The sequence below is a fragment of the Ictalurus furcatus genome, chromosome 23, assembly GCF_023375685.1.
Source record: "Ictalurus furcatus strain D&B chromosome 23, Billie_1.0, whole genome shotgun sequence".
NCBI classification, from domain to species: Eukaryota; Metazoa; Chordata; class Actinopteri; order Siluriformes; family Ictaluridae; genus Ictalurus; species Ictalurus furcatus.
In genome coordinates, this window is record NC_071277.1 from 18,139,824 (window position 1) to 18,244,983 (window position 105,160).

A 105,160-nucleotide genomic window follows, 5' to 3' on the forward strand; every position below is an offset into this window, starting at 1 on the left:
AGTTCGAACCATGTCACGAAGAGGGCAAGAGGTCGGGTTCATGAAATCACAGCAAACAAATATGGATATTATTTCAAAGGTCTGAGTTTTTTGGTCACACAGCGTTTATAGTAACTTACATCATAGCGCTGTCGAATCCTCAAACGTGATTGGTCAGAAGGTGTCCGTAAAGGCGTCCACAGGTTTTCGAACAATAGGTTCTCCCAAGCGGCGCAAGAACCCCATGGCACAGCCATATTTGGTTCTCTTGCTCTTGCATTGGTCGTGCTCTCTGCGTGTCTCCCCTGTCAATCACAGCAACATTAGCCAATCGTAGGCATCTGTGAGCTCATGTATACATTGCCCTGTGATGCAGCAGGAGAAGCCGCGGTCACGTGTCTAGGAGGAAGCAGGAGGGAGTTGTGTGTTTTTGTTTTTGTTTTTTTTAAATTATAAATAAATAGTACTTCTAGTAGTAGTAGTAATAATAATAATAATAAAATATTTAAACCTTTATATCTGAACATGTTTTACATATCTTCCAGGTCATTTGTGCAAATAAGGAATAAATAAATAATAAATAAATAAATAAATAAATAAATAAATAAATAAATTGACTGTTTCACCTTTAACTTTATTTACTGTACTCTTTTTTTTTTCTTTTTTTTTTTACTATTTAGAAATTGTTTTACAGAATTTCAGCTTTACAGTATTGTACGTATATTCACTTTATTTGTAATATAAAGCTTACTAGAAAAAAATTGAGGCAACAGAGTGTCCTTTATTTCCTTCTGTAAACATTTGTACTTCCTCTTCACTGGATCTGTACGAAGCAATCAGTGTGTTTGTCCACTGTGCATCATCTTGAACATCGTCATCATCCTCTTGTTTGTTTATTCCCCCTCATGCGGTAAACATCGACTCGTTTGGCACGTGCAGGGCCAGAACGCGCCGTGATTTCCCCCGTTACCCATCAGCACACCTGGGCTCAGCGGCATTAAGCCGTCAGGAGCGCTGACACAGGCGGCCACGTGCAAATTGGCGGAAAGTTCACCGAGCGTAGGCAGCGAGGAGCCAAGGGCCCTTCGGAGGACTTCCCTCAGCGGGGTTTATTAATGACAGGCAGAGCATTAGAGGGTAATGTGCGTTCCTCTCGATCACTTACGCTGAGTGACTTGAATGATTGGGACTAATATCACAGAGGCCCAAAGTCTTGAGGGAAGATCCGAGAGGGCATTTGCCATCTTTTCTTTTCGTAAATCACAGAGTAATAAAGAGTGTAATAATAATAGAGGCCTTAAAGAACTGAATATAATTAATTATAGGATAATTGTTAATGGTATTACTTTCACAGAACATACTTGTTTTTAAATGCGAAGGCACTGGTTTTTTAATAAAACATTATTTCCCTTTATTCCTTTATAATTATTTATAAACTCAAAAAAAAAAAACATCTTTATAATTAAAAGTAATTAAATTAGAAATTGCATTCTCGCTAACATCACGAAAGACTTTTTTTGTCTTCAGAAAATGAAAAAAAAAACAACAAAAAAAAAAAAAACGAAGGCTGTTGAGGGAATGATTGTTTATAGCGGTTAAAATATAAGTGTTAACAGTAACTAACATGTTTCATGGATGTTCCACAACATTTGATGTAACTTTAAATGGATAAAAAGTATATGTCGTACAATTTAAAAAAAAAAAAAATGTATTTGTTGGCAATTTGCTGTGGTATAAGAGGAATAAAACATTTCAGGACGTGCTGTTATATGAAAATAATCAGAGAGTCTGAGTCATCGTACCACCTCGTCATTGATTCTTTTCCGACTGTATAACAGCATGCCCATTGTCTTTTATTCCTGACTAAATGCATTTCATACCTGGAGTCTATGGACATTGACAGAGCTTAATTTGTACAGTATTTTAACAGCTAACTGACCAAACCTGAACATGTGATTTTTTTTTTTTTTTTCAATAAGTCTACCACAAAATACAAGATTTAAATTCACAATATGCTAAAACACTAGGAAGCCACTTAAATGCATCACTATCCTGCTGAAAAAAACAGCTAAAAGCAGCCTAAGCTGGTTGGCTGGTCGTACTGTAGCTGATCTCCCAACCTGGTCATAGCTGGTTCAGCATGCTGATTTGACCACCTCTTTTTTTAGCTGCTCAGGCTGGTCTTACAGTAGCTGGTCAGTGTTGGTCAGGCTGGTCTTAGCTGGGTGGGTTGGTCTTAGCTGGTCAGGTTGGTCTGAGCTGGTCAGTGTTGGTTAGGTTGGTCTGAGCTGGTCAGTGTTGGTTAGATTGGTTTTAGCTGGTTACGCTGGTCTTAGCTGGTCAGTGTTGGTTAGGTTGGTATTAGCTGGTCAGTGTTGGTTACGCTGGTCTGAGCTGGTCAGTGTTGGTTAGGTTGGTCTGAGCTGGTCAGTGTTGGTCAGGTTGGTCTGAGCTGGTCAGTGTTGGTTAGGTTGGTCTGAGCTGGTCAGTGTTGGTTAGATTGGTTTTAGCTGGTTACGCTGGTCTTAGCTGGTCAGTGTTGGTTAGGTTGGTATTAGCTGGTCAGTGTTGGTTACGCTGGTCTGAGCTGGTCAGTGTTGGTTAGGTTGGTCTGAGCTGGTCAGTGTTGGTCAGGTTGGTCTGAGCTGGTCAGTGTTGGTTAGGTTGGTCTGAGCTGGTCAGTGTTGGTTAGATTGGTTTTAGCTGGTTACGCTGGTCTTAGCTGGTCAGTGTTGGTTAGGTTGGTATTAGCTGGTCAGTGTTGGTTAGGTTGGTATTAGCTGGTCAGTGTTGGTTAGGTTGGTCTGAGCTGGTCAGTGTTGGTCAGGCTGGTCTGAGCTGGTCAGTGTTTGTTAGGTTGGTCTGAGCTGGTCAGTGTTGGTTAGATTGGTTTTAGCTGGTTACGCTGGTCTTAGCTGGTCAGTGTTGGTTAGGTTGGTATTATCTGGCCATTGTAGGTTAGGCTGGTATTAGCTGGTCAGTGTTGGTTAGGTTGGTATTAGCTGGCCAGTGTTGGTTAGGCTGGTATTAGCTGGTCAGTGTTGGTCACGCTGAAATTTTCAAAATTAAAAAGCTGACTATATTTAGTCAAACAACTTGGGAGATGCCCTTATCCAGAGCAACTTACATTTATCTCATTTATACAACTGATTATTTGAGGATTAAGGGCCTTGCTCAAGGGCCCAGCAGTGGCAGCTTGGCAGTACCAGGATTTGAACTCTTAACCTTCCGATCAGTAGTCCAATGCCTTAAACACTGAGCTACTTTATATGCGCTGTCAGTTTAATAATTTTGTTGTAGAATTTTCAGATATATTTTAGCGTATTAACAACTGAAATAAGTAGTTAAGCTATGCTACCCAGCCGGCCTGACTACCTTGTAATTACCCTTTTCAGTAGGTGGAACTATCTGATTAAATAGTAAATAGGTAAGATGAACACAAGCTTGGCCAGTCTGGGAAATCAGCTGACCCACCATCTAAAACCATCTGAACACCAGATTTGCCAGGTTGGGAGACTAGCTAAAGCTGGTGTTCAGCCGGCTTTAGCTGTGGTGAGTCAGCTGGTCTTCCAGCCTTGGCCAGGCTAGGAGGCAAGTTAAACCAGCTACATCCAGCAAAGACCAGCCAACCATCCAAGTCTGGTTTTGGCTGTATTTTTTCAGTAGGGTGTGCTAGCATTAGTCATAAATTTACTTCTCTTTGAGAGATGATTGCTAGCCAGCTTTCTTATATTAAACTAACTCGTGCATTATGTTTTAAACAGAGAAGGCACGCTTGCTAGCCAACTTTCTAACATTAGCATAATTGTTGTATTGTGCTGTAAAAAGAGAAGTCAGGTTTGCTAGCCAGCTATGTAACATTGTATTATGTCTTTTTAAAAAGGAGAAAATATAGTTTGCTAGACAACTAGGTTTTGTTAAGTCAGTCTTGTGAGCTGGATTTCTCGCTTTCACTAGACAGTGTGTTTCATTTCATGAACAACTCTAGCAACTCTCTCAAAATCCTCAGCTGACTGACTCTCTAACTCTCACATACTCCCTTCCCTTCAGCTGCATTAATCTTGAAGCACTCGGAGATCTTTCAGCCACAGAAAAGGCTCAGGTAATTAGCATCCTGCTAACCCATGTACAGTAACATCCCATATGATTTAATAACAATGGGATGTTGTTGCAGCATTAGCATTTTTAACTTTGATGTCCATTGTTGGATCTACAGTAGAGCCCAGACGTCCACTACCAAGAGCTGTGATTATTTAATATAATACAGAGACCGACGTAACGATCAGATTATTATTTACTAATAGGAGACCAGAAACTTGTGCTGTTGTTGGCTGAAAGCGCTCGGAATGATAATGCTATGCATAAAGGGACCAGGCTAATTGAGTCAATATCAGGTGTTAGACATTAAGAGACGACAATTACTACCGAGTGCTAATGTGTTACATTTCAATGAAATATATGGAGTGACTCCAAAACAAATAAAGGAATAACTAACAGAATGTTCACAAACACCATATTCCATTTTTGTATAAGGATTTCTAATATATATATATATATATATATATATATATATATATATTCTGAAATGGTATGGTGTTAACACATCTTTTTTTAATAAAATAAATTTTTACAAGTTTCCTTTCCTGACAATGGCTGCATTTTGCTCTTACAGGGGGGTGCACGGTGGTTTAGCGGTTAGCACGTCGAATCCCGCATTCACCCTGTTTGCATGTTCTCCCCATGCTCCCGGGGTTTCCCTAAGGTACGCCGGTTTCCTCCACCAGCCCAAAGACATGCATTGTAGACTGATTGGCATTTCCAAATTGTCCGCAGTGTAATCGCAGTGCGATTGTGCCCTGTGATGGGTTGACACCCTGTCCAGGGTGTCCCCCGCCTTGTGCCCCGAGTTCCCTGGGATGGACTCCAGGTTCCCTAGTGATTCTGTGTAGGATAAGCGGTACAGAAAAATGGATGGATGGATGGATGAGTACAAGGGCTCACACAAAATGTAGTTAACTAGCGTAGATGCTACTGGCATGAGTACACTAAAGACGTTCTAATGGTGTACGTACAATTTTTTTTATTAGTGATCTACTTCGTCCTTGAATCACAGTATCACTGACAATAAAGAAAAAACGAATGAGAGATATTTTCTTCTTCTTATTATTATTATTATTAATTATTGATAGGAAATTTGGATGATGTAACGTCCTGTCGGACATGTGACTTTTGGAAAAGTCCAAATATTTCATAGGGGTGAATGTGTTCAAGTGAATAAAATAAAATACAAAATGTCCATTTTCATTATCTACAATGGATGACTTGCTATATTGATATATTTGAATGATAATATTTCAAGGTAAAGTGTACTTCTAGTGGACTGAGACTGGCAAAAATGTTGTTTTCAGTGCAAAACAAATGGCACCCCAATCATGGAATCACCCAAAAGATGAACTTTTGTAGCAGACAGAGAATTGGCTTTTTCTTACAGAGCAGAAAGTGTGTGTTTTCCCATCACAATGAAACAGGCCTAACTAGTGAGTGCAGGAAACCAGAGCGTGACTGCACCATTTGAATATGAAACAGTGAACGATTGCCGTTTCAGACACCTTGTACATTGTGCAAACAATAGTGCCCGGTTCCGGCAGAGCATTTAACGCGGGCCTTTGTCGTTGTTTGTAACTGCGTCGCCTTTGTCCTCGCCTTTTATTTCCAAGCCAGAGAATGGGATGAAATATTTTTAAACAGTAATTACCTGGCCAGGATCCGGCAGGCGGGGATTAATGGTCGAATGCAGAGCATCAGCTTCCAAAGCGGTTGCTGGAAAGGATGATGATGGAGGGAAAAAAAACAGGGAAACAGCACATTTCTGATCTTTTTTCGATGTCTTGTCTCCGTCTTTCTCCCTATTTCTCATTTGTTCATCCATCCTTTCTGAAAGTCATTTTCTTTCCCACTCATGGCTTCCTGTTTTAGGTTAGCTAACTTAATTTTTTTTTTTTATCATATTAAAAATCTACAAACAACAATTTCCACTTTTAATTAAAAATACATAAAGTGATGTATGATGTAACTCAGTATAGTGCTATAGTTATCATACAGAACAACATGATGGTGCATGGAAATTATGGAAATTCTTACATTAATATTTATAAGTTATAATCAAATAATAGCATTATACTGTAGGTTTTTAATGAAATCTATAGCTCTGGACTACTGGAATACTAAATGCTGGCCCATGCATGCTCCCTAATAATAATAATAATAATAATAATAATAATAATAATAATAATAATAATAATAATAAAGACAAATAATAAATCAGACAAAGTAATTGTATAAATGTTAAGGCTGCTATTAAAGTTATAGCTTTTGGAAAAAATCTAAAAAGCAAAAGCAGTTGATCAGTTTGCTTCATTAGTTTGGTACTTGTTTAGTTTTCCAAGCCAAATGTAGCTAGCAATTAAAGTACTGCCTCAGAGAAACAGTTTCAGACTGTTCTTTAACCAGTATTTGGATTGTAATTGGACTGTATATGGACTGTATTTGATTGTATTTGGACTGTATTTGATTGTATTTGGACTGTATTTGGGTTTTATTTGGACTGTATTTGGGCTGTATTTGGCCTGTATTTGGGTTTTATTTGGACTGTATTTGGACTATATTTGGACTATATTTGGGATTTATTTGGACTGTATTTGGGCTGTATTTGGACTATATTTGGACTATATTTGGGTTTTATTTGGGCTGTATTTGGGCTGTATTTGAGTTTTATTTGGACTGTATTTGGGCTGTATTTGAGTTTTATTTGGACTGTATTTGGGTTTTATTTGGACTGTATTTGGACTGTATTTCGGTTTTATTTGGACTGCATTTGGACTGTATTTGGACTGTATTTGGGCTGTATTTGGACTGTATTTGGACTGTATTTGGGTTTTATTTGGACTGTATTTGGCCTGTATTTGGGTTTTATTTGGCCTGTATTTGGGTTTTATTTGGGTTTTATTTGGACTGTATTTGGACTGTATTTGGACTGTATTTGGGTTTTATTTGAGCTGTACTTGGACTGTATTTGGGCTGTATTTGGACTGTATTTGGACTGTATTTGGGTTTTATTTGAGCTGTACTTGGACTGTATTTGGGCTGTATTTGGACTGTATTTGGGTTTTATTTGGACTGTATTTGGGCTGTATTTGGACTGTATTTGGATTTTATTTGGGTTTTATTTGGACTGTATTTGGGCTGTATTTGGGCTGTATTTGGGTTTTATTTGGACTGTATTTGGGCTGTATTTGGGCTGTAATTGGACTGTAATTGGACTGTATTTGGACTGTATTTGGGTTTTATTTGAGCTGTATTTGGACTGTATTTGGGATGTGAGTCCATACGTTACATCACTATTTATGTGGGGAAAGTTACTCAAATTCAGAGTTGGTTTACACAAATACTTAAGTTGACATTCAGATTGGAAAATTTACATATACATATTATATATATATATATATATATATATATATATATATATATATATATATATATATATATATATATATATATATATATTCTAGTTATACTAATTATTACATTAACTGCAGATTTGGTTTTATTTAACAATATGGCTTCCACGCTTATTATTTATCCATTATTTAAGGTTATGCTGGATCAAGTGCTATTTTAGAACATGTTCTGGCAGTTACTCGTTACTTATCTGCACGAATTAAGGAAGCCACGAGATATTAAATTCAGGCTTCGAAGTCAGAATGTGTACAGGATGATTTATCACACTTTCATAATTCCACCGTTTTTGGTCATTCCATGCGCACTTAAATACTGTAAATATAACATGCCCATTGTTTGAAGGATAATCTGACCAAGTGCTCATCTGCTACACTCACAGCTCACTTTAAGTGTCGTTTATCATTTTATCCAGCAAATATTCCATCCTTGAGATGAGCAATGTTTCAGATTAAGATGCTGTCTCCTTTTGATGGACTTTAAAGGGCCGGTCCTATTAATTCATTAATAGCGTCATAAGCACAAACAGAATCGCTCGTGTGTTGTGCATAAGATGCAGCCGTATACTACGTGACTCTTTACCTTGCCACATGTTGTCAGCCGATAAATTCAAAAAGACAATTACTTTAAAAGGAAGGAATGCGATATTTTGTTCCCCTGATGATTTAGTTGGCAAGACTTCAATGAAGAGACAAAGCACACGCGAACAAAAGAGCCAAATCAAAGCACATATGCTCTGCGTGTATTGATGGCGGCTCGAATGCTTTGTGCTTTGGAACACAAGGCAAAAAGAGACGATCGCTGTGCAGAAATTATCTCAAGATAAACATACAGCATATATTCCTGTTTCCCATGATAGGCTTATGCGTTGCTCGGGGTTACATGGGGTTATTGACGAATTTCTGATTGAGAAAGTGTTCCCTTTTAAAATGATTATAATTACAATTATTAATAGCACCGCCAGCTCTCAGTAAGCATCGACGCCCACTTGGGTATATTAAAATGAGATTTTCCGTCATATGGAGGCCTGTCATTAATTGGAGGAGCTTTATAAGTGCGGCTGATTTATATAAGGATATAAAAACGATTCCTTCCATAAACCACTAGTGCATCCTCCAGGCTAATTACAATGCCACCATAAATCATAAATAAAATTGAGGGAGAAAAAGCCAATATAAACAAACAAAACTTCTGTTCTAGAGTCAACAATATTAGGAGTCTCGAGAACAGTCATAAAATCTCATCTGCCTTGTAAGAGCTCATTTAAAAGTAAGATGTAATGAATCATTGGGGAAAATTGCGAAAGCTCTATACATAGTAAGCAATTCATTACATTTGAGTTATAGGCACATAAGGAGATATTACGGACAGTCTACTTTGGAAACTTTTTGACAGCGACCTTATGGTTAAGGTTTTTTATAAATAAAGTCTGGTTCAGTAAAGTCAACTTCCGAGATGAATTCACCGAAACTGAACAGCTGAAGTTCGGAAAAATGTCGCACGGTGATTTTACAATCTGCCCAGTTTCCATGAATCTTTTCCCACTGTAGCCTCAGAGTCCTGTTCTTCACCGACACGAGTGGAATCTTCTGCTGTTGTAGCTCATCCACCTCAAGTTTTGACATGTTGAGATGCTTTTCTGCTCGTCACGGTTGTAAAGAGTGGTTATTTGAATTCCTGTCAGCTCGATCCAGTCTGGCTGTTCTCCTCTGACCTCTCGGTTTTTGTTCGCAGAACTGACGCTCACTGAATTTTTTTCCCCGCGCCCAATTCTGTATAAACCCCAGGAGATTTTCCGAAACACTCAAACCAAGCTCGTCTGGCTCCAGCAACCATGTCACGATCAGAGTCATTGACATTCCCCATTCTGTACATTAACCGAAGCTCTTGACCTGTATCTGCGTGATTTGTACTCGTTGTGCTGATGAGTATATTTACGATTTATTTGAAATAAATCCATCTTATTCAATAAGTATCAACAGAAAAAAAACCCCCTGTTATTAGTTTTTCCGAACTAATAAAAAAAAAAAGTTCTTAAATTGTTCTGTAAAAAAAAAAAAAGCAAAGAAATATAAAGCAAAGCAGCATGTCAGGAAAGACATAAATAAGATAAAAAAGAATATGTCGCGTGTTTGACCTCGTTTTGATTTTCGCTTGTCAGGAGAATATAAAACGACAATTTTCTTCTCCTCGTAGCATTAACAGCACGTGTTAACCTGACGTCAGGAATTGTCAGTCATTCCTTAATGACCTATCTTTAGACACGGCAACATATCTTCAATTCGAAACTGTCTTTTTTGATTAAGCAGTTTATTATCTCGAAGTTTGTGTTTGAATTTTCTTATTGGCAAAACAGCTCTGCAAGTTTACGAACCGCAGTCTGTAGAGCGTGTATTTAGAAGCGTCTTATTTGTCACGGGTGATGAGATCGGTTACGGCGTGCAGACCAGGTCTATATGCGGATACGACTTATTTTCATGCTACTTCCTGTTCGAAAGATGTCGATTGGTTTCCACAGCGACCCGGTGGTACTGTCATTTGAGGTAACTTAATACGGTCTTCTGCTCAGTAGCACACAGGGGTGCAAAATACTTCAATGATGGTACTTTGGTACTATAATTAAGTATTTTTGGAACGTTTATACTTTACTTATATATTATTGAAATTGTATGTAAGCAGATTTGTATATATATATATTATATATATATATATATATATATTACAAAGAATTCATTAAATTGATTAAATCGGTATTTCAGCTTCTGGCATAAAACTGAAATATGTCTCAATAGCATGTTCGAATATTTTCGTTTCTATTTGACCTCAAAAGCTCGAGCTACACAAAGAGACAAAAGCGTGACCACTAGGCATAGGACTAACTGGTCTCACTTCCTGTTCTTCTTCAGAGCTGTGAAAAATGAACGCAACTACTGCAAGTTCAGCGGAAAGTTACAAACCTCTGTGGTTTCTTTACACAGGTGTGAATTAAGGTGTCCACATGAAGTAGGTAAATGCGTATGCATATACATACGTATATACTTATATATCTCTCTTTATGGTTATGTAAGGGTATGTGTTGGTGTGAGTGTGTGTGAAAGTGTGTGTCCTCTCTACTAAGAATTACACTCTGTGTATTTCCTATTGCCCTTTTCAAGCCTAGAGTCACAACTCAACATAACGTAAGTCACACACTGGGTTGTTTTTTTTTTGTTTTTTTTTTAGCAAGGAAGATCAGAGTCACGCAACAAATCTTGAGCACTATGCTATGCTAGCAGACAAGCCAGTGGGTACAAAATAAAATGCAACGGTTAAAGAAAAATAGTCCACAAGCTCCCTCAAAGTCGATTATTTTCCTATAAGTGCACATCCTGGAGTGTTTTATTTCACGCATACTACAGCAACTTGCTAAGAATTATTGAAATGTTAATGTATTGAGAGTCGGGTAATGTTTTTTAACAGCTTATAGTTACGTATAATGTGATGGAAGGTTTAGAAAAAGAGTTAGCTGCGTTATCAGACACGTTATAGCTGCCTATAAACAATGGTTTCCTCACAAGTCTGTCTTTTTCCTCTCTCTTGAAGTTAGTAAGACAAAAAAAAAACCCAAAACAACACAGGTTGTCATGTTAAGGTGAAGCGTAAACTCTTCCTATAATCCTGAAGACTTTCCAGTTTTTTGCAAGAGACAGCTTGACAACTGACTGCTACAAAGCTCTGACACTGGAGACTCCTTCCACGAGCGCATATCTTCTGACCAAAGGGAGCACGGTGGCTTAGTGGTTAGCATGTTCGCCTCACACCTCCAGGGTCGGGGGTTGGATTCCGACCATGGCCCTGTGCGTGCGGAGTTTGCACGTTCACCCCGTGCTGCGGGGGTTTCCTCCGTGTACTCCGGTTTCCTCCCCCAGTCCATAGACATGCATGGTAGGCTGATTGGCTTGTCTAAAGTGTCCGTAGTGTATGAATGGGTGTGTGACTGATTGTGCCCTGCGATGGATTGGCACCCTGTCCAGGGTGTACCCCGCCTTGTGCCCGATGCTCCCTGGGATAGACTCCAGGTTCCCCCGTGACCCTGAAAAGGATTAAGCAGTATAGAAGATGGATGGATGGATCTTCTGACCAATCAGAATTGATTGACGGGAAGCATCGTTGGAAAGCACCGAGCTAGTTTATATAGATATATAGATTATATACTAAAATCTAATACAATACGTTGGTTTTTTTTTTTTTAATTTAGCTTTTTCATTTAAGTAGGATGCTGTGAGTCTAAATCTGACGTAACAGCTCTGTCCTGGTTTGCTGGGTGTTGTTATTAATACACTTCTCCTCACTTCCTGAGCCAAGATGCTTCATCACGCCAACGACTAACCGTCAGGACGCTGAGTAATAATTATCCAGATACTCTTCATCTGTCATCCCTACTGTATTTATGCACTTCCTGCATAATGTGCAGCACTGATTGGAGTCTTGTGTGTTGTGACAGCGGGGAATGCATCACCTGACGGCCGCTTAACCGAAAACCCTCCATCACGACTTTTCAACGGTAGCACAATGGCTTACCGCAAGCGTGGCGTGTTTATGAGAGACAACAAGCCTGGGGTCCTAACGAGCACTTTGTTAAACACGCGTTGAGCTCTATAGACGTGACACTCTCTAATCTGACAGTTTGTGGTTAGCATTTTGAAACACCAGTAAGAGATCAGTCTCAGCGGTTCTCAGGAAATCAATGCGTTTACGCCCTTTGAACATCAAAAACACGGTTGTTTGCAAAGCTGTAGATGGTGCGTGGGGATGGTGGCAGGCCACACAGTGACCTTCAACATGAGCATGTGTCTTACTACACCATCGCACGATCCACTTTACAATATTGAACAGATGCACTCGAAGGGGTTTCAGAAAACGGTTTCTATCATACAGTATATCAGCCAACAGAGTCGAGTTGTGTTGTTGCCATTGTTGTTGGTTATTTGTTCAGGGTTGGACGTCTCCATACATAGGGGGACATTAACACTTTTGAGCAAAACGTCTTCCAAAATTTTTCATAATTAGTTTATATTATATGTATATATATATATATATATATATATATATATATATATATATATATATATATATATACACATTATGGTTATGGTTATGGTTGCTCATTCATGCAGTTATCCAATCAGCCAATCGTGTGGCAGAAGCTCAATGCATAAAATCATGCAGATACTGTACAGGTCAAGAGCTTCTGTTAATGTTCAGATTAAACATCAGAATTGGGGGGGGGATTTCAGTGACTTTGAGCATGACATGCTTGTTGGTGCCAGATTAACTGGTTTGAGTGTTTGAGTCTCCAGAGTTTAGACAGATTGGTGTAAAAAAAAAACAAAAAAAAAAACCTGGTTCTGTGGTGGTTCTGTGTCCCGGAAACGCCTTGTTGATGAGCGAGGTCAGAGAAGAATGGCCAGACAGGTTCAAGGAAATAACCACCGCTCTTTACAACCGTGATGAGCAGAAAAGCATCTCACAGCACGTCTAACCGTGATGCGGATACGCTACGACAGCAGAACGCTACATCAGGGTTCACTCCTGTCAGCCATGAACAGGAAGTTGATGCTACAGTGGGTACAGACTCACCGAAACTGGACAGCTGAAGATTAGAAAAAGACCAAGCGAAGTTTTTCCAATACGGACAAGACGGTTTAGAATGACTGTAATACATGGTCAAATGGAAACCTTTCTGTAAGTACAGTACGACATACAGTACAGTAGTGTGTATGTGTGGGAGTGTGTGGAGAGGCGATTGCGGGGGTCGTATTTATCGTTTTATGGAAACAACACCAAGCTCACACATCTACCTCACGGGAGCCGAAAGACGTCATGGGGACAAACATCAGGGTTTAAATGTAAAGTGGAGGGTGTGATTTTGGTTTGATGCTGTTGTGAGAAACTAAGATTTACTCAGAGCATTAACGATGGTTTCAGAATCACAGCCTGAGATGCATTTCAGACCACACACACACACACACACACACACACACACACACATGCATACTGTATATAAGAGAACCTGCAACCACCACAGCTGAGGAAACAAGGCAAGAGTTCAAGACCTGTGAAGATACAGAGAACAAAATGACCAAACATGGGTTTTACAAAATATCTAACAAAGATTATATTTATTACCTCAGTTCTACAGATGATTCTTTCATCATCACAAGTAAGAAAAGGTCAAAAGGTCACGCTCGTTAATGCTGGGGTGGTGTGAGAAAGCAGACTTACTGTTACCACCCCGATGTATGTTTTATTCCTTTTACACCACAGCAAATCGCCAAAGTAAACAATCTTCTATTTATTAAAGAACACGGTGTACTTTTTATCCATTTATAGTTACATTTCATGTTGTGGAACAGCCAGAAAACCAGTTAGTTCTTGTTATCACTTGCATTATAGCAGCTATAAATAGCTGCTCTCTCATCAGCCTAATTTTTTATTTTTTTTCTCTCTTTCTTGAAGGTAACAAAGCAAAAATAACACTGTTTGTCACGGTAGAAAGAAACCTCAGAGCGTAAATCATTTTCCTGACTTCCCTGTATTGGAAAACTTGCACTATAATTTTTTGGTTTTTTTTGATAAGTGTTAAGTGAAATGCTGTAAATTGTGGCCTCGGAGTCGTTGCGCTCTGAATATGAAGGTGAACGAGGAAGTTTAGAAGGTGGCTTGTTATCATGCACCTATTCGTGCACCCAAAACATAGCTGACAGCTTCTCCGGCTTCAAGGCTGAGCGTTTTTATTGTGCTCGCTGCTTCTCATTGAAATGATTTGTGTGGATTGCACAGATGTTGTTCAGATCCTGTTTTTTCACTCAATTACAGAATCCATCTTGCTGTTTTAATTATCCGATGAAAAGCCCATCTCCCAGTCCTCTTTTGAAGCCTATATTAAGTCTGGAACTGGTCTGGAACTATTTCAATCTGCCATTCCCATCTCCTTTCCTTCCCTCCCAGTGCTCCGTGTGTATTGTTTATGTTGGCAAGTCGGGGACATTAAGGGGTTTGGAGGAAATGCTTTGTCTCTGCTTTGGGTGAAGCTCAAATGAAACGATTTTCTAAGGTGAAAGAGCGGTTTGGGGTTTTAGAGATTTTAAAGGTACAAACAGTAGAAATGGAGATCTCTCAGTTGTTCAATTTGTAGTCATAACAATAAAGTTTGTGTTTGTGTGTTAAAGGTACAATTGGTGCACTTGGAAATCTTTGTTCAGGGCACGGCATCACGGCTATTGCGTCTATTATCCACTTTCTCCTCAGAGGTCTTTGTCTGTTTTTGACAGGTAGATTTACCAGTCAATAAAATGCCCCCGATTTCATATAGATGTGTGGTGTTTTATATCATTCCACACAAATAGTTTGATGACAAACACAAAACCAGACTTGTGAACAACGAAACAGACCGGTCAGAAAGGTACGGTTAGAAAACTGTAGACCTGATGTTTATAGTACAACAAACACCCGCCTCGCCTTGAAAGTCAAACAACGTATAAATACAATCACAAAACCTTTCGCAGGTTTATAATCCAGACAAATTAACGACAACAACAAAAAAATGTACTCTTGTTTTTGTCGCATAATGGCCTGATTCGACTTCAACTCAACTTCCCAGAATTCAGTGCTGCAACAAAACTCAGTCACCTGACATGCTCAGGCACCCTGCATCCCCAGATTTCGAATTGCATTGACCTGTTTCCAATCACCCTCACACCATAAATAATGCAACTTCTCGTCCTTATCTCACGAGCGGAGTTACCAAGCTGTTGGTTTGCTCTGGATATTGTTTCTGGTTTCGACCCTGGCTACTCGGGTCGGTCTAGTTTTGCTCATTTGCTGATTGCACGTTTGTTTGCCTGAGTATTGAAATAAACCTCAGACTGCTCACCTGACAGTTTTACCTACAGCGGACGCCTTATCCGGCTTCATTCTTAACGCTTTATTCACCCCTTCCTCTTCCGAGTCCTGAACCTGACACCGCTAACAAGGTTTTTACAGCGGTTTCATTAGTGTTCCGGTGCGTTTTCGGTGCATTTTTACGGCCATATTCAAGATCCCGACACGTCAAGAAGTATCATCCGATCTGCTCTACGAGGAAATCTCTCTGATAGCTCACACAAAAGCGCCAAATCTGTCAGAACTGAGTGTGCTCAGTCTCGGAGCAGAACCGTCGACTCTGGTGGCTCTTGCTCCCAGGCTCTGCGTGACGTTTGTCCCCAGTCCGACTGGATTCTGCATAAAAAATTCAGTGAAGCAAGAAGCTCGGAGGCCTCTGAGCTTCTCCCAGGTGGATGAAGGAAGGTGAGCCAGAGTCGAGCTCGTCATGGGTGCATGCTCCTGACAAACATAAGGAGATGCTAATGGCAAAATCGTGACAGAGCAGGGTCCCACCACCATATGGCTAATTGCCACAACAATATCTTCAGTGTTATTAATCACGTTTTCATAGTGTGCCATGATAATTAGAATAATTAGAAGGAGAAAGCCCCTCCTTTCTCGTGCACTCTTTCTTTCTTTCTTTCTCACCATCCAAGGAGGACAAGAGAAACAATCCTAAATCACTCCACGTCTCTCACTTTAAACATGTTACCCTAATTTTGTCTCATGCTGTACTCTCATAAGCACCTTCTCTTCCTCGCTAATAGCAACCTCATTGCGCCGTGTTGTTTACAGTTCGTCCTGTGAAATATAGCGGTGATAATTAATGACTTCTCGGTCACGGAGACCTTGCGGTAGCAGGCTCGGCATAAAACTACTTCATCAAAAAGCCTTTTTAAGCTGAACCTATCTTCCTGTGCTGTAGCCTTTTAACCTTAACTCATAGTTTCTTCTTGTTACTTGCACTACAGATTTGCAGATGCTGTGGAGGTAACGTGTTCTAAACAGATACAAATGCAGATCATACTGTTTGTTTGTTTTGATGTGTATTGCGAAGGTGATCCTGCGGGACATGACGAAAATTTATGCGAGTGGGAGGGCTCGGACATGTAAAGCTTGCAGGACAAACAAAGGCCACGTTCATTAACATGCAGTGAGTTTACAGCTCTCATTGATACTTAGTAACTGCCTGGTCGGGTTGCTTTTATATTGGTGTTTAGATGTCGGGAAATAGAACCAACTAGAAAAGGCTGAAGAACTGTAAGAGCCATGATTCACACACCATGCTGACACTCCTGGGATTTCTACATCTGTTTTGTTTTTTTGTTTGTTTTTTTTCCAGGTGCACAGAGATATGGTATGCATTGAATTACAAACAAATATGATATTCATACCGATACAGATATCTGGAGCACTAAACAGATACAGATAGTAGCGTTGCGTTACACACCTAGCCGACACACAAGAACAACCCGGATCCTGTAGTCTTTACTTAGTTTGCGCTTGAGGTCAGAGTCTTTGTCTCCTTATGGAATCATAAATCAGCTATAATATGGCTAAGATGCTCATTACTGGCTACAATTAGATCGGATTTCTGATTTGCACGCATGGTGCGTTGCTTTTTTTTGCATCATTTCCTCCTAACAGCGTTCCCAGCCAACGCTGGTATTACAAGGCCTGCATGCATTTCCAATTCATGATTGTGAAATCACCAGCATAAATCTTGTAGACTCACAATAACAAGCCAGGCCAATCTGTAGTTATTTTATAAGCACTCCTTGTTTTGCTGCTCTGTGGCCCATCTTCAGGTTCTGCATCCTAACATGTGCAGCATTACTCACACCTTCACACGTTCATAGATCTTCTTTATGAAGGCATGGGAGTCTGTCGGAGGGTTTCGTCTGTCCGTGCAGGGCCGTTGCACAGTGACAGGCCGCGTTTAGGGGTGAGTAAGTGGGCACTGGCGTGGCATAAGCAAAGAACGGGGCGAGTATAGGCCCGATCTTGTTCTCCCTCGCTCTTTCTCCAGCCGTAAATGTGCCCAGGGAAGGCGGCAAAGCAGCTGCTTCTCTGACCATAAAGCTGAGAGCGGAGGCGTTAATTGTTTCCCCGCAGAGAGGGGAATTAGGACGGGCCCAAGCATCCTCCCCCCTCCAGGGAGAGAGAGGGAAGACGGAAGGTGGGCAGCCTTGGCAGAGCCCGAGCCAAGAGTGGGGGCAGCACTGGCGCTAACCAGATTAGAAATTGAGGAGGGGGGATACCAAGGGGACATAGATGGAGATTTCATTCCACAATGTCTACAGACATGCACACACACAAGTCTCAGTTTACTCCTTGGTATGAATAGTGGCAAAGACAGCAAGATGGAGGGGAGGGGAATAAACCGACACTATAGAGCCAATAGCTTGTATCAATCAAAGTCAAAGAGCGACAGCAATAGTGGATTCAAAGGTAATACATTTTTTGCTCAGTCCCTACTTGCATTTCGGGAATGCGTTCTTTTAAAGTAAGCTAATCATCAACTTTCTAATGTTCTAACATTCAATCAGCTCATTCAACTCAAACATATCTAGAAACCCTTAAGGTTCTTCAGTTTGTCCTTTGCTTTTTTCCCTTAGAACAGCGGTTCTCGAACTAGGTCCATGGAACTCCTGGTATAAGCAGGGGGTATGTGATTGTTCACGTTTTGTTACATTGGTAGAACTCACAACCGATTTAAATACCACTGAACACCACATATTTATTGAGTTTGAACTAGACGTTTTGTCTGGTTGGCCTAGAAAGAATGTCAACATGGATCTAATGTGTTTTGTTGGTGGGAAGTTAAAAGAAAGGTCAGGAATAAAAAGCTTCACTAAATAGACAAAATATTATCGTACACGTTTAAACAGTGAGACTCATGTTGGATCATGTTTGTAAACAAGTCTATGCTAAGGGGGTCTGTGGAATTTCTTTTACAGTTAAAGACATCCTTGACCACGAGGAGTTTACGTTTGCATTAGAACCGTATTAAAGAGGCTTTTCCTTTCAGAGAAGGTTCCATGAACCCTTGAGGAATCCGATTTATTGATTTATTTATTTATTTACAGAAAAGCAGAAAAAATTGTATGAATTATCAATAAATGACTACATTACTTAGTGGGATTGGTCTCAAACTTCTGGACTCTACTCTATTTGCACCACATCACACCGCCACCCACTGCTAGTTATAGAGCTAGTTATTGGACGGGTGCTTTCTAATTTGATGATCTACTCCCCCCACCTAGACCTGAGCTGGTGCAAGAAAGACAATGTGCTCTCTCCTGTACTGAACTCATCATGATAGGATGGAATCATGGCTGGGAAAAAAAAAAAAAAAAGAAGAGCGTCTCTGGAGGTGAGCTCGAGGTTGCTCTCCATATTAGTTTTGCTTTGCACATAATGAGGCAGCAGGCCATGAAGGTCCAAGCACCCGTAAATGATGTATTCATTAAATCAATGGTGCTTAATGATAACGGCAAAGACACGAGTGACCCGAGCGCTCCTCTTGGGGGCCTGTTAGCGCGGAGACAGCCAGCTGGGTGACATGGACATCTTCGCCATTTAGACTGTCATTGAGACGCTTAGCAGTAATAAATGAGCCCTTCGTTCGTGGATGAGTAGTTTTTTTGCGTGGAGGGCGGAGGGTCGATGCCCAGTAGGTAGCATAACTGTTCATTTCCTTAATAACTGCTCCTTATATACACTCCAATAACAATTTATTCACTAAAGCTTATTATCTAACTGTATCAAAAACCATGGTTACCAGGCTTATGTTCTTTTTCACTATTTAACAATGAACGTCATCTATTTAGATCGCAAAATACCCAATGCAGCTCATGTTCATCTATATTTCTTGGACTTGGGGGTTTGAGGGGGGTAATGCCACTATCTGTATTTGTTTAGTGCTCACAATATCCATACCCGTATTCAGATTTCAACCTGAACTGGGGTGGCCTAAAGCAGAATCCCCCGCAGTATGAACTCTACCAGTAAAGGCTATGTTGTTCCTGACCCTGACCAGGCAGTTACTAAGGATGCTGTAAATGCATCCAACAGGGCTACATCAAAGTTAAAACCTCCTGAAGATCGTGAAGGATCTCAGTTCCAATGTACACCTCGATTATCAACCAGATGCTCTGTAAACTTTAAAAAATTTGTAGATTAATAAATTAATTAATAAATAATTACGCCCACCCCCCACCCAAACTATGTATTCGTATGGTTCCTTCCCTACTGGCAAAATAACCAGTATCTATGGACGGTGCACAAACATTTATTCATTGCTTTCATGGCTTGCTTCTCTCACATCAAAATGAGCTGAGCATCATTTCTGAAATATAATTCAATTCAATTCAAAGTTATATGTATATGACTTCTTTTTTTTTTTTTTTTTAAACGATATACAAATAAAATGAGCACAGGGCAGTCTTTAGGATTACAGCAGCACTTCCTAGGTACAAGTCTACAATATCCAGGTGACAAGCAAAGCTAACGTTTTTGGGAAGTGCACATCTTTAGGGTATCCATGTGACATGTGGCATCGCCATATAAATATGATTTGTAAATGTTCATTAGAGAAACGAGGCAAGCACAGGTTTTAATATTGTTTCATTTTTTTTTTTTTTTTTTTAGAACAAAATGACATTAACAAAATGGGTCAGTTTGGTTTGAACAGAACATATGGGTTAAAAATAATTCAAATAAGCAATCTGAACATGGTAACACATCCATGGTATAATCAAAAAGTCTGCCAGTCTCTTATAGCATCTTAATGAAGAAATGTGCAGTGTATTATCATTTTCTCTGCACTCATCTGTCCCTGTGGGTGTTGGTATGGTATATTAGCAGTAAAATAATGCTTCTCTCTCTTCTAGTGCTGCATCTTTCTCTGTACAGGAGAGAGAGAGAGAGAGAGAGAGAGAGAGAGCTAGAGCAGGTTTGCAGGCATATTAACATTGCTGTTAAGAACAGAGACTGATCTCCATTATCTCTGTAATAGCTCGAGCGCAGTCCTTTAGCGGCCTCACGCTGTCGTTAATCGTTAAGGATTTCTATCCGGTAAAAATCCCAAAGGTGACACAAATGTATCCAAATATCTTCGGAACAGATGTTAGTTTTTATTTTTAATGACGGAACAAGATTTTGAAATTTTCATTATGATCAGAGAGAGTGTGTTTTTCCAAGGAGACTTCTGCATGCTGTACTATGTGAGAAGTATACCACCTACTGGTTACAGCCTGCACTTCCATACACTGCTCAGTGCTAGAAAATTATAATGAAGTTCAAAACAAACAACCAAACAAAACAAAACAAAACCCTAATGCTAACTTTAATGTTGACTGAAACAAATGCACCGTACCATTTTAATTGTGAATAAATCAAGATGATGGGTTACGCAGTCTCAAGATATGCAATGAAATGCAGTGTGTCCTCTATATGATGATACGGTATACTTGTGAATATTCTGAAATAAAACAGCTCTGTACATAGACGGGCTTGTGTATGAGTTTGTTATAAAGGTGTATTAGTCAATATTAGTCATGGCTTGAACTCTAGGTCCTTTGCTCGGTTAAGTAGGTGGGGCGTGTCTACAAAAAGACTGACAGGAGGCCCATGTAAACAAAGACAAGCAATCCTGGCTCTGGCCGAAGTTTTCCAAACAAGTTTCTTAGCCTCATTTTCTCCTAGGTTATTTGTACTAGTAAGAAATCATCCATCCATCCATTTATTTTCTGTACTGATTATCCTACATAGGGTCACAGGGAGCCTGGAGCCTATCTCAGGGGAATTGAGGAATGGCTTGGGGACGAGGCAAGGGGCAACCTGGATGGGGTGCCAATTCATCGCAGGGCACAATCGAACACACGCTACAGACAAAATGCCAATCAGAATACAGTGCATGTGTTCGGACTGGGGGAGGAAACCGGAGTACCCGGAGGAAACCCCTAAAGCATGGGGAGAACATGCAAACTCCACTCACACAGGGCAGAGGCGGGAATCAAACCACCAACCCTGGAGGTGCGAGGCAAACGTGCTAACCACTAAGCCACCCCAGAAAGAAATGAAAAAGAAACAAAATATTGCACCTTTATGCTTTGCACAACACAATGACATTTGTGATTTTCAGCTAATGAAGTCACCTTTTAAAACCCATAATCTAGAAAGCTATCATTTCTGTGCATTCCATAAAGTCATTAGACAAGAGGCCTTGGACACTGGCACCATGCATGTCCTGCCCTCTCCTGATCTTTGACCCTATGTAACATTTATGGCATCTATCGCTCTAAATCGTGACATTACATTGGTCATTGACGCATGTACCTCTGCTGACAAGAACCAGATTCATTTGCAGGATTGAGTCTCCAGGAACTTATTTGAAGACGCATTAGATCTCAGCACTAGAAAGATCAAGCTGTGAAGACCACAAGTGAATATATTGTAGAACGTGATTGCTGTTTACTTTGCAGTTGGACCTAGTGTATCTGGATGCATTGCAACTGTTTGTTGTCTAATTGTTAATTCTGTTAGCAGCCATGTTGTGAATACAGTGAATCTGAGAAGCTGTAACATCTGGCCTTGGCCATGCTACAGGGTGCTTCAGAAGGCGAATTGAACAGACGCGTATGTCCGTGATTGCTCTTCAGGCCGTTTCCACATGTTGAAATTATCACCAAAAGCTCTTGAAGCAAAGCCAGACTGGCAGTTAATGCTAAGATGAAGCTAATGAAGCATCTCAAGGAAACTTCAAGTCACAAGTCGTCTAAATCCCCTAAATAAAAATCATGAATTTTTATGTAGACATGTGCATGGGACTATGCATGAGACTTGTAGGCAAAAATCAGCCAGGAAGGTAGTCAAGATAAAGCCATCAGGGATGACCTATAAGCTGTGTTTGAACTCAGTGATGGATTTGGTTAAACTGACTGGTAGAATTAGGTGAAGTAGACTTGTGGTATGCTCAGGTACAGCCAAAATAGAGAGAGGAGAGCAGAACGAAGACATGACCCTTCATGGGGCTCAAGTACTAAAGAAAGAGCAGAGGAGATGCAGAGATTGGCAGGGTTTGGATGCTGTAGAAGAAGTAAATGAGATGGATGGAATGGCACATATCAAGACTTTGGTACAGAACGAATAGGTAATGACAGAAGTGTCGCCAGGTCTTGGATACAATAAGAAGACTATATAAGGGAATTGACCCTTTCCTGGGCTCAGGTCCCTGAGAAAGAGTAATTGAGATGGACAGACTGACACATACCAGGGTTTTTGGTACCTAGCTAAGGAAGGAAGAGAGAATATATAGGGGTTGATCCACGAACGACCATGGGTAGAGTAGAAGGACCTTGGGAAAATTGCAGGAGCTGGAGGGATTGATGATAAGAGTTGGGTGCAGAAAATTAGAAAAGATGACCAAGTACAGTCGATGACATGTCAAGACTTTAGTACTGTATAAAGAAAAACGGGGGATTGATCCATGTCAAGGCAATAGTTCTGTATAAAGATGAGATGGGGGATTGATCAACGTCAAGGCTATAGTTCTATATAAAGATCAGATGGGGGATTGATCAACATCAAGGCTATAGATCTGTATAAAGATCAGATGGGGGATTGATCAACGTCAAGGCTATAGTTCTGTATAAAGATCAGATGGGGGATTGATCAACGTCAAGGCTATAGTTCTGTATAAAGATCAGATGGGGGATTGTTCAACGTCAAGGCTATAGTTCTGTATAAAGATGAGATGGCGGATTGATCAGTGTCAAGGCTATAGTTCTGTATAAAGATGAGATGGGGGATTGATCATTGTAAAAGCTATAGTTCTGTATAAAGATGAGATGGGGGATTGATCATTGTAAAAGCTATAGTTCTGTATAAAGATCAGATGGGGGATTGATCATTGTAAAAGCTATAGTTCTGTATAAAGATGAGATGGGGGATTGATCATTGTAAAAGCTATAGTTCTGTATAAAGATGAGATGGGGGATTGATCAATGTCAAGGCTATAGTTCTGTATAAAGATGAGATGGGGGATTGATCATTGTAAAAGCTATAGTTCTGTATAAAGATGAGATGGGGGATTGATCATTGTAAAAGCTATAGTTCTGTATAAAGATGAGATGGGGGATTGATCAATGTCAAGGCTATAGTTCTGTATAAAGATGAGATGGGGGATTGATCAATGTCAAGGCTATAGTTCTGTATAAAGATGAGATGGGGGATTGATCATTGTCAAGGCTATAGTTCTGTATAAAGATCAGATGGGGGATTGATCAATGTCAAGGCTATAGTTCTGTATAAAGATGAGATAGGGGATTGATCATTGTCAAGGCTATAGTTCTGTAAATCGATGCAGTGGGGGATTGATCCATGTCAAGTCTTTAGTACTTTATAAAGACGAGATTGGGGCAGATCCATGTTAAAGCTTTAATACTCTATAAAGATGAGATTGGGAGCTGACCCACATCAAGGCTTTAGTACTGTATAAAGACAAGATTGGGGCAGACCCATGTCAAGGCTTTAGTATTGTATACAGACGAAATGGAGGGATTGACGCATGTCAGGGCTTTGGTACTGTATAAATATGAAATGGGGACTATCAAGGCTTTGAAAAGAGATGACTGAGGAATAATCCAGGATGGATTGGGTACAGTAGGAACGGGTGAGGAGGTCGGCGGGTTTGACCCATGCTGGAGCAAAGGTACAGTCAGGTAAATGAGCTGATGATCCTGCACTTTAATTGGGACAAGTTACACCAGAGAGGACATGGACATGAGGAGGCAGGATTGTCCATGGCAGGGCTTGAGTAGAGTATGAAGCCAAGAGGTGACCGAGTGAATGATACCGGGGTACAGTTATGTCACATTGTCGCATTGATTGCACTTTAGACGTTAAAGCTTTTGCTCCTTAAAAAAAAAACGATCGGACTTAAGAGGGCATGGGTGCTCTCGAAATGAAAGAATGCTCACTAAATGAAAGCAGATGCCTGAAATTATGAAACGTCTCCTCTCAGATGGAGGCGGAGGTGATGAAGCACTTCCTGACCCGGTTCGTGATCACTCACTCTGCCTTTCACCAGTCTCACACTGAGAACCCTGCACTCTCTCTCTTTTCGTCTTTCCACGAATGACTAGTTTTATTCCCCTCCCTTTCCCCCAAGCAGCTCATTTGATCGATCGGCTTGTTCTTCCATCGCATGATTGATAGCGCGGCAGCCGGAACCCAAGGCCGTCGGCACTTCGTTGAGAGTGAGCGAGTAGTGTCGCTGCCATTGATCTTCTTATAAATGAAACGTTCTGGGGTTTTTTTTTTTTCTTTTCCCCCCCGACGCATTTTATTGTTAAACGCAGTTCATTAGTGGAGAGGAGGAATTTATCATCACTGCTTTCAGTCAGCTTTTCACTGCTAGTCTTGCTTGGCTATCACCTGAGTATTCATCAACAGAAGTGGCACTTAGAGAGGGATGACAGACATGACCTCCAAGCCTGGGATTACACAATACACTCACAGTACATACCTTGTATAACTGTTCTCCATGATGCACAAGTACAGGCAGGATTTGTATTATTCTGGAACACTAATTTGATTGTCGGGTAAAAGTATGAAAAACGACAAATTTCCATTAAAGCCATTTTTATTGCGTTTTATTGTATATAGGCAATTTTTCTGCTTGCATCTGAAAAAAACCCACGCTGTTATTAGCAGCAAATTTAAAGCATGCTCATACAGCCATGCACATATGCACACACACACACACACACACACATAGACGCAGCCCAATTAAAACTTGTCATTTGACGAATGTCAGGCGTATTCATTTTTTTCCCCTTGTCTTCACCAGATGTTGCGGTGCACCTGCAGGCTACAGTGCTCTCCTTGTTCTGTGGTGAGAGAGGCGTGCTGCTCTTCATACTCCTCTCGAGTGCACACAACGCCCTGCTAATGTAGTGAACATTACAGGGGAGGGAGCAGCTGACACCCCGACTCCCGGGCGCATCAAGGACAGAACCACACCTCTGTTATTGTGCTGGCGTGATTAACAGAGCAATTGTTCTTACAATGAGGTGGGGGGGGGGACAACAAACAAACAAAAAAAAAAACAGCTTTTATTCTGGGTTCTTACCAGCTCACCTAATTACTTTGGACTCGTTTGGACTCTTTATGTGTATGTTTGTATACGTTTCTACACGTCAGTGACGGGTCACATCGATTTCTCACTCAGACATATGACTGACATCTGCAATAAGCATGAATCCAACACTATGTTTATCTTAATCCAAAGTCTAAAATATCAGCCATGACAGCGTTTTACTGCATGAACATTTGCTTCAAAAGCTTCATCTGTAGAAAGGCACAGGGGCTTAGTGGAGCGCACGTTTGCCTTGCACCTGTGGGGTCGGGGGTTCGAATCCTGCCTTGGCTCTGCGTGCACAGAGCTTGCATGTTCTCCCCGTGCTTCGGGGGTTTCCTCCCATGATCCTTGAACTGTAACTTGTTTTGTAGGTGTTCCACAACATTAAATGTAACCACAAACGGATAAAAAGCATGTCATTATTTAATAAATAAATCACCGTGGTATACTGTGGTATGTCGCTGCAGTGTAAGAGGAGTTAAACACATCCTAATGTGCTGTTATTGGAAAATAATCGACTTCAGGATGGTACCAGTAACTCCGCTTCATCACACCCACCCATCATTGATTATTTTCCGATAACGGCACATTCAGAAGTGTTTTATTTCTTTCTACACTACCAATTCTCCGTTCCTGCATACTGATCATCATAATCCTAATTATAATTCATTAGTGTAATATGCTGATGTATCGTCGGGACGGTCTTTTTGGGACTAAGATCGTCAAATTCCATCCTGCACTGAACACCAAGAATGGAGTGAGTGTTTATTCCCACTCCTGAACGTCATGGAGCCCTTTTAAAGTCGGAGAAGCAAGAGCTCATCCATATTCATCCACTGGAATCGTGGAGCATGGCATATGGCGGTTTCTCCCATACGAGAAAGACACATTCAAAATTGGATTTAACAATCCGATTCCCTCTTGACCTCGCCGGCTGATACGACTGCCATGCCGGAGGTGTGTGTCACACAGGCCTGGGTTTGATACAATCACTCCTAGGTGCTCGTGCCTCACCGAGAGTCAGGCCCTGCCTGTAGGTGAGCTCTGTTTCCCAAAAGCTTTCCAGCGTCAGAATGATTGTTATATGGTTGAGCGAGGTTTCTGATACTCTTGCTGGTGATTGTTGTTCTGTGGAGTTTTCGAGAAACTCGAGCAGGATCTGGAGTCACTCAACGCTTTATGATGACAAACAAGAAGTTTAGGCTGTATTAGAAAGTTGAATTCTCCCTTCTGATTGGTCAGGAGGTGTTTCCCTACAACAGCAGCTCGGGTAAGAGTGCCGGCTGCGAATCACAGGTTTTTATTATTGTTTCTATGGTAACACATTCTTCCTCAGAGACTTGTACGATGGCCGTTCGACACGATTGAAATCTAATAATAAATGGATTATGTTTCTAATCTACGAAGAAGAATTTGCGTCGTTTTCTGAAGGGAGATGTTTAATCGAGCATTTTTTGGAAGGAGTCTCCAGTGTCAGTGCTTTGTAACAGTCAGTATGTTTTATGACACGGGAAAGACAGAGGATTTTATGCTGTTATTGGAAACTGTTGAATTCCTTAAGACACAAAGTATCCAGCTACGTCAAAGTAAACGCTGAATCATCCGAGAAAAAAAAAAAAAACATCGTGAAATATCCATAACGTTTGGGTGAAAGTGCCGATGATTGCTCTGTGTTTTCGTCTTGGAGGATTTGACTCTAATGTCGAAGCTATCTCTTGTCAGTGTCTGGCCTCATTTAGCCGAATCAAACCAGACATGTTTTTGATGCTTTTATTTTGCAGATTAAATCCATTTTTAAGCATCGCAATCCGCACCGACTGAAAGCACGTAGACGCTTGTCAAATGAGGGACTTGTGGTGTCTTTTGAAAATGGACAATGGTCTGCACTTCTATATAGCGCTTGTTTTAACCTTAGCGGTTCTACAAAGCGCTTTACACTGTGTTTCATTCACCCATTCGCACACACACACACACACACACACCAATGGTAGCAGAGCTGCCATGCAAGGCGCTAACTTGCCATCGGGAGCAACTTGGGGTTCAGCGTCTTGCCCAAGAACACTTCGGCATGTGGAGTCACGTGGGCCGGGAATCGAACCGCCAACCCTATGATTAGCAGACGACCCGCTCTACCACCTGATCCACAGCCGCCAAAATTGCAGATTATTAAGTCGAGCTCACTAGATCAACAAGTCAACACGTGTAGGCACTACTTTCTTTGTAAAATCACCACACCAGGATGCTATTCTCACCAGACCATCTGCACTACTGCTTGTGATGGTACAAATTTCTAATTTTCTTATTTTATTGCCAGATCCATGGTTTTGCTTCTATATATATATAAAAAAAAAAAACAACAATTAAAATTATCATAAAGTAATCAACCTGCCGATAGAACAAGACTTGAAATTAGCAACGATACATCGCATCATGTTCATATTTCATATATTTGGTTTATTGTAATATCAAAATCGGGAAATACTAGATAAGTTTGAGTCTGCTGAAGATATTTTCACCCACTCTGTGGTGGAATCAGTTAACACACCTTCTTTAAACATGGCCTGGGAACAAGATAACTCAGGTAGAGAAATGAAGTCTACCCAGAATGCAAGTAAAGTCAAATATAAAGAGATTGCAGAAGGAAGGAGGATAGGCATAGCTGACCCAAACATGTCGATAACAAGAATGGAATTAGTATTAACAGGTCAATGTTAATGTACAGTGTTTCTCCTACACTTCTGCTGAGCAGGTTAGTGTGTGTGTGTGTGTGTGTGTGTATGTATGTGCTAGCGCTGATTAAGAGCTGTGTATCTCCCAGTTGGCTCGGGCCGAACACCGGGGACTGTGGTATCACTGCTGACAGATCACTCTGTTAATTGCTAATTGTGTCCCTCATTAGGTGCGGAGGGTGACAGGTGTTGTTAGAGTGTTGCGAGGGATTTTTTTTTTCTCCTCTCTCTCTCTTTCTCTCTCTCTCACACTCTCTCGTGATTTGCACTTGCTCCCCTGAGCCGCTTCCCCGATCGAAAACGCTAATGGCTCCCGGGAGATATCCCATCAGCCCCATGGCGCGGCACGACGAGATTTCGACTTTTGATACTGTGTCGCAGCCGAGTCCCTCATGAACGGGACCTGCTTTCTCCAGCTTCTGTTTGTTGTTGTTATTGTTGTTGTTGTTGTTTTTAAAGGTGCTGATTCAGCTCATCGAACAGATTCATCGAACTTGATGTAATATGGAAAAAATGGCCCCCTTGTCAGCTTAACTAGGGTGTGACTCTGCCATCATCCTCTGCGAAACCCTTTCATGCTCAGCGTCCACACTTACGTAGATTCGATTTGTTTTTAGGAAATAAAGGAGTCTTTCTCTCTAGAATATCTGTCATTCTCGGTGCATAATGTTTCCGGTATATCTTTACAGACTTACATAAAGTCTCATAAATAAATAAAAAGTGCCAGACTCCAATGAATGCTTTAGCATATTTGTTGATTTATTTATTTATTTGTTTGTTTGTTTGTTTACCAGAGATCTTTCTTTCATCTCACATCAGAGGTGTTGGAAGATATTTCTTTTTTAATTACATGTATAATATTTGATTCTTTTTTGATATGACATGGACAACCCATATACTGCTTATTATAAGTGATCATTTGAAAAAAATTGATACGAAATATACATAATATTTAAAACATCTAAAGAATCTGGATCTGTTTTAAATCACTTATGCATGCAAGGGTTAAACGGCTGTGAGAAATGAAGCAGTGAATTATGGGTAGAGGTGATCAGGCCACTCTTCCTAAAAATTCTGAAAATTATTAAAGAAATACCCAGGACCTTAGTATTTTAAGGGTCTATCGTTCATTGATTCTTCATTCATTCAATTACTAGTGTATCCAAAAAAAAAAAAAAAAAAAAAACTTCTCCAAAAAGACTTTGCTGGAAGTCGTATGAGTTTTAAAAACCATTTAAAGAGTTAAAGTAATATAATAAAAAGGCCTCAAGACAAAGACAGAGTGCTGTCCAAAAATAAAGCCAAGTACTATAATGATAACGGATCTTGTTCAAGTTAAGATATTTCGTTTAGTAAATTTCTCACCAGCTAATTGAATGATGTCTTTACTCTCAACTCGACAATTACGGTCTTGTTAACGCTAAGAGGGGAAAAAAGAAGAAAAAAAAAAAAAAAAAAGAGAGGGCGGTGTTTAAATGATTGTTTATAGCTGCTTTAACAGAAGTGATAACAGGAAGTTGTTTTGCTTCCGTTCCACAACATTAAATGTAACTATAAACTGAGGGGAAAAAAAAAATGCGTTTTGTACTTTAAGTAATAAACTATTATCATGAAGGAGAGTAAAACACTTCGGAACAGGGTGTTATTGGAAAACTATGAGGTAGTGACCGTCACGCCGCTTCATCACGTCATCCTGTTGTTGATTATTTTCTTATTTTCACAAACGCATTGTGTTTTATTCCTTACATGGACCATGCAGAGGTGTTACAGAAATAACTGAACAATAGAAATAATCATTAGGGATTTTTTGTGTGAGAAATGAATGCGGTTAAAGTATTCAACAGGAAGGCACTGGCTCGATCATCAGGAGATCCAGAGCTCAAATCCCAACAAAAAACATCCATCTATGACCGGGAGTCCAAGAGAGATCTCCGGGTGGGAGGGGCATATTTTCTCTTCCCTGTCACTAGCCAATCACAGACATCTGTGAGCTCATGCATGAGGAAGACGCCAAAAAAGCGCTTTCCTATAAGTACTTTGCCGCAGCAAGAGCAAGATTCCAAAAAAAAAAAAAAAAGTGCTTGGGTGGTTTTATGTGTCTTGGAAGAAGCACGTGTTAGAATTAACCCTCTGTGGTTAGTAGCTTTATAAAAAAAAAATGAATAAAAATGAAGCGTGAAGAATATTCGAGAAGCCTGAATGTAAAGAGAGGAAGTGACATCATGGATCGCTAGATATGGATTTAAAGTTGAACTCTAACCGGAAGTACGATTCCTTTTTTCCATGCACATATTATTTGAATTGTTTTTGACCGACGCGTTCAAGTAAATGTATTACTACAGGAGTAGATTTACTGTTGCTGCAAAAAACTCTCAGCGCCTCCCGGTGAGACTTTTGCTGGGTCCCTTCGCATGGAGGTCATGCATTAATAGAAATAATAAGTGATGTGATGATTGTTTGCATTATTAATAATTATTGCTGTGTGTCAGGCGTGCTGTGTCCCTGTGTTGCCTCTCTGAATGCTCCTCTCTGGTGTGCAGTGTTGTCACAGGCTACTAATTACAGCCATCAACTACGGATGCCTTTCTGCCCTGCAGCACTGCGCTCTCTCTCTCTCTCTCTTTCTCTCACGCACTCACTCGCACTCTCTCTCTCTCTCTCTCTGTGGACATTAGCTCATCTTGACTCTCAGTATTAATGCAGGTATTAGTTTTCCACCCCAGCTGCTGTCTGGAGGTTCTGAATGGTGTACAGGGGCCTCAGGGTTTTTGTGCACAACTAAGGGGAGAAAAGTGTGTGTGTGTGTGTGTGTGTGTGTGTGTGGAAGGGTTCAAATTCTAATAATAACACCTCTTGACACAGGTTCACTAATGAACCGGTCTCTCCAGAGAGGGTGAGACTCTCAGCAGCGTATTTTCTCATGGGAGTGTAAAAGTGCACATAGAGTACCCCACTGGGAGTTTTATAATTCTGAGAATAAAAGGCAATTAAACAACTTAGACATGCGGATTTGTTTGTAAGCGCCATTGTGAGTCAAAGGGCAACATTTTTGAGAACCAGGAACACTGAATACATTCATATTAATATGCACTCACCATCGACTTTCATAGTAAGACCTGTGCACCTGCTCACTGATGGAGTTATCCAACCAGCCAATCATGTGACCAGCCAACCAGCATGATGCATCGAGTCATGCGGATACAGGTCAAGAGCTTCAGGTAACGTTCACATCAGACATCAGAATGAAGAAAAAGCGCGATTTTGATCGTGGTTGGTAACAGATGGGCTGGGTTGAGTATTTCAGAAACCGCTGATATCCTGGGGTTTGGTTCGAGCTGCCAGGGAATATATAATAACTCAAATAATCACTCTTTACAAATGTAGTGAGCAGAAAAGCATCTCAGTATGCATGAAACATTGAATCTTGAGATGGATGGGCTATAACAGCAGAAGACCATACTGGGTTCCAATCCTGTCAGCCAAGAACAGGAATCTCAGGCTAACATGGGCACCCAAACTGGACAGATGAAGATCACCATGGTCTTTTTCTAGTCTTCAACTGTCCAGTTTGAGTGAGTCTGTGCTCATGCTAACCTCAGATTCCTGTTCTTGGCTGACAGGAGTGGAACCTGAGCTGGTCTTCTCATGTTGTAGCCCAGCTACTTCAAGGTTTAATGTATTGTGCATTCGGAGATGTTTCCTTGCACACCATGGCTGTAAAGAGTGCTCATTTGAGTTACTACAGACTTCCTGTCAGCTCAGACCAGTCTGGTCCATTCTCCTCTGCGCTCGCTCGCTCTCTCTCTCTCTCTCTCTCTCTCTCTCTCTCTCTCGCGCTCTCTCTGTCTCTTCAACAAGATGTTTCATTAACTGACCACTAACTGAACCGGTGTTAAAAAAGTTGGATTGATGGTAAACCGAGTTAAATTTTAGTCTTTGAAGAATTCCGCCTCGGGCTCGAGAGCCGCTGTTAAAGGTGACTAGCAAAGTCCTGGAGAAAAATTAGCTAGATAACGTTCACTAATATCACTAGTTAACCGTACAGCCAAACACTGCAAGCTGTGCTGAGATTTCAAAAATGTCAAAGATCCCAAAACTTATTGTAGCAGTGCTGCTAATCTGTACATCTGCAACTAGCATAACATTAACATGCTCTCATAAAACTAGCATCACACAACTAGCATTTCACACAACTGGCCTTTCACACAACTAGCATTTCACACAACTGGCCTTTCACACAACTGGCATTTCACACAACTAACATAACACAACTAGCATTTCACACAACTAGCATAACACAACTAGCATAACACAACTAGCATAGCACAACTAGCATTTCACACAACTAGCATTTCACACAACTAGCATTTCACACAACTAGCATAACACAACTAACATTTCACACAACTAGCATTTCACACAACTGGCATTTCACACAACTGGCCTTTCACACAACTAGCATTTCACACAACTAGCATTTCACATAACTAGCATTTCACACAACTTGCATTTCACACAACTAGCATTTCACACAACTGGCATTTCACACAACTAGCATTTCACACAACTGGCATTTCACACAACTGGCCTTTCACACAACTAGCATTACACAACTAGCATTTCACACAACTAGCATTTCACACAACTAGCATAACACAACTAGCATAACACAACTAGCATAACACAACTAACATTTCACATAACTAGCATCACACAACTAGCATTTCACACAACTGGCCTTTCACACAACTAGCATTTCACACAACTAGCATTTCACATAACTAGCATCACACAACTGGCCTTTCACACAACTGGCCTTTCACACAACTGGCCTTTCACACAACTAGCATCACACAACTAGCATCACACAACTAGCATAACATACCTGGACTTTCACACAACTAGCATTTCACACAACTTGCATTTCACACAACTAGCATTTCACACAACTAGCATTTCACACAACTAGCATAACACAACTAACATAACACATCTAGCATTTCACACAACTGGCCTTTCACACAACTAGCATCATATGTAGCATTATGGCTTTTTCCATCCCATACTCTAGGCAAAATTCCTGCAAATAGTCCTTTGTTGGTTTCCTTCATCAGGGGTTCTTATCCTGGGTCAAAGACTGTCCAGTTCAGGATTTAATAGAAACAATAATAGCAGATCTCATGATTGATTCGAGGCACATTATGTAAGCAAGTTGATTATTTTCCTAGAACAACCCATCCCACAGTATTTTATTCCTTTTATACCTCAGCAACATATTTTCAAAGCTAATATTTTTTTACTAACCGATATAATTAAAAAAAAAAAAAAAAAAAAAATCAATCTATACCTGCATTCATTGCTGTTGAACATCCGCGAAACAAGTTAGTTCCTCTTCTCACGTTACGTTACAGCCGCCAAAAACAGTCGCTCCGTCTCGTTCCATTTTCCGTTCTGTTTAAATGAATAAAACAAACAAAAAATAAAAAGCAATGTCATAGAGAAACCAGAAAGTGTAAACTCCTCTGTCCTGAAGCTGTCAGAAGTGCAAAGTTACAGCTTTACCTCTGACTGTTACAAAGCGCCGACACTGGAGACTCCTTCCATAAATGCTACAGAAACACTTTTCTCCTAACAGAAAACGTCACCGTATGTGGAGCATTCGCCATGCAAGTCCTTCTGTAATTTGTTACTATAGAAACAATAAAATATCAGCAGGGCCTTCATATAAACCTGTGAAATAATCCTCGTCTTAGAAGCAGAACTACTGTCCGAGCTGACGACCAATCAGAATTGAAATTTGACCAGCTCTGTGCAGACTTTTGGACCCTGCTGCGTGTCCAGATCTCCAGTGTCTCTGCTGATCCCCGTAAGACAGACGTAGAAAGACGTACCTCGCTACGTGTGCGTGTCTCCAGGCGTTCTGCGTCACGTGTCGAGACACGTCACAACCTTCAAATCCTACCTTTGTGTGTATGTGTATTTTCATCCATCTAAGGAGTACACAAAGGCAGTGTGTGTAAAAGAACGAGTGTCACTTTGATCTTCTGGACTAATTACCCGTCATAATCGGAAGGGCAATTAGGCCTATTAATCCTCAGATCGCACACAGAGGTGTTTTGAAGATGGAATGACACATTAGCTGATGGTGGGAGACGGCAGTGGGCCTCCTGCGCACTTCTCATCTGTCCAGTCTAATGTGGTGCTCTGACGTTTATTACACTGCTGTTAATTGGAAATCTGATGTAGTGCTATCTACATTTTGGCCAACGTGTGGGTTAAACACAAGCTTATCAAGTTTGCCCTTATAGCCAGGAAGTTACACCTGAGTGACATGCGCTGTTGACATGACGGCACGTGGGGCTGCGGCTTCCTTTCGGCAGTCGCGTACGAGTGCTCCAGTACTGCAGGTGGCGCTGTAGAAATTTCATGACAATTCGAGTCCGTCCATCTTGGGCGTGCTTCATTTGCTACGACCGATCACAGACTTGTTCACGTACATAAGGTTCACGTGCACTTACAACAAATGTAGTCTGTAGTCGCAAAATCTTTTCTGTAGATATTTATCTTCAATCTTGCTTCAAATAACACTGACACGATTTCTGAATGAACAGTTCTGCAGAATAGCACGGATAGATCATCAGTGCATGGTGGTACAGTTGCTGGGTAACATTGCTGCCTCACAGGTTCCCGGTGCGATCCTGAGCTTAACGTCTGTGTGGAGTTTTACACGTTCGTCACATGTCCTTTTGGGTTTCCTCTGGGTACTCCAGTTTCCTCCCATCTACTAAAAACATGCCAGTAGGTGGATTTGCTTGGATAGATTGCCTCTAGGTTTGAAGGTGTGTGTGAATGTGTGAGTGGTGCCTCATCTAGGGAGTATTTCCGCCTCACACCCAGGATCCTGAGATCCACCACCACCACCTGCTAGGACACTTTAGGAGGTAGGGCCTACAGGCCGAACGAGAATCAGTCGAGTTAGTATAGAAACATGATCCCAGATTTTCAAGATCGCAAGATGTCAGAAATAACGCTACAGCGTTCAGCTACACTGAATTTGTGTCCATGTTTATAGAGAACAGGAAGTCCTAAACCACATCAAGGATTTTTTTTTTTTTTTCAGCGAAAGATTTCGGATGAGTTTAGATCCATGGATGATCGAATCCTTTTCGGTTAAAGGTTTGTGGCCATGGGGGTACGGCGGCTTAGTGCTTAGCATGCTTGCCTCGGACCTCCAGGGTCGCGGGTTCGAATCCCACCTCTACCTTGTGTGCGCAGAGTTTGCATGTTCTTCACGTGCAGTCCAAAAACATGCGTTGTAGATCGATCGGCATTTCGAAATTGTGTCCTGCGATGGGTTGGCCCTGTCCAGAGTGTCCCCTACTGTGTGCCCTGGGTTCCCTGGGATAGGCTCCAGGCTCCCCCGTGACCCTGTGGAACATGGATGGATGGATTTTTGGACAAAGGTTGAGAGGACCAAGCCTCCTGAACACTAACGCTTTCCCGACATCAAGCCCAGCACTGTTAACACACGCCATATTAACGGCTTCACGAGGAAATAAAAAAGCAGCAGTTAGCTTGTTCTTTGACAGCTACGTGATTTACCCAAACTTGTCCTTTCTGTTTCGTCAGCATGCTCCGCTTTCATTATGTCAGTCATAATAAACATTAATAATAAACATTAACTCTCCCTCTCGTTGCGAGGCCGCCCACGTGTACATCTTTCTCATTCTCTGTCTATGACGTGCGCCGCTTCTCTCCTGGCAAACTCTATTTAGACAACCTGGTAAACATGCCCGTCTTCATTCATTATTCTCTTCCTCATCATGATCAAGCCTCTCAATTTAATGAGGCAAATAGATATTTCTGCAGTGATTGTCTCCCTCCAAGTATTAAGAATATTAAATGGACACATCTGTTTTTAATTAGGAGCTAAAGTCACCCCGGCGCTGCCTTCCATTTTAATGGACTTTCTGAGCGTGTTTATTTATTTATTTCTTTATTTATTTACTCTTCCAGGGATGTTCTCCGGCTCGAGGTGAACAGCAGCGTGGCTGCGGCTCGGGATAAACAACATCGCGTCGAATCTCGTCGACGCAACCGTGCCGGATGGTTACTCGATTTCCCACCACTGCTCACGCCTTCGCTGTTACGATGGCCGAAAGGTAAGGTCGAAGGTTACTTTAAGGATGGAAATAGCGTTAAAAAAAAAAAAACAAAAACAAGCAAACGTCCAAACATTGCTTAGCGAGAAAGGTAATCGACATGCTTAGGAGGCAAAAACACGGGCAGGCGTGGCAGCTCGGGGAAGTCGCAGAAAGGTTACTCTGTGAAGCGTGCTTTTGCAAACGTGGCATATGTAGAGGAGAGGAGAGCGGATCAGGGTGGAGGGATGCGTCTCCCTCTCTCTCTATGGGGTAGAGAGAGAGAGAGAGAGAGAGTTAACACCAGAATTATTGGCACCCTTCAACAGAATAAATAAAATAGGTACACCGCATTGTTTTTCTTTGAACACATTTTTTAAGCTTCATAAGTAGTCCAAATTACTTTATGGCCATAAATTTGTGGACACCTGACAACCGATTTAGTTCCCCTTTGTGGTTATGATGATCTCCACTTTTCAGGGAAGGCTTCCCACTAGAGTTTGAACTGTGGCTGTGGGGATTTGTGCTCATTGTGTACAGTGGAAAGGATATAAAGGAAGTCAGATATGAACCTGGAAGTGACAGTTTTACAATTCCTCCATTTCGTTCTAAAAGGGTGCGGTTTTCTTTGGATAGTTTAGGCTCCTTAGCTTCTTAAAAGGGTTCTACCTGGCATCTAAATGTGTTCCCACAGTCAGTCAGTCTCAGGAACCCTTTAGGGTTTTATTTATTATATATATAATTATGATAGAGGGAGGGTGAGAGAGGAAGAGAGAGTTAGTGAATGAGAGACAGATAGAGAGTGAGTGTACTGGGAGAACAGACAGGTGTCAGACTCGTCTCTCTGTGGACCACAGAGATAATTAGACACAAACACTTAGGAGGGGCGCTGTGGAAACACACACACACACACACACACACACACACACACACACACACACACCAACACTCACACTTTCTCTGAGCTCCATCTGCCATCTAGTGGAGCAGAAAAGGGCTTGATCATCAAACGTGTGATTATCTTCTGCTGCCTGAGTTTTCCACAAACACTTCAGGCAAAAATAAAATTGAAATCAACAGTCGTTCTCTGGCTTGCTCTGGAGCAGGGGCGTCTAATCCTACTCCTGGAGGGCCACTGGCCTGCACGGTTAACTCCTAACCCCAATTAAATCTGAAACGGCTAATCAAGGTCTTGCTAGGCATACTAGAAACTTCCAGGCAGGTATGGAGGCAAGTTGAAGCTAAACTCTGCAGGACAGTGGCCCTCCAAGACCGAGTGTGGACACCCCTGCTCTAGAATCATGGTTGTGCCATAGTCCATATACAGTACTATGGTTCCATATATATGACGATCATTGCGAAGGTGAATGATGGCACTGATAGTGAATACCGTAACTCGAATAACCACTCGTTACAACCGTGGCAAGCAGAAAAGCATCTCAGAACACACAACACTGCAAACCTTGAGGTGGATGGGCAAGGAACAGGAACCTGAGGCTTCAATGGGCTCTGAACTGAAAGGGTTGAACGCTCCTTAGAGACGGTTGCAGTTCCCTCAGACACCACCAGAGTGCGCTGTAAGATCGTTTAAAAAATTCAGCCGTGTCATTTCAGAGCAGATTGATCAAGTGTTTATCATTTATTTATGTAACAGCACTCAATTATTACTGGCTGAAAGCAGTAGGGATGATTACATATAAGTCATAGAGATGTCAATTATCTATACATTTAAATAACAATCAGTTCAAAATGTATTTATCTCAGCTAATTTGTCTAAATAAAGTATCTTATATAATGTATTTTTTTGTTTTAAACATTGAGCTTGCACTTCAACACAATGACAAACATTCTGTCATATTTGTCATATCTAAAAGAGATTATATTTTTTTTTAAAAAAAGAAAATTACATAATGCAGGAATACCTGAATAATTTCATTCGTTTGTCTTTCGGAGGCCACAGTCAGTGTGGTGTGTTTGACTGGTTGATGTCGACGTAGTGGGCGAAAGGTTTTCCACAGGCTTTATCTTAATCCCTCTGTCAGGCCTGAAGAACATCTTTATACACTAATATTATAGACGAAAATTTTAGAAGTAGCTTTAGTTTGTCCAGTTTTCATAAGACAAATATGATTTACAACACTGTGGCAGCAGAATATAGCAACTGCTGGACTGGTATGCCTGAGATTGGATTGGGGAGGGGGGCGGGGAGGGGATTTGGCATGCTATAATTAGGCTAATGCAAAAAAATAAAAATAAAAAAATAAATACATGCTTTGCTACAGTGGGTTTTACTTCTACATTGTGTAGGCTGGACACCACACACACACTCTCTCTGACTACATGCGTGTGTCTCAAGAACGAGGGGACTGAAAATGGGTTCGTACTTCCTTCGATCCTCTTCCGAGTAGTTCAAGAATGCCATTGTCCAAGAGTTCAAGACCAGGACTAGCTGAGATGGAGTCAAGACCGAGTCTTAAGGGGGTCAAATGCAAGCACGACTGAGTCAAGATCAAGACAGAATACCATCAAATCCTGTTTGACGCCAAGCCTTTACTTCAACTAGTTGGCTTCATTTGTGCATTACGCCAATGACCGGGCTGATTTCTAAAGGAAGGAATTGCTTCTCGTCAAAGAAACCTCAAGGTCAATACCAAGACCTTATTTAGCAATAAGTCCAAGTCAGTACAGAAAGCATCGACAGTCCTACAGCTCTACTTCCGAGAATCGACTCATTGTTGACTTGTATTGAGAATTTTTTATTTATTTTTTTTGCAAAGCTTCACTTGAATAGGTTCCAATTAAATATATATATATTTTTTAAATAAATGCTCCATTTTGAGTCTTTATTAGTCCACAGGTGAATGTTAAATTAGAAAACACTTTGGCTGAACAGCTTTTAGTTCTGGTATGAAAATCATTTTTACACCACAACACTCTTTCCAGTTCTAGTTCGAATCGGCTAACTAACTAACTAACTAGCTAGCTAACTAGCTCTCCGAGAAAAGGTTTAAGTGGCGATGTCGAAGTTGTTTGCCTTCGTTATAGCTTCGGAGACAGAAAATCAAGAAAGTTTGTCTGAGGCTCGACTGTATGGAGCCACCGTTAAAGTGGGTCACATCACGTACTGGTGAACATCCCGAAGATACATCCCGTTACATTGCGTCATTGGATTCAAATCTCTTTCGGATTTTGCTCATTAACAAGACACGCTTTTCTCCGTCGCTTTGTCCTCCATTTTGTTTTTTCTTGCTTCCCAGCTGACAAAAAAAAAAAAGGGTCACCAGGACGTCTCATAAATGGCGTCTATGAACATCCATGTGTAACGTCCCCCAGACTTCCTAGGTACGTTCAAGGGGACGTTCACAGGACGTCCAGCGGCCGTTCGGGACGCTCAGGGGACTTTCGCTGAAATGAACACATTCGGTAGTGTTAGGATTCGATATCCTCAGACGTCCTCGGAACGTCCGCTCACCAGCGAACGTTATAAACCCGGACCTAAGTGGACGTTCGTAATGTCCGGGGGACGTCCCCTGTTTGCTGGGTCGCCCCATGAACCTCCAAACTTGGCTGGAAAAAAATAAATACATACATCCATTAAAAAAAAAAAAAAAAAAAACTTGACTGTGCTTTTCTGAAAACTTTTTCAGCGCTCCTCAGAGACCGAAAAACCCGCAGGAGGCAGTGCTTTTTGAAAACGCCTCCATTCGCCCACCTTGCAACTGCTTCCTGTAGGATTACATGTACAACTGGCAGTTGAGAAAAAAACTCAAAGTGTGAAAGCAGCATTTGTGGTTCTAAAATGAAACCCGCCCTAACCCTTTTTTGTTCTGCCACGTAATCAGTACATGTTAGTACATCTTTAAACCAGGAGCGCCACGTGTAGCCTATAGACGTAAGATTTAGGCCTCATCTTCATAGGTCTTGTGGTCACTGACGAACACAAGCCAGTGGAGCCCAGTACGCTCGTGCCTGAGCGGTGACTCAGAGCTGATTTTCAAGAAACAGAGGGTTGACCCTTCGCGCGTAAACATTTACTGCTCTCGCCTCCCTCTCGTGGGAAGTGTTCTCAAGCTGTAGGCAAACACAAGCATCACGATTCCCCCACAGCATTCACTTTCGCTCTTTCACAGAGGTGCAAATTAGAGTTTAACGAGGCGGGATGAAGGAGGCGTAGATTGACAATGTGTTGGAGAAGTACGAGTCCACTACCAGTCTGTTATCAAATACAATAGAAATAAACGGATTCGCTTAATTTCCCGTTAGCGGTAAATATTTAATTCGAACCCCAACACTGTACGCTCGTAACACGCTGTTAATCGTAAGATAACGCCTAATACACACTCTGACACATTAGTGAAGAAGATTGTACTCTTGCTTGAAGCCGTTTTCTCACTTAGCGTGTGACTTATTGTTATTTATTTATTTTTCAAAAGTGCTCTCTAGAACGTCTTTAGTGCAGATATGGAGAAAAGAAAAAAAAAGCAACTTTTCTGAAAAGCCGAGAGCTCTGAAAACAGCGGTGGCCATCTTGCTGCCTCTTCTCATTCAATTACACGTACAATGTGTGCAGGCGGTTGGGTGGAAAAAGGGGCAAAGTGGAAAACACTACTTACGGCTTCCACTCAGACATCTTTCTAATGGGGAAACACTCTTTAGTGGAATTCTACAGAGACATAGACCCTTTAAGGGACGACGGAAAAACCTACATTTTCTAACTGTGCTGTTCTACCAGACGTTGGAAAGACTACAAACAAAACTGCTCATCAATGCTCGAGATGTGCCCAAAATGTACCCGATCCCTGTTTGTGTAATCTCCGTAACATCCTTCCTCATTCAAACGATTCGCCAATGACTCTGCTTGAGCAAAAGCCAAACGCCATGATTGTGTCGATCCATGAGAGAGAGAGAGAGAGAGAGAGAGAAAAAAAACCCAAAAAGAAAGTCATTTTATGTTGACGTTTCATTTCGCTACAGCAGATCAGTGAAAGAACCTTTCGAACCTCACTCCCAGCACTCGAAGGTAGAGATACGTTCAGAATCGAAACGCCGCACCGGTTTAACAAGTGCATCCAGTGAGTTCCGGCCTCGTTCGGGGCGGACCAAAATGGCAGCAGATGGAAGCAAACAGAGCTCTGTTGTGCAGTAGAATGTTTGCAGCGTCCTCCTAAAATGAAGACCATACTGCTGACTGATTTCAAACAAGTGGGCATTGTGTTATTGACTAAGAAATCCTGTTAGTTCTTCCCTGACTCAGTGTAAACATCCTCCTTTGTACAATCCCAGGACTGTCGTTTTCAAAGACGAACGGCCCTGAGGGTCAATCTGAAGTCACAAAGTCAACGAGTTTGTTAGTTTTGGCTGGTTTTCCTGTAGCTAATTGGTTTAAACTGTTTGTGATTGTTTTTAACGTGATGCAATGAAGCTGGCATCAGGACCCCGGACCTATCGGGGTATACGTCGATCGGACGCCCCTCGATATCTCATTCTGCTTCTTTCACATCATGACTTTCTGACCACCCCTGGGAAGATGGTTTTGCGTCAGCACATGCTGTAATTAGATCCTAGGTCGGGAATGGGTATTTCCAATTCTGGTGAACCAACACGCATGTTTTTGGGTGTTCCCAGCTTTGATAGCTCTGTCGAATACTAACGAGTCAAGCTTGGTGCTCGGAGAGGGAAAACACGGAAGAATGCGGTGCTGCAGGCATCTCGATTCCCGTACCAGATTGTTCTCGGCTGGTGGGGTCACAAGTTGAAGTTTGAGACAGAGCCGATACATGACGACTCGATGGACAGATGTGGTTTTTTTTTTTGCGCAGACGTCTTTCAAGTCAAGAGATTTGCGCTACATTAAACCTTTTATGGAATCACTAGCCTAAGCAAAGGTTCTGTTATGTTTGAAGGAAACCAGGCAAACACTCGAGGCACTTCTCTGCCATTTTTTGTGCTGAACTGTGAGGCAAAGAAGTTGCTGTTCAAATGGCTTTTTTTTGTGTGTGTATAAGAATGAAAATGGATAAATAAATAAATAAATAAATAAATAAATAAATACCCCCATTAGCCGGTGAACAGTGTCTACGTGTAGGCATTTACGGAGGCTATTTGGCCATCAGAGACAGAGACAGAGACAGCGTGACTAAGAGAGGTCAGTTTGGCAGCAAGCTCAGTGTGAAATACTCCTTTATATATAAAATTTTTTTAAAAAGACAGCTAACGTGTTTGACTCCGGGGCTCTAAACTGTAAACATGGAGATTTGAACGACGTGTTACAGCGGCTCCTCTTCAATCAAAGCGGACAGGAAAAGTCACGGCGAAAGCCACGATGATAATCGAGAGCCAGCGAGGGCGGACTACGGGGGGGGAAGAGAGCAGCACACTCTAAAAGGGGGCAGGCTGTGATTTGTGGAACTTGAGGGCTGATTGGAACGGAGCCTGGGTTGACGATGGAATCAAAACCATCAGCGAGAGAATCAAAAGGTCCCAGAATTGGACGTGAAAGAGCGCCGTGTGAACTCTACGGCTCTCCTTCACACTATAAAATGAATGTGTTGTGAGGAGTAGATCGATATTGGCTTGTCTACTCCGGCCCAGCTTGTGATTTTATGTGCTTTGACTTGACTGATCTCGTCGGCGTAGGCCCGTAAGCACACACACACACAGTGTTTTATAATCCGCAGCACATCAGTGCGAATATTCAGGATCAGGCATGAAACAAACTGATGTATTCAGTCATGCCAGCAGCTATACACTTCCAGCTACATGCACATACACGTGAAAACTCAGACCAAGGCTTTTGGCAGGCCTACAACCTGGCACCCTTTTTGTTTGGATAAGATTTCACATTGCCATCAAGTTGTTGGACGGTTCTGTTAATGTTCCGCTCGCTCGACCGTGTTGATCCAACGCAGAGTCCAAACCTGCAGTCAGGAACTTGCTAATGGAGTCCACTCTAAAACAAATCTGACAACTAGCCGGCTACAAGAGTTCCTCACAGTCATCTTTAGAAGCTTTAGAGTCTTACTTTGTAATAACATTTACAAAGGAAAAGACCCATTTATAACCAAGAAAGCACAAAGAAAAAAAAAAAAAAAAATACTATTGGGCAATTCTGGACGTCTTCTCTCTGTCTAAAGGCAATGTTGCTAATAATGGATGAAAGCTAGCAGGCTTGACTGCCTGGTTACCAGTAAAACAGGCTTGAGCTAATGCCTATTTTTAGTTCCTATTCATTCCTAGATGTACATTTTGGCTGGAATTCAGTTTGATTTCTTAGCTTACCTGCTAATTTATACGCCCGTGAAACGTTAAATATTTATTACATTTAGTCATGAGGTAGTTGTAGAGATTTAGTGTTGACACGTCGCTTCAAATGCTTGTCAGATGACTAGTATGGACATGAATACATTTCATCAATAAATATGAAATCATCAGTCTTGAAAACATGAAATAAAGGACTCTGTCATTTTCAGTTGCTGAAGCATTCAAGACGTTTTATTTAGACTTGACCTCTGGGACGTCCAGAAATGTCCTTAAGTTGATGGTGGGTTCCAGACATCAAAGTTGATGAGGCGATGAAAGCAACAGTCACCTGCCAAAAATTTCAAAGTGGACCTACCGTTTTTTTTTTTCTTGTTTTTTTTTTTCTTCCAATCACTGTAACAAGCTCTGAAAGGGTCAAAATTCTCAGAGATACACCAGTACTCGGCAATTGTCGAGCCACACATGATTTTATGGAGATGCTAGTGATCCTGATCCTTTCTGCTCTCCGGACCTGCCCGATCCGTTCGGACGCCTTTCCTCTAGATGGAGCTCTCATCAACTCCAATTCCACATGGACGTTCTCGCTGTGGTTGCTGGGACTACGGTTGCCGCGATGGCCTTGGGACTCTGCAATTACAACATGCAGTTTTGCACTCACGTCTCCTTTAGTGAACAGTGGACTAGTTCAACAGACAGACTTCATGTTAAGGAAAACTGGTTACTGGACTACTGGATTGTCCATCTCAGTGGCTTGTCTAGCTCTACTCTCACTCAGTAGCACACAAAGGCTCAGGACAGGACACAGCGCAGTGTGATTCCATTCAGAGTGACATCAAGCCAAATCCAGACATCCTCAGGCATTTTCCCCACTGCTTGTCGTGAACAGCACTGCGGTCAAAAGCAGCGTGTTTGTCCTGCCAGATCTGCTCTGATCCGGTGTGACGGCTGTACATCTCTCAGATCTTGCTCTGTCTCGCTTTCACCTGGCTGACAGAGAACTCTCCGAGACTTTCACTGCGCCTATTATTTATGACGACGGTTTTGCAAGCTCACAAGTACGTGCCAAGCGTTATTCAGCTAATTGCCTCAAGGTTAAGCCAGGTGGCATGTGCGTACAGCGTTTCTCAAGGTGTCATCACTGAGTCCTTAATAACATCAAAAACGCTGACAGAAGAACTAACAGTTCGGTTGGTTTTTTTTTCTTTCCTCGTGTTTTTTCCCCTCTGCTCCTCATCTCTCTAGCCGGTAATGACATTTTTACACCGCAGCCTGTTAACGTTTGATTTATATTCATACTTCATTTTTGGAAAGTATTATTCCATAGATCAGACCTTTTTTTTTATTTTTTATAAACACACACTGTCTACATTGCTAAGAGTACTCTGCGCTGAAAGTTACATTAAAAGGGACGCCATCTCTGATTTATTGAACCTTGACAGGTACTAAATAAAAATTCAAAAAAAAAAAAAAAAATAGGCATTTACTTTTCGCACTCAAGGCTTATCTTTCCCTTCTTGTAGTATGCTTATTTTATCGAAGTGCATACACAAAAGCCATGCGTGTTTCCTAGTTTACAATGCATGTAGTCACAAGTTCAGTAGACATGTGCTGCACGATGGGATTCCAGACAGAAAGGTCTGTATCTCAGAGAGCTTTCACGCATGCAGAGTTTAGTCAGTTTGAATGAAACCCCGCTGTGCGGTTTTTTCTGCAGGTGAGAAAGCGGAAATAACAGTCAGGTGTGGAACAAAACAACCGGTCCGAGAGCGTCTGAGCGAGGTGACCGTGACTGCAGTGAGAAAGTGATTCGAGTGCAGAATGAGTCAACTCAACTGCAGGAAGTGACTCAAACACGCAGCGTTATTTGTAGACGTGGGCTGATAAACCGAGGGTTCAAGGTACAAATTGAGCCAAAGAACGGAGCTGTAGAGCTGCAGACATGACATTTGTTCTGGATATATGGACTAACAAACAAACAAACAAACAAACAAACAACTCTAGCTGTGATGCACAAAATGGTTTCAAATACTTACTTCTATAATGACGTTTATTCAGCACCGGATCCGTATTCTCTGTCCAACATAACGCCAATTTTCGAAGGTTTGTTTGCCGTCTTTTCCAGTCGCTGTATTCCTGACCAATAAAATAAGAGTTTTAAAATGCGATGTACACACAGCTCAGCCAATCGAATTATATGCAGTGCGAAACCAAACCAAACCAGACGGCGAACGGAGGAGAAGTATGACGTTTACGCCGGTCGACTAAAAGTCTCATGGAAAACACGCTAATTCACACGCGGTCCGGTTCATTCATTCGTGCCAAAAGAATCAAGCTTTACGCTTCATCCAGCTCCAGACATTATTTGCTCTTGGGTTTTAAAATGATAGTTGCTGCATTCTGTGGACACGAGTCTAAGTTCAATAAAGAGTCTTCAGTACAAGTGAACGGAAAATAGGCGAACAGAGCAAACCTTTTAGCTACATCGCTAACCCAAGAAGGAAAAAAAAAAAAAAAAAAAAAAAAAAGAGTCAACAATTAGTTCAGTTTGTGTAACGACACTGAAAAACAACAAACGTGAAACCGTCCTTTCCGTGAACCTGAAGGGTTTTACTGTTAGACACATGATTTGAAGAGTAACACACAGGCGAGATGTATTTATTTCAACACGATTTATTTCAGCGCTTTCAGGAGTTCACGGGGTAAAAACAAAACTGCTATTCTGTTTCGAAACTAACCCGCTTCCCCGTTGGTATAAATGGTTGAACTACAGTTCAAAAGACACTGACGTTTACAGCACTGAAACGTAGCAAACAACACTGTTTCCCGTTTCTTGACGTTCTGGTAAGATGATGGAAATTGGGATGGGAGATCGGGCTGAAAAGTCCGGCGAGATGAGCCGGGGACGAACACCGGAGAAGGCGACAGACTTTTAACGGGCTGGCGCTAGGCAGGCTTAGCTTAGGCAAAACACATGGAAATGATGTTTCCCCTCTAGCAAACCACTAGGCAAATCTTTCCCAGAAACCGTCACTGTAATCATAACTGTAATGGTGACTAGGAGTTAACCATGTACCTGTAACACACATTTCCTCAGCTGGTCGTGTCTGAAGGTATCACGCGTTTCATCAAATCACCCGTAAGTGGCATACATTTCTTCTTTCTGCTCATCTTTCACACAAATAAAATATTCTCTTTAAAACAGCTTAACAAAATAAATCTCCTCCCTTAAATTGGTGCACATTGCAAAAAAAAGGTAACAGATCTCCATATTATATTATATTATATATATATATATATATATATATATATACTGTTTTGGCAGACAGAACATGAATTAGTTTGTTATTGTAAACAGCTCGACTCATTCGTTCTCGTGTTCTCTCTTTCGAATCGTTCTCAGCTCTAGTTTCAGCTCCTCTAAATCCGTTAGATTTGTGCTTATAGGCGGTCCCGGAGCGAGGCTCCTTAAGTGCACGTCTGAGTTCAACACTGCAGTGAATCACGACACTGTGCCAGCACACTAGCAAGGCGATCAGCAGGCTCTGGAAATAAAAGTAGTCCTGTTAGACTACCCTGAGTTGGGTGGAGGATTGAGGTTTTGGGGTTTGGCTGGGGGAAAGGGGAAAGGGGGTTGGGGGGGCAGGATTTGGCGAGGTTTGTTGAGGCACTTCGGCCCAACGGGTATGGAATGACGCTGGAAAAAGTGTAGAAGAGACACAGAACAGCCTGGCTTCCTCTTTATCCCTAGATCACTTTACTGTTCCTCTGTAATGGCACAGTTTCAGCAGGACTTCGGCAAGCTCGACGAGCCCTTAGTTCTCCTCGTCATCGCTGACGTCGTCCTCTCCCGACGCCCTCTCTGGAATGGCTCCCAGGCTGCGGTGGGATTTGGACTCGGAGCTGGACAACGTTGCCCCTTTGGCTAGGTTGCAGGTGAGTGCGGCGTAATGCACCTGCTTCAGGTTCTCCAGCACTTCGGCCCGTGCGTGCTTCAGCAGGTCAGCCTGACCCTGGAGAGACAGAATCGTATGAAGAAATCTGAGAAGCATGGAAAGTCAACCGTACACAGCGTCACGGAAAGCAGGAATTGTCATTTGGTATAATTATTAATGATTCTTCTGATAAAAAACTAATTAAAAAAAAACAAAAAAAACCCCCCAAATAGATAGAAAATGACTCTTTAATTGTTCTATTATGATACTAGCGAGACTGTCATAATGACATTTTATGTTACGTATCCCTAGGGCAACAGAATGCAGTTTGCAGACGAATACGTGTAATTCAATAAGAAATGAGCAAAAATACATCAAGGCTAAACTTTAGGTACATTAAGTTCTGGAACTGTCGAAGGAATAGATTTTTTTTTTTTTTCTCTAACATCCATCCAATCTAACAAGACAGTGTAGCACTTACACTCTTAGACTGACTCTGCGAAGCTGACAGATTTCACCGACGATCAACCTGAAAGTCCTCGCTCGCTCGCTCGGGCCACGCTCTCTCATTAATTATGTAGTCTGGCAAAGTTCTTCGCCAGGATAAACAACGGGAATGACTTTACGGGAAACGACCGAGTGACCGTGTTTTAATCAAAGGGGCAGCTTTGGCTTTACACGTAAGCGTAATGTTTAATTAGCGCATGCAAATGCGATTTGTATTAAAGGCCAAGTCGTTTTTATTACAGCAGTGGAGAGGCCTGATATATTCAGCATTAAGTGGATATAATTACAGGGCAAAACATTTAAACTTCTAACTCTAAGTGAACCAAATCTCCAGGGTCAGTCGCTGTCCACTTTATGTCCATATCTATTATGACACATTTAAATGCTTCAGTGAAACAGCTGTTCTCCTGCATTACCCTAAAACACCCTGGAAAAGCAGCTGTTTCATTTTCCCACTGGGGATCGTAGTTGTTTTGTCGTGATATCAAGACAGCGAACTGCTTCATCGTTCGAACCGGCTCGAGCCGGATCTGAGCAAACATCGGAAACGTTCCTGCATCGGAACCGTGTGAAAAGGTGAAACTAAGCCGCAGAGAACCGGTTTACTTTAATGACGCGACAGAATGCTGCAAAGCTTACAGCGTCAGAGTGTTTTGCTCCACACCTTCAAGACGGCGAACAACAAATCATGCATTTATTAGTCGGCCACTGGGCAAGCGGACGCTCCAGTCTGCTGCCCAGTTCCATGTTTTGGTTGCCCAGAAACTGACTAGGCTGAAAGGTAATAGCCTGGGTATGAAATGTGCTTTAAAATCTCTTTAATCCACCCCAGTATACCAAGCTCTACCGACATAAAAACCCCCCCTCAAAAATCTGTACCCTAAAAGCTGTGTTTGTTCATGTTGGCTATTTAAAAAAAAAAAAAAAAAGACTTCCCATAAATAGCATCTGCTTTAGGTGCCGTATTGCAGGAGAGGTACCATTGACTTCCAGAACGTGTACCCAAGGGTAGTTCAGTTACAGCAGAGTGTAAAGTGAGAGCGAGAGAAAACGAGGGGGCGGAGAGAAAGAGAAGAAGGAAAAAAACGAAAAAGGCCAGAGAGGAGAGAACAGGAGAACGAAAGAAAGACATACAGTATATACGGCGCTCACCTTTAGAATAGTTATGTTCCAGGTAAAGCTCTCCACTGCCTTGTGGAGCTTCCTGCCTTTCAGACCCTCCTTCACCGCCATGTCGTGAAGATTCTCATGGAACTCCATAGCTGAAAAACACAGCGGGAATTTAAAAAACAAAACAAAACAAAAAAACACCCAAATGTTATTTCATTTTCATTCAACTGTGTAAATTTTTTTTTTTTTTATCCTTCATCCAATTTAGATAGACGTAACTCGAAAGCTGAAGTCGAAGGCCATCGCTGCTTTAATTTCTGATGATACACAAGGCTACAACGAAAAGGTATTCGGTTCTGCTTCAAGCAACCAGAGCTGCCTCATAGTCAGGGCTGGAATACCCCGAAAATTTGGGTTTGAGATCAAAACATGGAGATGAGACGAGAGTTTAGGTTTTCAGCTTTTATTTCCTGGTGTTTACATCTAGACGTGTTAAACGACATAAAACATCAGACCATGTCATTTTTAGGCGAGCAAAAGTATTGGAACAGATTTCTGGTCGCATATCCCTTGCGTCAAGCCTGCGATTCATTGACATCAACAAATTGTTGGTTTCTTCTTTTGTGATGCTTTTCCAGGTTTTTACCGTTTTTTCGGGGGGGAGTAATTATTCGTCGGGACTTTGACTTGCATGTTTGTGTTTTCCGATCGCACTGACAGCGACGGCACTTTTAAAAGCGGCTTCATTCCACCCCTCACTTCCCGTACTCGTTCTAAAACGTCCGCTGGCAGTTGAGCAAAAAACCACAAGCAGCTCGAGCAATCAAGCTACCAAGCTATAGGTGGCATGAGTGGCGTTCCTCGGGCGTTTTAAGAGCGCTCGTCTCCAGTCAAACTCTGACATCGTATGAACAGGTGGCGGAAGAGTTTTGGTACAATGAAGCAACTGCCTACATTTGCCCGTATGGACACACCGGCTTTGCTCAACGTTCTTTCCCCATAGTGTTACAGAAAGAAGGTTATTACGTCGGTTAGGACGAGTGCCAGTCATGTGTCTCCGCTCAGCTGCGGTGTATTTTTTCTGTTTAAAGTCCAAGCATGGAACCGAAATCAGGAGCGTCGGCGCTCGGGCTGACAAACGCCGTAAACGTTGAGCGACGTGACGTACCGGTGGCTGACGCACTCGTACAGTAAGAGGACGAGACATAAAAAAGAAAGAATGAGAAACAAAGTCAAGGGAATACGAGTCTGAGAGTGTGTACACAGCAGAAAAGACATGGAATCCTTTCAGGCTGCCTTAGTGTCGAAGCAGGAAAATAAAATGGGTTTGTCGACAGAGAGCTAATTTCCTTTTTTTGTTGTTTTCATCCTTTCTTATTCAGCGGTTCTGCTTTGATGAAGAAATTCTGCTGAGAGAATGCTTTCTAATCATTTCTAACATGTTGAAGATGTGTGTGACTACTGTGACACAGACGAGTTCCACACCGGTCTCAGGCAGACGGACGGATCGATGATGCTGTGCAGCTGCCCCGAGGGCGGGTGGTTTAATTTTTATTTATCTCAAGATGAAGACGTTATCGTGGGACCGAAATGTAGCACTTCGTGACTACCGATCGTTTCTAATGTCCGCTAACCTCGTTGATGCGTATAAGAGTGAGAAGCGGTGCTGCTGGATTTAATAGCGCATGACTGTGCTGAGGATTGGGGCTGGCAGCACATGCGAGCTCGTGGCAGGAGTTGCCTAGCAACATACTGTAGGACGAGGGTGGGAAAAATCCACGCATAATTCAAACGCGGCTCCTCCATGAATGCACGCTCTGTGAAGAGCCGCGGCACCTCGAAGGAGCCCTGAGAACCCTTTACAAGCAGAGAGAGAGAAAAGTCTACCTGCTTCATGTAAAAAAAAAAAATAAATAAACAAACAAATAAATATTCTGAATGACGACACTAGCAAGAAAACACCCAAAAACTGCAACGAAAAAAGTTGCATCGTAAATTTGCAATCGAGTCGCTTTTTTCAGCGCTCTTAAATTCTCATTTCTGATTGGACAGTGTTGGTTAAGAATGCATTCATTTCTAATACAATATTGTTGCTATAGTAACAGCTTACACTGGGAGTTGTATGATGGACTCACCATATAATCTAATAATAACTAATAACAAAAGTATAATAATGTGTTAGGGCTGTAGGAAAATTGATTGACTAATTGAGGAATGACCGTTTATAGCTGCTGTAACGTAAGTGCTAACAGGAACTAACTTGTTTTGAGGACGTTCCATAATATTCAACGTAACTATAAATGGATAAAAAATTTTAAAAAAGTATGAATGTGTTGCTCTTTAATTATTATTATTTATTTTTTTATCACAATTGTTGGCAAATTGCTGTAGTGGAAAAGGAATATCAGGATGAGGTGTTCTAGGAAAACAGGGTGGTACTTCAGGGTGGTACTTCAGGGTGGTACTTCAGGGTGGTACTTCAGGGTGGTACTTCAGGGTGGTACTTCAGGGTGGTAACAGTAGCTCTACTTTGTTAAGCACCCCGGTGCTGGTCATTTTTATAATTTTCTCACTATAGATAGTGTGTCAGTTTTGCAGAAAGCTTTTCAATTTGACGATCTAATCATCTTTTCACTCCACACAACATTTGCATTCATGGAAACACGATAATTAGCATTTTCTTTTACAGGAGTTTTTAGAAAGTCAATTAAATTTGACCTCAGACACACCTGTGCGTCCTGCCCTTCGCTCAGCTCCCGTGAAAACCTTTTCAAATGGAAGAGAAGATGAATGTAGGGCATGAAGCGCTGACGGAGCAATCAGTGCTTCCTGGGCATAATGCATTTTATGAACTCCATTTTGATTCGAGCTAAAGGGATTGGTTTGAGCTCTTGGTGAAGAATTTCCAGCAGATTCTAGCCACAGAACGTTATGTGCTGGCCATGTGGTTTAGACTGCACTGTAAATAAGCTGGCAGTTCGAGCTGGCATGAAAACAAGCCCTAGATTTGTAACTCATTACTCTGGTGCATCGATTGAGGAAACATCGCTTAAAACATCTCGTGGTGAAAGTGATAGCAGAGATTGATTTTGTTCAGGGCTGAATTAGGGAGCTTTCTTACAAATGTGCATTTGCTCCACGTACAAAGCATTATTTTAAGAGACACTAGGCATCCAAATGAAATTACGGCACAACAAGCGTGTCTGTGTTTGGCATTCCACATTACCCCAAGGGCCTTCTGAATCATTCAGAGAGGCAAAGCTGTACAAGTGTGTAATAATGCCATCGCTTTGTTACCCTCTGGAGAACTACTGATGTGGCATTAGTTAAATTCCCAGGGTTACATAATATCTCATTCTTTTTCAAATAACACAAAGACACTCATTTTATACTTATTCATAATGCCATTGTTGCACCCTTGAGATGGCACCGAATAAAATAATCCTCACTGCTATAAATTAAAAAGTTTGCATGTTCGTTTTCTAAGTGCGCACCCTCCGCCAGGTTTGATCATATATGCCGTGTTTTATTCTGTGCTCTAAACTAAGATTCTGCACACATCACCAGATGACATTCGGTTACAGCTTTTGAGGTTGTCTTTCATTGTGTTTAGATGTGTGTTTAAAAAAAAGCAAACTACTGAAAACCCCTACCACTGTTACTACTACCACCGCTACTAATACTATTACCACTACCTCTTCTACTACCGCTACTAATACTATTACCACTACCTCTTCTACTACCGCTACTAATACTATTACCACTACCTCTTCTACTACCGCTACTAATACTATTACCACTACCTCTTCTACTACCGCTATTAATACTATTACCACTACCTCTTCTACTACCGCTACTAATACTATTACCACTACCTCTACTACTACCGCTACTAATACTATTACCACTACCTCTTCTACTACCGCTACTAATACTATTACCACTACCTCTTCTACTACCGCTACTAATACTATTACCACTACCTCTTCTACTACCGCTACTAATACTATTACCACTACCTCTTCTACTACCGCTACTAATACTATTACCACTACCTCTTCTACTACCGCTACTAATACTATTACCACTACCTCTACTACCACTGCTACTAATACTATTACCACTACCTCTTCTACCACCGCTACTAATACTATTACCACTACCTCTACTACCACCGCTACTAATACTATTACCACTACCTCTACTACCACCGCTACTAATACTATTACCACTACCTCTTCTACTACCGCTACTAATACTATTACCACTACCTCTTCTACTACCGCTACTAATACTATTACCACTACCTCTTCTACTACCGCTACTAATACTATTACCACTACCTCTTCTACTACCGCTACTAATACTATTACCACTACCTCTTCTACTACCGCTACTAATACTATTACCACTACCTCTTCCACTACCGCTACTAATACTATTACCACTACCTCTTCTACTACCGCTACTAATACTATTACCACTACCTCTTCTACTACCGCTACTAATACTATTACCACTACCTCTACTACTACCGCTACTAACACTATTACCGCTACTAATACTATTACCACTACCTCTACTACCACTGCTACTAATACTATTACCACTACCTCTTCTACCACCGCTACTAATACTATTACCACTACCTCTACTACCACCGCTACTAATACTATTACCACTACCTCTACTACCACCGCTACTAATACTATTACCACTACCTCTTCTACTACCGCTACTAATACTATTACCACTACCTCTACTACTACCGCTACTAACACTATTACCGCTACTAATACTATTACCACTACCTCTACTACCACTGCTACTAATACTATTACCACTACCTCTTCTACCACCGCTACTAATACTATTACCACTACCTCTACTACCACCGCTACTAATACTATTACCACTACCTCTACTACCACCGCTACTAATACTATTACCACTACCTCTTCTACTACCGCTACTAATACTATTACCACTACCTCTTCTACTACCGCTACTAATACTATTACCACTACCTCTTCTACTACCGCTACTAATACTATTACCACTACCTCTTCTACTACCGCTACTAATACTATTACCACTACCTCTACTACTACCGCTACTAACACTATTACCGCTACTAATACTATTACCACTACCTCTTCTACCACCGCTACTAATACTATTACCACTACCTCTACTACCACCGCTACTAATACTATTACCACTACCTCTACTACCACCGCTACTAATACTATTACCACTACCTCTTCTACTACCGCTACTAATACTATTACCACTACCTCTACTACTACCGCTACTAACACTATTACCGCTACTAATACTATTACCACTACCTCTACTACCACTGCTACTAATACTATTACCACTACCTCTTCTACCACCGCTACTAATACTATTACCACTACCTCTACTACCACCGCTACTAATACTATTACCACTACCTCTACTACCACCGCTACTAATACTATTACCACTACCTCTTCTACTACCGCTACTAATACTATTACCACTACCTCTTCTACTACCGCTACTAATACTATTACCACTACCTCTTCTACTACCGCTACTAATACTATTACCACTACCTCTTCTACTACCGCTACTAATACTATTACCACTACCTCTACTACTACCGCTACTAACACTATTACCGCTACTAATACTATTACCACTACCTCTTCTACCACCGCTACTAATACTATTACCACTACCTCTACTACCACCGCTACTAATACTATTACCACTACCTCTACTACCACCGCTACTAATACTATTACCACTACCTCTTCTACTACCGCTACTAATACTATTACCACTACCTCTACTACTACCGCTACTAACACTATTACCACTACCTCTTCTACTACCGCTACTAATACTATTACCACTACCTCTACTACTACCGCTACTAACACTATTACCGCTACTAATACTATTACCACTACCTCTACTACCACTGCTACTAATACTATTACCACTACCTCTTCTACCACCGCTACTAATACTATTACCACTACCTCTACTACCACCGCTACTAATACTATTACCACTACCTCTACTACCACCGCTACTAATACTATTACCACTACCTCTTCTACTACCGCTACTAATACTATTACCACTACCTCTACTACTACCGCTACTAATACTATTACCACTACCTCTTCTACTACCGCTACTAATACTATTACCACTACCTCTACTACTACCGCTACTAACACTATTACCACTACTAATACTATTACCACTACCTCTTCTACCACCGCTACTAATACTATTACCACTACCTCTACTACCACCGCTACTAATACTATTACCACTACCTCTACTACCACCGCTACTAATACTATTACCACTACCTCTTCTACTACCGCTACTAATACTATTACCACTACCTCTACTACTACCGCTACTAACACTATTACCGCTACTAATACTATTACCACTACCTCTACTACCACTGCTACTAATACTATCACCACTACCTCTTCTACCACCGCTACTAATACTATTACCACTACCTCTACTACCACCGCTACTAATACTATTACCACTACCTCTACTACCACCGCTACTAATACTATTACCACTACCTCTTCTACTACCGCTACTAATACTATTACCACTACCTCTTCTACTACCGCTACTAATACTATTACCACTACCTCTTCTACTACCGCTACTAATACTATTACCACTACCTCTTCTACTACCGCTACTAATACTATTACCACTACCTCTACTACTACCGCTACTAATACTATTACCACTACCTCTTCTACTACCGCTACTAATACTATTACCACTACCTCTTCCACTACCGCTACTAATACTATTACCACTACCTCTTCTACTACCGCTACTAATACTATTACCACTACCTCTTCTACTACCGCTACTAATACTATTACCACTACCTCTTCTACTACCGCTACTAATACTATTACCACTACCTCTTCTACTACCGCTACTAATACTATTACCACTACCTCTTCTACTACCGCTACTAATACTATTACCACTACCTCTTCTACTACTGCTACTAATACTATTACCGCTACTAATACTATTACCACTACCTCTACTACTACCGCTACTAATACTATTACCACTACCACTACTACTATTACCACTAATACCACTACTACTACTACTACTACTACCACTATCACTACTACTACTAATACCACTACTATCACTACTACTAATACCACTACTACCACTGGTACTACCACCACTACCATCACTACTTCTACTACCACTGCTACTACTACTATTACTACTACCACTGCTACTACTACTATTACTACTACTACTGCTACTACTACTACTACTACTATTACCACTACCACTGCTACTACCACCACTACTATCACTACTTCTACTACCACTACTACTATTACCACTATTACTACTACCACTGCTACTACTACTACTACTACTACCACTGCTACTACTATTCCCACTACCACTACTACCGCTACTAATACTACCACTATCACTACTTCTACTACCACTACCACTGCTACTAATACCACTACTACTACTACCACTGCTACTACTACTACTATTACCACTACCACTGCTACTAATACTACCACTACTAATACTATTACCACTACCGCTACTAATACCTCTACCACTGCTACTACCACGACCGCTACTAATACTATTACTACTACTACTACTAATACCACTACTACCACTATTACCACTACTACCACTACTAATACTATTACCACTACCGCTACTAATACTAATACCTCTACCACTGCTACTACCACGACCGCTACTAATACTATTACTACTACTACTACTAATACCACTACTACCACTATTACCACTACTACCACTACTAATACTATTACCACTACCACTGCTAATACCACTACTAATACCACTACTATCACTACTCCTACCACTACTAATACTATTACCACTACCACTGCTAATACCACTACTATCACTACTCCTACCACTACTAATACTATTACCACTACCACTAATACCACTACTATCACTACTACTACCGCTACTAATACTATTACCACTACCACTACTACTATTATCACTACTACTACTACTACTGCTACTACTACTAATACTATTACCACTACCACTAATACTATTATCACTACCACGACCACTACTACTATTACCACCACTAATAATAATAATAATGTATTATCACTTTCTTTGTTTTTTGCTTCTTCTTTTTTAAATTAGTTTATTACCTTTACAATTTATGGCCTGTGAACCAACACTTCAACTTTATACCAGAACATTCTGCTGCATTTGCTCTGTTGAAAGAACCACAGTATTTCTCAACTCGCACACATGCAAAACGGAAATGACTGGCCACAGGTCAGAAAATGTTTGTTTTGCACAAACGGTGTGTACGAGACAAGCGGAGCGTGCCCGGCACAAAGGAAGCCCAAGCAAACAGAACCACTTATCTGTTTCCTGATAATATCGAGTGACGACTTGATGAAGATTTCTCAGTGTGTCCATAACGTCCTGATGTTATTTTCACTTTGTCACAATTTCGTCTGTAGGCGGCTGCAATTAAAAACGTTTCGTTGGCGAGATTGTCATTGATCTTACCCCACTGATCGTTAATGTCTTTCTCATTGCATCTGCTTCATGACTAGCGCACACCTAACACGCCATCACGCCTACTCTAATTCATCAAAACAATAAATAAAGCAAGTATCTGTACGCTCGCTATTGACCCCGGAGTGCTCTATTCTGTTCTGCGAGTCAGCACTGACTCCTTTTCCTTTCCAGAGTCACGTGTCATGGCGATTCGCTAGCACTCTGGAGCGACAGGGCGTCTGATCCCAAACGACGTAAACGGACGAGATTCGACTTGTCGTCTTGAGGCATTACACTTCGCAAACGGATACTGACGGATGTGATCCGAACGGAAGGAAAAGACATCCGTTTGCGTTTTCCTGCCGCCTCCTCGGCTGAAGTGGCAAGGTCACTGATGAAAACGTGTGTGAAGAAGGAATGATGAAAGAATAAACATCCGTCAACAGCTGGACTTGTTCTCCTTTAGGACAAGCAGCGGTGCATTCCATCGAGAGGAACACTGTTTACTAGAGAATTTCATTAGAATTCCGTCCAAGTTCAGAGTTTTAATGGCACAGCCTGTCAATTCAAATGGATTAACATAAGAAATGTCTGCGTTTTGGGTTGGAGGAAAAAAAAAATAAATAAATAAAGAAGAGCTTAGCGAGCGAACGCTAAATAGGTTCTGACAGTTCCTCAGATTCCATCAGCCGAGATCAATAGGAACCTCTGATGAACTGTCGGCTTGATCGGCTGCCAGTCACGGTAACCTAGCAACAGCAGCAAAGGTGGTGATAAAAAAAGAAGGCATTTATTTCTTATTTCCCTGCACTTCTCCACTAACAAGGTTGAGTCAAGGCATTATCAGATGAACTGAGATGTATGCTTTACTATCTGTATATTGATATGCCCATCTTCTAACGAGATCATGTTGTAGAAAACTGGTTTTTCCTTTACTGTTTATAGATATAGATATATAAATTTATACATAATTTATCATTGGTAGAGTTTCAAAATACTGTTTCTTCCCCAGACCATGCGCTTCCCCGTTATAAATTTCTCTCTTTTTTTTTTTGTGATGTCACTGTTACAAACATCTACGGTTCAATGGATTCAGCTTGGAGTAGTGCTTTGGCAGCAGAAGATTCTTCGCAACATATCTTTGCAAAACCTTCCAAAGGATCTCGGAATATTGCACGTCATTTGCATATGGCTGAATATTCTGACAAACGTGGGGATTTCAACGCAGCCCGGTTCAGTTTCTGAACAAGTCGGTGCCGGCTTTGCTTAGAGAGAAAAAAAAAAAAAAAAAAAAATCTGTTAAAGGTGCATTAGTGGATTATTTTTATTCCTTACTTGTACAAATAACCTGGTAGATTATCATGCAGGACATGATAAACAACAATGGATTAAGTCATGGCCTTAACAGAAGTGTGAGTCGCTGAAAACACCATCTGGACTTGCCATCAGTAATGCGTATTTGTGTTTGGATGTGCCTACTGTACATCCTGGGGGCGGAGCTTTATGAACATGGGCGGGAATGAACATGGGGGGGTGGGTGTGAGAAATCTTTCCTGGAGCACCTTCAACGATTATGTAAAGAATAAACACATGGGGGCGTACGATCATAAAAAATGAATCGACGACAGAGTGGTTTTCATTACTAATGAAGGAAACTCCCTTCACCAGATCAATGATTATGCATGTTGTTTTTTTAACCATACATGTGGAGATTACGCTATACAAACTGTTCATATAGAAACAATAATGTATTAGAATGTGCACGAATAATAATAATAAATAATAATAAAAAATTTTAAAACAACAGCTTGCAGCTGGATCTATAGAGCTACAGAGCTGCCGTTAGAGAGAAAGTTCACTGGCACCTTCTGACCAACTGTGACGGCTTTCACCACATCCTAAACTCTGCAACACCTACCGTTTTTACAGCATGCTTCGTACTCATACGGGTTTCTATAAGTCGACCCGTGTTTGGTCGTACAACGTACCGTATTTAAACTGTACGCGATATCCGAGGGAAAAAATTCCACAAGCCCGTAAGCATGTTTCCACTTTAGTGTCGTGCACCAGCAGGCCGACGTGTCGAGCCAGTGTGACACAAATGGAAATTTTCTCCGGGCTATTGTTATTATTGGCCTTAGAGAGCACCATGGCCGGAGCTCAAAGCTTCGGTGCTGGCGTGTCATCTTCGAGCTTCGTTATCCGTTACGTTTGTTCCATTATTTGAAGCTCAAAAGGAAGACAACAATAACGACCGAAGCCCATGAAAGAAGTAGAAATTCAAACCAAATTCAAGAGGCCATGAAAGGCACTTAAAAAAAAAAACAAAACAAAACAAAAACAAAAAAAACCACCACAAGCGCTTAATAAAATGCGCCGTGGCCTTTCTTTCACGTCAGTTCCCTTTCATGTGAACGCAACTGAAGCTCGTCTCGATTGCGGTTTGCAGCTGTTTGACTCGTCGCAGGTTGCGTGGCTTTGATACTGTCGTGCTGGCTCAAGCAATGGATGTTTACCTTTTAGCAACCCTGTTACTTAGACAACAGAGAACACTTCAAAAAACAAATAAATAAATAAACAGACGTCCGTGTGAAACGTCTCAAAAGCAGGTCAACGCTCATGAGAAAAGGAAAGGTGATGAAAGGGGGTGGGGGTGGGGAGTGAGGGGGGGGGTGACGACGACGACGACACATCCTCTTATAACATACCAAGTAGCGGCATAATTAGATTACTCTCTTCGAGTTCTCTCTGAAGTTTTTCTGTGTGTGGACTTGTCAATTTCTGCACAGTTGGAACGCCGATCGTTAGCGTTCCGGGGGGGAAAAAAAAAAAATAACGCCCCGTCACGGAACACCTTGTTTCCCTCTCGCTCTAATTCCCGCCGCTCACCTGCTTTCTGCACTTGGAGTATCCTCTCGTAGACGCCGTCCGAGTTCTCCAGCAGCGTCCTGCTCGTCTGGACCATCTGAAAGAAGAGAAAATCGCTTCAGCACAGTGTCAGCCTTTGTGCTGCGATCGAACGCACCAGTCTAATAGTCGTTTGATAGTGCAGGGATGATAGCCGTGCTTTCCTGTTCTGTTCTGGATGTGACGGGCGCGGGCTGGCACCGAGAGCCTGTAATGGCCACATTTACTGCATTGTTAAGAAATGTAATCAAACCTGGAGTATTTTGTTTTTCTAACCGTGAAATGAGAAAATGGGATGAGTTCTCACACGGTGAGAATGCCGGATATTATGCTGCTTTGTTTAAAGGGCACCGCACCCTTGTTAATGACCCACGTTCCTCTGTACGCTCAATATTAAGAGCTTATTCAGAGAGATGTGTTAAAACAAATCTAGCCAGGGCTTCATGTCCTCAAGCGGCCTTCGGCGCGAGTTATACTCGAGCATTTCTTTGTTTAAACGACCTTTTCAATTACTTTACGATTTGAAAAAGGTACAGAGCAGGGTTATTCAGCTAAAATAAAAATACTCACTAATTAGCCACATGTTTATTTTACCACAAACTGATGCAGTATGACTAAACGTGAGAAACGGCAAGAGGGTTTAGTACTCGCAAAACCAAACTGCCACGCTGCGGTGCTTGGAAGTTGTGGGGTCTTATTAGAACCAACGACAAGGGGGTTGCACCAGGGGTTGATGAAGGGAGATACCAATACCGCTATCCTGTTCTACCATCTTGTGTGAGAATGGCAGTCAGGATATACAAAAATAAATTAACTGCAGGCTATCATGTGAAATATTCAACCGCTACACAATATAAAGCTACTAATAAACAAACCGTGTTGTATAATAAGAGGTTGATGAAAGTTTTCTGCAACGAGATGTTTATTTAACAGTTTTTTTTTAAGGAGTCTCCAGTTTTTTTGGTTTGTGTTTTTATGTCTTATTAACTTTGAGAGAGATAAGACAGATCGTCAGGCGAGGCAACAACGAAAATAATATCAAGAACTAACTCTTTTTTTTGTTTTGTTTATGCGCCGAAAGATTAAAGGCAACTATCGATCCATCCATCCATCCATCCATCTGTTGTCTGTACCGCTTAGCATGGCTGGGTTGCGGGGAACCCGGGGGGCGGGGGACACCCTGGACGGGGTGCCAATCCATTGCAGGGCACAATCACACACACACATTCATACGCTACAGACACTTTTGGAAATGCTGATCAGCCTACAATGCACGTCTTTGGACTGGTGGAGGAAATACCCGGAGGGAACCCCCGAAGCACGGGGAGAACACGCAAGCTCCGCACACACAGGGCCACGGTGGGAATCGCACCCTCAACTCTGGAGTTGTGAGGCAGACGTGCTAACCACTACACCACCGTGCCCCCTTAAAGGCAACTATAAATGGGTAAAAAGTACTATGTGCTTGGTGTTCTCGCACAATAATCAACCTCGTGGGTGCTGACAGTATCTGCTCGTCATGTCAGGCTGCATTACATCACCCCATCACAGACTGCTTCCTAAAACAGCACGCCTTGTTATGTTTTACTCCTCAGACATATTATACATGACATGTCTTATATAATATATTGCAGAATATATTCTTTTCTAGACCCATAAGCACTTTTAATTCGATCTAAGCATCTGGCGACACAGATGGTGGCATGATTTTCTCACACTGTTGCTGACAGTGCAAACTCCTTATCCCGGCATGGGAATTACTTAAAAATGAAAGCCGCATTCATAAATTTATGATTATCGTTAAACTGTGCCCATGGGAGCATTTTTCCCCATCAGTGCCTTTAGCACCTTATCTGAGAGACAAACTCAAGATGCTGAAAAACCCAAGAAGCTTTTATAAAAAATTTTTTTTAAAAAAACACTGCACAAGCTATCAACAATTCATTTTACAGCTGGAAAAAAGAAACCACTTTGAGGTGGCATTTCATTAATTATGGGGCATTAGGTGCTACTGACTTCAGCAATTAATGTCAGCAAAATAAAAAATAAAAAAAGGAAAACGGTACATTAGGAAAAAAACTAGAGCATGCATTCATTTCTAATCTGATGCAGAGTTCATCTAACTTTGCTTCGTTTAGTGCCAAGGGAACAGGTCTTCAGGTTAGACTAATTGACTTATACATTCCCGTTGTGGCTAAAAGCATGAGAAGGTCGCTTATTAAATAGCAGATTGTCTCTCTTTGCCAAGGTTCAGAAGAGAGAGAGAGAGAGAGAGAGAGAGAGAGAGAGAGAGCAGCTGCTTTACAACATGCTGTGCGCCAGCCCATCAAAAGCAAGAGGCTGTGCTCAACCTATCTCGTGGATCAATCAATGCTACTTTGTCAAGTCTTTGGCAAGGCTTCAGCAGACAACAGTCTGTCTCTTGATCCACAAGTTAACCAGAAGCAATTGCTCTTATTTGGCGAAAACAAAATCGGCCCGCTATCGGCTCCAAAGCCAACAAAGACGAGAGAAACGCGTACTGTATGATCCTAGCGTGATGGTTTACTGAGGGTTTTGTGAACAAGAACTCCCGACTGTACGGTTCAACTCCGACTTGATCCTAATTCAAACAGGACCACGGTCTCCAGATTTCCAGCGTCTGATGTGGTTCCCGCAGTCGCTCTGGGAGGCCGAGGAAAGCGAGGGGCGGCGTGGAAGCTGCTCTTAGTCACATTCCACAGCTGCAGCGACAGTCTCGAGGCCGACGCGTCTACTGTGATTAGGTTCCTAATGACTGCAGAAATTACAGCCTTGGTGGCAGGCCCAGCAGTATGCACGGGGTATTTATAGCACAGGACACTTGGAGGAAGAAGAGGAGGAGGAGAAGGAGGAGGAGGTGGGGAGGTGCGTATGTCTCTGTAGATGCTTAAGGAAAAAAGCACTGACTGGCTTCGAGAGCACGTCATTTGCATGTGGTGCATCTTCAGATTATAAGGAAAGAACCACAGTATTAATATGTGTCTCTGGTCTCTAGTGACAACTGACCGATGGATCGATTGAGCCGCCATACCTTCAAGACGAGACACCGTTTTAGTGGAAGTAGGAAAGATGCTGTTAAAAGGAAATCTGCCTAGGCATGTCTTAGAACGTAAGACACTGCCAAAACAAACAAAAAAAAAATGCGTTGGGCAATGTTTGCAACTATCTTGCGACTGACTGTACGAGATGGATGAAAGTACAACGCGAGCAGCTCGTCCGTGGGGACGTATAAATATAAATCTGACTGTGCAAAGCAATGAGAGGTTGCTTTTTATACTTAAGGGTTACGGACAAGGATCTGTGTGTGGCAATTGCCTGGAGATCTTTTTTTAAACCCCTTTTGTATTCATCTCTTTCTCGTGGATTTTTTTTTTTTTTGGTTGTTGTTCCATAGTTGTGGGATCATATAACTGTACCGCTGGGAGGTGAAAGGCCTGGCCACGTCTTCCTCAGAAAAACCTCAATGGGTTTTACATTTCACTGGAAATCTTAAGAGGAAATGAGTCTCCATCGTCCTTGTGTCTGGTTAACTCTTTCAGACTGGCCTTCAAACCAGCGGGATGAAATATAGCACTATGGGCCATGTTCACATTTAGTGACTTCATTTAACTTCAGTCAGTAATAATGTGGGGAAAGTACCTCACAGTGAGAGTTGGTTTACGCAGGTGATTAAATTGCAGCCTAGGCAGATTGTGCAAATTGCCCGCGTGTGGTTTACACCTCGGAGGCTGCTTGGTTTTTCTTGGATAGTAGCTTTCATGATAGGGAGACCTCCACTTTTAAACTCAAGCGCTTGACTTTAAGCCCCGGAAAAAAACAAAACAGTGGATAGAAAGTAAGCATGGAAGATCCAGATTGCGTTTTTTTCTTTCTTTGCTGTATGTTATATGAAATAACACAAAAATACAAGCGGCAATTTAAAAAAATTGTAAAAGATATAATATAAATATAAAGATCTAATGCTTACGGTTTAAAGAAGAAGATTTAAAGACCAAGCACGCGGCGCAATTTAAGCCAGTCCCTCTAGGACTTTGCGATTTTGCGATCGCAGAAATCGAGCGATCTCTGCGATATACGGACGAGCGTGCAATTTTTCAACATTACCGCGGGTTTTTCTGCAGATTTGGGCCAAGACGCGTCATGTGATCATGATCATCAGGACGCACGTTCAAACATAGCCCCTGTTCGATTCAGGTGCAACATGAGTCCAGCTAAAAGGTCTAGCTTAAAGCTAAAAGTATGTACCAGTAAAACGTCACTCCGAAAGACAGTGGCATATTTATATATTGAATATCGCCCCTGATTGACATTACGTCGTTTTTGTGAACGAACACCCCACAACATAAATGTCAGTGTGTGGTTACGTCGGACTGTCCTCGTTCGAGCCGACACCGTGCGAGAAGTTCCAGGTCAGAACACTCAACTGTACAACTCGACTATGAAACTAGAAATATAGGGCTAGTTTCCTGTGAAACTATAAACATGGCGCTAAATAAACACCAAGCCCCAGTTTATCAACGTGGAACACTGAAACGTGATTTCATCAAACTGTTGCTGGGAAGCCTGTAACTTAGGTAGCACTGCTCACTCGAAACGTTCCGGCTGAAATTACAAACATATGACACTCGATGGCGCTGTGAAAAATGACGCAAATCTCGCGGAACTATAGCTGTGTACAGAAGTGGTCTTGCTGTAGGTCTGAAAGGGTTAATCCAGGAGTGATTTTGGGACCAAGAACCATGCGAAATATCGGGCACTTATCCGGGATTTTATTATGCACTTCCTGTAATGCATTATTCAAATGGATTTCACATCCATATATTAGTCCCAACTGTGCGTTCGTGATTTATCAGTAGTTCAGAGTGCTCTGTTCGCCATCACAATTCTACCTAATACATCTGGGTTGATGCATCAGACTAGCTTGTTTTTTTTTTTGTTGTTTTTTTTTTTTTAATATATCCAGCTTGGGCTGTTTAAAAGAAAACACTTAGCGCACTGACTGTGGTTCATTTTGACAGGACTGAGAATGCTTTGAGAGTCCCGTGTCCGTCTAAAGAGTCATGTACGCAATACATCCTTATCCTATCTCCATAGTGTATTATTTTTTAAAAAGTATGAAGCTGAAAGTGTTGCTGAATGAAAACGCATAAAACAAGGTGCATTTCAAAAGCGTTAACATAAATTAGCTAATCTGTCCATCAGCGACTCTTGCAATTAATGGAGATTTATGCTGGGGTTGTTTTTTTTCTTCTTTTTCTTTTTTATGCTCTTTATGCTTTCAGCTGCTACACGACGCCGAAGCGCATAGTTATTTCCGACCTCCAGAACAAAGCCGGTCGATACTGGAGTGGCTCGAATGTTACACTACATATCAAGTCAATCAGTTGCGTAACTGTTTATCTGACTTCATTAAGTAAAGCTGAGCTCTCAAAAGCTCGAACGTCTCTGTTCGCTACATTCTTTCTCACTCCGTCATCCTGTCTTTGTAGTCGAGCGCAGACGAGCTTTACAAACTGGAGGATCGTTCGCGTTCGGGGATTTCTGGCAAAGAGCAAGCGAATCCCCGAACTCTCACTCGCGCGCGCACACAAAGCACACGGTTCACATCGGTGGAGTCTGACAAGCTCATATGTGCAGAAAAACAGAACAAACAAACAAACCAAACAGTGGCGGAGGATGGGACGGGAAGACACGGGCAGCCGGATCGTCCGTTCTCTGGAGAAAGTGGGATTTAAATTAAAACTTATAAATAATAAACCCTTTTGTTTATAGCATGTGCGTGCTACACGGAACTATTTGTCCGCCGTTTTTAAAAAAAACATCCGGTGATTTAGGTATGACTTGTGAATGAATTATTTCATAAGAACTGCAGTATCTCTCGTGTTATTGAGTCCAATTAACAAGGCTTAAATAGTAACGAACGAGCGTTTAACAGCGTTAAGTGAAAATTCGGTCTCTATTGATTAAGTAGGAGGGTTCGAAAACATTTATTTATTTATTTATTTTAAATTTCTTCCCCCCTATTCCCGCCCAGGAACACAAACCGCCATCTCCAGAACCTGGATTTAGCATGTGAAATAGATTTAGCATTAGCAAGACTTTCACGTCATCACTTTCAAGCGTATGCAGCCATTCGACTGCTCGAGAGCCATAACAGATGTTAATATCCATAAAGTCCTCATTCACAACTCCATACATATTACATTCCACTGAAATGTTGTTGTTGTTTTTTTTTTTTGACCGATATACACCGATGTACCAATTTCCAGATGTTGCACATGTACTCGTGTTGCAGTGTGTGCTCACGGGCCCATTCTGCTCTGTAGAGTAATCATCACACCTCGTCAATTGCACGAGTGCTAATAGAGGCCCGTTAGGGCGGGAATCACGCTGCCCCGTGCTCGCTCTACAGGGCGGTTAATGACAGGGTTGCCAAATCGGGCTGGTTTAAAAATACACAGCGACTTCCCAGATCTTGTTTTATGGTAAATAATTCGAATTGAATGAAACATATTTCAGCAAACAAAGGCAAAGTGTAAGTGCAGACACACTGTCAACGATAGACAGTGTAGGATACGCTGCAAAGACAGAAACAGAGGAAGATTATAGAGTTGATAATACCTGTACATCAGCCGTGTTTCATACGCAAAAGGCTGTTAAAAAATTAGCGCAACACCACTTGCTGTATTGAACACGGGTACAAATAAAACTGTATGCTGGATATTGTATATACACTGTACATTGTTGAGTCTCAACTACCCATTACGGGGTCAATAATAGTACCTTATAGCATCATTCAAGTGTGATAACCTCTAGTTTGAAGCGTCATTAAAGTCGTCCTGCTGCACCAAAGTCCATGGTCACAAGCCGTTTCCTGGTTTTAATAACGGCCTACTGAATCTACATGAACTTGAGAATTAAAAACTGATATGTAATCTGCTTGTCTCAGGGCGCCGGGGGCAAGAGATTCATGCACCACTGGTTGTTAATTTCAAATCTGCCTGAAATGTCAGGGCATCTGAGATGACACGAAGAATGAGGACGTGCATCTCTGAATAAGCCATGAGGTGATTTGTTCTAAATGACCACACTACTCATTTCTCCCGTTCTCCAGACCGCACTCGGCTTCACTCTTTGCTGGGTAAAACTCGTTCCGTGGCGCTGCGGTACGATTCGTCATCTTTAAATGGAATCTTCACACCTCCAGCTAAATGACCAGTCGTTACTAATGTGTATCGGACTTTCTGCATTATTAATAATGACAGCTATATAATGATCTGAGTGAAATTCACTTTGTGTTAAATCATAATAGGGAATTATTATTATTATTTTTTATATATATTTCTAGTATGGACTGGGTAAAATCAGTACGGAGAAAATATGATCAAATAAACGTTTTCAATCTTGCAAAACCAGCGCAAGGACTCTCACCATCTCATACGCAGCGGGCACCTTCTTCAGGACATCGGGCAGCAGCCCCTGAGCCTCCATGCTGGGGTACTGCTCCTTCAGGTTGAACAGCACAAGCGGGTTGTTGTCTGCACCCGTGAGACGAGACGACAGGGCCAGGATGCACTGTTTCAGATTGGCCACCGCTGACGAACCGCACAGCTCTTTAAACGACGCTAAAGAGTTCTGGGGAAACACACAGCCACGTCACACTGTGAAAAGTTCATTTGATGCCAGTTTATGTCATTTCTAATGTCTAAAGGTCACCTAAATTTTGAATTAAAAAATTCAATGGGGAAGGAAAAAAACAAACAAACAAACAAACAAACAAAAAAAAAAAGCAGTGAGTACTCTACATCAATTCTAAAAGTCTCTGATCTGTAAATGAAAACTGAGCTGCTACAGGAAGTGGTTTACTCGATGTTACCTGCAAGATTTTCTGAGCAAGGCTATGAGAAAAAAAAATTTGCCTACACACAAACACACACACGCACACTAATACAACTCAATTCACATCGAACAGAGCCAAGTTATTCCCAGTAAAGAACAGGAAGCTCGGCAGCAGCGGACAGCACACCTAAGATTTGTTATAGTCTTAAGGCGAGTCAATTGTTTTCACAGGATGAGCAGAGTGTAAACAGCTGTTAAAGTTAACTGCACAATGTGCCACGATAAACCCTAACACAATATAAACCAGGTTAACTATAATATCGTATAAAACGCGCTGATGGGCGAAAGCTCGGACTCTCTTGCTCGCTCATAAGAAGGTCTTCGTTTTTACTCTGAAGGAAAGGAACACTATGACGTTCGATGACGTATTCCGGAGAAATCCAGTGTAGAAGTAGTGGAGACGCTGGTTGCAAAGGTTGGACTCAAAGTCCCAGGATGCGGTGCAGCTATACGACGCGGTTACGAGTTACGAGACTTAAAAACTTTTTAAAAAATTAAATAAATAAAAAATACTAAAGAGCTGCTGCATCGCTCTCTAGGCAGAGATGAAGTGAGGGCTAAATCCCAGTATCACCACTATGGAAGGGCAACATGGTTAAATTAACCAAAGGTTTATAAAAAATAAAAATAATTATATAAAAAATAAATATAAATTTAAAAATAAAAATAAAAAAATAAATAAATATAAAAAAGAGACACAAATGTCTGAATGAAGTTTAATCAAAAAACAAAACTGGGATGTCACTGAATACAACATACTAATTATAAATATGGATAGTCCTTCAGGGTGGAAAGAGAAACTGGCTCACACATAAATCCAAAACCTCTCATACAGTTATACTTCTCCTACTTGCAGCTCATATTTCTTCTACGTTTTATAGCCATCCTTTATGAGCCTAGAGCCAAGAGTTGCTCACTGCATCAAAAAACGTAATTGGAAAAATGGAAAGATTTCCCACCTGCATGTTCTCTCTGAGGTCAGTTCCTTCTCGGAGCGGCTGTATGGCACTCTTAAAAACCTCATCCACCGCCTTGATGAGCAGTATCCTCATGGTGGCGTACTCCCGACTCCTTTTGCCTTTGCGGACCGACAGCCCTCTTTTGTGGGGCTTGCCCCCACCACGTCGGTTGGTAATGGCCACGTGGACAAACAACCAGACATGAGGAAGAACTTCACCAGTTAAAGACTGAAGGGGAATATGGCGAAAGCCTGGCTGTAGACACTCAAAAGGAATAGTGTACTGACCGATAAATTCATCCCCAATGTAGTCGTCGTCCAGAACGACGAAGCGTACCATCGCTAACTCAGGAAGATTAACCTGAAACTCGAAGCTCTCGTCGAAAAGGGGGTTGTCTCCATTCTGATGGACGGTTTTAGTCCTTTGTTCAGCACAATCGGCGGGGATGCCGTGGATCTCAACATATACGTAAGGGTCTACGACGTCTCCTTTGGCACCTGAGCCTTTGGGTTTGGGGAAATTTTGTCCACTGATGATCTTTATGTGAAGGAGTTGTGGAGATACTCCGGGCACTGAATCTTTAGTATTTGCGCTGAAATAAGACACCTGCTCCCTCATTATGGCTGGACGAAGTACATAGCCACAGTTGCCGTTTTGCCGGAACCAGCCGATGTTCAGGTCCATCATCAGGCCTGGAGTTTGGTAGTTCATTGCAACTATTTGGCAACCGCACTTCCAGAAATCCTGAGGGTTCATATTGCTCGAGTCGATCCGCATTGGACTAGGGTAAACCCTAGCGAGGAACTTCTTATTGTAATTGACAAATTCACCAGGAGAATCGCTAGCACACCTGCTAGCAAACACCTCATTGAAAGAGCAAAGCTCCCAATGCTTCTGGTTCTGGAATGCTGTCTGAAAGTCTTTAAACGGAATAGATTTGCACAAGGTCACCAGGTCAGAGAGGTCTTTGGTGAGCTGAAACTTTTTCGCTTGGGTAACAGTCTGCTGCTCCCCTCCTTCAATGTTCATTCGTTGAGACATTTCTGCCCCTTCGTCCTCGTCGGTCACTTCCCCCTCCGAGCTCGTGCAGGTGTTCCCTAGCTTCTTCCCTTTCAAAAGAATCTTGCCTTTCAAGTCGTTGGGGGAGGGAAGGTAGCTGTCTTCGGGTTTTGGTGCATCGGTGTGAATTTTGTCCCCGAGGATTTTTTTGAGGTGTTGAAACATTACTTTCTGCTGCTTGATGGAACAGTGATTCTCCAAACACAGAATCAGAGGAAATTCAGACGCTACAAAGGCGTACTTGTTTATAATGTCAATAACGCTGCGGAAGACAATCTGCGACGTCATGGTATGACCGGTGTAAATTACTGGCTCGTTGTCAGGCCCATCCCAAACATCGAGCTCTACGCTTCTACATCCCATTTTCAATGCGCGGATGTACCCTGTGATGTCCGAGGGACCCCTGAACTGGTCCTCGATTAGGTAGGTATTGTGAGAGGAGTTAATGTAATAGTGAGACAAAGGCTGGTTCATGTCTTGGCATACGGTCTTTTGTTCCGGATCAAAAATGTGGCAGTCGTTGGACATAAGGTAGTTTGTAAATCCGTCTAATGAGAGCCAGCCCTTGAGCTGCCCCTCTTTCGACGGCTCATACCTCTGAATAACCTCTAAGCTTGTGTCTTCACTAACCTGGGCCATGCCTTGTTCTGCTTCTAAAAAGATCATCAAGTCCTTGGTATCAAGAAATTCTTTGTTGCTAGAAAACTGAACGAGCAAGAAATATATTTCCGGCCTCGTGCAAAGATCATGATAGATCTCAACAAATTCCTCCTTTGTAACATCACACCCCATTTTGTCTTTTGCTTTATGCAGCTCTTTGAGTTTGAGTTCTATTTTAACATTTTTCAGTCCAGGATTCAGTTTTTTGGTCATCTGTACGGCAGTACAAAGACTTATACTTTTGCTGCCGCTCACGTCGGCCTCGTCGAAGAGATCCCCGAGCCAAGAAGAGCGCAGGTTGTTCTGACAACTTTCAATCATGTTCAGGGTATGTTTCCCATAGGATATCATGTACCTGAGCCCGGTCACCCAAATGTTAGCTACATCAGCAGTGTTCGCAACTAGATCCAGAGACTCGTAGTTCTCTCCGTAAATAATCGAGAATGCACAGTCTTCTGAAATCTGATCATAAACACCGTTGGTCCTGAAAGTGTCAGTATTCTTACCACTTCGCACTTCCTTAATGGACTTCACGTCGATTTTGGCTTTATCCGACTCCTTTTTCGACGGCTCCCACCTGAGCGACTGCATGTCTGCATCGAGCAGAAAGTATCGATAGTAAACCCTGGAGTTGGACCTCACTTTCCTCAACTCGGAACCATCCACCATGGCATTAATGCAGTCACTAGCACTGCTGATCTTCTTTTCTGTGGGCATGCTGCTGAAAGAGACGGTCTTCTTTCTCTCTTTGCGCTGCCTTGACCCATCCTGTAAAAGGACAGAGTTTATTCAATATAGTATTCAATATAGCTGCCTTTATATTAATACACGACAATAAACTATGCATAGATTATGATGTTTAGCGTCTCTAAAAACATGGATTATTTTTAAAAATTGATTTTAATCAGCTATTGTTTACTGTGAACTTCAGTCGAGATGATCAAAACAGACTGTAGGTAATGTGTTAGTTCCCAAAAGAATTTCCGCCTCACCCCAAGCTGTACACTGACGTTGAGTGCTACACATTCTTTTCGTCAACAACAGAATCATAAGACAAGGTTATCCAATCTTATCTGCAAAGAGCCAGTTTGGCTACATGTTTTCATTCCAACCAAGTAGGGGCAAACATGATTCCAGCTGTTGAATCAATTAACCTGTCATATGCTTCATATACTCTTAAAGAAAGTTGGATCAATCCTATGCAGTCCCGGAGAAACTTTGACCAATCCTGTGCATTACACTGTGCGATTTGGTCAACCCTGCCCTCTCTAGCACAAAGTCTGACCAATCCCACCCACTCCTGCAGAAAGTTTGATCAATCCCAGCCAGTCCAGCCTAAAGTTTGTCCAATCCCACCCACTCCTGCAGAAGGTTTGTCCAATCCCACCCACTCCTGCAGAACCTTTGTCCAATCCCACCCACTCCTGCAGAAGGTTTGTCCAATCCCACCCACTCCTTCAGAACCTTTGTCCAATCCCACCCATTCCTACAGAAAGTTTGATCAATCCCACCCATTCCTACAGAAAGTTTGACCAATCCCACCCACTCCTTCAGAACGTTTGTCCAATCCCACCCACTCCTACAGAACGTTTGACCAATCCCACCCACTCTTGCAGAAGTTTTGTCCAATCCCACCCACTCCTACAGAACGTTTGACCAATCCCACCCATTCCTACAGAAAATTTGACCAATCCCACCCACTCCTACAGAAAATTTGACCAATCCCAGCCAATCCAGCCTAAAGTTTGACCAATCGCCCCTACTCCTGCAGAAAGTTTGTCCAATCCTGCAGAAAATGTCCAATCCCACCAACTCCTGTAGAAAGTTTTACCAATCCCATCTGCTCCTGCTGTTATTAATTTTGTTGGCACCTGCCCAGAATGTTTTCTAAAAAAAAAAAAACCAGGTGGTTCTGTTTCCAAAAATATAAACAAATCAGTCATTTAAACCGTTGTGACCCTGACAAAGATAAAGCAGTTACTGTATATGAATGAATGAACGCAATCGTGAATCGTAAACACACAAATAATATATACATACTACTGTATTACCATGGCTAGAAAGTGAAATGAGGTTTGTTTCTGCCTAGATATCGTGCTCCTTACTAATAATTCAAATGAATAGCTCTGAGATTGAGGTCTTAGTCTCACAAAACATCAGAAACTACTTTTCTTTCATAGTCCACTGAGCCCTCAGGGAAGAAATGCCAAGCAAGTGGCTCAACTGAAGTAAGTAAGTAAGTAAGTAAGTAAGTAAGTAAGTAAATAAATAAATAAATAAATAAATGGGGGGGGGGAATGTATCCTATGATTCTTCCAATTAGGTAATGTCTCTACAAGCATAATACATCATTTCAAACAGATTCAAATGCTTACAAAATGAGTCAAGTCACAAAGACCACTACACCTTCAGGTGAATATATGAAACTTATGTTACTGTTTTATTTAATTGGCAAATTAAAATGAATCCCTCTTAAATCTCATTATCTAAAAGGGTGCCTATCCAAAAAACAAAAAAAAAAAAACGAAGAGCGCAGCCAGAACATTATTGAAAAAATTAATTTGGCTGAGTTTGCAATTTATCCATCTCTAAAATTGAGTTCATAATCCAATTAAAAATGTCCATATTTTACCCAGGACTTGACAGAAAATCAGTACACACTCAATATCTCTCTTTAGTGTGTTAAACAGAAAGCTGGGTAGAGGGAGATGGCAATATTAAAGTTTGATTAATAAAATCAGTACGTGGTATCATTATTAGGATATTATTCGTTTTTAATGAAAATGAAACAGCAGGTTCAAAGGTTAAAGTATCAATACTTTAATATTGATCCACCCTACCCTACTCAAAATGGCTTCACACACGCAAGTACCTTAATCCTCGGTGACCAAGCCGAGAGCCGTCACGGAAAAGAAAATCTCCCTAGAGATGGAACGTAAGGAGACTCGGAAGGGGATTAGCATTTAGCTTTCAATCAAACAGTCTCGTTTGAGTGGAAATAAGATCTAACACAGGGTCTAGAAGCAAGAATTCATGACCTTTCATCGTATTAGACGCCTACACGCATTCAAAAAGTCATTATTAAGGCTTAGGCCAGCCGTGCTAAATAAGGACGCGATACAGGATAGTGTCAAATCAAGGAATTATCAGAGAACAATGTCCTCGTTCTGTTCAAACATTTCAAAAAAAAGTATATTAGGCGAGATCAGCATAAACGCTTTTTCCACAGGTAGCGCTATTCATAATCTCAGTGTCGTTTGGTTACAGTAAATCCAAAATGTTAAATTGTGCGTCTATATTTCATACGAGCATGTTTCCCGAATTTGGACAGAAGTGCATAAACCTTGCGCTGTAAAATAAATCGTTTCTGTTGTTTCTCTCCCTCTCTCTCATGCAGTCATGTTAGAAGAAGCTCTCCTAAGAGAAATAGCATAGGCTTGACGTAGTGTCCCTGTCACAGTAAGTTATGACTAAAGCATGATGAGTCTCCATCCAGAACATAAAGACCATTCATCCAAACATGCCCAAAAGCGGCAAGTGGGTAGGGCTTTACAAAAAAAAAAAGAAGAAAAAAAACATCATATTAAGATCGCAATCTCGATTCGTTTCTTGATGTGATGCTGTGTCGCGTCGACGTAATTCACGTTCAGGCGATCGTTACTTCAAACAGAGCACTAATGTTCATGTTTATTCGTATAGTCGGTGTACCACATGACTTCACAGCGGCTCTGCAGAAGAAAAAGAGCCGAGACTGAATCGTAATATGGATTTGAACTAAACTGCAGCGTAAATGAGCAGATCTGACCTAAACAAAACGTGTATTTTATGTGTAAATTCCCCAAATACTACACTAAATGTAATAAAATGAATGGAATCAAAGCTCACCAACATTGCCACTAGGCCTGGGCAATACACAGAGACATAGCTAGCATCGATGATGTGATAAATTATGTCGCGATACACTTTTCAGAAATATTGCAGGTAGCGTTAATATTTTTTTTATAACAATTACAAACACTGACTTAGCCACGGAAGTAGCTGATTAGATTATAGATTAGATGCTATATTAATATTTATTGGGCAAGATTGGTTAAACTCTCTGTGGGAGCACATGGGATTAGTCAAACTGTGCTAGAGTGGGTGGGATTAGTCAAACTTTCTGAGGGAGCAGACGGGGTTGGTCAAACTTTGTGCTAGAGTGGGTGGGATTGGGCAAACATTGCGCTAGTGTGGGTGGGATTGGTCAAACTGTGCTAGAGTGGGTGGGATTGGTCAAACTATGCTAGAATGGGTGGGATTGGGCAAATATTGTGCTAGAGTGGGTGGGATTGGGCAAACATTGTGCTAGAGTGGGTGGGATTGGTCACACATTGTGCTAGAGTGGGTGGGATTGGTCAAACTGTGCTAGAGTGGGTGGGATTGGTCAAACTTTCTGTGGGAGTAGCTGGGATTGGTCAAATTTTGTGCTAGAGTGGGTGGGGTTAGTCTACAAACTACCAGTGTCCTTACAGAAGCATCCCTTAAACCTAGACTTTCTCTGTTTTTTTTGTTTGTTTGCTTGTTTGTTGTTTTTTTTAATGCAGCACTACTGGTTAACTGGTAGTTTGTTAACCTACAAACCTAAATACTGCGATGCTATTGTGTATTGTGTATCGTAGAAATGCTTTCATTTATCATAGTCAAATTGCACACCCTTAATTGTCGTGAATAATTATTTAACCAGCTGTTAGCATTGCTGCCTTCCTTTTAAATTTATACACATCCTAATATGATTACCGACGGTTTACCAAACAGGAGCCATTGCTCAGGATTTTGACGTTTGCAGAACAAACGTGCAGCAAATCAGTCATTCTATATGTAGCTGAGCTGCAATGCTACAGTCATATCATGTAAGAACTGAATACATTTGCATACTGTTGCTTACAAAGAATCACTTCTACTCCAGAAAATTCCTTTTTCACCTGCGTTCGTGCAGCGCCGGCTGTGGCGTTTGCACGATAAGTGCAGGGATTCCACACATTTACTCAGGTAAAAACATTCATCACCCAAGAGTCTGTATATATATATCGAGCTCGAGCAAAACAAGCACGGCTTTGTGAGCGAAAGGCCCCCGTGGGACCAAATCACCAATCAAGCCTTGGGCTGTCCATGTGATAGGCTTGAGAATAATAGGCCACAACAAAGGCGTGTATGTTCCAGCACACTCGGCCGGATCAGAAGGAAGTCTTAACTTCCTGTTGGAAATCACTGACCGTCTGAGATTAGCGCAAACGGCTTTACGGATTAGACGCTTAATCTGAAATCAGCTGATGTCCTTTGTCAAGGGAAAAAAAAAAAAAAATACCAGTGATATGTTTTCATTCGCTCAGATCTTGTCTCATCTGTTTGTTGTTCCGAGGAAGCCTGAGAAATATCGGCTAAAACCATTGTACATCCGTGCGAGTGCGCACGCGCGTGTGTGCTTAATCACTGTCACAGTCCGACAGCAGAAAGTGATTCAGCTTTTGGACAACCGTTAATGGCTTTTAGCCGGATGTTCTGCCCAACTCTAATGACATCATCTCAGCAAAAGGAGGACGGCAGCATAATGCGTCTTTATCTCCAGGTGCCTGGAGCTTTGTGTCACGGATACGGCTGACTCGGGTAGACTCGGGACCCGAGATGTTTTCGCGCAGGTGTGCACAGGAACAGAATCATCAGCATGCACAAAAAGTTGTTTTCTTTGTTAGCGTCATAAAAACCAGTATGCACCTGCATATTAAAACACAGGGCTCCCGTCTCTAGTTTGTGTAGCATTTTGATCGGATCGGATTTCTCTCATGCGGTGTTCCTCGTTGATCTTTCAGTAACGACAATTTCCACCAGATTTATAAACGTTTCCGAAACACCGATTCTCTTCGTACTCGCGCGTGTACGCCGATTCTCCACGAAGCGCAAAGTGCGTTCCTGACACGGCTCGTTTGCATTTAGTGACGCCCACAAAACTCCGTAAAAGGAGACGTGCACAAACAGCGGAGAGCATAAAATAAACAATGAGAGTAAAAAGCTGAAAATCAGAACTGGAAGTTATTTTGACTCACTTCTATGCCAGTAAAAATATTTAATAATATATCATAATAATAATAATAATAATAATAATAATAATAAACAAGCAGTAAATCCTCCGTCAGCTGAGGCGTCTGAGGCATTCTCCCGTTAATACGGCCCATTTCTTTGGTCACACTCGAATCGTTCGTTTTTATCCGTCTTGATTTATGGGTGTGTGCGTTGGCTCGCTTTCTTTATTATTTATATTCTTCCATTAATTCCAATAAGATAAAAGCTGGTTTTCACTAAACGTTCTCGACGGTACTCTTCGTCCCTGACCTAGTGAACTAGCGCGAGGATGTGGTTTTGACAGAGACTCCAAAGCTCTTCTATAAAGTCGCTCTGGATAAGAGTGTCTGCTAAACACTGTAATAAACACCGTATAAGCTAGTTTAAACACGACCGTATATCCCAGATATAAAAGCGCGGTGATCCGTGCACGGTGTTCGATTTGAAGTGATCGAGTCGTGGTTTTACGTCCGTCCGTCCGTTTTACCAGGCGAAAAATGACACTAGGTTCTTGTGCTATGGAATTATTCTGGAGCGTCCGTACGTTTATTTTCGTGCCCGACGCTACAGACTGGATTTATATCTGTTTTCATTTCTGTCCGGTCTGATTATATTACGCTCTACGCCGATATACGAGGTGCTTTTGTTGTTTGTGTCCGTTGCTTTTCTATCTTTTCTCGTCGGCAAATTCATCTCGCCTGCAATTTCTCGTCGAGCGATAATCTCTCGTCTCTAATCTTTAATCCCTTCATAATCAGAGTGAACCGATCATCAAAAAAAATTCATAAATAAATAAGAGGTGGGGTTTTTTTTTTTGTTTTTTGCTAACTTTCTTGTAAGATTTTTTTTTTCGGCGCAACAACTTTCCTAAATTTAACTACATTTTTTAATAATATTTGAAATGGCGTATTTCTTGAAGGTTAACTTTTTAAAATGAGCAGAAATTCAGACAAAACTCTCAGACGGTGTATCGCGGTTCAAAACATTGACGTGTATTTCAATACATAAGAAAATACCTGCGTGTACAGTATAACTCGTTGAAAAAGTTAAAGAAGTCCCCCTTTGTTTACTGTGGATGCCGTGGGCAGCCATTTTGATTTGATGTCATTTGATGAACTCTGGGGTTGAACTGACCTTCTGAGTGGAGGGGGGATTTTCTTTCACTTTTCTCAGTCCTAAGCCTACGTTTTATGCAATTCGAATGCGGCATGCGGGCCAGCGGTAGTTGTGGAGAAAATGACTGGCTGCTTTACGTAATGGTTATATAATCCCGGAATCCAAATGCTTATAGGAGAATCTTCCTTTATACTAAGAGCTCATTAGCGCAAGCAAATGTGCGAAGCGTGCCAAAAGCTTCAAACCACTGCAGTCGGAGTTAACGCGTTCCCACAACAGTTCTCTGAAGACAAAGTTTGCACGTTTCCATTTGAACCACAGCAGACGACCTCGGTCAATAATGCACAGATCGTACGTCTGAAGAATCTGTTGCTCTACTTTTTTTTTCTTTCTTTTTTTTTTCCCCACCGCTGAAATGGCGTTTTAAAACGACACCGGGGTCAGCGTAATACGCATTTCTCGTCCGTCACTTCTCAAATCAATGAGAGAACAATTCAGGCAGAACGAATTCCAGCGACTACGGCACCGGAGGTGGAGGCGGCTCTCGGTGCGTTCGATCGAAATCAATCATTGAAAACCAAACTGTCATCTGCGGCCTGGTGCTGCTGCGGTCCCTCATAAAACTCACCGAAATAGCACGGCGAACATCTGGCCTAGTTTTCTTCAAAGAATTCTGATTAAACGTTTAAAAAGAGCGCGTTAAAATCCTCTTTTTAGAAGCCGAGTGTGTCGGACAGACCGCGAGACAAGCAGCTAACAAATGACAGGGGAAAGATACGAAGGCTTTAAAGTCGGGAGGTCACGCAGAAATTTCCTAAACCTCTGGATAGACGTGTGACCGGGATACTGTGACATGAAGAGAAAAAGAAAAAAAAACACAATTCTTTCAGGTAGACAAAGTTCCAGATGATTTTTAAAACATACTTTTATAGCAAAGATATGAGAGAGAGAGAGAGAGAAACAAATAAATGTGAATTACCTATTAAAGAATTCACACTTCCACGAGTGCAGCAGTGTTTATGTAACGAATAAAACACTTCAGGGTTTGCTGGTTTGAGAAAATAATCCAGGACATCACGCAGAGTTACTCCCCACCGCAAAGTGGATTATTTTCCCATAACCGCACACCCCGAAGTGTTTTATTCGTCTTGTATTACAGGATGCCAAGGATTATGTTATTTTATAGTCGGAAAGCACAAGCTCCTCTGTCCTGAAGACTTTCCCGTGGCAGAAAACTTACTGACTCTTACAAAGCACTGACACTGGAGACTCCTTCCTAAAATGTTAAATAAACATCTTACAGAAATCTTCACCATAGCAACATGGACTGTTCATTGTTTATGTATCGCTGTACTGTATAGCGTCCTCGAGCTCTGGAAAGGGCGCTACATAAATGAAACATTTTATTATTATTATTATTATTTATACGTTTGTTGTTTGCTGTTACTATACAAACTACAACATATTAGAATGAGCGCATTAATATCAACCCATGATTCACAGTTGGCGCTACCGTCAGAGCCGCTGTCATAGACAATGAATGGACACCTTCTGACCAATCAGGTTGGAGAATCCGACGGCACTATGGTGTAGTGGCGTTTAATGCTGTTCTCTTTGAAAACTGGAAAGCTGTAAGTCGATACAATGCATGTTTATGGAAATCAAACCGTTCATTCTTCAGATTTTGCATTCGCGTTTACACGATTAAGCAGAAATGCTTATCCAGAGCCACTCATAGACATGCGCTGTATTCTCCATGGGGAAAAACAACAACAATAACAACAAACAACAAAAAACAACATATCCTCATGAAAAGACAAAACAGGCTACAGTCTGAGAATACTCTAACGCTATATCCCAGTTAATACGAGAGATAGTACAGCAAAGAAAAGAGGTTTTTAAAGGTTTTTTTTTTTCTTCTGATTGTTGCTGCATTACTGATGTCCCTGTTGACCTTCAGGTCAGGTCGTGTGTTTGGAAACGTTGTTGGTTCCTCATCCTCCTTAGGATTTCCTCTCATGGCGTCGAAGGAAAGCCCTCATGCCTTTGGGCTTGAAAAAAAAAAAAAAAACAATGCTGTGAAACCACCCTGTGGTTCGCACAGCAATTTCGTTATTACTAAATAGTCTATTTCTGTGCGTTTACGTAAGTGCTGCTTTTAGGTGTTCGATTGTTTAGGTACACGCTCAGAAGAATATAGAGCATTTTCCAAATTCCCAATTAAATACAGCTCAAAGGAAAAACTTGTACAACCGAGCCATATACAGACAAAATATATGAGTTCTATATTAAAAGCGTCAGAAGGTAATACTGAACGCTCCTTATAATTTAAATCTAGCAATAAATAAACTGGGATGTTATTTAACAAAGAATTGTGCGAGATGAATATGGTGAAGCTTTCTGTACGGAGATAAAGTCTGGAAGGAGTCTCCAGTTTCGGCGTGGTAAGCTTGTTGATTATTTTTCCTATAGCAGAACGTCCCGGAGTGTTTAATTCCATATGAAACCATCGAGTGGTAAACATTGTGATACCGTTCAGAGATAAACAACAACATGTAAACAAAAGGTCACGTGGATGACACAACAGGAAGTGATAACGTGTGAGAGCAACTGAGGTTGTTTCTTTAACAAAAACAGAGCAGTGGTGACATAGTGGTTGGGGTGGAGAGTTTACATCTAAAAAAAAAAAAAAAAAAGCTTACAAACGCATGCGCGAGATCTCATTACTGAAAGATATCGGTCAGGAGAGGGTTACATGAATTTCCAAAACATTCAAAATGTACCATGGTACACCACTGAGGGCCATTATCAAAGTGGATTAAATGGGGCACTACAGTGACATCACCAAGAACGGCACGGCACGTATGTCCAAAAGTGACGAAAGGACTGGAAGAAAAATGATCAGCGAGGTTGCCAGGAAACCTACGGCAACAATAAAGGAGTTGCAGAAAGGTCCTGGTCACTCCCTGGGCATAATTCTAAAAGATTTGTTTTGTGCAAAATCAAGACAGCCATACCATACCCACAGTGAAGCATGGTGGTGGCAGCATCATGCCATGCTGCTTCTCTTCAGCAGGGAAGGAGGCTCGAGTCAAGATCATGGTGAGATCAGTGTGACAACAGCATGTAATTGCAAATGTCACATGGACAGCATAATAGGAAGTGATAACGCATGCCGACAATGACGGAAGTCCTGGATGTGAGGTCGTTTCTTTAACAAAAATACTGCAGTCGTGACTGGGGTTGAGAGTTTCCGCTGTTCAGACCTTAAACATATTTACTCTTAACTGCTCGGCTAACGGGTTCAACTAAACATGCCGTGTTTTAATGCAACGTTATAATGTGACACTTACAACGGTGTGGTTCGTTCTAGACAAAAGGTTTTACAAAACATTTCCAACGTCAGAGTTCGGTGTTTTCTGACTTCCTCTTACGGAGGAAAAACAAAAGCCGCGTACGGAGTTGAATTTCGCACCGAAAACGAGAACCCGCACTGAAAGGATTTTGTTTAATGTAGCGCACGGAGCCGGGAGCGTTGTGTCATCAAGACCCATCGAGAACCAAACACAGAGAGACTAAAAAGGCACTGAAAAACCTGTGTTTCCCTGATGAGCGACTATTTCTAAATCCCCTAATGGATTGAGAGGCTTTTTCTGGCTCGCTGCACAGTTCATTGAGGTATTCACGTGGGACTTGCGTCTATCTGCCTCTAATGTCCGCTCGGCAGCGGTAATCGCACTAAAGTGCATCGGATGTGTGTCTAGAACGCGGGCTTGCGAAATAAAGCCATCAATTAAAGCAGGACAACATTGTGCGTCCTTACTTTACTTGATTCTTTTTTTTTTTTTTTAAAGGGAATCGATAAAACGTGAACGGAATATATTTCGGAGTACTGAGCGCGTGCGTTAGCGCGTCTTAAAAATCCCTCGGGTTATGTTATTGTAAACGGTGGCTTCGGAGACCCCATATGGACTGTAGTGCTGAACATTAAGTGTTCGCTGCTAAACAATTTACTCGCTCCCAAGAGGAAGGTTAACCCGGTTACCGACGAACATGTCCGGCTGCCTCGAACGCACCACGGGCCCGGCTCCAATCACCTGAGCCGAAGGGCTTTCTCTAGAGGCTCGTGATCCGCCTAAAGTGCACTAGTGTCTCTTCACAATAGGGTCCTGCTCTGGTCAGAAATAGCTCGTTACATCCTCCCATTACTAGGACTGGTGCGGCACTGAGCATGGCAGCTTGGCTCTCCCCCACGTATTAACTGGAAATTTAACACCACAGCTTGCATAAGCTTTCCTGCTCTCCAGAAGCGTTGCAAATGCATCACCTTTGGAGTGTGTGCAGATTCGATGAATTCCCACCGCATTAATCATTAATGCAAAAAACACCTGTTGTTTTTCAGGGAACTGTTTTGACTATTTGTTCACTCATCAGATATGAAAGTGTGTGGGGGTTTTTCTTCCCAGCGTTTTCTCCCTAAATTTGTCTCGGCAAATTCCCACCCACCAGCCAGCGACAGCTACGGACTTGGAGAGGGTGAAAACTAACACGGGCGTCCTCCGAGACACATAACGGCAGCCAAGCATATCTTTTCAAACTGATGCTCGTGCTGCGTAACGTAACATTACCGTAGAAAACATTGTGGATTTACACTTCAAGTAAATACATACGGTTCTTTTTTATTATTATTATTATTATTATTATTATTATTATGATGGACCAGTATTAAGTTTTACATCACAATGCTTTGATATGACAACAACAACAAAAAAACCCCTGCTAGATGTTTATCTGGACATCGTAAATGAACTTGTACATGAAAGTATCTCTTTCAGAACATTATCACGTCTAGTTATCCTTAGGGTATTTAGAAATGGTCTCTTTTTTTTTTTAACCAGCGAGAAAAAGATTCACCTGCATGGGTGAATCACCACATGGGTGAGTTTATTACTAATGGCGAGTGAGTCAAGGCTGAAAATTAAATCTCCGATAGACCTGAACGTCGCGGGTTTTCATTAAGCCCGAGATCCTGGGGCCATGAGATCATAATGAAATAAAATAACGTGTGGTCCAAAGATTTAATCAGATGTAAATCAGTCTCTCGCTTCCCCACGCAGACTATATACTCTACAGCCAAATGGAAAGGCGGTAGAACCTCCTGGGTGGTACCCGGGGGAAAAAAAAAATACGATTAGGTCAAATTAGGTCGATTACGACTGGGCAAACAGGAAAATCTTGAGTTAAAAATGAGCTCTTAATGTCAATTTGCCTTCCTGCATCAAATCAGCTAACTAAAATTTCACCGTCGTATTTACTTGGTACAGGAAGCTGAACACAAGGGGACACTGTGTCGGCATAACCACCGTACACAATTTCCCCAAATTACTCTACTTTTAGATCTGAAATGACTTCCATCGAACAAAAAACGGCAAATGGAAAGTGATGTTTGGGATTTCACCAGTTTATATTATTTCTAACAGGAAAGAAAGGATCGTTCCCACTATGGGTTCGGTTTTAACTGACGGCCGTTTAAGCCGGTTTAATCGCAGGGTTTCGTCTGCTAAGCGGCAGCACAAGAAATTAAATTACCACCGTGACACGCTGACGAGACTTCCAAACGTGGCTAGGTTATTGCTTGCGATGGCGCTCACAATCGTGGGCTCGAAAACTGGAAGAAAATCGGTTGCTCCTGGGCTGTAGGGGAAAACAGGCCAAATATGATCGGAGTCATCTCTGGCACATGTGGCGTTCAGGCTACTGGATGAAACTGTGTGGAAAAGATCTGTGAGAAATATACTGTACACATCACTTCCTCTAAGGTGTACATTTGGTAATCGCCAATGAGTAGGAAGGATGAACTGTTCAGCAAAAGGTTCGTACTCAATATATTCAGAAGGGAGAACCTGCGATATATGAAGACATACACTTTATACACCATCCACTTCACAAGAAGAACTGGTTCGAATGACGACAGTCGTGGTGAGCAGAAACGCAGCCCGGGAAGCACGGCGTGTCGAACCTTGAGGTGGATGGGCTACAACAGTGGAAGACTACATCATTCCTGTCAGCCAAGAACAGGAATCTTAGGCAACAGCAGGAAAAGCCTCATCAAAACCGGACGGTTGGCGAGTCAAGAAAAATCACCTTTGTCTGAGTGTCAGAATTTAGCATCGTCGGCATGAATCCATGGACCCGACCTACCTGCTAGCAGTTCAGGCTGCTGCTGGTGGTGGTGTAATGGTGCTAGGAATGTTTTCTTGGCACACATTAGGCCCATTAACACTAATCAAGAGTCGTTTTGAATGCCACAGCCTATTTAAGTCATCTCAGACTGGCTCCATGATCGTGACAAGAAGTTCAGTGTTCTTCAGTTCGGCAGCCTCCTCAGTCACCAGATAATTATGGATCTAATCGAGCACCTTTGGAATGTGGTAGAACAGGAGATTCGCAGCACAAATGTAGAGCTGACAAAAATCTGCAGCGATCGCGTCAACATGGGGCAGGATCTCGAAGGAACGTTTCCAACACCGTGTGGAATCCATGCCGTGAAGAACCTAGGCTGTTCTGAGAGTAAAGTGGGGTTCTTGCCCAGTATTAGTGTGGACATAGCAGTTAGTTGCCACATCAATTTAAACTGATTCAATGTTTCGGTTTGTCCATTCTGTCTTCACTGTAAACTTTTTATTTATTTTTTTTTGGAAAGCCATGAAGATCCACAACATTAATGGCACATTAGAAATGGCACAATACCACTATTTCATTTCCAGAATGATTCTGATACTGAAAGTATCAGGTGATATCACAACCCATCTAATATTTTTCTTTGAAAACTACTACTACTATTACTTATTTTCTCTTTAAAAAAAATATACAGGAAAAAATACAAGCAAGCCTCTTTATAAACATTTCCACTGCCAGAAAAATATATATATATATTTTCCAAATTTCCTTTTGTTACAGAATCAGATCAAATTCATAGTTTTGGGCGGGTCGGGGGGGGGGTTTCGGCCAGATACCGATCCTGAGTGTTGAATCAGTGCCGTCACTGAATGTAAAAATAAACAGATATCAAGTGTTGTTCTTTAATTGCTCATATCGCTGTGGTGCAAGAGGAACCTCGGGGAACCGTTTTCCTTTAAGAGCACACCTACGTCTTTACATCACAATAATTGGACATGACACCGTATTAAAGAAAATGACGACTGTACTTACGTCAGGATGTTGAAAAAATTGATATAATACTGAAGAACAAAGTCGTTGTTTGTTTTTCTTCCGAAAGGTTCAAACGAAAGAAAAAAAAATAAAAAATCTGTGAAAATGATTTATTTCGCTGAATATTTTCTCTCGGTCAGCATGCGACGCACTTCCATGGACGGTTTAGAATCTGGAGATTAATTTGCCATTGCTGAGACTCCCTCAACACACTGACCGACAAGACGGAGTACAGATCATCCTTGCATGGACCTTACAATTGCTTAGCAGAATGATCGCCAGTTCTGCTGGTTCACAGTGGAAAAATCTTTAAAAAAAAAAAAAAATTAAAAAATAAAAAAAGAACCCTGTGGTAACTAGTATGACCCAAATACCAAATCAATGTAATCAGAGTAAAGCGTTGAGGAATTACGGTTTTGAGTGCAGGGGTACTTTAACTTTATCTCAAACCCTATCCGTGCCAAGACAATTTAAGGCTGAAGCTGTGTTATTGCAGTGCAGACTTACTGTATAAAAAAAAAAAAAAAAAAAAAAAAAAAAGGCAGGGGGGGGAAAAAAAAAAAAAAAAAAAAAAAAAAGCCACACAGCCTGCAAATCAACTCATAGCAATAACAAACATGGGTTGCAAGATTACGACATAGTCACTGCTCAAGAAAACCCCTCCAATTTCTGGTTAGCTGTGTTAGGAAATACGCCGAGTCTAAAACATATTTCCAAAGAAGAACGAAATTTGGATGATTCATTGGTATAAACAGGAACTGCTAACGATTACTTTACTCCCAATATGCCTGATAAACATATCTGACCGGATCGATATCTTGTCTAATTAGTGATGAGAAACTAAATGCAGTGGTGGAAAAAAAAAAAAAAAAACATTCGCATGTCAGATAAAATGCGTTATTTCAAGAGACTGGCTCTACTTTCCAATTAAATCCGTCTTCACGTAGCCATCTAGGCTAATCTAAAAATACACCACAGGTCTGAAAGGTGGTAAGACGACGTGTCTGTGCAACAGCCTGACCACGTATTCTCTCGCGCTTTCTGAGCCGCGAGACAAACGACTCGCTCGACCGTGTCCGCGCCTCTAATTAGGAACTCTAACTCGCTCTGCGGCTCGGCTCCCCGAACTCCGCGATAAGGTCAGGCCTGTGGTTCCTTTCTGACGATCGTTCCATTTTAATGACTCGAACAACGAAGGAAGAGACACAAAGTGTGAATATCATCCCTGAAAGCCACTTGCGAGCAAAATGCCAACTCGGTGATGTATCAAGATGGTGGTTTACTAAGATAAAGCAATCTAAAACAGCCTTAATAATGATCTATACAGATACACGTAACGATGCTGCCACCCTGAAGTCGATTCTTTTCCAATAGCAGCACATCCTGAAGTTTTCCACTCCTCTGATACCACAGCAACATGCTGACGCTTTAAATTGGTTTCTTTGTTAAATAATAATGCTTCATACTTTTGATCCAATTATAATTACACTACGGTGGAATGTTATGGTGGTGCGACTATCAGACATTTGGCGTTGGAAAGGCTATAACTCTGCTGATGCTAAAATCATATCGACCACCGAGGCGAGGCAATTCCCCGATCGGAAGACTTTATGCAAATCAGTGTACTAGTTTTCACTCTGGGCCGTCACTGCGTACGTCCATAATCGTGATGTGGTGCTGGGTTAACGTTAGCCTCTGTGGCTCCACATGCGGTGAAAAGCAACAGAAAGACATGCATCAATCTGCTCCATTTGCTGAAATTGCCCTTCAAGGCAGATCTGTGTAGAAAGTTCAAAGAGGCAGACATCAAGATAAATCGCCCTCATCCTGAGACCTGGAGCTGCGGCGGGATCCGAACGTCCAACTACCAAGGCCTGTTTTTATTTACAAACGTTCCCTCGGAAGAAACCATCATTTAACCCTGAGACTGGTTCATTTTTAGCTGTAAGACACTGATCATTTTTTTATGTATATAGTGTTGCGAACGATAACCATTGTTAACTCGTGTTAACATGACTAAACTGAATTAATCTGACCTTTGACCTGATTAAATGAATTACCTGTTGCATTAGTGAGGTACAGGCAGGAGAAAGGTTTGAGAGCCGAATTCTTAAGAACAGCTTTTAAGCTAAATACCGTCTTTCACTTAAGCGACATATAGTACTTGTCCATTGCACTACATTGCTATATTGCATTTTCTAAACACATCCAACAGATACACCTGTATTTATTTTCCTTAATTGTTGCATGTTTCCTGACCAAATGAGTGCTCAATGGCCTTAATGTAATTTACTTTAGCAATTCAATCCAATGCTTTTAATAACTTTTCCTGTAACATATTATAGTTGAATACAGCATTACCATTTAAGGGCATGAGTGAGTGAGCCAGTGAGTGAATCCTTGAGTGTGAGAGGGAGTAATTCAGTGAGTGAGTGAATGAGTGAGTGAATGAATAAGTGAGTGACTATATCAGTGAGTCAGTGAGTATATCAGTGAGTCAGTGAGTATATCAGTGAGTCAGTGAGTATATCAGTGAGTATATCAGTGAGTGAGTCAGTATATCAGTGAGTGAGTCAGTATATCAGTGAGTGAGTGAGTCAGTGAGTATCAGTGAGTGAGTGAATCAGTGAGTGAGTGAGTCAGTGAGTATATCAGTGAGCGAGCAAGTCAGTGAATATATCAGTCAGTGAGCGAGTGAGCAAGTCAGTGAGTATATCAGTGAGTGAGTCAGTGAGTATATCAGTGAGTGAGTGAGAGAGTCTGTGAGTATATCAGTGAGTGAGTCAGTGAGTCTGTGAGTGAGTGAGCGAGCAAGCAAGTCAGTGAGTATATCAGTCAGTGAGTGAGAGAGTCTGTGAGTATATCAGTGAGTGAGTGAGTGAGTCTGAGTGAGTGAGTGAGCGAGCAAGTCAGTGAGTATATCAGTCAGTGAGTGAGAGAGTCTGTGAGTATATCAGTGAGTGAGTGAGTGAGTCTGAGTGAGTGAGTGAGCGAGCAAGTCAGTGAGTATATCAGTCAGTGAGTGAGAGAGTCTGTGAGTATATCAGTGAGTGAGTGAGTCTGAGTGAGTGAGTGAGCGAGCAAGTCAGTGAGTATATCAGTCAGTGAGTGAGAGAGTCTGTGAGTATATCAGTGAGTGAGTCAGTGAGTCTGTGAGTGAGTGAGCGAGCAAGCAAGTCAGTGAGTATATCAGTCAGTGAGTGAGAGAGTCTGTGAGTATATCAGTGAGTGAGTCAGTGAGTCTGTGAGTGAGTGAGCGAGCAAGCAAGTCAGTGCGTATATCAGTCAGTGAGTGAGAGAGTCTGTGAGTATATCAGTGAGTGAGTGAGTGAGTCTGAGTGAGTGAGTGAGCGAGCAAGTCAGTGAGTATATCAGTGAGTGAGTGAGTGAGTCAGTCAAGTTCGCCATTAAAGCAACCTAGCCATTAAAGCAAAGCACTAAAATAAATAAACGCAGCTTTTCATTAAAGACAGCCCCTTCTACTGACGGGAAAGATCAGCTCAAGCTTTCCAGGACTTTACAAGACACGGGCGATAATGATACACCACATCTGTCTGAGCACTGGCAGAGTTTCAACGTGCAGCAGCAGCAGAGACAAGCCAAGAAGACATCGTGGCTCTGCGGCTTTACTCGATCGCATCATTACTTTCACATTCACAAATCATTAAGTTACAATGCTTCACCCGCGAGAGGGGGAGGAGCTTCATTTTACAGTTAGAAATATACATACGGATACAATTAATCATGCCGGAAACAGTGTTGTGGTTATTTTCTCTCAGGGTGTTTTTACTTAAATGTGTCCTTTGGCATGACAGATGAAAGGCATCACATTTCGAAAGTGTCAAAAAAAATCATATACCATGCAATACATGTTGAACAGGAAGCCTGTGGACTTGTCGATCTGTCGTTAAAATGTCATATATAGTACAATATCCTAATTATACAGTTTGCCCATTGTGAAGGAAAACACGCCTTTCTGTCCCATTAGTTCTCCTCGTGTGACATTTCAGTTGTTCACACAAAACACTTTCCACAGGAAACCCTGTGTATCTCTACCAAGAAGACAAAGTGGTGCTACTACAGCGTATCGGGCATCGTGAAGGCATTTCCTCTTCCTGGTGTACACGAGTCAGACTTTCTTTGTCTGAACTGGTGAAGCCCTTAGTGCTTGCGTCTGTAAAAAACTGAAAGGAAAATTTCATTTCAGTCCTGTTTTCATTTTAGTCACGTTACCTCGTCGCTTCATTTAATTCTCTCGGAAAGATCTACGCGACATGTATTAAACGAACACGAAGGGCGTGACGTTACACTTCTTGTCTACTTCCTTCCACAAATACAAATAACAATATGCTTCTACAGTATGCTTTGCTTACAGTAACGACTAGCTGCTTGGAGGGGTTTTTTGGGGGTTTTTTTTAAACCATGTTCGGTTTATTCTCGTCAATGAATACATTTTCGCAAACAATAGTTTAATAGTTTTCCGCACACACTTCACATTTAGTTATTATATGTTCACTAGAGCTCATTAATAATCATTTTCCAGAGGAAAAAAAAAAGGTCATGGCCAGGACTGGAACTGACACTGTGTTCTTTAAATAAAGAATATCAAGCGGATCGTTTTCACACAACAGCACGGTCTGGAGAGCGTTATTCCGCTTGTACCGCAGCAATCCGCCAACGACTACCACGTTCGGGCTGTTCATGAAAATTCTGACGATATATAATTCGACTGGAAACGTCTGAGAGACGAGTCCGTTCGTGTTCTCACCCGCAACGTCACAGCTGTGATAAACAATCGTGACCGTTTCGGAGCGCTTACAACGGAGACTCCTTCCACAAACGTTACATGAACGTCGCATTAAAAAACGCCGCAGGTTTACTTTCTAAATCGACGCGTTTTTTTTTTTAATTCGGCTGAACCCGTGTATGAGCTGTTACTACGGAAACAATAGTACTAGAATGAGCGCGTTAATATTAACCTATCGAAACGGTGTATAACGATGCAAAAATAACGCACCAATCAGATGCGAGAATTCAACCTCGCTCGTCCTTTTCGTCACTCCTCGGCGGATGTGGATCAGGTGGTAGAGCGGGTCGTCCGCTAATCGTAGGGTTGGAGGTTCGATTCCCGGCCCACGTGACTCCACATACAGAAGTGTCCGTGGGCAAGACGCTGAACCCCAAGTTGCTCCCGATGGCAAGTTAGCGCCTTGCATGGCAGCTCTGCTACCACTGGTGTGTGAGTGTGTGCGTGTGTATGGGTGAATGAGACACAGTGTAAAGCGCTTTGGAACCACTAAGGTTAAAAAAGCGCTATATCAGTGCAGACCATTTCCTCCTCTTTCATACTACTGCAGTAATCTCATACGTGATCGAGCTGTTGGGAATCATGTCGCCTGCGCTGTTGCGTAACAGCCTGTTAGGCTTATTATTATTATTATAGTGTAAATAGTGATGTTGATACATCAAATAAAACTCTGTGGACATTATACCCATGTGTGCTTTTTAAACATCCCAATCCAGACTGAGTCTGTCTTCGCTGGTATAATGACCTCCAGTCTTCTGGGAAGGCTTTCCATTAGATTTTGGATTGTGGCTGTAGGGGATTTTCTCATTCGGCCACAAGAGCGAGCGCCTTACGTCATAAGGTATTAAGAGTGACTTCGCGTTAAGCCACATCGTTGATTATCCTCCTATAACAGCACAGCCCTGAAGTCTTTTATTCCCTATTTTACAACGCAGGCTTTCGCAATAATGCTAAAAAAAAAAAAAGTGTTTTGATCAGTTGTGGCTTTGGTGTAAAACACCAACGGAGTATTCCAAACCCTTGTCATTTTCCTGCGTGCTGCACCTGACCCGAACGCAAGACGCGAGCCGGAGTCAAGTCGGTCACGGCAACATTTCGAGGTCGCGCTCGTTTAACTGCCGTGTTTGTCGTCGTGAGGAAGTAAAAACAACGTTTGCTGCCTCAACTCGTACTGAAGAAAAAGCGTCTCGATGATGTACGCGGTGGCAGTCATGAAACGTGACGCATCGGCGTTGGCACGAACTTTTCGCTGATGAGTAAAAACGTGAACGTGGCAGTTAAGGTGTTGTGCGTGGCAAGCAATCTCGGCGGCCGAGCAGTGACTCATCCGAGGCGCTAATGCGGAGGAGTGGGGTTGAAAACAAACAAACAAACAAAAAACCCTAGCTCGTTTCACTACACGCTACCTCACACATTTTACACTGTAACGTTCAGACTCGTTCATGAAGTCACTTTCCTGTGTTTCTGTATTTCCTGTCTTCATTGTTTCACCACTTCCTTGTTGCATTCTGCGCATGGCCTGCGTTGACCTGCACGGTTCCTGCCTGCATAGCGGACATATCACACGTCGTTCAAAATCGTGCGTTCGGCGTAATTTTCTCCGCTCCGGCTGACGATTTCTCCAGGGAGTCGGCAGGGTTCCCCTGACGTGCCTCGGAGCCGCGAGGTTTAACGCTCCGTCACGTCCTGACTGACATAACAGAGAATAATTCGTTCTTGTTTACATGAGCAATAACTCTTTCACGCATAAATGATGCAAAAACTAAGCATCGAGCTTTTTAGCTGGCTTTATTATAATAACCACGTTAACGAACGGTAATCCGAAACGCGTGACGTGAGAATAAAATGGCGCAAAAACGTTACTCACGTCACGTTAACTAATATTTTTAAGTCTAAAACGACACGACTTATACGATATCTGTACTTAAAAGTAAAATTTTAACAAATAAAGCCTAGTAACCGTGCAGCCTGGCTCTAATGCATGTCTTATTCGCAATTGTTATTGTTTTGCCTGAATTCTTTTTCTCTTTACACACTTGATTGCTTTTTGCGTCTAGCCATCCGTCACTGTCTGCAGTATTGGATTGGGAGCAAACACTTAACGGCGTAATAAAAAAAAAAAAAAGATAAATAAATAATCAAGTGCGGAGCAGGTCTACAGCCTTAAACGAACAGTTTACGGCGTGTACGCTGTACAGAGAAGGGTTAAACTGCAGAAACGTTCACGCCTGAGGCGAGCTCGTTTATATAATGCAACTCCTTGCTAAACGCACCGCTTCATCGTCGTCATCGTTAATGATCGTAGACCTAAAAACGACAACGTGTTAACCCGCCGTGGACGGGATTTGTGCGGAACGTGATATTTTATTGCTGTGAATATTCTGAAAAAGGACGCTAAACATTTAAGACTGAGAGTGACGGTAGGGGTTCTGAGGGGAAAACACGTTAATTTGCGATTGCTGATGTGAAACGAAGCAACGTATTGTGATGAGTACTCGAATGATACGGGTTCCTTTTACAAAGCTTATGATGCGCTCAAGCAGACGACCGATATTGCAGTCTGGTCTCCATCTCAGGTGGGTTTCCTCCAAAAAAACAAAAACAAAAAAAAAAAAAAAAACATGCAAGTAGGTGGACTGGCTGTGCTTACTTGCTACTAACTGTGTGTGTGTGTGAGAGGAAACCCACTGGAGTCTATCCCTACGCTACCCGGGATAGACTCCAGATCCGACGTGACCCTGACCAGGAGAGATCGCTTCCAGAAGACGAATGAATATACGAGAAATTCGCAAATATTAACCGGACAGGAAAAGAACAGAAAAGTCTAAAGTCGCGATCCTAATGGTTCTGAGAAGATCTGAGAAGATCAGGAGAAATGTCCGGAAACAGGAGCGATAAGATGGGATGTGTTATTCATGACCAGTTGGAAGAAGAAGAAGAAAAAAAGAGCATGTGATAAGTTTGCGTATTACAAAACTTTGTAAGATCTACAAAAACCTCACGTTGTTAAATAATTCTCGATTCGTGACCGTTAGAACGCACGAGCTGACGCCTTCGGTCTAGCGATGTCGTAACCGAAGACGGCCAAACGACAGATCTCTGGCAGCGACTCCTACGAACGACACTGCTACGTCTAAAAGCGGCACGACGGAACGAAGCGATAGCATTGGATGACGGAAAAAAAAAAAAACACGTTGCGACAGCGTGGCGGAACGTAAAAACAGACGGAAAGAATTCTTAATTGCTTGCTTTAATTCTAATACGTTAGCGTTTCTATAGTAACAGCTGGTTCGACGGAAGGAGTCTCCAGTCTCTGCGTGTTTGCTAACAGTCAGCAAGTTTTCCGCCTCCGTGGGAAAGTCTTTATGACGTTAGGACCAGGTTTCTCCTCAGTGTGTTTTGAGTTGTTGTTTTTTTTCCTCTCTCTGTCGGAAAAAAAAAAAAAGAAGAAGAACGAACGAGATGCTGGTGAGGAAACGACTGTTTACAGCCGTGACCGATAACAGGAAGTTGTTTCACGGACGTGCCGCGATGCTAAAGGTAACTATAAAGGGATAAAAAGCACAAATTACAAACTGCAAGTCGCTGCCGTTTACGATGTGTTGCAAAACTACGAACTTTAGAGTTGAGAGTAAGAGGAACTCATCACGTCGCGTCACGCCACCGCGGCGTCGTTGATTCATTTCCTCCAACGGCACGGCACGCTTCACCTAAGCCCAGACCTTTCATCAGTCTTTCTGCATTGTATCCTCAGACATGGAGAACATGTTATGTCATGGAGAACAAACAGTCTGTTGTAGAAATCATTCACACGCTCTTGTGTTGCTCCCTGAGCCGTTCATTAGAAGGTTGTGCATGAGAGCAATAATAATAATAATAATAATAATAATAATAATAATAATAAACACAATGATATAGAGAATAAAAGCGAAATGGCACGGTGATTGTACCCACCTTGATGATGCTGGCCTTTCGGGGTAGTCCAGGTTTGCCGTCTGATGCGTTATCCGGTCCGGTTGATCCAGCCAGCTCTGGTGCAAGTCCACAATCGCCGTTCGATACCGAGCCCGAGAGCTCGCGCTGTGTGTCCGCGCTTCCTGGTTTCTCTGTGAACTCCGCCATGAGCGCGGGTCGACGCTGTAAGGGATGAGTCTCGAAGTCCGTGGTGCTTGATCACAGACGAACCGATTTCACTACCGTGGCGCGTTGAAGGCGCTCGCGCTGATTCACATCTGCGATAACTGGAGCAATAACCTCTGGCGCGTGCGGCCGCATCTGGACTCCGTTCACACGATGTTTTTACTACACCGCTGCTCGTGCTGCTGGAGGTGGAGGAGGTGGTGGAGAGGTGGGTTTAAAAGCCTTATTGTTTCAGCATCACATCCAGGATGAGGACAGCCCTTCGTGCTACTGCCATCTGCTGAATCAGTGCATCATAAACATCCCGCTTCCACACCGGTGCAAGCCCAAACGTACGAGGACGTATAAATAAGATATCTTTAAAAAAAAAAACAAACAAACAAAAAAACCGCGCGCGCGCGCTAATTTACTATATAAGTATGTAACGGAAATTATCGAGTCATTTAGTTAACGCTTTCTTTGTTTTCTCCTGTTTGTTAGACTGCCTACTTTCATTCAAATCTCTTTAAAACACACACACACACACACACACACACATTATTACCAAACACTTCGTATGAAAAATGGCTTACCTTGAGTTAGTTCTGTTAATTAGCTAGTTAGCTAACAAACACCGAGCAACACGACGGTTTGACAGAACGGACACCGTGACAGCTAGCCTTCACTTAGCTACAACACGTTAGCTAGCTGCTACTTTAATTCAATCTGAACAATATATCAAACACACTCTGTTTTATATTTTCCACACTTCGAGAATGTTCTTAGCTGCAGTACACGCGAGTCAGTTAGCACAACAACAACAACAACAAAAACTCACCTGGAAATAAACCCCCCTAAAGAAATAATAATAAAAAAAGGTCGCGTGCGTACCCTGTGTTACTAGTTTTCCTCCTCGAGTTAACCGTAAAATACGTTTATAAGGTTTATAAACCAAAACCAAAGTCAAATCCAAACTTTCCAGGAGTTTTGTTGTTCACATAAAATAATAAATAAATCCCAAGCCTGGATTTATTTCTGATATTCTTGCAGCGCGTGCACTTCCTCACTCAAAACGCTGCACACCTTGAAAGTGTGTGAAGGATCCAGCTTTTCTCTTCTTCCCTTTTTATTTTTGTTCTTCATACACACACACTCACACACACACACTCGACGCATTCAGTCTGTCAACATCGAAGTTTTGCACACATCCAAAATATCCCGCACTCGGTAAAAGACTATGTCCAAATACCAGGCTTAGAGTAGCGCCGTACTATTTTTTCATACTCTTTAGCTTGCTAGTAGGCGAGCTCGGGTGTAGTCATGGCGACCGGGTATAAGCGCACCAGTTAGCAGCGTTCTGTTTAAACATACTATATAGTACGTAAGTGTGCATTTTGATCCCGCCCTTCTGTGGATTAGAAGAACGCGGATAGGCTGCCTGAATCAGGGTTACCCAATCAGAACTGAGATGGGAGGGGCTTGTTATCTGGGTTTGTGAAGCTAGTTGCTCTAAATAAAGTGCGTAGGAAAGCACACGCCATTCGCTAGTGCACAATTTTAGGAGCTTTGTCATTTTAGTCATGTCCAAAAGTATAGAGGGGGATCTGTGGGCACCCATGATATCCCACAATGCAATGCAAAGCATGTATAGCACTGTGACTCTAAAAGATCACATTCAATCAGTCTTGCAATCAATTAGTCTTGTCTTTTATTAGGAGCCCAAGCACTTGTGCTTGGAACCATTTTGTTTCTCTTCTTCTTCTTCTTCATTAATTCATCTTCAGTAACTGCTTTATCCTCCCTGTTGAAAAAACCCCTTTAGAAACCCTCAGAGAATTTGTAATGGTTTTAATGGTTATAATGGGAGTTGTATTGGTTTAAATGGAAACTGTAATGGTCCCTGTAGGTCTCTACTGGTAATTTGTTGCCTTCTATAGGTGCCGTGTTATGTCTAGTGGATACCATTAAGGACCTACGTCCCAAATACGTCCTAGTACGCAAAGGAAACCATTTGGTAATGTTTCTAATGGTTAACAGCTGATGGTTTGTAATGGTATTTGTAGTGGAAATCATTAGAAGTTATGTGATGGTTTCTATTGTTGTTGTTGTTTTTCAGCAGGATTCATCAGGGTTGCGGTGAGCACAAAGTTTGGGAAACTTCACAGAGACGGTAATGCTAGCTCCGGATCGAACCAGGAACCTTGTAGCTGTGAGGCAGGAACTGTGCTGCCCTTTTTCCTCTTATAATTGTTTTCTCAATTAAAACTGAGTAAGCCAGTAGGTCTTTCAGATGTGAAACTACTACTAGGCCACTACTAGGCAAGTGAGATTAGCCTGATTGGCCTGAGGGTGGCGCTATAGCTCAAAAACATTCCATGTTTTGGCCTATATCTTGAGAACCATTAACCCTAGAGAGAAAATATGAACGATATGATCATCTATGGTCTTTTTATGGTTCTGTGTAACTTGGCAAGAACTGGCTACTTGAGGCACTGTTTGCAAAGAGTGCTTAGACCCCGCAGATCACCATTTTATTTAGTCACATTTTACCAGATTTTAATTCGTTTTTATAGGTATGAGCCTAGTTACAGTAAATGGATTTAAAAGTACGCCAAAAATGAAGTTGTTCATTTCTTAATATAAAGTGTAATATAATAAAACAAGCATAAATAATACATATATCCAACCACATTTTGAATAAACAACGCAAAAAAAAAAAATGATGTTTGTGATTTTTACGCACATTTCTAACAGGGCTTGGAATAAATATGTTTGAACGTACATATGTGTCTAATGTATATATTTTTCTAATAGTTTAACTATATTCAGAAAATTCACTACAATCATAAGGTGGACTGGCTAATTCTTTACACTAAAGAGGGCTGCAAAAAGTTTGTGAACCCCTTAGAACATAAAAAAATACCCTTAATGACCGCAAAGATTTAAAATGTGAGGTAAATATTGTGGAAAAATTTAACACACTTCAATATTTCTTCTGTTTGTAAATGTGGATATAAAGTCTCAGTGCGAGGGCACTTATTTTCCAGGTCCAGTCAAAATGAAACGTTCATACAACATGCATTTTTGTCAGTAGAGTCACAGTTTAATATAAGAAAGGAATGAAGTAAGCAACCAAAAAGACAACAGTCATCAAATGTTTACCGTAATGAACCCCTGAGTCCTATTATTGCGCAATACCGCCATCTGCTGGATATCTGCTGTAGTACAATATATTATTATACCCCAATTACACAGTAATAACCCACTTCACGTTGAACAAAATGTTCTTGCATATAATTACTTACGCCACATTCCATCCTTCGACACATTTGAAGGAAATCATTGTTTTTTGCATTCGCAATTTGCATTCGCATCATTTACATCGACTCTGCTGCATTCTGTTTCAATTGTACGACTCACATGTATTATTTCGACTGAGTGGCCTGGAAAACCGATATCATTTCTGGACCACCTGTAGTCTTAGTTTGGAATCAAGGACTTAAAGGAAAACTCCACCCAGATGAAGAGCATGATAGCATCGATGGTGGTATGAGCATGAAAGCTGAAGCTTTTGGAAGCTGAGCTGTTTGAGCAGAGTGTACAAATGAAGAAGTGACAGAGCTGGACAGACTAAAGGACTAAAGTGCCGCTGCATCGCTCCCTTTAGGTAGAGATGAAGCGAGGGCTAAATCCCACTGCACAAATATCAGTAGGTAGTCGAACTGCGTTGTGTGTAACATCGGAAGCCATTAAGCAAAGTAGACCAAGATATCAATGAAAGTTTAAAAGTTAAGCCAGGATTTCTTACAAAATATATATTGTACACTGCCGAAGATCACATTTTAACGCTAAAGATTAATGTGCAAGTCGTACAGGGTGGATTGTTAGTTTTATGCGTGAGTGTTTACCGAGTCTCTACACACATATGATAATAAAGCAAACCATTCTGAATTATTCTTAATGATAACATAAAGCACAACATAGTTCAATTCTTTAAACGTAGATGTATAGTTAGAGGATCTTCATGGAGAACACGTTATCACACAGTCTGTTATAGAATTCAATAAAGTATATCAATGTCTCGATTGCTTCAGAGGAAACGATGAGGGGAAGTCTGCGAGTTTTGGAGATTTGTAATGCAGCCTGGATAATCGCAGCAGTTCCTGTCATCCTTTTCTAATTAGTAGGAATGATCTCGGTGGTGCAGAAGCACTGAGCCGAGCACCATTTTTGCAGGTAGTCGCTACACGGGCCCTGTTTTTTCAAGGCGGGGCAATTGGCGAACGTGTTGACGTAAGGGCAAGGATTGGCTAGGAAAAAAAAAAAAAAAAAGGTAAATGGTTAGGTTTGAGGTTACCGCAAACAAATCCATCTATACATCAAAGCATACCCAGATAGCATCCGGATGTGGGCCACTTCAGGCAGTGATGCGGCACTGCTGGCTTTCTTTTGGCCCGGACAAAATGGATATGAGCCTGAAGTGGCCCACATGTAAAATCGCAAATATGACACAAATATACCAAATCACAAGGGGGCCTTTTTAGGCAAAGATGCGGTGCTCATGGCAGTGTGTAATCTGGACGTGACCCTAAAGGGGACCATGTAGTAAATAATGAATGCGGCCCAAATATCACGAAACAAATGTGGGCCACTTTTGGCGAAAAATGTGGCACATGCGGCATTGCTCTGGCTTGCTTGTGGCCCAAATCCGGCAAACAGGAGCGGACCGCCCAAGCGCCGTCATTCCACGTGGTATGTGGGCCGGATGAAAGTGTCAGGTGCGGGTCGGATGTGTGCTATCATGGATAAGTTTAAAACGCTATGTTGAGTCAGTTTAACGTGTGCGTAATTCTATACTCAGATAACGACAGGTTACTCACTGCATAGTTTGTTGTCACAAGCTTGCGGACAGGCCGAGCAGGGTTCTCCCAGTGAGTACGGTGGCACTCTTCTGTAATTCCCTCTGTTTGCAAAAAACAAACAATAAAAAAAAAAAAAGAGCACAAGCTGATTATGTAAGAACGTTTCAGGTGAGCCAAGAACGCTCCATAATGCTGATCAGGGAGTACACGGCCTCTACAGAAAAGTGTTACGTACGCTCGATAGTATTGGCAGTCGTAGAAATAGTCATTCCCGCACTTCGCCACACCGCAGCCGACCTCATACGAGCTGAACCAGATCACCTTCAATCAGCAACACAATATTGCTTTAATATTTATGTTAAGTATAGCACTTATTAAAACAACTAACACCAAATTTCCAACATAATACAGTACGTGCCTGGGTCAGATACACTAATAACCATTTATATTACATATAATCATATTAATGCAAAGGTAATAAAGTGAAATGATAAACGGCTGGTCTGGTCTTTGAACCTGGAGCTAAAATCAAACACGGTGATTATACTCTTTGTCTTGTAATTGACTTATTTATATTAAGACAGGATCTTTTGTACTATCAGTTATTTAGTAAGAGTGAAACTAATACAGTTGAGGTCATAAGTTTACATATGCCTTGCAGAATTTGCAAAATGTTAATAATAATTAAAAAAAAAATGAATAAAAGGGATCAAAAAGATTGTGTTTTTATTCGCATATTTGGTTTTCCAGCATCTTCTGCATATTTAACCCCTTTCCAACAGTGGCTATAAGATGTCGAGATCCATCTGAGGGATTCACTGATTTCCCTTTATGATTCACTGATTTCCCGGAATTAAATAAGTTCACTGACTCAACCACCTCGACTACCGAATTAAGCCGCGACCTTGCTGCCAGTAAATTGCTGCAAAATTGACGTAAAACTAAATGACCTGTGTGTAGTGGCCGATTTCTTTCCCGTTGGCGGACCCTGTGGGATAGTTGTAATTGGCCACTTCGTTGTGCCATGCTGTCACGACATCAGTCCACGGCAACAACTCAGAGCTTTTGAACAGGTTTTCACCCATCTGATATGCTGAATGGACAAAAGAAAAAAGAAAAAAAAAAGAAGAAGAAACGAACATGTTTAAAACATGTATGCATTAAGGCTGCTAATTTCACAGAAGATGATTAGTGTGTAATAAATAAAACACTCAGGGATGTCCTGTATGGAGAAAATAATCAACAACAGGGTGCTGTGTTATGGCCAGATGTGAAGTGGAGTTACTGGTACAATACCCTGCCAAAGTTGATTATTTCCCTACACCAACCCGTCCCAAAGTGCTTTATTCCTCTTATATCACAGCAATTTGCCAACGATCATATCTGTAATGAATTACTGAGCATCATGTCAGACATTTCCTCTGTTTCCTGTTACATTTAATGTTATGGAACATCTGCAAAAACAAGTTAGCGTCTTTTTTTCATTTCATAAAACAGTCTATTTTTTTCTTTCTTGAAGTTAATAAGACAAAAAAACGCAGCTTGTAACGGTACCGAGAAACCGTACAGTGCAAACTCCTCTTTCCGGTGGTGGAAAACTTACAGATACAGCTTAACCTCTGACTGTTACAAAGTGCTGACACTGGAGACTCCTTCCAAAAAAAAAAAAAAAATGTTGAATAAGCATCTCCTTACTGAAAACTTCATCATATTAATGATCTTTTTTGTTTTTCATTTTAATTACAGCATTGTTTCCCGTTTCATTTAGATGATGTGGGGCGTCCGCAGCACGAGTCCCTGTACGTTAGTTACTATAGTAACTAAACACCTTCTGACCAATTCAGAAAAGCTGTGATACAAGACATATTCAAAACTAGCACTGATTATGACCACGTTAAACCAATCTATTTCCTGTTTCCGAATTTGTTAACATTGCTAATCGTCGAATTAAAGTTAGGCTGTTAGCATTATTATTATTATTATTATTATTATTATTATTATTATGAAGCTTATTCGTTCTTAGCCAGTAACCGGTTTTCCCCTTACATCAGATTTCAATTACGTTCCTCCTCCGTGGCCGACTTAAACTAATTTGTCCCAATGGTCCACTGGAAAAAGTGTCAGCTTGAAAAATATTCTCAATCCATCATGCCGAGCGTTGTAATGTGAGCTCAGTGGAACTGAAACACTTGAGAGTAACCTCAAAGTAACCCTTATCTGAGCTAACAACAATGTTTACATAGAGCTGGGCAATCAGAGAGAGGTTATTTTAATCAATTGAAGTGGTTTACTTTCAGAATGTGTAAAACAAAGTAAGTAAAGACGATCGGCTTACATCCGAGCATGCGGCTGCTGGGTGGGCCGTGCGCCATCGCGCAGGTGTTCGCCCAATCCTGAGCCGATGTGGCCACTTCCTCACTCCAGTTCTGCAGGAGAGACACACTAATTACTAGTATCGTCACATACTGTGAAAAGCATACCGTTTAAATAAACACACGGTTTGTTCCTGTCTACAGTGATGAAACTGTGACACACTTCCTGCCATCTCAAACTAATTAACATCAACATGGCTATGAATTTACTGAGGCTGTTCTATGAGCAAACAAAGGGCTTACGCAATATTAGTATGATGTTCCTAATAACATATCCATCAAATGTGTCGTGGGCTTAATTTCACCGAGAGTGAAAAATAAAGGTCCGGAAAGTTTACTTCAGTGTGCCGAGCGTTAAACCAACGAAGTCGTTCAGTACGTTTACACGGACAATGATAATACGATATGAACCCGATTAAGACGATACTCTGATTAAGAAACTAGCATGTAAACAGCGATTTTTGATGACCTTAATCCGACTAAAGTCATACTCGAAGTAAACACAAATGGAATGAAGACGTGTGGAGTATTCCTGTTTTAGTCGCATTATCGGCATGCGTTACAGACACGTACACACCTTAATCACACTATTAACGTCGTGTGGGAGTTTTCACCGCATTTTGCGACAGGACACGTACACGCACGGCAGCGCTCGACCGTTTGACGGCAAACAAGAGAGCACGGCTGCGCCCCAAACCGCGTACTTGCCTACTACAGTATATAGTAGGTGAAATACATGTACTTTGGCTACTGTATAGTAGGTAAGTACGCGGTTCGGGATGCACCCCACGGCTTCAAGCAGTCGTCTATTTGCACGTACAGCACGACGAATAATTAACCGCACTCGAAGCGTTCGTAAAATTAAAACTTAAACACCCAAAACGGGAACATGAAAGGAATCGACTCGTGTAAACACCTTAATCAGAATATTGTCTTATTCAGAATAAGGTCAATAATTAGATTACCGCTGTCCATGTAAACGTAGTCATTGAAATCAATGAAGCTCAAATCTGAAGCTGTACTTTACCATCTTAAGCATGTTGCTGGCGGTTGGAACGACCGCTCTCCGAAACGCATTGTGAACGTTGACGATTTCATCCTGGACGTCCTCCAGGCTTGTACAGATCTGATCTGTGAGACACAAACAGATCAGAAGGTTTGTCAATTGCCGTGTGCGTTACATTTTATTTTATTGACATTTTTAATACACTTTTACACTTTTTGAATTATAAATGAAATTATAGATCGTGCAAAATCACGACTGCACGTCTGAAGGAAAAAAAAAAAAGATTCGGTTATATATTGATTAGTAGGTATGTGTTGATCGGTATACAAGGTCATGTTATATAAAGGGTTACTTGTAGGATTAGGGCTTACCTGGCTGTTGAGGCAGCAAGACAATGAGTTACAGGACAAGAATGAGAAAAACAACATAGTATTATCTTCTACATATTATTATATATAAAAACCCCTTCACTTTTATTTCTATGAAATTGCATATTTTAGTTGTTCTGGAGATAAATAAATCATGTTAGGCAGCTTTGTTTGTGATATTTAGAGCAAGGCGGTTGTGTTTCATTGTAAGAGCCATTCCAGTAGAAGAAAGGAATATTTAGTTAATATTGATTATTACTGTGTATTAGTGATTTGTGCCATTGGTTGTGTTATGAATGTGTTTCCCCAGGCAAAACATTAAATATATGGAGCTGCTCTCGTCTGATTGGGTAACCCTTTAATAAGAACCACTTCCGAGTTGTGAGTTGGACGAAGCTCTTCAGGCGAGGGAGCACATCAGTCTTTGACTGTGTCTTTATTTTGTTTCGTACAGTCAAAAAGGAAGAACTTGGGTTTCAAGATTCTAACTGAGTCACATGTCAACTATACACTTACAGTCATGTTTGTACTCAGTCGGTTATTTATTCTAACGTTACCATGCTGTCAGGTTATTGTCTTGCTTTGTTTCGGTCTATAACATTTGATTTTTTTTTTTGTTGTGGATTCTACTGTAAAACTCACGAGATTTAACGCCCTGTTACATACTATACTATTATTCCATTCGGTGAATGTAATAGTACTTCACGGTAGTTGACTGCAGTATGTAAAGCACCGGTTTGACTAACTGTTAACAGATTCATGCACAGAATGAAATCTAGCCCCTAGACTTGATCCCCATTTGGGCTGATATTTTTCAGCCTGCTTCTCCAGGCTTAAAACATTAAAAATATAACATTAAAAAAAAAAAAAAAGAAGTAGAAATCACAAATGGAGCTGTGTATCTGCATTGAAGCGTTCTTCTTCGCCCATGAGACCTTGTTACATGACGTATTGCTCAACTTTTTCATTTTCAAGCTATTTAAAGAATGGAGTCGTTGTTTCAGTGTGTTCACTTACCACACTGCAGGTAGCGCTCATATGAAGCAGAGCAAGTACACACACACTCCAGAGAAACATTGTGCCAGAGGTCTTACAGTAGTTCTGTAAAAAATAAAATAAAATAAAAAAAAAAAACAGCAGAGAATGGACAAAAAATTGACTTTCGGTGTGTGATTTATGCAACAGTGTCATGAAATTTAATACCTAATACTTGTATACTATATTACACACTACACTACTGCAATATATTATTATCTCAACAGTGCTTTAATATGGTAGTATTGGTAACTACATGGTATTTTAATAAATAAATATTTAATAATTGTTGATAATATGCGGTACATACATACATGTTGGGTATTCAAGTATATACCGTATTATATATGGTATTGTTTGTACTGTGTGCATACATGCAGGTTGGACATACAGTACTGTGCAAATGTTTTACAGTAAAATTCCTAGTGTTGAATTAACACCCAGAGTGTTTATATGTGTCCAGTGGACTTATATAAACACTGAAGGGTGTGAATCAACACTGGTGATTTTGCTGTGTATATTTTTAGTACAAACTTTGCTATTTTTATATGATGACTTCTACATTATCGAATCAGTACAAAAAAAAAAAAAAAACATTTTAGAGTCCCAAACATTAGTTTTCCAACACAAAATTAAATAGCTAGACAAATGTTTATATGTCAGTAAAATTAAAACAGCATATTATGTAAGAGACCACTTTTCAGACAACAAAAAAATAATGAAGGCTGCTGAATCTCACTGCAAAAATAAGAAGCAAGCGTAAAAGTCAAAGACTCCAGAATTGTGTAGAAACTGTGGCTAATTACCTCCTAATTTCTCTATAA

The 105,160-nt window shown here is 41.5% G+C and overlaps 2 protein-coding genes across 5 annotated transcripts; both read right to left on the reverse strand.

Moving 5' to 3' along the window:
* Positions 1–42,306: 42,306 nt before the first annotated feature.
* On the reverse strand, positions 42,307–96,108 carry LOC128600042 (inactive phospholipase C-like protein 2). Of its 4 annotated transcripts, none has more exons than XM_053612170.1 (7): positions 94,529–94,667; positions 94,193–94,403; positions 69,625–72,111; positions 68,198–68,401; positions 60,728–60,803; positions 49,268–49,377; positions 42,307–47,686 (listed from the first exon to the last, which is right to left on the reverse strand). In XM_053612170.1, exons 3-7 carry the CDS (start codon positions 72,058–72,060, stop codon positions 47,489–47,491), a joined length of 3,024 nt encoding a protein of 1,007 aa, XP_053468145.1. In that variant the 5' UTR covers positions 72,061–72,111; positions 94,193–94,403; positions 94,529–94,667; the 3' UTR covers positions 42,307–47,488. The 4 variants fall into 4 exon arrangements, with proteins under 4 accessions (XP_053468145.1, XP_053468143.1, XP_053468146.1 ...); XM_053612168.1 differs by having other exon boundaries at positions 94,193–94,311; positions 94,529–94,663; XM_053612171.1 differs by having other exon boundaries at positions 94,193–94,284; positions 94,529–94,628.
* A 1,470-nt stretch (positions 96,109–97,578) lies between these two features.
* Positions 97,579–103,361, reverse strand: LOC128599410 (cysteine-rich venom protein pseudechetoxin). The gene is made up of 7 exons (XM_053610946.1): positions 103,286–103,361; positions 102,955–103,058; positions 101,891–101,981; positions 100,506–100,648; positions 99,791–99,876; positions 99,574–99,656; positions 97,579–99,003 (listed from the first exon to the last, which is right to left on the reverse strand). Exons 1-7 carry the CDS (start codon positions 103,359–103,361, stop codon positions 98,870–98,872), a joined length of 717 nt encoding a protein of 238 aa, XP_053466921.1. The 3' UTR covers positions 97,579–98,869.
* Positions 103,362–105,160: the final 1,799 nt, after the last annotated feature.

Bases quoted from the DNA above. Each gene is read 5' to 3' on its own strand.
- LOC128600042 (XM_053612167.1), bottom strand. From the start codon at position 94,696: ATGGCGGAGTTCACAGAGAAACCAGGAAGCGCGGACACACAGCGCGAG. The intron at 68,402-69,624 runs GTGGGAAATCTT...GTGTTTCCCCAG, and splicing joins ACCTCAGAGAGAACATGCAG to AACTCTTTAGCGTCGTTTAA. The intron at 49,378-60,727 runs GTGAGCGGCGGG...TGTGTTTTTCAG, and splicing joins ACTCCAAGTGCAGAAAGCAG to CTATGGAGTTCCATGAGAAT.
- LOC128599410 (XM_053610946.1), bottom strand. From the start codon at position 103,361: ATGTTGTTTTTCTCATTCTTGTCCTGTAACTCATTGTCTTGCTGCCTC. The intron at 100,649-101,890 runs GTAAGCCGATCG...TTGTCCATTCAG, and splicing joins CAGCAGCCGCATGCTCGGAT to CATATCAGATGGGTGAAAAC. The intron at 99,004-99,573 runs GTGAGTAACCTG...TTTTTTTCCTAG, and splicing joins TTGTGACAACAAACTATGCA to CCAATCCTTGCCCTTACGTC.